This window comes from Pagrus pagrus (genome assembly GCF_965226575.1).
Source record: "Pagrus pagrus genome assembly, chromosome: 12".
NCBI lineage: Eukaryota > Metazoa > Chordata > Actinopteri > Spariformes > Sparidae > Pagrus > Pagrus pagrus.
Genome location: NC_140196.1, coordinates 29,997,446 through 30,141,624, shown reverse-complemented (window position 1 = coordinate 30,141,624; position 144,179 = coordinate 29,997,446). Strand labels below are relative to the sequence as shown.

The 144,179-nt window shown below is 41.4% G+C and overlaps 4 protein-coding genes across 13 annotated transcripts; 2 read left to right on the top strand and 2 right to left on the bottom strand.

Annotated features, from left to right (window-relative positions):
* Positions 1–30,920: 30,920 nt before the first annotated feature.
* Positions 30,921–57,009, top strand: LOC311266482 (casein kinase I-like). 5 transcript variants are annotated; one of them, XM_084368857.1, is made up of 13 exons: positions 30,921–31,098; positions 31,547–31,724; positions 40,976–42,107; positions 42,843–42,912; positions 45,748–45,896; positions 45,988–46,222; positions 48,669–48,754; positions 48,896–48,980; positions 49,137–49,285; positions 50,190–50,270; positions 54,072–54,173; positions 55,385–55,491; positions 55,884–57,009. In XM_084368857.1, the coding sequence occupies exons 3-13, from the start codon at positions 41,835–41,837 to the stop codon at positions 55,936–55,938; spliced, it is 1,392 nt and encodes a 463-aa protein (XP_084224983.1). In that variant the 5' UTR covers positions 30,921–31,098; positions 31,547–31,724; positions 40,976–41,834; the 3' UTR covers positions 55,939–57,009. The 5 variants fall into 5 exon arrangements, with proteins under 5 accessions (XP_084224983.1, XP_084224984.1, XP_084224982.1 ...); XM_084368858.1 differs by lacking the exon at positions 31,547–31,724 and having other exon boundaries at positions 30,921–31,094; XM_084368856.1 differs by lacking the exon at positions 31,547–31,724.
* A 2,353-nt stretch (positions 57,010–59,362) lies between these two features.
* LOC311266341 (major facilitator superfamily domain-containing protein 12-like) lies at positions 59,363–86,102 on the top strand. The gene is made up of 11 exons (XM_084368668.1): positions 59,363–60,067; positions 61,068–61,187; positions 68,179–68,389; positions 68,489–68,618; positions 80,651–80,842; positions 80,939–81,031; positions 81,123–81,215; positions 82,427–82,597; positions 82,699–82,793; positions 83,768–83,898; positions 83,995–86,102. The coding sequence occupies exons 1-11, from the start codon at positions 59,920–59,922 to the stop codon at positions 84,036–84,038; spliced, it is 1,428 nt and encodes a 475-aa protein (XP_084224794.1). The 5' UTR covers positions 59,363–59,919; the 3' UTR covers positions 84,039–86,102.
* A 3,367-nt stretch (positions 86,103–89,469) lies between these two features.
* On the bottom strand, positions 89,470–124,256 carry depdc5 (DEP domain containing 5, GATOR1 subcomplex subunit). 2 transcript variants are annotated; one of them, XM_084368072.1, is made up of 43 exons: positions 123,743–124,256; positions 123,187–123,266; positions 123,011–123,098; positions 122,843–122,889; positions 122,508–122,593; positions 122,322–122,405; positions 122,175–122,224; positions 121,370–121,439; positions 119,556–119,634; positions 119,358–119,419; positions 119,209–119,278; positions 119,055–119,127; positions 118,043–118,146; positions 117,873–117,947; positions 116,454–116,588; positions 116,282–116,343; positions 116,128–116,201; positions 115,965–116,034; positions 115,838–115,874; positions 114,964–115,084; positions 114,651–114,874; positions 114,348–114,548; positions 112,693–112,828; positions 112,496–112,587; positions 110,984–111,043; positions 109,805–109,988; positions 108,288–108,448; positions 107,766–107,886; positions 106,069–106,236; positions 105,737–105,959; positions 104,685–104,821; positions 104,493–104,598; positions 104,189–104,251; positions 101,491–101,606; positions 99,054–99,134; positions 97,872–98,004; positions 97,477–97,576; positions 97,063–97,302; positions 94,802–94,971; positions 92,849–93,020; positions 92,696–92,756; positions 90,150–90,232; positions 89,470–90,060 (listed from the first exon to the last, which is right to left on the bottom strand). In XM_084368072.1, the coding sequence occupies exons 2-43, from the start codon at positions 123,242–123,244 to the stop codon at positions 89,762–89,764; spliced, it is 4,776 nt and encodes a 1,591-aa protein (XP_084224198.1). In that variant the 5' UTR covers positions 123,245–123,266; positions 123,743–124,256; the 3' UTR covers positions 89,470–89,761. The 2 variants fall into 2 exon arrangements, with proteins under 2 accessions (XP_084224198.1, XP_084224199.1); XM_084368073.1 differs by having other exon boundaries at positions 104,685–104,818.
* A 79-nt stretch (positions 124,257–124,335) lies between these two features.
* Positions 124,336–135,881, bottom strand: rab36 (RAB36, member RAS oncogene family). 5 transcript variants are annotated; one of them, XM_084368075.1, is made up of 11 exons: positions 135,806–135,881; positions 135,001–135,084; positions 134,264–134,355; positions 134,088–134,162; positions 132,589–132,690; positions 132,432–132,496; positions 132,261–132,312; positions 131,434–131,515; positions 126,028–126,118; positions 125,802–125,915; positions 124,336–125,709 (listed from the first exon to the last, which is right to left on the bottom strand). In XM_084368075.1, exons 2-11 carry the CDS (start codon positions 135,076–135,078, stop codon positions 125,648–125,650), a joined length of 813 nt encoding a protein of 270 aa, XP_084224201.1. In that variant the 5' UTR covers positions 135,079–135,084; positions 135,806–135,881; the 3' UTR covers positions 124,336–125,647. The 5 variants fall into 5 exon arrangements, with proteins under 5 accessions (XP_084224201.1, XP_084224203.1, XP_084224202.1 ...); XM_084368077.1 differs by having other exon boundaries at positions 135,775–135,829; XM_084368076.1 differs by lacking the exon at positions 135,806–135,881 and adding an exon at positions 135,681–135,766.
* Between the last annotated feature and the right edge of the window lie 8,298 nt (positions 135,882–144,179).

Here is a 144,179-nt window from a genome sequence, read left to right as displayed (position 1 = left end):
ATCTATATTTCAATATCGCTGACTATTCTTATCGAATTAATACTACATTATTCACTTCACACGATGTGAATAACCCAAATTGTTGGAAGTAAAGCGTGTGGCAATTTGGCAGCTGGTCAGCCTCAGTCATTAAGAGCTTGTTAAGCCACGCACTCATGGTGTGTGAGTATACATTATTCACTTCACACGATGTGAATAACCCAAATTGTTGGAAGTAAAGCGTGTGGCAATTTGGCAGCTGGTCAGCCTCAGTCATTAAGAGCTTGTTAAGCCACGCACTCATGGTGTGTGAGTATAATTAACGTTACTGGTTATTTTATTGGTGTTACGTTAAACCCAGAGAGAGGGATAACAGAAGGAATTTAAATGATCTAAAAACATGGTTCTCTGTGGTATACCCCAGTCAGCAAATTTCAAACAGTGAAGTAAACTACCCTGAAATGTTGTTGAGCATAATTGTATATTTTAGTAGTTAGGCTAATAATGTATTGATTCATTAGACACAAAATGGACCTTGCTGTCTAAGTTTAAGTTGTATTTAAAACAGCTTTGTGCCATATCAATTATGTGAAAGTTGAATTCATTTCATTTAGCACTAACGAACTAACAATATTCCCACTGGGTAATACTCCCATGCTGGACAATGAGATATGATGCTCAAACCATACACTGTTGGTGAGTTAACTTTATTCTTATATCTAACTGTTAATAAATCAGAATGCTTAGTAACATATTTACAGAAACAAATAACATTAACATGAACAGTACTCTTGTTTTCTCCATGTGTTCTTGAACACAGTACTGGTTGATAAAAGGTGTTAGCCTCTCATGCTGGCTTTGGAACCACTAGTCATCTTCAAATGACCTATTGCCACAGTTTGTGCATTGGCACAGGTCTGTACATGGCAGCTCATGTATTTTGCAGGTGCATCTCCCCTTAACACAGTTTGTTTTTTTACAAGAGCAGTGCACCAGTTCAAGATTGCCTCTGGAGCTGGGGGAAGTGTCATCCAGTCCACTTCTAAGAAATCTCCTGCCATCTTCCAGCCATGACATTCAGGGGCAGGAATATCAGGCCTACACTCAAGGCTCCTTCTGTGGACTGCAGCCTGATAGTTAGCACGCTGGATGTGCTTGTGCAAGCAGTCTTTGTTTGGAGGCAAGTCTCTCTCAGAGCACTTTCCTGACTTGAACAGCTTAACTCTTGCCTTGTTAACATCCATACCCTCCTGATCATACAGGTCACATGTGAAAGCCTCCACTGCCTTGCAGAACTCCGGGGATGGAGAGAAACTTGTTCCTAGTTCTCTAAACAGGGTGATGTATTGTCTCTGGGAAATGAGCTTTTTATAAGCTTTGGTTTTCCCCACCCCATGTATAGCACTCACAGTGTCACATCCAGAGAATGCATGCAGACCCACAAGGGCATCACATTTGTCTTCCCCCAGATGGGCATGAAGCCTATTGATGTCAATAATATGTGGATTTCTGCCTTTGACTGTGTGAAAGTATAGGTGACCATCAATTTTGCTGCAAAGCCCAAGAGCCAGCACAAAGACATCGGTGTCTGGGCTCTTGATTATCAGGTCACTGCTGTATTTTGCTGCATAAGCTGCATGCAACAGAAGTCTGGTGTCTGCTTCCTCCTGGGTTGTCTCCAGGTCTTGAACCCGCAGTATTTCAAGGTAGTTGTTGCTTCCATTCATCTTTATAGCATGACATTTGTCCCCATGCCCAATAATGACTGTCGTGTTTCCAATTATGTTTTTTGCAGATGTGCTCCAGTGATGGAAGAAATATTCCAACAAGTTTTCTTTATTTTGCCCACATGCCAGGAATTTTCTCCACTGTTTTGGTGTTTTTTGATCATCACCATATATTTTAATTTTTTGACAGCCTTGTTCTGCTCGCCTGTTTCGCTCAGCATGTTTGATGCTATGGTGTTTGTATGTGTCACACACAAAATGGAGCTCTGTTGACTTGGTTTCCTTGGCTGAGTTGACCAATGTTCTCAGTACATGGTCAGCATATAGGCCAAATGTTGGCTGTGGCTTTAGCTGCTGCACCAGAGCCATAGCATCCCATATCCAAACGGAGCCATCTGGAATGTCCCTCACTGTTGGTGGTGGGCTGATGTCCTCCTCCAGTGTGTGCATCAGCTTTGCTTTGTTCGTCTTTACCAGAGAGCCGTCAAAGTTGGCAAGGGATTGTGGCAAAGGACCCAGACTGTAGGAGAGCATTTCAATTATGTTTATTTGTCTGACATTTCCCACAACAATTAATTTGGCAAACAGGTTTCGGTGGGATTTCAGTGGGATTTCTTTTCCTTTGATTTTAGTGCTTGTACTGTGGCCAGTATCTTTAAACGTTTTCATTTTCATTTTCTTTATAGGGTCATGGAATGATGTCTTTGCCGTGGCAATCCTTGTCTCACAGAACTCAGTGAGAGCTTTCATACCTCTTTCTTTCACCCCCAGTAAATCTCTGGCAACACTGTCTGGTGCTTGTTGGCCAGAGGAGATTTGATGAAGAGACTCTCCATCCAGCGAAGGGTCGAAAGGATTGACCATATTTTGGACAGTGGCTGTAATGTTCATCACATCAGCATGATCCCTCTGCGTTCTGGCGCTGTCCAGCTCAGAATGTAGATGTGATACTGGGCACTGTCCAGCCATTGCTTTACATTCATGTGTGATGGCTGCCCGCTCATGTTGTGTCAGGGTCCATCTGTGAACTGCACCTTTGTTTAAAGAGAACCCACTGATGCCTCCTTTTGTCTTTGAATCGCGATTGGCTGTTTGTTCAATGACTTGATCAAATGCTGTGCCAGCAAAACCATGCTGTTGATGTCTTTGTGCCACAAAGTCACATGAAAGAAGCTGCTGATGTGCTGTGAGATGTGTATCTTCCAGACTGGACATCTCGACCCAGTATGCTGTTAAGTACCTGGCGTAATTCACCTTGTCACACGCAAAAAACCAGGGCAGCATAGATTGCACTGTTGACAAATGAAGAGTCCAGTTCCCCTCTCTGGTTGCCCTGATGATTAGAAGCAGATCTTCCACCATTTCAATGTAAATGCTCCAAAATGTGAATGTCTGGTTGGTTGAGCTTTTTTTGACAAATCCTTCATATGCTTTCAGTAACTGCAGAAATGCATCAGATATAAGCATGGCATTGAAATCCTCGCTTGGAAACTTTTGTTGCAAATCTGTTGCAATTTTCAGAGCTGCAGCATGATCCTCTTGTGTGAGGGTGTCAAGGTATGCCTGCCAGCGCAGTCTCTGGAGTGCTTCCATCAGGAGTTTGTGCGCTCTTATGCTCCTGTTGTACTGATGGCCTGTGATGACTCCATCAATGGACCCAGCAGCTACAACTTCAGATTCAATCATTATATCCTGAAAGCCGGCATCAGCGAACATCTTCCCAATGCAGGAGAGGAATGCCATGGTTGTGTGAAACTCTCCCATCCTTATGACAAGTCTCTCCATGTAAGATCTGGTATGCCAGTGGATCTCATATAGGCTTTGGCATATATGGCTTGATCCACGACTATCACTATTTCTTTTTGTTTCAGGCTGTCAGCGACGGCAATGGAGTGAGTCAGGATGGTGTGGACAGTGCTGAGATCTGTTGGGCTGGCATCAAGGACCGGTAAGTAACCTACATTTGTAGAGGGTAGGATTGTGTCTTTCTTTAACATAATGTTAAAACCTGTCCACCCAGGAGGGATTTTCCCCTGGGGCTCAGGTATTTTCATAAAATAGAATGCAGCATCAACTGTTCTTGCAGTTGTTTGAGCATCTCTGTATTTGTTCTGCTGTGCTGTAGATCTACTTTAAATGCAGAATTCTGTGGACCAGACCTCTGTCCTCTTGTGTATGTCACAAGATTAAGTGGAGGAGGATTAACAGATCGCTCTCTTGTTCTCTGTCTTGATGTCCCAGGTAAAGACAGGTCGAGACTAGCTTCCTTCTGTCTTCCAACGTTACCTCAACACGCTCATTGTCTGACGGTTCCATTGAAATTCCACATGTCCATGCGACAAAGTTAAAAAGTTGATCTGGTACCATATTTAGGGCACTCTCAAGTGTAAGGTCTTTTGCTGTTGGAGGCCAAGGGATCTTAGGTGAACTTTTTGCTGTGTTCCGAATGATATCTTTGAGTGTGAGAGCTGCATGATATAATAGCCGAGAACTATCTTTTGTGATGATGCCCGTATTATGTTGTGTGACCCTGGTGTGTCTGCATCATTGCCCTCAGCTTCACTGTCGGATGAGGGTGATGAGGAGGAAGAGGAGGAGGCAGCAACTTCCTGAAGGATCTCCTCAGCTTTCAGATCATCAACATATACGAAGTATGTTGTTGATGCTTTCTGAAATTTTAGGAAAGGATGCGACTTCTGAAGTCTGGCCTTCAGAGAATGTGCCTTGTAAGATGATATGGTAAGTCCCTCCCTTTGTCTTACAATGTCTTTAAAAAGCATATTCAACCTACAAAGTCGTAGCACCTCTCGTCTTCTTAAAAGCCTCTCCTCAATCACAGTCTAGCAGAAATACTTGTACCCATTTTCATACAAGTTGCTCTCTGTCTCATTTATCTTTTTCGAAAGATACCGAGTATAGCCTCTGAAGCAGGTGAAGTGGTATCTTGCTTCACTGGCCACCAAGTCCCTGTCCCGAATGTGCAGAAGCAGACTCTCATCTTTCCTTCCTTCAGTTGCAAGAAGCAATTTTCCGGCTGTGAGTGTTTCACACTGAATCAGTTTTTCTTTAATTCTTTTCCGGGTGTACGATTCATGTTTGTATTTTTCATGTTTGCAAATGATGCAATGTACTGGCAGAAGGTGTGGTGCCCGCTTGGATGTGCAGAGGTCAGAGGTGTGTGATCTCAGAGCCCGTGTCTTTGCTGCAGTTCCCTCACCATCCTCTGCTTCTCTTTCTACCCCTGGCACTAAAAAGCAAGAAGCAGACAACACATGTAGGCTTCTCTTCCATTACATTATAACAGATTAAAGATGTCAGGTTAGTGGCACCACAATTATTATTTTAACCCTCAGGTACACTTCCAAAAAACTATTTAATTTACAGTTGGGGATGAAACATCAGCTACTCTGAAAATGGGCCATATGTATATGTGTGTATACTGGTATATCAACTTTTTCTTTGCACAAATCTTTCAATCAACCTCAGTCCTTATCAAAAATACTAAATACAATTTTTTTTATTGTTTACCATTTTTATTGGCAATTTAATTATGGGGTGCAACTGATTTTGGCAACAAAAAACAAAAAAAGACACAAAATGACCGATTTTCAATATAGTAAATGATCTGAGGTGGGAAATCTTTTGTATGTGTTATCACATTCTTGGATATGTCAAAGATTGGCTTATTTTGATGCATTAGTTATTTTGTAGTGTCAGATTTTCACTTTATCTCCTTAATTTATAGTTGGTGGACATTTTTGGCCCATCGACTTCCCGTGTGTGTGTGTGGCACCAGGCATTGTAACTTAAACTGAATGAATCTCATTCATATTGTCATGGGGCTAGTGCATTTATGTGCTTCAGGGGGAAACACCAGGAACATCCAGCGAGAAAGTTTTTATATCTGATTTTTTTTCCCCCCACATAATTCTAAGAATCAGTGTAATAAACTTATGTCATATTCAAGATTCACATTGACAAGAGTATTCTTTTCTTATTTGACACCTACCCTCTTTTTCAGCCTCTTTCTGAAATAAAGGTGCCTTTTCAAATCTTCTCTGGGCTTGTTTAATGTTTGTGACATTGGTGAAGTGGCTGTAGCAGTCTCTGTGGTAGCCACTAGGGTTGTCATGATACTAAAATTTTCAACTCGATGCCGATACTCAGGAAAATATTCGATACTCGATACCATTACAAAGAAATACTTTTATTAACGAGAAAAATGCAAAAATATCGATACTTTTGAAAATGAGTATCGTATCCGGATACAACATTTTAGTATCGATACTTTTTTGAATTTCGATACTTTTGACAACCCTAGTAGCCACAGTTAGCTGGAATAGCAGCAGGTTCCTGAAGTTGGAGGTTCACAGTTAACTTATTTTAAAGGACAATTAATGAACACACACACACACATAGTCAAAGCTAATTTCCATTTTCAGTCTCTTGGCAAGCTAAAGCCATTCACATAACACAACCACTATATAGTATGACAACAAACCTGGGTCGAAAGGTTAAATCTCAGCACTGCCTCTTCTGCCACAGTACTCTCTCTGGTACTAAGGTCTTTCCACAGAAACACAGCAGTGATAAATTTCTTCCATCCTGTGTCTGTAAATGGGGTTACAGGACCATCTTTTCCAAAAACATGCATACAGCACTGTTGTGGTGTTTGCTAGCAAACCTAGTTTCAACAAGAGAGGTGTAGTGTATGTGGCTAATTTTTGTGACGTAAGGCTCATCATTTTTGTCAGAGGATTGACAGGTGGAAAGAAAACAACTCACTGGACCTCAGATGTGGAAATTGGTAATATTTATTATGTGCAAAATTCACAATGACATTTTGAGGACATCATTAATGTTACAGAAGACTGAAGTTTTCAAAAGAAGGGATGACAGGACATTATACATTTTCCTCCTTTCATCAAGCTTAATAACGAACTTTATAGACCGTTAATTTAATTAATTTTACCTCCTCTTAAAGTGATTGATATGCAAAATTCGTGTTATATTAGCAATGTGTGTGTGAAGTGTTGATGTACTGTACTCCGATGCCGGTAGTTTAACCACAGCGGCAGAGTTAAACAATAGATCCATGGTAACCGGCAAACAAAGAAAAAAAAAAGTTAAACCCCAGGAAATTTCGAGGCGTGTCATTGGACAATAACTACAATGACGTCATACATGTCGGACCCCGAGCATAGCTGCCCGCTCGGTTTGCCGGAACCGGTAACTCAGACAAAGTTACCGATAAATAAAAAATGTGCAAGAGGTAAGAGTGCCAACAATTTTTGTTTAATTTGTTGAAAAATTAAGATGTTGTCCACAAAAAATTAGGTCCTCCCTCGGTGGGGATCGTCTAAATACACGTAATCTCCCCTTGGTCCACCGCCTAAAGTGGACCTTCTCTCAGCTGACCTACTGTTGAAGATTTTAAGCAGGGTCGAGACATCGCTTTCATCCATAAGGTCACTGTAAGCGTTCATAACGGTCAAATGTGTTAGTCTCTCCTGCGTCATGGTGTTTTCAAGGTTTTCAGCCTGTGCAAGGCTGAGAAGGAGCGCTTCGATGCCGCGACAGATATTGGCAGGGCCAGACACAGCTTAATGAGCTTCTCCACTTCCGACAGCATGGAGCGGGTTTGGGGCTGCAAGGTATGAAGGATGGACTAAACATCCTGGATGGTGCTAACTTCCGTCCCCTACACACATCCCTCAGTATGTCCAGCTCAAGGCTTAGCCGCTCTGGTGGAAAGGGGGTCAGTTCCGGGGAACCCACATCCACTCGTTTCCCCTGAGCCGCCTCAAGAACTGCCTGCTCTCGCCCTGCAGCTATGCGGAGTCCTTCCTGATCAAAATACCGCTCCACCTCGGAGCGCACTAGGTCCATATGCAGCCTGACTCCTATGCCAGATGCCTAGGCTACTGTATGTAGTCAGGCAGGCTGCATATCACATCAAAAGCATAGATCTATGCATTAATTATATGAAAGAGATAAATGTAAGTCAGACAAATTAAATTCAGATTCTTTATCTTTTTAAAGTGTAATGCAGTGGGTAGGGAGGCTGAGGGGGTGCGGGGGGGCGGATGGGAGGGGGTGCGGGGGGTGCACCCCCCTCCCATCTGTATTCTTTGATACAGGTGTGCACATGTGTTTCGCACCATTTTTGCTGCAACAATTGGAGCAAAATGTGTGAGAGCAGGAATTTCTTAATTTGTGATTTGTAACAGAGGATTTGTGCAGTTGTAATGAAGAATTTGAGAAGGTGTAACTGTTGAGTTGTATTTGTGGGACACAAAAAAATTCTACAGGTGTGCAACTCCTTCTCTGTGACTTCAACTTTACTGATACACATGTGACTCTTTTTATACAGATACAAATTCACTGTTACAACTGCTCAGGACTTTTGTACCAAAAATACCTTCATAGTATACATACACAGTACACAGTATAAATACACAGTATACAGTATAAATACACAGTACAAAGTATAAATACAGACTGCAGCTTGTTCTTCATGTGCTGCTGTTTGTTAAACAGCTAACAGACAGAAAATCACAGACACAGTTTGAACTTTGTCGGTTCACAAAATAAATCCAGAATAAGTTTGATGTCTTTACAGAAGCTTTGTTTGTATGAATATTAATAATCATGGTATCAGCAGGAGCGTCACATCCTGACATGTCCAATGAGATAAAACTGAGAGAATGAAACAGGAAGTGAACTTGACAGCAGAGCAGATGCAGATCCAGCTGTAAGGGTTTCTCTAGAGATCAGCCTTTGAAAAAATGAAGTGATCATCCAGTAAACTGTTTGTCGTCTCTTCAAAGATATTTAAACAGGTATAAAGGACAGGATGTTTATAATGTAGGACACAGACAGCAGCTGAGATAATGCAGAGTACTAACTGCCAATACATGTCATTAATGAGGAAAACATCACATTACCTAAACTAGACACAGACACACTAGACACAATATAAGTCTGTCTCTCCATTAATAGAGCTGTGCACAAATATGCAAGCGGCGCATTGATTATTTAAATCTCTCCAGTTATTAATTCTGTGTTATTATTAAAACAATAAATAGATAATGGCATTTTTAGCACAAATTCATCTGACATCTCTGCAGCTGTAAAAGCTGACTGACAGCTGATCCAGCTGTGATCAGCTGCAGCCGTCATCAGAACGGACAGCACTTCACATGACGCTGCAGAGGAAAGGACGTCCTATTTGTCCTGGGCGGGATTAAGACGCAAGAAAGGAGGCAAGTAACCTAAGCCCCAGATGAGAAGTCATGGTTGGACTGTTGAGCTCTAGCATCAAATCCCAGTCTTTCACACATTGCTAACCTATGCTGCAAGATAATAATAATAATAATAATTAGAGCACATTTATATATATTCACCTTATATTATCTCAGTCCACAAAAAACCTTTTGTCCCCTTCAACCTGTGGAAATGGTGGAGTTTAGTTGCACACAGAGTGTGACTCACTTTGGGTCTTTATATTTAGAGAACAAACATGAGAAATACAAATATAATTGTTGGGATCCACAGATGAAGTCGTTCATTGTGGATCTCAAAATGGACTCAGTTCCCCAGAATTCCCCAGTCTTCACAACTAAGTGCAAAGACTGCCAAGAGACCCAGCTTTGAGCTACTACTGGTCGGGGGACACGACCCCCATTGACCAGATAGTCAAAACTCTAGCTCCTTCCTTTGTTCCCTCTCTTCTCCACCTCTCTGCCCACGGGGCTGCCTGCCCTCAAGTTCTCTTCTCCTGGATTCTCCTGGGATCAACAGCTGTTGAGAGTTGCCAGCTGCAGTTCCAGCAGGTCCAAAGAACTTCTCCTCACAGCAGTGATGTGAGGTCCTGCTAGTATTCCAGCTCAGTTAGCACCAGCAGCTGCGACACAAAGCTTACCAGCCAACTTCACAATCCAAGGAACATGAAGTAAGTTAGCACCGAGCTGGAGCGACCAGCTTCCTCCGTCCACCCTCTTTCATCGGACTTCGTACAGCAAGAACAACACTGTTCATCATTGCGATTACAACCTTCTCCTGCTTGGCTCATGAGCCAAGGAACCACCAGCACCTTTTCTTCAAAGACTGGTATCGTTGAACTGGGCCTAGATAGCACACAGCATAGCATAGCGTAGTACAGCTAAGCACAGGGCTGTTTGACTCTGGTTGATGTAATGCACGTGCTCCATCCATGTGTTTGTTCACTGTTTGGGTGTTATTGTGATCTCAGGTCAGGTTATTGGTAGTTTGCTTTGCTACACAGCTAATTTTGATGTTAGTTGGATTATGCTTCACACAGACATTATGCTTCACACAGACTCAGAGTCTTTACATGCAACTAACTATCTTCTCTAACCTGGCATCATGTCACACACACACACACCTGTATATAGTACATGTTAGTTAGTTGTGTTTTCATTTTGTGTTAAATAAAAAACTGTTTAACCTTCATGCTGTCTATTTAATATTGTACAAGAGTGAATGTTGCCAACCTCTACTCTGTTAAGGATTCAAAAATCCTTCGACCATTACAGCTGTTATGGTAATTTGGTTGTAGTTATTAAGTTAATCATTAATCAGAGTTACAAACTAACAGTTTAATACATTTTCAATGGACTGATTTGGTGAATTGGTTATCTTTTCCCTTCTTCAAGGGTGGTGATCTAATGTAAATTGGATCTTATTATTTATCATAATTAAAAAGTATCCCTGATAATCATTAATTATTATTGATAGCCTAATTTAACCCCAAATTCCCTATTAATGTTGCATGAAGCACTACATTATGCAACTTCAAAGAAAAAAAAACATGGATGCTTCTTCCTATTTCAAGTTGTGGTCTAATATACTCGTATTCCTATGTATTGGGAGACAGCCAACCAAAGTGGATATGCAGTGTTTATTACAGGCCTATTCTTTCAGTATTTGATAACCCTACGGGCCATGCTCACACTCCATCCGTTGTATATATCCTGGATGGAAGGAAGCTCACATCCACCAGTGCTCTGGGCTGTTTGCATGACATTAGACAACCAGAGTGGACACAGTATAAGATGCCACAGCAGAAACCAGCAAAGTAGGCATCACTGGAAAAAGAGCCCTGTGCTGACGTCTGGAATAGGCTGTAGAGTTCAGGGCTCATGGGCCGATGGCCTCCCAGAAAGTAGGATGAGACAAAAGATGGTGACTGCTAACATCATGATAGTAGTGATGCAAGCTAGGTTTACTTCATGCAGGCTAACTGACTCTCAGTGGCAGCTCTCTGTCTCTCTCTATTATGAATGCCCTCTGTGCACTGGTGTTCTCATAAAAGGTAGTGGACCTACAGGTTGACGTGAACTGTGACTGCATGAGTCTTCTGTCAACTCATTCATTAGACGAAAACATGATGATCATATAGTGGGATGGGGTAAAATCATTAATATTCACTGATAAGATATCACAGACTTGGACATATGCAACCATGTTGGACTTAAAATGGAACTACAGACATCCAAGGCAGGCATGTGCAGAGGGGGGCGGAGGGGGCTGGAGCACCTGCCCCTTTGCCCCTTGATGCCCAAAGTGCCCTTTTGTCAAAGTGATTTTTTATTTTTTTTTGTAAGTGTGTGTGTGTGTGTGTGTGTGTTTGTGTTTTTGTGTGTGTGTGTGTGAAAGTCCGTCTGTGTGGCCCAAAATAATAATAAATAAAACAAAATAGTAATAATTTAGATCTACCTTGGTCGGTCACATGATCCACAACGTGCCCTCACTCTGCTGTCACTGCCCTGACGTGCCCAGACATGCCCTGCTGCTTATCGCTAAGCTGCTGGAGACAGCCACTGCTAGTCTCGCGAAACCGAAGAAGACCCAAGGGAGTAAACAACTGGTCCGGTGAGAAGGTTTTGCAGCGGTATTCGTTTGTGCACGGTGTATTCATGCAAGATGACTGACAAAGTGAAGTGAGCAATGAGCATCCTCTGTGTCATCCAACTCTGCACACACACCTCTCACAAATTATAGCTGCTACTTAACCACACACAGCGTGCTGTGGGGGAAATGTATGTCAGGCTTTTTTTTTGGTTTCTGTATGTTTCTCTTGTCATGGGCAAAGTGCATTAGAGAGATATCATGTGTTATTTTACTGTCAAGCTGTTTTGTCCTATGTTTCTAGAGGCAATGAGGCATAGACTATGTTATTTCACTAGAACTATGCAATATGCATATTCACATAATTTTGGACTATTGCACAGACACAGACAGACACAGACACACACACACACACACACCTCCTCTATTCTCTTTCTCCCATTATTAATGTTCCACTTTCAGTTACAGTTACAGTTAGTTATACAATATGAATACATGTCCGTTAATAAATACAGGATGAAACATTTCATGTTGAAGTCATGTTTGACTTTCATACAATTGGTTGCATTTGGTACATCATCTACTTCATATGTCCTAAATTAATGCACAGCTTGAATTATGGCTTTGTGGATATAGGTTGTATCTTCACCCCTCCTTTAATGTTCCCCTTTCAGTTTACGAATGGAAGCATACCCGTCTGCAGCCTGCAGAAAGGGACGGAACTAAAGGTCGATTTGTGATTGGCTGGAATTCAACTGTGGGCGTGTCTAAACGTCGCCAGTGATTGGCTGAAATTCGAATGTGGGCATGGCTAAATGTCGCTTGTGATTGGTCACGCCAGCCATCAATCAAACTCAAAAGAAGAAGAAGGAGGAGGTTATGGCCGGCCAGCCCTCCCCTCTGGAGCGAGAGGGACCCATTATGACCCGTATGCAGGGACAAGAGCGCCGCCATAGCTCATCCATACCGGAACTCCCAGCCAGAAGTTGTTCTTCTTCGTGTATATTATTCGCCGTTCCATACCGGTAGGCTTATATCCGAGACTCAACAAAATACCGGAGTTTTATTCTGTGCAAAGTGCCAGTCAAGTATGTTAAATGGTCCCATGAAAAACAATGAAACCCTTCCCGGACATTTTCATGAATTTATAAAACCCGCCCGGACGCCCTGGACAGGATGTAAAAAGTGGACACGTCCGGGGGGCAAAAGAGGATGTTGGTCACCTAGATGGTAGCACATTAGCATCAACCAGCTTGTTTACATTTAGGGACTGACCACGTTAAAGAGAAAGAAGAAGAAGAAATAGAAGAGATTTGCTGCTGTTGAAGTGTACTGTGAAACATAAGTGTCACATTATGTTTTGTTCATATATTTTATCTTAGTTAAATTACGGACGTGCAGGCTATATCACGGTCAGTCCCTAAATGTAAACAAGCTGGCGGATGCTAATGTGCTAACATCTAGGTGACCAGCGTCATAGATATATATATAAAGGCTAGATGTCTTACGGCGTAGTCTAGAACGTCCTCACAGGTCGGCCATCTTGGTACAGGTTAGCTTTCTGGCTGGATCTGTGGAACCTGAGGTAAAGTCAGTGATCTGCACAAACGCTAATACTCTTATCTCGCTGAAACCTTGACGGATTTACAAACAGTTTCTTACAAACGTCATTAACGTGATTATAATTCTGGATACGTGAACATGTTGAAATCGCATCTTTTCTCTTCGAAGAAATCATCACAGTTTTAGTTTTAAGGATTTTTAGCTCATCTTCTGGTTTTATAATGGGTGTGTATCGTGTGAGCTAGAGTGCGTGCCATCATTGCTAGAGTGGAGAGCAGCTGCAAAAACTTTAGAAAAAATTCTCAGTCCTGCTATCCTGCTGCATTTGTGTGTTCCTGTTGTTAAGGTAGTTCGGTCGCACTTTATTTTACAGTACGTTAATAAGACGTAACAGGCCGTACTTTGTATCAAATTAGACAAAAACAATATGCTAATAAGACGTAACAAGCCGTACTTTGTATCAAATTAGACAAAAACAATATGCTAATAAGACGTAACAAGCCGTACTTTGTATCAAATTAGACAAAAACAATAGCTAATAAGACGTAACAAGCCGTACTTTGGCCATAACCATTACACTTTTGTCTAGACCTGCAGATGTTTGGGAGGTGTTTTCTCATTCATCCTTATGGGGAATTTTTCAAATTTCATTTTACTACTGCTTCAGCATACGTTCAGCTATAGAAACTGTTCAACTATCAAAATGTTCAGCTTTTTAAGCTCTTTCAACCTTGTACTGTTCAGCTTTTTAGCTTTTCAAGTTTTTCAAATATTACGCTTTTTCAAAAATAATAGTAATATGGAAGCAAAAGTGAAAATCCTCAAATCCTCTTCAAAACTCATCCGCTTTCAACCTCTTCTTGTGTTAAAATATTTTGGAAATATGGACTTGTATGGTTATTCGTCTCAAGGCCTCAATTATTCATAAGTATGCAGTGTCATAAATACATCTCTGTACAGGGTGGGGATTTCAACATGCAGCATTTCTTGATGTATAGCCTATTTGTAAAGGGAAATATTGTAGTCTACCTGTTTTAGAACATTATTCTATTTTTTAAGAACATAACATAATTATTCATGAGTATGCAGTGTCATAACTACATCTTTGACGTTTATAACAAACCAAACCTTTTGAAAATCGGTTGAAAATTTAGCAAGTTATGGTTATTTAAAAAGTACATGTTTCATTACCAACACAATGTTATGGGTGAGCGAGCTACCTGTACCAAGATGGCCGACCTGTGCGGACGTTCAACTCCGTTGGCCAGCAACGCGGACGAGACATCTAGCCTTTATATATATATCTATGACCAACGTCCTCTTTTGCCCCCCGGACATGTCCACTTTTTACATCCTGTCCCGGGCATCCGAATTTATAAAACGTTTCACATATCGTCTTAGTACACTTCAACAGCAGCAAATCTCTTCTATTTCTTCTTCTTCTTTCTCTTTTACGGCGGGCGGGAAACCTCCTTCTTCTTCTTCTTTTTAATTTGATTGACGGCTGGCGTGAATAATCACAAGCGTCATTTAGCCACGCCCACAATTGAATTCCAGGCAATCACAAATCGACCTTTAGTTCCGTCCCTTTCTGCAGGCTGCAGACAGGTACACTTGTACGAATGAGCAACTTGTTCTGTTTAGTTCAAGCAGTCAGCCTTGGCTGCAGCCTCTCTCAGCAAGTAGTCTCCTTCAAACTATCAGCAGTATGGCAGGTCAGTCACAGTGAGCCATTTTCAATGTTAGTTATCTTTGCATCTTGTCATGATCGCATAACACTTGTTTAATCAGCTACTATCTCTCCCATGCTCTTTTTAGTGTCTACACTCTCAGATCAATACAGCCCACCTCCAGCAATATCAGCAGCAGCAGCCTCCTCACCAACCCCCTCAACAGAAGCTGTTCAATGTACCCCATCAGGTAAAACAGAGACTAGTTTTGCTTTGCACTGGCCTCTAACAAATATATGAGGTGTAGACAATGATATGGTATGTTGTGATTCCATGTTGCATTCTTTATGAATATGGGTTGCTACCATTCAACCGGTTATATTGCAAGGTATGCTTCTGTATGGTGTTTCAAATTCGTGCTCCATGTGCCCCCTTCTGACTTTGAGCACCTGCCCCTCCAAAGGTCTCTGCACGGCCCTGATCCAAGGCATAGTTTAGGTTGACTTATGTATTCTCATAACTGAAGCTATGACTTTGTTTCCTCAAATCTTTAGGTGAAAAAGGACTGAACTATGAATAGTTTATTTTTACAAAGACAGATATACAGTGACATATTGAGAGCCACTGGCTTCTGAGTTGTATCACAATAGCAACATTTTAAATTTTTCTAATTTTTCAAGATTTTCAATCCTCAGAGCTACTTGGCAGGTTTGGGTTCAATAAAATGATTTCAGGAAGATTTTCATTCATTAAAAAAAAAAACTTTGAGAAGAAAACACGGTCGCACTTTATTTTACGGTACGTTAATAAGACGTAACAGTACGTTAATAAGACGTAACAGGCCGTACTTTGTATCAAATTAGACAAAAACAATACGTTAATAAGACGTAACAAGCCGCACTTTGTATCATATTAGTCAAAAACAACAGCTAATAAGACGTAACAAGCCGCACTTTGTATCAAATTAGACAAAAACAATACCTAATAAGACGTAAGAAGCCGTAGGCTTACTTGTTGGCCTTTATAATAGGCTATTCAGACAAAACACACACAGTTCAGAGGAAAATACATTTATTTGAGCTTTAGTTAACATAGTTTCACTTTCTTACAGAGTCATTTATAGATCTTTAGAGGAAAACGGTACCTTAACTAAAGTCAAACCACATTGGTTAACACATTGGTCGCTACTACACACGTCCCTGGTAACCTGGATGTTCCCTGGAGTCTTGTGGAGTTTGTAGGTGGCTTCCTCAATGCTCTACTCCCATAGTTAAGACATCAGACCATTTAAAGCCATGTCACTATCCAACCCCAGTAATATTAGACCAGCTATTGAAGCTGCCTGGACATTGCATATTTATTTCTCACTGTTAGTCACTTATTAGTCTTATTAGACCTAATAAAGGATAATTTCTGGCACGTTACAGCAAAAGAGCACTGCAAACTGAAGTGCTCCGTCTCACTGTTATAGTCTTATTAGACCTAATAAAGGATAATGTGTGGCACATTACAACAAAAGAGCACTGCAATCTGAAGTGCTCCGTCTCACTGTTATAGTCTTATTAGACCTAATAAAGGATAATTTCTGGCACGTTACAGCAAAAGAGCACTGCAAACTGAAGTGCTCCGTCTCACTGTTATAGTCTTATTAGACCTAATAAAGGATAATGTGTGGCACATTACAACAAAAGAGCACTGCAATCTGAAGTGCTCCGTCTCACTGTTATAGTCTTATTTGACCTAATAAAGGATAATTTCTGGCATGTTACAGCAAAAGAGCACTACAAACTGAAGTGCGCCGTCTCACTGTTATAGTCTTATTAGACCTAATAAAGGATAATTTCTGACACATTACAACAAAACAGCAGTGTAACATGAAGGGTTCCTTCTCAATGTTAAACATTTATTAGACTTTCGTAGAGGGTCACTTTTCTGACCCTTGTGGACGGCCTCCAGTGCTCCAGAGCTCTGTCCGCACAGGGCTAAAGGGCGCTGTGCGGCTCACAACGCGTCACAGTGGCCCTCTCTTCACACAGGGGCCTCCACAGCTGTTTGTAGCCGAGCTCCAGCTCAAACACACGCTGCTCGTGAGGAGCTGATGGTCGCTCTCTGGAAGTCCTTCTCTGGAGGTTTGCTGAGCTGTCGAAGCTCTCAGAAAAAAAAAATTATCTCCTAAATTAAGGAACAGATGTCAGTCAAATAACTGAGCTGCTCAGTGACGTTCACTGAACAGCTAACTTGTGCTGGCCGATGCTACAACGGCGACTCAGGCGGCATTCGTGGTGGTGACAGACGAAAACAACCTGTAGGCCTACTGCTTGCATGCCTGAGTTCCGGAGTATCCGCTGTTTTGTTGATAAAGCACAGGAGGACGAACTTATTTACTTTTAGCAACTGCTAGCTGATTGCGTAGCTACCTGGTTTCTCCTGCACTCGCTCGGCTCTAACGTTACCCGTCTACCTGTTACTCTTCTTCTCTGTACATCATTCTGCAGTCTTTTCTACTCTACACAGTACGGAGACATCTACTGGTGGGGGAGCGTAGCGACACTGACAGTGCGCAGTATTAACATCCATAAAGAGTCTGTAGACACAACAGCTGCCTTAATCACTAATTTTAATGAAATAAACCAAATAAATGTATTTTTCTCTGAACTGTGTGTTTTGTCCAAATAGCCTATTATAAAGGCCAACAAGTAGGCCTACGGCTTCTTACGTCTTATTAGGTATTGTTTTTGTCTAATTTGATACAAAGTGCGGCTTGTTACGTCTTATTAGGTATTGTTTTTGACTAATATGACACAAAGTGCGGCTTGTTACGTCTTATTAGGTATTGTTTTTGACTGATATGACACAAAGTGCGGCTTGTAACGTCTTATTAGCTATTGTTTTTGACTGATATGACACAAAGTGCGGCTTGTTGCGTCTTATTAGGTATTGTTTTTGACTGATATGACACAAAGTGCGGCTTGTTACGTCTTATTAGGTATTGTTTTTGACTGATATGACACAAAGTGCGGCTTGTTACGTCTTATTAGGTATTGTTTTTGACTGATATGATACAAAGTGCGGCTTGTTACATCTTATTAACGTATTGTTTTTGTCTAATATGATACAAAGTGCGGCTTGTTACGTCTTATTAGGTGTTGTTTTGTCTAATTTGATACAAAGTACGGCCTGTTATGTCTTATTAACGTACTGTTACGTCTTATTAACGTACCATAAAATAAAGTGCGACCGAAAACACATTATCCATTAATCTATTGACAAGTAGGGTAAATTAAAATGCATGTTTCATCTGTGATGGTGATTAATGTTGTGATCATCAGCTGGAGTTCATAGTTTACCCAACTTTCATTTTACCACTGCATCACTGACACACTGTGTAAACTGGGCTGAAGGGATAGAGTGACATTAAAAAATGTTTTGTTCCTTTATTTTCCTAATGATGTAAAGTAGTCTGGGACAATATCTCATTCATCATACTCTGGTAGGTGGCTGTATGCACTCTGTTATCCCCTCTTCAAATAACGGCTAAGCTAAATACAAGTCCTACTCTACAGCTGGGAGTTGGCAGTCTTGCATTCAGAGAAACTGGCCAAGATGATATTTGAGAGCAATTAAAAACTAACACACACATATACACACATAGTATGTGTAGAGTGTAGACACTGGTGGTTGGTGATGAAGAGGATGCTGAAGATCTGGATGGATGTGGACCCACTGAGCAAGCAACATCTGTAGACGTACAAAACAGGTTGATATCACATCCATTGGGCCAGGCCCAAATTTGGATGTCCAGGTGACGGCCGGAATTTGTTAATAAATGTGTTGGGAAAAGATGTCCGGCCAGTCCAAATTCTAGATGACTAACGACAGACAGAACTTGTTAAAAGTAGACATTCCTACAGGCCACAATCTTGACATCCAGTGACGGCCAGAATCAGTTGGTAAATCCCACTGAGAAAAGACATTCAGCCTGGCCACAATATGAACTTCTACTGACCATTGTTAGTACGCTAGTTGATAAATGACATTGAGAATGAGGCCAACTGTCGACCAGAACTAGTTAATAAATTACATTGAATAAAGACCAAAAAATAGATGCCAGGTGGGGCATATGCCCTACCAGAGGTAAAGAAAAGCCAGTCACTTTGTCTTAGACTAGCATTTGATGTATAGGGAAGTGAATAGTTCAAACCCTTTATCCAGGTTGTAGGATTGAAGGTCATGTGATGAACATTGGAAATGCTCCCAAAGACACAGTGAAGAAAACACTCAGGTATTAGCCCTATAACCCCCTTAACCCAAACTGAGATAACTATTGACTTGTGTGTTTCGAGTATATCGAGTATCTGCTTATGTCATTATGTCAAATCTAACACCAAGTCAATAAAAAACATCCTGACTGGAAGCATCATAAACTGGCATGGTTGGTGCATGGCCCAGGACAGGAAGGCTCTGCCCAAAGGATACTAAAACTACCAACCCAGCCACAGCCTGTTCATCCTTCTGCCGTCTGGCAAAGCATAAGTATTCATTGCCGTACCACCAGACTACATATCAACTCCTTTCTCAGGCTGAGACTCGATCTGAATTGTCTCTCTAATGTAGCATAAAGGAACCTAAACTCAGTTTTGTTTTATTATCTGGCTAACCTTTAACCTTTAATGAATTTAATCAAGCAAATTCAGAAAACTTCTTTAAAAGTGTGAATAGAATTTAAAATCAGTTGTCTGGTGGCAAATTTGACCACATTCAGTCCAAGTCAAACACATGATAGTCAAGGCTTTCAGGTCAAGTGTGACTCAAGTCCCCATTCACAGGTTGTTAGTCACGATCAATGTGAATTATTACTTTTGAGCTATCATGTGTCAACTGAACTGAACTGTCAACTGGACATTGAGAGATAAAAAGTATTACACTCGTAACCTTTTTCATTTAGTTATTATTTTACAGATTTAACAGATTCCTTAAAAACGTGTGAATTTAGAAATGAGTATGAGGGTTACCCCTATAATTCTGAGCAGCCATACAACTCTCTAAAACCCATCTTTTTAATCTGGTTTTTAATTTGCAGTATAGCCGTACTTTAATAATAGTTTAATAGTTTTTCCCCCATTATTTTTGTCCCTGGTGTTCATTTTGCTTTATTTTATCTATTGAATTTAATTTTATTAATTGCTTTTTAACATTGTTGTAATGTTTTGTCTGTGTTGTTTTAATTTTGTTATGTAAAGCACTTTAGGATGCATGTTTGTATGAAAAGCGCGGTTTAAATAAAGTATAAATAAATAAATAAAGTTTGTATGTATCATGTTCTTGTTACCAGGTACCCATCCGCCGTGAAGAAAAGTTCTACTTTTACGGAGGTTGTAATAAAACACTAGGGACTAGGGATGTGAAATCGGCCCTGTCTTCAGATCATTCGATTGTGGCCACTGTCGATCGCCGATAGGCGATCCAATCGCCTGAGAGGGCGTGCACAGTTACGTCAGCTAAAAAAAAACAAAAAAAACCTCGCCTGACGCTAACATGGCCGACAGCAACTTGGTGCCAAAAAGGAACGCAAAATCAGCTATTTGGGCATATTTCAGGTTTTTCCTGGATGCGAACGGTGAGCCTAAAGACCTGACCCAACCTATTTGCACAATATGCAAAAAATGTGTGCCTGTGAAGGACAAGCAGACAACAAATTTATTTGGGCATATTCGAGTACATCACCCCTCCGAGGCCGCAAAACTGCCCCCAACCAGCGCTGCGAGATCAGGTGCTGCGGCTGGATCAAATACATCTGGGCAGCCCACAATATCTGCAGCTTTTGCAAAATCAACGAAATACAAGCAAGGCAGCGAAAGATGCAAGATGCAAGATATCTGGCGAAGGAGTCAGTCCCGTTTCAGACAGTTGAGAGAGAAAGTTTCAAAAAAATGCTGGCTACACTGGATGCGCAATATGAGCCGCCTGGCAGGAAATATTTCTCGGAGACCGCTATACCAAAACTATATGATCAGCTGAGAGGGGAAATCACCAGCGAATTAGAAGAGGCCAACTTCATTGCTCTTACTACCGACATGTGGTCGAGCCTTAACATGTCTCCCTATATGTATACATTGTGATCTCGTTGATCTGCTCTGTACATGCGACATCTATTGCACGTCTGTCCGTCCTGGGAGAGGGATCCCTCCTCTGTGGCTCTTCCTGAGGTTTCTTCCGCATTTTTTTTTTCCCTGTTAAAAGGGCTTTTTTTTGGGGGGCAAGTTTTTCCTCACTCGAATCGAGGGTCGAAGGACAGAGGGTGTCGTCTCTGTACAGATTGTAAAGCCCTCTGAGGCAAACTGTGATTTGTGAATTTGGGCTATACAAATAAAATTTGATTTGATTTGATTTGATATGTCTATAACCGTCCACTATGTTTCAAAAGACTAGACATTAAAATCAAAATGTCTTGAGACAGCTTTTGCACCGGAGAGTCATACCGCAGCGGTGCTCGCTGAAGCACTCCAGGATGGGTTGCAAGCATGGTGAGTAGGAGAGGAGAAAGTGGTCTGCATCACCACCAACAACGGAGCCAACATCGTTGCAGCTGTTTGTGATCTGAAGTGGCCATGGATCAGCTGTTTCGGGCATAATTTGAATTTGGCGGTCAACAATGCCTTGAATAAAGAAAAAGCCAAAACAGACCGGGCTTTCGGTGTGTGTCGCCAAATAAACGGAGCCTTTTCACACAGTTGGCAAAGGCGGCAGCAACTCAGGAAAGAACAAGAGCAACAAGGGATAAAAAAAACGCTTTCTCTGATAACTGTAAGTAAAATATAGCCTAAGAAATACAAAAAATATTTTTACACAGGGAATAGGGCAATTACAAAGTATTAATACCGCTATTGCGCTTATAACCATTTCCCCCCGTTATGTTTTCCCTTGTAAAATAGGATTGCGCAACGCGCTGGGGCAGCAAGTATGCCATGACAGACAGGATCCTGACCCTGCTGCCTCACATCAGAAGGGTTTTTGCTGACGACAGGAGCCGGCGCACACTACCAACCATAAGCTGGAAAGATGAAAGCGTGCTGGAGGCTATCAAAGAGGGACTGAAGTCTGTCTCTGAATTTACAGACATTATGTCAAGTGAGCGTGAAGTCACCATCTCATCGTTGCTGCCTCTGCTGCACCTGATGACAGATACCCTCAAGGAGAAAGACACTGATGTCAAACTGACGGCAGACATTAAAAGAACAATCCTGGAGCAGCTCGACAACAGATACGACAACGACAAGACCATCCAGTTAATGCGCACAGCTACCCTCCTTGACCCGCGGTATAGGGCCAGTCACATGAGTGCAGCTGACCTGGACTATATCAGATGCCAGCTGGAGGATGAGATGGTGCTGTTCTGGAAGAAAGACACCCCCAGACCACCTGTGAGAGTCCAAGCGGACTCAGCAGATGAGGAGGATGCAGGACCCACCCAGCCGACCAAAAAACACTGGGCAGTCTTCTTGGCACAGCCAGGCCTCCTGTTGTTGCAACGCCGGAGCAGCGAGCACACACGGAAATGGCAAATTACCTACAAGAAGAGATAGCTGATGGAGAAACAAATGCCCTTGAATGGTGGAGGGGGAACGAAAGCCGCTTCCCCTTGATGGCAAAAATGGCACAGAAATATTTGTGCATTCCCGCGACCAGCACGCCTTCAGAGCGTATTTTCAGTAAAGCGGGGAATGTTGTAACCCGGTACCGCAGTCTGCTAAAGCCAGAGAAACTCAACATGCTTGTCTTCTTGTCAAATAATTTGTAAGCAAAAGTAGGCTACGCTATTTTTTTCACTTGTTTTTTGTACAGTAGGCTGCAGTGTTTTATTGCTTTAACGAATCGAAATAATATCTAATGATAGACAAACCTCTATTATTTTGAAGTGATTTTATGTTGGTAGCATTTATATTTTTGTAAGACAATCTACCCTCGTACTGAGCTTTTTTGTTCGCACATTATTTCGTTTATTACAGCCTATTACTATTTAGAGATATAGGTTTTGCGCCACATCTGTCTGAGCCTCTTCTTGGCGAATAATTTCCGCTGTGGCTCCTTATTTGTTTGAAGTGACAACTATTGGTAGCTGTAAGCAGTCACTTATTTATTTACTTATTTAATTAGTCTGTGTAAGACAGAACTGTCTGTGGCTCTAAATTTTATTTTGGTTTGGTTATATGTGAGGAGCATTTCATTTACGCACGCTGATCTCTCAATTTAATAAAGTTATTGTTGTTTAAATATATGCTGAATTATTTCTTTTGTGACTAAAAAGAAAGATAATATTGCGCACCACTTGTGGCGCAGAGAAAAGTGTTTGGTAAACAAGCAAGAAGATGAAGAACAGAGGAGACAAAGAGAGCCTGCGTCCACGGTGCGCACCTCCGAAAAAAAGTGAGAAGGAAAAAAAGATGCAACAGGGTGTAATTAAGAGTTTAATATTCACTCCTCAGTTGCACAGATCAAAGGGCTCTGTATGTAGACATGTTGCTCCATGAGAAACATTTTTAAGTACACAGTAGAGCGCAGGTTCTAGAGATTTTTTCTTTAACATCTTATGGCAGTAAATTAATTAAAGATCGCCATTTGAAAAAAAGATCACGATCCTCCCTTCGATCGCCGATAGACGATCCGGTCGAAAATCACTTCATCCCTACTAGGGACTAATAGTAAGTAAACATTGCTTTTGTTGATCCAACATGCCAGGTATGTAAAGTTTTTCTCCAGGTGTTTGGCGGATGGATATGTTGTATGCATTTGACCGTTTGCATGCAAGGAAGGTCGTACTCGTGTGCCTGAACGTCGAGCCGCCAAGACTTTCTCAGGTAAGAAATGAATTAGGTCAATAAGTGATTCCCTGAAACTTCATTTGTTAGTCTTTGTAAAACACCGGTGATGATTCTCAACAATTAATCAAGTCCCGTTTACTCCAAACCACCAGGAAAAACTGTATAATGGTTGTTTGTTTTTGGCGCCAGGCAGCCTCAAACTGGATCTCGACCAGCGACAGGCAATGCGATGCCAAATTTGTTTTCACCTGAAGTTAGCAAAGATTGAACTAAATGCCTAGTTTTTACATTTGGTTGGCCGTTGGTGAGTGAAAATGAAGCTAACCTTAGCTATCTATTTTGTCAGTAGCCTAGCATGACTGCATGTTGTGCTGTGACAAATTGCCTCAGCAGTGTATGAGATGGTAGTAACTTAACAAACTTAACATAATATGCACTCAAATAGTTTTTTGAGTCAGTTTAATGCAGCATTCATTACTCTCTTCTCTTACTTATGGAAAAATAATTACTTTTTCTTTATTGCATTAGGATTTATTATTTTATGCATTCATGCACATTACTTTAAGAGACAGGTGGTCAGCTGGTCCTGGTTCTGTTGCCATTCTACCACAGCCATGCCTTCACGCATAAGTTAAAATAGAAAATAAATGTATTTTGAAACTTAATTTCTAAGAGTGGTCTGAATGGTTGCAAAGCTATGTTTTCATACTGATGTTGATCAATTGTAATCAATGCATTTCAGACATTGTTAATGGAGGGTAATATTTTTACATAGAAACTGTTTTCCTCAGCTACCCAATTTGATCTGACTAGACTTCCAGTTAACTTCTGCTTACTGAATTTAAAAGGTAACATAAATGGTTGATCCAAATGTACAGGTCCATGACATGACAACGGATCCAGGTGACGACGGAGCACCTCGCTAGAGTGATTTCCCCCTCAGTGCTGTTAGTCTTCTGTTTTTAATAACTTACAAATGTTTGATGATTTTGAGATGTCATTGTGTAGAGTAAGGAAACTGACATCCATCAGAAGTCCAGAAAAGAAATCGATCTCATGAATGCATCTTTATCACTTCTTCTTATTGACATCTATACAATGTCCAGGGAAGACGCATAAAAAAAACTCTCTAAAAGAGAGATGAAGACATGTGAATGAACGTAGTATAGAGACCAGACTGCAGACCAAAATGGCATTTTGAAGATGATGTGGTGCATTCAGGCCTCCAATACTGTGGGCAGACTGTAGATGGCTGTGTACACCAATTATACAAAAAATATGCCTCAGAAGAAGAGTCTTGAGAATACATTGGATAGTTGCTTGTACTTACTGTCAAATCACATTTATTTAAAATAAACTCCATAAATTAATGGAAAAAGTCTGTAGATATGTTACATAGTTGCTTGTAATTACTGTCAAATAATGTTGATATAACAGACCTTGTACATTAATGGTAAAAGTATGTAAATATATTGAGTTATTGTTTGTAATTACTGTCAATGTTGATGTAACATAAACCTCAGACATTAATGGGAAAAGTTTGAAGATTTAATGGACAATTGCTTGGAATTATTTTCAAATGTTTATATAAAGTAAACCTCATACATTAATGGGAAAGCCTGTGAATTTATTGGAGAGTTGCTCTTAATTACTGTCAAGGGGAAAGTCTGTTGATATATTGGGTACTTGCTTATGATTACTAGCAAATAATGTTTACATTAAGTAAACCCCCTACATTAATGGGAAAAACCTGTAAATACATTGGAGAGTTGCTACTATGAGATAATGTTTATATAAATGATAGCTCATACATTAATGGGAAAAGTATGTAGATATATTGGGTAATTGCTTTTAATTACTGTCAAATAATGTTTATGTAAAGAAAAGTGTAATTTCTCTAAGCTATAATCACATCTTATTTTTTTATACAGTATAAAACCAATATTTAACAGAAATGTACTGTAAATAGATTGGATAATCTTACAAAATAAAAGCTTAAAGCTATCAAAATACTATTAATGTACCTTTAAAGAGGGTAATTTGAATATAATTTTACATATTTTTTTGTGTTTTATATCCAGATATCTGTAGTTTGATGGGGAGTCTTTGTGGATATATTGGATAATCCTGTGAATTTACCAAATAATGCTGTGTGAAAACAAGTCTTTATTTAAATTAATAATTAGGTATATTTTTTTGGTAGATGTATACATTTGTTTAACATTCTGGAGATATAATGAGATTTTTCTTTTATTCTACAATAGTTGGACTGTAAAAAAATGCAGAGAATGTCTATTTATATCTTTTTTAAAAGAATATTCTCTGTAGAATAAATAATGGTCATTTACTGTCATTTGACAATGTGTGTTTGGCAACTTTAACTGCCAGACTTTTTTTTACCGTTTTTTTACAGTTGTTTTCTTGTTTTTTTGTTTTACATTTCTTTGCATTCAATTTAAAGTTCTACTGTAAAAAATACAGAAAGTTGCCTTAATTTTACATCCAGCAAAATGATGTGTATTTATTGTATTTGTACATACTGTAGTGGCAAATGAGAAACTGGGTCATGATGTGAATAGATTTTGGAATATCCCTTGCAGTCGCAACTGTGCTCTAATTAAGCTTGAGGCTAATAAAAGACATGTTTGTTTGATGCACCATTTTATAATGACAATGTTGAAATAAATGAGCAACAGGTGTTGCCACAGCTCACCCAAGGCCACAGAAGGGGCCTGAATAAGACATTTGCAGGTTCTTAAGAGCACATCCAAGAATGAGAATAATAAGTGACAAACCCATGACGATCATAAAGGTAAAAGGATGGTCCAGAGGGGCGTGGGGACCCTGGACCACGGGTATAAAATGGGGAGAATCGGCGAGAGATCTCAGTTGCCCCGGGGTATTTTCTGTTTTTGGGAATAAACACCTTTTGGACTGAAGACCTGCTGCTTCGCCTTTGATTTTTGGACTTCAACCTTGTGCGGATTTTCAGAGTCAGATAGTGCATTAATTGGAAAGATAAGAAAAATAGTCTCCCACTACAGTACAATTAAATGTAATACAACATTCAAGACCATTAAGCAATTGAATAAGCCTGTTAAAAAAAATAATTTCCCGTTATATCAGTTTAGAGATTACAGCCTTTACTTTATGGTTAATATTTTTAATAAAAGTCATTTACTGTACTTTATGGCATTTACACTTAATGTAGAAAAAATATAAAACTAAAATGATACAGTGAATTTCTGTGAAATAATAATAATTTTATTTTTTTTTACAGTGTACATCTACAAAAAATTATCTTGGTGCCACTTTTTCAACCCAACAGGGAGTCAGCCATTGTTAATTCTACTTCTTATTTCTGGTGATTTGCAAGTGTTGTATTTTGACGAACTCCTCCAGCTCCTCCAGCTTTAACTCGATAAACTTCAAATTTTCACCGGCCAATCTTAACACTTTTGTGATGAAAAGTTATTAAAAGCTCATTCATATACAGTACATATATATATTTATATATATATATATATATATAATGTTCAGACTGCAAATCGACTTATTACATTGCTTCAACTTCACCCAACACGTCAACTTTCCCACCCACAGCCGTGGTCACATCCTGGATCTGGTCTGCTCCACTGGTCTCACGATACATCAACTCTCTAGTCTCAACCTCAACATCTCTGACCACCTGGCAATTACCATGGACATCGTCATCCCTCTCCCCACCCCAAAAAACAAATGCAAAATATCCTACAGAAACCTCAATTTCATCTCCCCCTCAGCCCTCTCAGCCTCTCTTGACAGTCAAATATCTGCCTCTCCCCCCCGCTGTCTGACAACCCCTCCGACCTCGTCAACTACTACATTGAAATGCTCTCCTCCTGCCTTGACCAGCTGGCTCCCATCAAAACCAAAAAAGTCTCATTTACTCACTCTGCTCCCTGGTATACTCCTGAACTCCGTCAGATGAAATCCCACAAACGTCAGCTTGAAAGACTTGCCAAGAAAACTGGTTTAACTGTCCATCTCCTGGCACATACAGACTATCTGCAGCAATACAAGGATGCTCTCACCAAAACCCGCTCCACCTACTACTCCCACCTCATTCACTCTGACTCCACCAACCCCAAAGCTCTCTTCTCCACCATAAACAAACTTCTCAAACCCATTGACAACATCTCCAACTCCTTCACAACCGATAAATGCAACTCCTTCCTTTCATTTTTCCAGACAAAATTGACAACATCTACAGCAACCTGTCCACCTCCCCTACCCCTACCCCTACCCCGTCCACTCCATCACCCACCCCTCCCCCCCTCACCTCTCAACCCCTGTGTCAGTTCTCCCCTGTGTCTCCAAGGGACCTGTCCACCATCATGGCAGAAATGAAAAGCCCCACCTGTGCCCTGGACCCCATCCCATCCTCACTGGTCAAGAACTGTCTTCCAGCCATCTCCTCCCTCATCACAAAAATAATCAAGTCCTCCCTCAGCTCTGGTTCAGTCCCTCATTCACTCAAACTGGCAGCTGTCACCCCCATTCTCAAAAAACTTGGACTCAACCCTGACATTATGACTAACTTCCGGCCCATCTCCAACCTCCCTTTTTTATCAAAAATACTGGAACGCACTGTCGCCATTCAACTCAAAATCCACCTCATCTCCACCGACCTCTTTGAACCTTTTCAATCCGGCTTCCACTCTCAACACAGTACCGAGACAGCCCTCTTTAAAGTCACTAACGACCTCCTCCTCTCTGCAGACTGCGGCCACCTCAGCATCCTCATCCTCCTGGACCTCACTGCAGCTTTCGACACCATCAACCACTCCATTCTTCTATCCCGCCTCGAATCCTCCCTCAACATCGCCGGCACTGCCCTCTCCTGGTTAAAATCATATTTCACAAACAGACAACAGTTCGTCCACATCAACAACTGCACCTCATCCACTGCTCCTCTGTCCCAAGGTGTCCCCCAGAGTTCGGTGCTTGGTCCACTCCTCTTCATCCTATATATATATATGTATATACATATACATATATATGTGTATATATATATACATATATATGTGTGTATATATATACATATATGTGTATATATACACACATACAAGCTTAAAATATTACCTATTGTTAAAGGTGGTTAAAGGTTTATATTGTTTATATTGTATATATTATAGTCACTGTTTGTTTGTTTATTGTCTTCAATGCATGCACCTTATTCACCAAGAAAAATTCCTCGTCGGTGTAAAATCCCTCTTGGCAATAAATCTGTTTCTGATTCTGATTCTGATTCTGAAATAAAGGTGCTATTTGTAAGACATTCCCAACTTACCATATAATGATGCTTTAGGATCATCCCAAAGCGTCATTATTTGACTATTTGGGAATGAGACTCAAAAATCAGCTTTTCTTACAAAGAGTACCTTTAAAGTTTAGAAAGTCCATTTATTCATTGATTCACTGATGAATCACTTCAATTCATTTGCATTGAAATATTTTTTCTAAATGCTTACGACAATGCTTGGCATATGCAATTAATTTCGATGAATTAATTAGATTATTTTTTTAATTGATTATTTTTTTAATTGCTGACAGTTAGATTATATATATATGTATATATATATATATATATATATATATATATATATATATATATATATACAGTACATGTGTGTGTGTGTCAGAAACACTGCCTGGAGTCATGGCCATAACCAGCTATGAGGTCACTGAGGTAATGAGGTAATTATTTAAATGTTAAAATTTTAAAATCGGTGCTATATAGCTGTATAATCAAGAGTTGAAATGTCTGGTCAGTGTCTGTATGGCAGCTGTACATTTATTTATCTATTATTTTAAAAATTCATGTACAGTACGTTAAGAGTTGGTCAGCTGGTCCCAGGTCTGCTGGAGCTCTGTTATTCTACCATGGCCACTCCTCCACTTGACTGTTCAAAGCAGCATAACAGCAGAAGCTGCAGCAGGAGGATGGTTTTCAAAACCTGCTGACAGCTAATATTTACAGATGAGTTACCAGTGCACAGTGCAGCAGGCTGCAGCTGTGGAGTCATCACAGCACTGGGCTGACACAGAGCAGTACGTGTGTCTATTGTGTTAAAACGTATAAGTTTTAACATATACACAACATACATACTTTAAAACTACTCTTGCTCCTGCTTTCTGCCGTAATGTACTCAAATATTCAAGCTAACATGCATTTAATTAGTCAGCTCAGTGGTGTAGTGATGAAAAGAAAAGCAGAGACCAAACACACGAAACAAAGACAAACTACTGATGTCACGTTTTAACCACAGAGGTTCTTCAGGTAAAAGTGAAGTCAGATGAGTCATCTGAGACATTTTCAGAGAGATAACAGTCTGATGTGGACACATCTCTAATCTTGTGTCTTCATGTGATTGGATAGACCAGACACTGGGACATCTGGACTAGATTCATCAAAATTTAAGGACACTGTAACATTTTGACTTTCTTTATATTTATTTTTTGGCATAACAGACACGATCTATTATGCACATACATACATTTTCCTATTTATTTTCCAATCATAATATAATATAGGAGATAACCAGCAAACTATTATTGTAACTTAATAGAGTTTAAAAATTATGTAATAATTTGCTCGCCCTCGAGAGATACAAACTGAATATTGTCCTGATGTATTTGTGGCATTGTGTCTAATCAGGAGATGATAATTTGTCATTTCTTCACAAATAAATATAGATGTCTGTTTACCCCTTTACCTTTACCCAAAGAAGACCATCTGTGGTTGAAATAATCAGATCATTCAGATTCACATCAAATAAAAGACAGTATTTTTGAAATCACTCACAACTCAAGTAATTTTTAGTACTTTCATACTTTACTTGAAGTAGCTATTTTGATCACTACCTTTTTTTTTCTTCACTAAAGTATAAGACAACAGAGTTTTAACAGGTATTGACAGATAACAGATCCAAAAAAACAAAAAACAGCGCCATAAAAAAAATCATTAAAAAAAATAGAAAAATAATAATAATAAGAATGTGGACCTCAATACTTAGTAAACGCAGCCTACAGACCTGACTGGAGCCTTCTCAATATAAAACTGAATGCAGTCCCTCCGTCCTGACTGGATGCACATATGTGTGTGTGACGCACGCGCTCTCATGGTTGTTAAAGTAACATGTTCTCTACAAATCAAAGTGTGCGTGACCCTCTCTCGCGCACACTCACACACACACACGCGCACAGATTTCCTCGGGTATTTTTCAAAGCAGGTTACGCTCGGCTCGTGCGTCCAGCGCGCCGCGCTCAGCTTCAGCTACGTAAAGTGCGTTCTGGTCTGTGGCGAGGCTTCAGCTGGTTAGCAAACATCCACAGAAAAAAGAGATGAGCAGGAAAACGAGACGAAGAAAATGAGAACAATTTATGACATGCTACACAAATAGCGACGAAAGAAAACCTGTGTGGGTACGTCAACTTTTTCTGACAATTGCACAAATGTGTTTGTTAAACACGCTAACTATGTTCATGAATGACTGTATGTATGTATGTATGTATGGGCAGAAATTCAGCGTTAGCTGGCTAGTTAGCATGTTAGCCAGCGTTAGCTGCTATCAGGCTACGTCTTGGCTAGTAAACGCTAGCTGGGTAGCTAGTTGTTGATGTGGTTCAGTATCTACCTGATTCACTGCTGTACGTTAACATTGCTGGTGTAATCTCAAACATTACTTCACGTCCTTTGCTCATGCATTCTCTCTACTTGGCCTTTTCACTTTTGTTTCAATGAAACTAACGTTGTCAAGCTTCACTGAGGCCAAACACACACAAACTACTCTGGCCTAAACTTAACTTCCTGCGTTACCCAGCTCGACTGATAGTTTGACTTGTAAAAACACCACATTGTTTTCTTTTCCAGAACAGGCGACCAGCTAACGTCGGACAGCGACTGAAGGCGCGTAGTGATCAGATTGAACAGTGAGATGAGGGAATCTGCTGCAGTCGTATCAGCTAACGTTAGCCCCAGTAACAAACTCGAGCTCCTCTGGTCTGAAAGCTGGTCACCTGAACACCTTCCTGGTCCAAAATGTGAAAAGGTGACAGTTCATGGCGATCTTGAACACGCCTGTTTTGTTACAGGTTGCCTCTGAAGTATTCACCAGGACTCAAAATCATATTTAGGGATGAGTAAGAGGTGGTGCAGCTAAGTTAATCAGTGGAGTGTGGGTGGTGAGACAAGGCCATGTTAGTCCAGCCATACACTCTATTTCCCCTAAAGATCTCATCAAGAGCTGCTGAGAGGAGCTTATAATGAATAGAATGATTGTTTGGACAAAGACTTTTTTCAGCACTGCACACACTCATTAGCAGATACACTGTAAGGTCCCATTGATGCACGAATGGAAAAACCTCAATAGGGATGTACATTTAAAATGTTGTATACCATACCTAACACCACCACTTAGTGTTGGACACGCTGAACCAGCAATGTAGTGACCGCACTAAAGGTAGCAATTTGGTATTTAGATGGAGTATAACATCACCTTAACTACAGTCAGAGGAAAGATAGAGTGAAAGGTCATAAATTAATATTAATTGAAAAGCTGTCAAACAGTTGACCTCATCGTCAAGGTAAACTTTATTACCCCCAGGGGCAATTCATTTTACAGCTGGTGCAACAGATATGGAGCCTCCGGTTTTGAGTTAATCTCTTATAAATTGTACAGAGGGAGTTTTCTGTTAGTACACTGATTCACTGAGTTTCAACATTTTGATTTCATGAACTTTTCATAGATAAAAAAGTGAGTGTTCATTGTTTGGTGCATTGTAAAGTCAGTAGATTACTTTTGTATGAAACTCACTTTGTTAGCCATAAAAACAACACAGACACCATTTTCATGGTGCGAGAGTTTGTTTATAATTTTGAATAAGTGACATCTCAACTGGCATCTAAGATGCAAACTGGGTCCGATTATTTGTCTTGTGGAGAAATGGTTGAATCTGTCGTCCCAGGTGTGTAGTAATGGAGGTCAGGTGTGTAGCCGGTGCCATGCTGTGTGGTGTATAATGTTGGATGTGAGGCTGCATGGAGCTCTGTGGATGTGGTCAGCTTCTAATCTTTGACTGCTCAGGTCCATGTATTCAGAAAAGAGGGGGCCATGACATCAAGCTTTGCAGATTATGATAAGTATTAATTACAAAGATTGGTGTCTTGATTTCAGTGCCTAACAAATACTGTTTTCAACACATACATTGTTTCCATGTTGTATACACAGATACCCTGAAAAGTCTTAAAGGCCCTAAGTTTGATCCATGAGGAAAAGTTGACATTAGAGCCCAATTGATATATATTGGTTGGCTGATTTTCAGCCCAATCACAGATATATTCATATCAGATATGAAAAGGTTTTTTTAGTGACTGTAATGGAGAGAAAGACGCTCGGGGGTAGTTTATAATTAGTAAATTCCCTGTGGAATTTACTGTTTCATGGTTCTGATGTCATAGACAGTGAAGTTAATGGTTAAACTGTAAAATATCATGCCTCCCTTAAGTACATATCTTTATTACAAATGCCTGATAACCACATTTGAGGGCTCATTACAAAAACTGTGTATCAATGTGTGCCGATATATATCTGAGATTGTTTAAGCTCCACCAAGTATTTCAGAGCTGTTTTCACTGCATGATTGTAAAGGAGGTTATAGTAGAGAGAGTCAAACTTGTAATAATTTGTCAACCTCGAGTCTGTTCAAAGACATAAATAACAGGTATAGGTGAAAGTATATTAAAATTGCTTAATGAAAGTTTTGGTGGGTAAGTATCTTTTTTACTGAAGACAGCTTGCTCAAATATATGTTTGAGCGAAGGCCTCAGTCTTTCATATTCATGCAATAGTTGCAGACTCTTGTTTTAGCTGAAAGATAGTGTGTAGGAGTGATGTTGCCTCTCGCTTTGCACAGGCCCAACCATTTTTCACATATGGCCTATACAGCAGCATTGATTTTTGCTGTGAGTTGCTCAATATGACAGAGGCCTCTGTGGGAGGGAAAACAAAGTGTTTGACTTGCTACAGTGGATGTAATTAAAAGCATAGATGTAACTTCAGTCAGGGCCAAATGCTGTTTAATTTTATTATGGAATCTGATTTTAGAAAGTCTTTTGCAACCCTGTTTGTTAAGTTTGGCACAACCTAATTCCTTCATTTGATAAACTCAGCTGAGCGCAGTGCTCACACAAACAACAAGTCAAGTTCTCAGGCAAAGAGTTGACGCAGCTGCACTGTAGTTAAACTTGTTGCTGCTCATAGCTCCGAAGTCCTTTTGAATCCTACTGTGTTCATAGATTGGTATCAGCATCAGCCTTTTGTTTTTTTACATGCATTCAGCAACTGTTATTGGCTCTGCATGTCCTGTGTGGGGTGTCTCTAGTGACAGTGGATGAAATCAGAACGTCAGTATCTGACTAGATTGTATATCGACCCGTGTGTTGACTATAGCCTCTTTCACACTGCCTTTTCAAGGTGGGAGTATTGCGCATATATTGTGCCTTGCTGTCTGTATGAAAGTCACAGAGGCAGAATGGGGGGACAGTTTTGTTCTGCCTCCGATCTGCCAGCAGAGGTACAAACAGAGCCGCAGCAGAGGTTAATCAACATGCTAGCAGCGCAGGACAGGGGTGTGACGGTCCGATGGCTTTCAGTCTGACAACTAAACAGATCGTTCACTGGATATAACTCAAAATAAAAGAAATGTCCCACACTTCAACCCACAAGGCAAAGTTACAAGACCAAACAACAGTAATGTGGTAACGGCAAAAATCTGTAACTCAAACGTCTTTGTCACCCCCCGCTATTGTGTTGTTGTAGTTGCTGTCTCTGGCAACTTGTATAGAAAATAAAATCACCAAATTTAATAAGGAAAAGTCACTGCAACGGTCAGCCCTCCTGCTGAGTCTTCAGGGAACCTCTCCCTGGAAAACAGCATCCCTCTCTGGGAGTGAGAGTCAGACAGGGTCCACTATTTTACTGACTGTGATGTCATTTAAAGCAAAAAGTTTCTCTTTATCACTTTCCATGATGCATGGTGGGTCAGGATCTCAATTACAACACATTATAACAGCATCCATATGATTATAAAAAGTTTGCTGAGACATTTTTTAGTTTTACAGAAACAGATTGCAAACAAGCAAAGATCTCAACGTTATGAAGTGTACCTTCATACCTCTTTTGGTTCTGCAACGCAGATTAGAAGCAAGCATATAACTGAAATTATATAGCTGACTCAGAATTTGACGAGTTTACACAAATGAGCTATGTTTGTAGAAACCAATGGGAGGTTACCTCGAGGTCGACAACAAAGTTTGATGACTTTTTAGGAGGGGGCAGTTGTGTTTAACTGATGCATGGTGCATCTTCCTCTGCAGAGTTAGATCCTCATCAAAAGCTCATGCATTGCCATTTACAAGCTTGGAATGGCATGAAAGGTGGGAGGAAAGGGAGGTGAAGATAGATTGGATGTTAAGGAGAGAGAGAAGGAACTTGAGTAGCTAGGATGAGTGTTATTATTAGAAAAGGAAATCAGAAACGCTAGAGAACATGTCCTGTCGTCCTGGAGGAAGCTCTGGCCTGGTTTTCTATTTGATAGGTCAAATGCTGTCAGTTACTACTGTTATCAATTACTGGATGCAAAACATATTTTGTTAGATTTTCTAAAATGGGACCTGGTTTCCAACAACCTGTTGGCCTGCTCTCTGATGAAGGTGTTTTTTTCTTTCAGTCACATTTCTGCAGTTTTATTTTCAGATTTTTGTGATTGCTACAGATCATCTGATCTGTACATAACCTCAGAGAAGCAGTTAGAGAAAAAGTCAGATAAATCAACTGTGAGGCTAGTATCTGAGGCTTGTAGAAACACTAGCATCTTTTAAATTAGTTCTTAAAATTTAAAAGGTGCTGTATAAATCACTATTTATAATATTATTATAATGCATACTAAACGTGCCAAACTGACATCAAAGCACTGGTGGCAACGAAGGTGGATTATTGTGTTGCCTCACGTCGTCTCATAACGCCTGTCCGCCGTATGTTCAGCACCCGCAAGAGAGGAAATAACACTCCATGCTACCAGGTAGCAGTAGTCTGAATTCATCATTCATAAAGGGACACCGGACTCATAACTGTGGATATACAAACCGTTGTGATAAAGCAGCAGTTTTTGACACCACTATTGCTAAAACAGCTACTTCTAATCAAGTAAATTATTAAAAAGTTGCAAATGGCACTGGTCAAGAGACTGGTCGGAGGTGAAGAATAACAGAAACCATGCTAAATGGGTGAAATCGTGGTAACTACAGCAACAGGCTCAAAGGGCTTTCCCTGTCTTTTTTCCGTTTCTCTTCTCGTGCACTGATTTGCTTAGCTGAACAGCCCTCAGAGTGGTTTTTCTCACCCATGGGCTCGCCATAGATTGGCAGACAGCGCTGCCAGACATCACAACTAGGGATGGGCATTTGATTAAATTGTCTTAATCGATTGTCGGGAGAATTAACGATTGATTTTCGATTAATCATTCATATTATTATCTTAAAATTCATTATTTATAGGCTATATTCAAAATGCAATGAAAATACAAAAACACAGCGCGTTTTCCTCATTGAGATCTTTAATGAACTCTTGCGGATCCGTTCAATGGTTACACTTGAAGATATGCGCTGCTGTGCTCTAAAGCAGCTGAGCCTGCAGCTAGAAGCCGGTGCTCATAAACACAACTGACCCTCGTTCTTTTCCAAAATAATAATAATAATAATAATATTTAAAAAATCATGTTAACAGTAACTTAACCAAAAATATATAATACTTAGGTGGGACAGGTTTTGCCAAATGTAACTCAAAACTATCAAAAAAGGCACCGAGAAAGAGGGTGAGAGAGAGATTAGCCTACCTTACAATGAATTAAGCTTATTAACAAAGCTTCATAAAAAATAACCAGTAACTCACATACAACTTCAGCACCAGTCTACTGATTTTTGTTGAGAAAGATGAGCATCTTAACATGCTCTGGGGTCAGACGTGACCGCAGCCTGGTGACCGTCAGTCCAGCTGCCGAAAACACCCGCTCTGAGGGGACCGACGTTGCCGTGATGCACAGGTACCTCCGTGCTAACTTGGCAAGCCTGGGGAACCTTATTCCATTCACTTTCCACCAGTCTGTAGGGGTGCAATCCAGGGGTAGGGGAGCCTCCCTCAGAAAGTTCTAAAGTTCTGCTTGGATGCCAGACTCGCATTGAGTGGTATAGTGCTACCCAAGGAGTTGTGTCATAGCAGAGACCTGGGTCCGAGAGGCTGCGACTCCAGTGTTTGCGCTCCCCTCGTCCGTGTCAGACAACGCAGGCTCCTCGTCTCCCCCAGCCTGTGGGATAGCCGCCCTGCCGGTCTCCACTGCCTCTCCCAGTTCAACCAGTTTCGCATTAGCAGCCATTTTCTGTGTTGAGGTTAGAAAGCCCAGGTGCTTGTGATGAGGGTCCAGCATTGATGAGATCATGGGGGCGGATGACACAAATTCATCAGACTGAACCTGTAAATATATGATGGAGGAATCAATAAGAAAAAAAATGCTATATCTAAATAGGCAACACAACGCAGATAAGAGGCAAGTATGCATGTTATTAGGCCTACTCCAATTGGCTATTTATTATGGAAATCATTTAAACTAAGATAAAAAAAGTTTAGCTTACATTCATTAGCTTGATGAGGGAGGACCGCACTTTTGCTTTGAATTCGATGAGTCTGGGCCCGTCTTCATGTTTTTTTGTGTCAGGGGCCTGACCCTGACCATTGACTGATGGCAGGGCCCTATAGGTAACAGATTCATTAATGGAGTAGTAGAACTTAGAAGGAGTGATTCCATAAGGCTTAAGATCAATGTTAAAAGTTGACTGGAAATTTGAAAATATTATCATTATCATGTGTTATTATAAGACATTTATGTAACACCAAGTCTTACAGATTGCACTCTTGAAATGCTGTTCAACCAACCTCAAAAATAAATAAATAATAAAAATATAATTTAGATAAATAATATCAACTGTCTGCACTAAAAACTAAAAAACAACTGCCTGGTCTCCAGAGATTTTTATTTTTTTCCTCAGAGATTTTTGCAATCTGGAGTCACGTGAACATGACCACGCGTCTGTTTCCGGTCAGTCGTCATGGAAACGTGACAATCACGGATCTACCAAAGATACTCTGTAATCTTCTGTTTGGACCAGAGAAAACAAACGCGTGTAAACGCGAACCGTACAAGCTGCAAAAAGGAAACGCTGGGTCATTTTCACATCTGGTGAAAGCAGCTAGGCTCACAGAAGTCCAGAGCTCTGACGCTGCAGGGGACGACGTGCTAACAGCTAACAGCTACTAGCCGCTGCAGCAGCTGGCTGAGCCTCTAGAGCCGCGGCTCGGCTCACGTTAACGGCTACGAGGTTGGTCAGCTGGTGAAGCAGCGGTCTGATGAGCATGATGTCCGTGACATGTCCTGTTATGCGCGACGAAGTTGTGACGTTGTCAGGTGATGAAAAGACACCTGATCACGTGTTGATGGAGCGCAAAACTGATTTCAAGAAAATAAATAAACGATGCTTAGCCTGGCGGGGGGGGGGCAAGTAAGACCTGGCGGCCCGCCAGGCTTATAATACACTGGGGGAAACCCTGCAGTACCCATCCTTCAACTCCAGGATCCTGGCATCTTGAAGCTTAGTCACGGTTCGGTCCGACAGCACAGCAGCAACAGCCCACCGCTGCTCCACCAGCCAATCAGACATCTCGCACACGGAGTTCCACAGTGTTTTACACGACTGGATAAGCCGGTGAGTTGTGAGGCCCATTTGCTCCTGTTTTTTTTGCAGTGCATTGGTTGCTGCGGTGCTGTGATTGAAGTGGATAACAAGTTAACAAGTTTACTAGCCGCTGATATTACCTGATATAGATACAGTGCAAATCCGTCATTTATGGCCAACTGGAGTGTGTGTGCAAAGCAGGCAACGGAAATCCAGTTCACTCTGGTGGGACTGTTGGCAGCAACAATATTGGCCGCGTTGTCATGAACGCATGCAATAACTCGGTCTTCAAGTCCCCATTGCTCTACAGCTTCATTCATTTTCTCAGTGAGGTGATCAGCCGTATGCCGGCCTGGCAGGCTTTCTGTGAGCAGGACTGCTGAGTTCATTTGCCAATCATCACTAATGTAGTGGCAGGTGATGGTGATGTAGCTCTCAGCTGTTAAAGTGGTCCAGCAGTCTGTGGTTAGAGCATCTCTTTCAGCTGTGCTCGATTCTTTTAACAGCTTTTGCTTCTGTTCTTCGTAGTGAGTTTCTATCAGTCTGGTGATGGTACGTCGTGACAGAATGTGATATGCTGGTTCCAATAAGTTTATCAGTTTTCGAAAACCTTCGCCCTCAACAATACTTAAGGGCAGCATATCCATCTCAATGAACTTGCAGATCCCTTGGGTAATTTTCTCTGCTCATTGTGCATCACAGCTCCTCCGTGTCTGTGCTAACACCGAGTTGATGCTAGGTTGGGACTGAGAGCAGGATGCACCGCCACTAACCAGGGTCGGATGCGTGTTGTTCAAGTGGTACATCATTGGAGTCGTGGACGAGTTGTACTTATACACAGCTTCGCAGTGTTGGCAGTGAACTAAGTCATTTTTTAAATCAAAATGGTCCCACGCCACTCTTCACCGTGACCTCTTCATGATTACTTTTGAAATACATGGAAACTCGCAGGTAACTGAGTAGGCCTGTGGCGTTTTTTTCAAATATTGCCCCTGTGTGGTAAAATGTTTAATTGCTGCCACATAGCGAAATTCATTGCATTCCTCAAGACTCGCACTACGCAACAGAACCTGCATTAGTTTTAGCGATAAAAATTAACGTCATCGACGAAATTCTTAATGATCAATTAATCGATCGTCAATTAATCATGCCCATCTCTAATCACAACATTGCGAGGATTCTGCTGCCTATCGGATGCTAATGGCTAACTGGCTCTCCACCTGCCTAAAATATGGCGTGTTCAGTGTTATTATGGAATCCAGTGCCTGTCTTGCCAAGACCCGCCCCACTCTGCCTCTTATTGGAGGGCCTTCATTTGTTGGGTTGGCTGGGTTTAGGCGTGAGGAGTGAGGTTGATTAGGGTTAAGGGCAAGAGCATCAGGGTAAGCCACCCAGATTGTGAATCACAGGAAGAGTAGGGCAGTTCTTGGCAAGAAAAGCAGTGTGATCCCTTTTTCTAGCGATTATTTTTTCGATAAATCGATTTTTTTGACTAATCTAACTATTATTTTTTTATTACTTGATTAATATAACAATTAATTTACCCCAAACAACAATTTAAAACTTATATTTCAGTATTTTATTCATCAACAAACAAATATGACAAAGTATGCACTGCAGGGCGTTACACCCAAATAAAAAATAGCCCAGTCTTCACTGGTAATTTGTTTAATCCTATATATTACATTTGGGTGGGGACAAAAAGTAACTAGTAGTAGTAGTAACTAGTAACCAGCATGCTTAACCCACTGTGGCAGAGGCATGACTGCTGATCATAAACAGAGTAGAACGTGTCAGTTGCAGGACTTGTTATTTAGCATGGATAAATACTACAGAGGGAACACAACAGACATTTCTCTGTGTAACATTAAGTTTCACTTTCACTTCGGTTCAGTGTTGTCCTCCAGTTTAAAACACAGCAATGATCTGCCTTATCCTCGTTGTATACTGTTGGTTTTAATCTGTCCATGAGGACAAACAATCACTAGTAGGACCAGCATGCTAGTAGAGTAACAACATAGCAGCTTTGTCTTTCAGCAAACTGATTAGCTGTTAGGTTCCCAACACGTCACACACACAGACCATAGAGTGACACTCCCACACCGCCGCACCAACCTGCGGCGTTTGACCGCACCGTGGCATCCATTGTAAATCCAGCCGCCCTGAGATGCTTCCGCTTCGAGCGCTCTAGCATGGCGGTAGTACTGCTAGCATCCTCCGCGCCGACGCACGTTAACATACATCGAGGTATTTACGTAATTGATTGTAATCATTGTTGATCATTGTAAATGATCGTGAGTTTACTGCATATTTACCATAGGTCTTAAGCTTAGTATCCAGCCAGCGATAGCAGCTAGCACTGACACAGTGCTGTGGAGATAGGTCTAGCTATGAGAGTCTTCATCTGTAGTAACTACATGAAAAGACACGTTCAGCTGAAGTCAGTTCAGTTGTTTTCTATTATCATTATGGTCTGTTAGTCAGGAGTCTCATGTTATGTTTTTCTGTGTCATTCAGGTGGTGCATTGAAACCTTTGCACACGGCATTTCTCACAGCCAGGGGGCGAAGATTCATCTGGTGTTCTGTAGAACTGAGACGCTGTGTGACAGTGGGCAAGTACAGAGGTCCAGCATTTGAGGAGCACCTCTAAAAACTAGCCAACCAACTGACACATGGCAATGAATCAGATGCCTTAAGTAAACTGTCAGACCCAAATGTCAGTTGTAAAGAAGAGGAACCACTGATCTCCTTCACTTTTTGAGAAACTCAACTCATTCTTACTGTCAAAGTCTGCACTGGGGTCGTATGGGTGTTGTGCTGACAGCAGGCTCTTGTCATGGTGGACTGGTATGTCTGAGCCTGAAGCTAGCGTAGCTTCTCAGTGTCATATAGCATGTTAGCATATGGCTAGCCACGTATGGTGACAGATCAGGCCATTATCCACCCCTCCATCACCATTTCTGGCCCCTACAAGGGGGTATATACTAGTTGGTAGTGATTCCCCCTTACCCTGTCATCTTCTCATTCCGCTGTCATTTAGTCATCTATCCATCAGTCACAGTCATCAGTTTAAGCTCCATCTTTCCCTCTCATCAGCCCTAATCACATTCTTAGTTAATCTTACTAAGCCCTCTTAAGGTCAGCATAACTAAATTCTGGTGTGGTCAGACCTTTCCTTTGAATTCTTTTCACACTTGTCCCAGCTCAGTCCTGCCCTGTTTAGAAGTCAAATCCCAGCCCCAGTTTAGCGCTTATTTTGGCGCAGCGTAGACCACCCTAACATCTGACAGTCAAGCCGCTAGGCAGTTGTTTTGGTAGTTTCTTTGGTTGCATGGAATAGGCGTAACCGTGGAGAGGCCAGGCTACCACAAACTGATGGACTTTGACAAGCGAGGAGTAGGGGGGGGAGGAGGCGGCGGTGGTGGTGGTGGTGGTGGTGGAGGAAAGGGAGAGACAGAGGAGGGGAAGAGGATGTCTGGGAAGACAGGGAGTCGATCAGGACACAGTGGCCGGGGTGCTGGCTCCAACTCTGGGGTTCTAATGGTCGGCCCAAACTTCCGGGTCGGAAAGAAGATCGGCTGTGGGAACTTTGGAGAGCTGCGACTTGGCAAGAACCTGTACACCAATGAATATGTGGCTATCAAACTGGTAAAAATAATATTTTTTTCCTATAGTTTATAGTATTGTAGGGCAGCACACATAGTTTGAGAGTGAGAAGAACAATTATTAATCCATAATTTCAGACTCAGAATGCACTTGAAAGGGACAGAAAACAGTTTCACATTGGACTTATGGCGATATGGCCTTAAAATAATATTATGATATATTCAGGCCATATTGCAATACACTATATATATATATATATACACACACACACATACATATATATGTACATATATGTATATGTATATGTATATATATATATGTATATGTATATATATATATGTATATGTATATATATATGTATATGTATATATATGTATATGTTAGATACTTTACTGGGTGTCAAAATCTAATAATATAACATTTTTAAACAAATACCTTGATATCAGTATTTTGACAACATTGTAGGGGTCACTATAACTTGCACTAAATATAAACACATCACTTTACTGTAATGAGCCTTTAAAACCAGGAAACAACAACATGTCATATCACCATGTAACCATATCCAAAAGCTCAGACCATATGTAGTCTCATATCATGATAGCAAAATAATATTAATTGCCTGCCCATTTCTTCTTATAACATGCTTAGATTTTGACTCTCCTGAATATGGCAGTATTGTCAGAAAATGTGCAGTATAACTTTTATTTTATGATTCTTTTTCTACCTCTGCTGTATCACAAAGAATGATTCTAATTCAAACATAATCCTCTGTAGGAGCCTATCAAGTCACGGGCGCCACAGCTCCACCTGGAATATCGCTTCTACAAACAACTGGGAAGTTCAGGTGAGAACCACTGTCTGTTTTTTCTAGGGGTGTCACGATTCTCCAAATCCTCGATTCTATTCAGTTTTCGATTCTAAGGTCACGGTTCGATTCGATTCTCGATTTTTACATTTATTTTTTTAAAGCACAGGTTGCTATGCTATTTTTAGACTAGGCTTTTATGCAATATAATATCTGACTTTTTGTTCGCAATGTACCACACTACAAATGTAAAACATTTATTAACAACATAATGTAACAATAACTTATATCTTCAGTCAATTGGAAACTTAAACAAAATAACCTGCCATCTAGTTTCTCTTTTGTAACTGCAGTCTTCTTCACAGAAGATGACATTCAAGTTCATAACAAAACAAACCAAAAATAAAACAGCCATGTCCATAGTCTTCTCTGAACATTTAAGTGTCTTAACAAACTATTTCCGAACAGTTGGACACAAGGTGCGTAAGGTGTGAGTGGGCGAGCGAGAGTGAGGGAGCATGCGTACGTGCGGACAGTGAATGAATGGGAGAGGAAGGAGAAGCGAAAGGAGCAGCAGTAGTAGCGACAGCAATAAAGTGTACAATATAGGCTGCAGTTTGGCTGTGAATAAAGGCGACGGCTCCTCAAGATACAGCAAAGCTCCCTGGTATTATTTCCCGACCAGCTTAACACATGAAAGGGGGTTCACCCTGAAGATAAACATATACTTCGGCTCTGGAGGAAATCATCTCCCCTGTGCTTCCCGACCACGGTCCGGGAGCCGAACAGGAATGGTGTAACACCATGCTATCGTTTGACTGGCTGTAGCTAATAGCTGCTGGCTTAGCTAGTAGCTAAGTTAGAGGAGGTTGACTTGCAGCACTTCAACACGTGTGTTTTTTCCCCCTTGGCAAGCCGACCAGACGTGACATGGGGGCGTGGCAGCATCGGCGATTCCATTTTTTAATACGAAGTTCGAGATTGTGAATTAATGACACCCTTAGTTTTTTCAGGTGTTCTACTCTGAGAATCAAGTCACATTTTAATAACCAACATGCATAAAGAAGAATATACACTAGGGCTGCTCGATTATGGAAAAAATCATAATCACGATTATTTTGGTCAATATTGAAATCACAATTATTTAAACGATTATTTTTGTGTTTGGAAACATGATGCATTTATTCAGCATTTCTCTCAAAAAAATGCATGAAATGTTCAAATAGAAAATGTTCAAATCGAAGATAATGTACAAATATTCTATTACATTTCTATAAAACATTTAATGAATAAGATAAATATGCTTAGAAAATCAAATAAGACAGACGATAGGGTGCATATCTTTAGCTAAAAAGTATCCAATGGCAGCTGTTATTTTCTTGTGCCTGTCCGAATTTGACAGATAAGGAGTTGCATTATACATATAGTACATACAGTGTGTCTGAGATCGATGTCTGACGCGCAGTATTGGCGAACCGAACCAGTGTGAACGGATAAGCCGGCGGCGCAGAGGGGGAGTGTGTCGGTCTGATGGTGTTCACCGTCTGATAACTAAACAGGTCCATCACTCAACAAAATAGAGAAATGTCCCACAAAGCAACGTTACAGGACCAAACAACAGTAATGTAGTAACTGGTCGTGAATTTGGCAACTTATACGAGGAAAAAAATACCGCGAAGTGTATGTCCGACCGACTCTTCGTCACATTTCTGCCCGAAAAACAGCGTCTGTCCCCGGCAAAAAACTTAAACTCACCAAGTGTTTGTCGCGGTGATTCAGTCCTCCCGACCGAGACATCACAAATGCAATAGCTTACTGTACTGCAAAAGACATGCTACCAGTAAGCACGGTCGAATAGGAGGGATTCAAGCAGCTGATTAAAGTAATCGACCCTCGTTAGCAACTCCCTGGGCGAAAACACTTCTTTCAGACAGCACTTCCAAAGCTTTATACGGAGTGCAGAGAGACGGTTGAGAAGGAGCCTGCAAAGTGTGTCATACTTCGCTACCACATCAGACATGTTGTCAAGTCGCACGTCTGAACCTTACCTGAGCCTCACTGCCCACTTCATCGACCAAGATTGAAATTTGAAAAGCAAATGTCTTCTTGCTTTTTGAGTCAATATGTCTATTTTGTTTATGTTGTCTTTGAAAGCTGCTTGAATTTGCACCGAGGATTTAAACAATTGTTGTTTTTTTTGTCTTTTTATTGTTCTATTTTATTGTTTATTCTATTTTTTATAACTATTAACAAATTTAATGGTCTGTTCTGTTTGTGTTCCCTTTTAAAACTTGAAAGCTTTTGCCTTTGTGTGTAGTTTAAAATATATGTACCTGTTTTTACAACTGTTTCAGATAAATAAATGTTCTTCAGTACATCTGTCATGTTCAACTTCTGACAGAAAATAAATAATATCTAATCAAAAATAACCTTCTGATGTCTTCACAACTCACTTATGCGTAACGGAACATTTAAGCTTGACAAAAATAGTAATTTGATTTATATCATGATGTATATCGATATCGACTGATACGAAAAAATATATCGTATCGGGATTTTTTCCCATATTGCCAAGCCCTATTTGAAAGTAATAAATGCAAATTTTAAACAGCATTATCTCTGTAAATTTGCTACATAAATGTTCATCATTTAAGAAATGTATAAAGCAAATTAAATTGGTTGTAGCCAGCATAATGACTTCTTTTGGACTCAAAACACAAAATGTAGAACTTGTCGGTCTGGCCTTGGGACTTGGCTGTATTGTATTCTGTCACCCCAGGATAAAAGGCAGCGTGGTGGCCTGTAGCTGCTGATGTTTGATCAATGGATGGTGTTTTCTCTATTAATGTGCATTTTCCTCATGTGTTCATCTAGAGGGTGTACCCCAGGTGTTTTACTTTGGACCATGTGGTAAATACAATGCTATGGTTCTGGAGCTGCTGGGCCCCAGCTTAGAAGATCTGTTTGACCTCTGTGACCGGACCTTCTCTCTAAAGACTGTACTCATGATAGCCATACAACTGGTAAGACAAAAGCATAGAAAACATTTATTTGCACTTTAAACGCGAGCAGTTTATTGCTGTATTTTTTAGCTTTGCCTTTTTTGCTCCTTAGATAACCCGTATGGAGTTCGTCCACACCAGAAGCCTGATATATCGAGACGTGAAGCCAGAGAACTTCCTGGTGGGCCGACCCGGCTCCAAAAGGCAACACACCATCCACATCATAGACTTTGGCCTGGCGAAAGAATACATAGACCCAGAGACCAAGAAACACATCCCATACAGAGAACACAAGAGTCTGACTGGAACTGCTAGATATATGAGCATTAACACACACCTGGGGAAAGGTGAGCTGCTACATATGCATGCATGTACCCCTCTAACCGTATCAACCATACAGCCTCGTAACATCTTTGTGTATGTGAGCACACACAGATGACAGGTTTATTGGTTTAATTTTTTGCTTTGCTCTTTGAATATACATAAGTGAATGTTCTTTATGATAATCTTCCCTTTAGACAAGTCCCCTTTAAGTCAGACAGTTCTGAGGAGAGTAAAAAGATTCTGATGAGTTTGGTTAAAATGATTGTAGTAATAATGGACTAATGGATGAATGTTTAACAACAGAACATGTGTGGAGAGAGTTTCATGTAAAGAGAAACGATAATGTGAAGACGGAGAGGAAAATAGAAGTATCACCTATAAGATAAGTACTGTTGGAGGGTTGTAACCCAGACCTATGAATTGCTATCCAATATTTTTAAGGATCTAGATAGTTCTGGTGCCGTCCTCACTAAGGCTGTTTCCCTGGGGATTATAAATTACTGAAAAACTTTAGATGCTCTCCTAAAGCCGACAGGCACAATGCTGTTTTGAGGCAGCTTCGCATGGTTTCTACTTCATTCAATTTACGCTTGTCGCATATGTCTGTGTCACCAGTGTTATGCTGTGTTTGAGTGTACACAAATTTCATTACTTGCCTACGCCCTGCTGTTGTTTTGCTTTTTTATGTTATCAATACTAAGTCGGTGGATGAATGCTACAGTTACAAACTGCAGCTGTCTGCCCTGTGTAGCAGCAGCAGAGTGGCAGCAGTAGCAGGAGTAACATTTCACTTATTGTGTGTTGAGACTTAGGAGAGTTGATCAGAAGACAGTGTCGAGGATTTGTTGTCAAAGCGAAGCACAAAAGCACCTATTTCAAATTTAAACCCAATGCTAACAGGGAACCTGGTAATGTTGATGAGTAGAAAAGTAGTTGGTTACCTCGCTGTGAGGTTGGAAATGTGCAGCCTGTTGCCTTCAGCTCATGCTGTGCTCCCACAGACTATATAAAAATTTTCCTGACATGACAAATGCCCAAAATGACTGTTTTGTTCTGTGGATGCATTTTTGACAGTAAGTGCTATAAACACTGAACACGTTGCATTTCCTGTGACTACCCTACTTTAATAATAAAAATTCAGTGTAATCTTAAATTAGTAAAATGCTTTTAATGTGAAGCTGCAGCAGTAGGAAATGTTCAGTTTGCATTAGCAGGAAATTAAGAAGGTACTCTGCAGATAGTAAGCATTTTTTCTTGTAAAAAGCCTGGTGTCCTGGGTAACACCAGTCTTATGAGACTTAGACAGATTTTATTGTCATTCTGTGAGGAACAAATGAACACAGAACGAAATTTCGTTTCAGAGGCTCAGCATAGAATTAAAATGAAAGTATATCAAAAAATACCAAAATAAGAAAATAAATATCAAAAACAGAAACATACTAAAAAGTGCAAATTATTGAAAGTGACATAGTTGAATTAAGAATGGCGGACAATTTTCACTTAGAGTTCAGCAGTCTGATGACATGGGAGAAAAAGCTGTTATAGAGCCTTGTGGTCCTGCACCGAATGCCGCAGAACCAAGAAAAATAACCAGTTTATTAGCCAATGGGAACATTTTGTCACAGCGGCAACTAATTTTAATACTGACACTCAAGACAGCTAGTCCTGTTTGAATTGGCAGTTTGAAATGTCTGTTTCCTTAAGCTCCTGTAATGATAGCTTGTCCATTGAGCTAACGTTGATTGTGATTGACTTCTCAAGCCCGCCAGAGTGACCACAACAACTCTCTCATTAAAAAAAAAAACCCATTTCATCGTGTTCGCTCACAGGAATGACACAAACAAAAAAGACAGAAATAATGAGGGCTGCAGCTATTTTACGGTTATTGCTGAGTAACAGTAATATTTCAATAATATTTCAATAATTTTTTGTTTAATGTTGAGCCTAAAAGATCTGATAGTCATGAGAAATGGCCTGCATTATTTACAATAATTTGTGTTTTGGGCAGGCATTCAGTACTGTCAGTCTGTCAGTGAGAAAATTGTCTACATGTTTGCTGAATAAGTAACTGAAAAGATTAATGAAACATCAAAATTGTTGGTTATTTATTTATTTTTTTTAATCCCCAAATTATGTCAGGGAGTGTCTGTACTGTCACCTTCTTCATGCCAGCTTTCATTGCTGCAAACGCATGCTTGTGACAGCTTGCATCTGTCGTGACTGACGCACATAAAATCTGTTCTGAACACATTGAGGGAGTTTAAAACCTGGGAACAGTAGTAACCTTGAGGTTGTCTGCACTATAATTTTTAAAAAGTTTTAAATATAATAACACTATTGGAAAATCACAAGTTGAAAATAGTTTGTGTTGTTAGAACCTGACTGGATGTTGAAGCATTAGAGGTGTTTTAACACCAGTGACGTGGTCCAACAGTGTAAGCCTACAGTTTTTGTTCTGTGTTATTTCAGAGCAAAGCAGGCGGGATGACCTGGAAGCTCTCGGCCACATGTTCATGTACTTCCTGCGAGGCAGCCTACCCTGGCAGGGACTCAAGGTGAGGAGAAAGCCGACCAACCAGCCAGTGTGTTTATCGCTCCAGTCATGTTTGTTTATTTGTTTTCCTTCCTTTTAAGCATGGACCTCTGTCTTCAGCTGGCTGTTATGAATCAATTCCTGCTGTCTCTGTCTCCATTAGGCTGACACTCTGAAAGAACGTTATCAGAAGATAGGAGACACAAAGAGAGACACACCAATCGAGGTCCTCTGTGAAAGCTTCCCAGGTTTGTATTCACACACACATCTCTACAGAGAAGTGGTGCTGCTGTGCAGCTGTTGTGTGTGTGTGTGTGTGTGCTGAGGCTAGCATATGTTGATCAAACTGTGTGTGTCTCTGTGTATGTGTGTGCATGAATTGGGTGCCTGTGATTATGCAACAGAAGAGATGGCAACCTACCTGCGGTACGTGCGTCGGCTTGACTTCTTCGAGAAGCCAGACTACGACTATCTGAGGAAACTCTTCACGGACCTCTTTGACCGAAACGGATACATCTTTGATTACCAGTATGACTGGACTGGAAAGCCACTGGTTAGTGTGGAGTGGGTGTTTTGTTTGGCACACACACATTAAACTGTCTGAGCTGAACTCGCTGCAGGGTCAAAGACAGGGTCACTGCTGAGAGGTCAGCTCAACAGTGACACATAATCACATGACTCATCCGCTGTGTAAACAGGAAGTGATGAAGTTGTCTCCACAGCTGTGGTCTTGAAATAAAATCCTAAATCTTCTTCGTCTGAGACCAAGACAAGGCTGAATAAAAATAAGTCTCTAGACAGAGATCGATCTAGAGTACTACAAGTTATTTTAATTGGAAATCTTAAGATGGCCACCAAACACATGTATGATGAAAAAAGAACAACATTGCTGCCGACTTCTGTAGCTAGACATTTTGCTTTGACTTCTTTAACTAAATATATTTAAATAAAAATATTTTGTCATTTTACCTTTATCACTGTCAATTGTATTTAATTAATTTATCTCTGAGTGATGTCTAGTTCAAAAGTTGTCGCTTTCCAATTTGTGTTAAAAATCCAAGATGTCTGTAAGATGGTCACAAAACAGACCCTTTGTACAATAATATGAATTGGGAACATAAAAAGTTGTTTACTAGACACCTCTAAGATTACAAAAATCTAAGTTGGAAAGATTCATTGGTGGTGAGCTCTGGGACTCTGTCTACCTGCCTGACTTATGACTCCAGAATATCACAGACAATTTAAAGATCCCCTCCAGACATGTTTTAAGAAGTATAGATACTTTTTATTACTTTGACTAATAATGTGTTTCTGATGTTGTTTCTCCATTAACAGTTCTATTGTTAAATTCTTAAAACTCTATCTACTCCTTCTACCTTACACAAAGCCTACATGTCATGTAATCACTGTATGTTTTATTACTCTAGTCCCATATTGACCTCACTTCCTGTTTTCAGCCCACTCCTATTGGTCCAGTGGCCAGTGAGACTCCGCTACAGACGAGCAACCGAGAGAAAGCACCACAGACCAAAAATCAGGTACACGCACTCATTCTGACAACTACACAACATGGCTTAGTGTTGCCGTTCATGTAATTTTTGGTGGCGTCTCAGTATTTGAAACAGTTTCAATACTGAGCTGGTCAAGTGACCACTGTGCTGCTCCCTCTCGTCACTCTCCCGTTTGCTTCCATGTTGCAGGGTCAACTCGCTTGATTTCTTTTTCAGTCAGCACTTCAGACAGCAGTGGATATGAAGGCAGTGCTGCAGTGTTCCAACTAAGGATGTTAACAGACTACAGTAGATTCTCATTGTTAGGTGTAACATTTGTTGATGACCTCAATACAACAATACCATTGCTCTCACCCCCTGTTGGCCCAACAGTGTTGGCTGTGAAACGTTCTCGTTTGCTTCTTCAGGGAGGATGGCAGCTGTAGTACACACCTCTGGGCACAGAGATTTACTGTACACCGACCAAAAAATAGCCACAGATCTGTTAAAATTCTCTCCATTCTGGCTGCACCCAGAGCCCCCCACTTTTCTGCCTGCAAAAGTCAGACAGATGGCGTGAAACGTGACGTCTACAGATTGTTGTTCTGCATTTTGTAAGCGTGCATCCAAGGACACAAAGTGTTGATTGGATCGAGAGAGAAAGCCTCCACTCTCTTTCTCTCTCTCTCTTTTGTATTGATTAAGGGGCATCTCACCGAACTCTGATTTAACTGTCTAAACCAGATCCAGGATTCTGTTACCTACTCTGCCTGTTTCTCTCCTAAAATGTTTTCAGAAACATCTTTTAGTGGACTGTTCAGTTGTAATACCATATTGTTTGTTACCAACTGGCTGCTTTATTAAGCAGCCAGTTGGTAACTGTTTCATAACAGACTCCAAACAGAACAGAAGCCAAAAACCAAGCGCTGCCCAACTCTACCTTTTGAGCAAAAGAGAATACCACTGCCCTTTTTCTCTGTTTTCATGTTGCACCAAAGTCAAAAATATTTGTCTTTCATCTGCATAGACACATTTAATGCAAGGGCCATCTATCCAGTGGCAAAACACTGCAATCTTTCATGTAATCTGTGGAGATGCACTAATCATAAGATTATCATGATTATGTTCATGAGTTGTAGAAATCTAAGTGTTAAGAGTTTTCAGTAATACTGTGCACATACTGTATCACCAAGTATGATTTATAAATGAAGAACATCTGGAAATAAAGCCAATGACAGCTGTTACACAATCCTTGAGTCCTAATCATAACACAGTGAGTTTTTCACCATAAAAACTCAAAAAAATCAATAAATAGTGTTCATGTATCAATGTGAACAGGACAGGACAGGTCATAAGAACTATGATTCTGATTAATAGGGGTTGGGGTGTGGGTTCAGTGAAATAATTCATCTTTGATGAGGAACATATTAATAACATAACCTGCAGTGGACTCCAGCAGCAGAATCATTAAGTGCATCTCCCCTTTTAAGAGAGACGATGACGACGAGTTTAACTTCATTGATTATTGAAATCTCCCGACTCCTCAGCTCCATCCCTGCTTTTTCCTCTGCAGAGTATCCTCTTTACTGTCCTGTTTGTTACTACAGATTTTATCAAATGAGCCATGATGTTTGCTACAGTCACATGACTACGTGCAAGGAAACTTTTTAAATGACTGAAAGCAGCCTCTGTAATCATTAAAGCACAGTGTACATGCGTTGTGAACCTGCCTGTGAAGGTGCATCCTACTATATGAATACTGAGCCCTCTATATAGCAGGTAAAACACTGCGCCATTGACTTTAAATCAAGGGCCCATCTTATTACTGCAATCACTTTCTCCTGCTCTGAGATGCTCCAGCAAAGCTCCTGATCACATCATTTTAAGACCGTCAGTCTAAAACTAGCAATGACACTTGCGCTGCGCTGTGCGCCACTTCAGCCGGCAAAAAGATGGGCCCTGATGCTGGAGGATCTCTGAAGGTCACGTTTTAATATGTTCCTCATCAAAGATGAATTATTTCACCCACCCACACCCCATCCCCTATTAATCAGAATGATAGTTCTTAAGGCCTGTCCAGTCCGATCAGAGGACTGAGATCTACGCACCACATCACACACAGAGACGTGCCGCAGCTCCTTCTCCTCCTCCAGTTAAATAGAGCATTTTGCTCATACAGTCAAATGGAGTTGTCATCTTTATTGATTATTGATCACTATCAAAGGCAAACTCCATGTAGAAAGATAGGACTGTCAGTAGCTGTGCTGGGTTGCTTGTATCCATGGTGCCTCCAGCTTATCAATAAGAACAGGGCAAAATCCATGCGCAGGGATTGTGAATCCGTTCGCACAGTTTACAAAACCGTTCCCACGGATTTCCACATCCAGTGTTTTTTTTTCTACTATGTGACCCTAGAAGGGCTTCATATAAACTTCCCCCACAAACCGATTTCTTTGTCATACAAATTAATTTTCCTTGTCTTCCTCTCGGTTGATCGAGGCCATCATTCACTGTCGAGAATAATTTATCAGTAGGCTCTTTTCTATGCATTAACACTGATGAGAAGCTTTGCATTGACCATTTATGGTTGAATATGGGCGTGTGGAGGGTGGAATATGGGGTGTATCCATGTGCGCACATTTCCAAGTTGATTTGGGATTTTTCAAAGGATATATTACATTGGCAGGCATGTGCAAGGTTTTATAAATCAGAATATTTTTTTCCTTGCGTTCAATTCCTCTTATATTCATACACAAGCATGTACTTTGATTTCTCCTCAGAGATTCATAAATGAGGTCCCACGCTGCTATAGAAATGAATGGACAGAACGCCAAAACCTGACTTTCAAAGGTCACAGGGACATAAATACTGTATGAATAGAATCATAATTCAAATCTTCCCAAAATAAAAAGTGTGGGGACTTTAAAATGCTTTTTTCACAGGTTAAACTTCTCCTGCACGTGTCCATGTAGCTCGACACCAGCTTCTTTAATGCTTAATCCAGTGGGCCGTGGAACGCTGTGATGCTGTCAGCTCATCGCAGCACAGCCTTTGAACAAATGCGAGTCGAATATCTTAATGTTTGAATGACCTCACATTTTTTGGTCATCCTGGGAGTCAGCGTGATATCCTCCTTCCATCTGCACCCACACCAGTGCAATGACATGATTGGCTGATATGTTTCCTGGTTCGGATGTGGTAAAGCAGATGATTGGCTTTTGGGGGGAAGGGGCGAGATATGTGTCATATGTTCGCCATTTTGGCATTACAGACTTTTCTATTCAAAATGCTTCAAGTGGTTTGTCTCCTCTCTGTAATGTCTTTGGTTACCGCTAACCCCTTCTTTTACTTTCACAAGCACAAGTGAACCTCAGTCCAGGTTTACAGGCACCAGTAGTTAGGTTGCACTGCAGCCGTATTAACAGCAGGTGTAAGGCAGGTGAAGTTGAGGTAACACAGAAAATAGACGACCTCCTCCTCTTGCATGAGGCTTCCACATAGGTGCATCCTCACAGTACTGCACATAGTGCTCACCCTCCTGTTGCTCCTCCACTAAATACTGAGTCTGTACTCACTATTTCTTTTCTCTTTTCTTTTTCACTCTTTCCTCGTTCCGTCCTCACCGTACTGCTCCTCTTCTCCATCTGCTCATCTTCCCACCCCTCCCTCGCCTCACTACTTTTCCTTCTTCTTTCACTCTTTTCCACCTCACTCCTTCCCTTCTCCATGGCAACCCTCCACTTCCACTCCATCTCACCTGTTCTCTTCTTTTGTTCCCCCTTCTCCACCACCACCAACACCTCTTCTCCCTCCTCCTCCCTCCTGCGATCGGCTTCCTGTCTCCTCTAGTCTCCAGAGGGGAAAGGCAGTGAGTCCCAGCCCACTCCAGTGACCAATCGAGAGCTGCTGGGCTCCCATCTCACTGCTGATAGGCTGGGCGGGTCTGTCCAGGTACTGAGAGGAAGGGTTGGCTCTGCTGTCTGTCTGCCTACCTGTCTATCTGTCTGCCTGCATGACCTACTCTGTCTCTGCAGCAGGGCTGACCTTAAGTCTGTTTCCTCACAACCTCAATAATTCCCTCACAAGTGACATTTGTAATAGAAATTCATAACCAAAATCTTTACTTATCCAGGTTTGCACCTTTCTCTAAGAATAGAGTCTACCTGCAAGGGGACAGACTTGCTTCTCTGTTGACTATAGAAACCACATGATGTAGGCTGATTTTTGTGAGCTGACTTGTGACAAGGTAGAAGAAGATGGGTCTCACCTGTGTTTACAGCAACAGCTAGAAAACAATAGAAAATTGGTAGAGGTTCAGTTGGTAGTTTTGGCTGAGATCATATGAGTTGGTGTGTTTTTTTTTCTTGTTTTTAAATTACTGTGTGTGAAGTTGGGTTCAGTTAAGAAAAGTTCAACTTGCATTCGGCCATTCATTCTCATAATACAAGACCCAGACACAGGTCTGTAAATGTGAATCTAGTTGTTTGCAAACAATGGCCCCAAAAGTTGAGTGTTGTTTGGACTCTTAATGCAACAAAGCTGCATCTTCTTAGTGAGACACTAAGTTTATATGTGTGTTGAAGGCGTTTCTAATGGAGAGCACAGTGGCCATTTATTGTACTGCATCTTGGGCCTCTTCAGTATCAGCATGAAGTGTGTGAACCTGAGAGATTTTGGCAAAGTTTATTTAAAAGAATAAATCAATGAAAACTGCAGGAGAGATTCTGAAGGTTAAATCAACAAACACTGTCAGCCTTAAAGCAGAGGTGCAGCTCCTTTGCATGGCAGCACAATGACTGTTGATGGTGTCTGTATCTCTGGAGGTGTGAAGCTTCCCTGGAAGTCGCAGCTCGAGCACGTCCACATTAAGCTGGCTACATTTGAAAGCTGTCTTTTACTTTGTGTAGATGGAGAGCAGGACACAGGTGGACAGCTGTCATCTGAAAGGAAAAAGAAAATGATTTGTGTGTCTTTTCTTTGATTAGGTGTGTCTTCTATGTAGAAAAATAACTTTAAAACTTACCTGAAAGCACCAGTGTTTTCAGATTTATCTGCCTTAATGTGGACATAATACAAGTCTTTATCATTTTATCCCAAAAGGATAGGATGTCAGTGTCAGCACATCTGTACTCATCCCTCTGTCTTCCATTTTTTACCTCCAGGTGATGAGTTCAACCAACGGGGAGCTGAATACAGACGACCCCACCGCAGGACACTCCAACGCACCAATCACCGCTAATGCAGAGGTGGAAGTGGCTGATGATACCAAGTAAGGACCACACACACACACACACGTTAGAGTAGTGTTATGTGTGTAATGTTTCTTTTGAGAGTTTATATTTTTTATAGAGACAAATGTTGTGCTGATTATTCATCAGTGTTATTGCTTTAGTCCAGGTATCCTGGTTGAGTAAAGTGCTCAGACTAAAAACAGTTTCTCCAGCTGCTCTCAGGTCTTTGAACAGCTTCCTGCTTTGAAGCCATGCTGGTCATATTTGGTCACTTATTTTATGGAGACAAGGTACCATTAGGTGTGAACAGTACTACCGAGGAGGGCTCACATGTTGAAGTTCATTGTCACTTAAAATACGTTTGCATTAAGGACTATTTGAAGAGGTAAGCTGTGTTTTCTGTGTCTTAATAAAGGTTTGTGTGTTGCAGGTGCTGCTGTTTCTTCAAGAGGAGGAAGAGGAAAGCTCTCCAGAGACACAAATGAAAACGAGAGATGAGAGAGAAACCCCCGGTCCCTTTTTCAACTTCTCTTTGTCATTTTCTCTCTCTCACCCTCTGCATATAATTCTCCCCCCTCAGTCCCCCTCTGACCCTCCTCCTCTGCTGTTGGAGGTCCTGTAGTCTGTCTCGGGTCGGCTGGACTGGCCGGACCACCATGCAGCAGAATATGTTTGCTAAGTTGATCTACTGGTTTCGACCTCTCTGGACTGAGCACACAGACAGACAGAGTAACATGTTTGCTGTTCCACCTCGATGCTTTAAATGTGGACCAGCTGTACCAGTGGGGGAGTCTTCATGTATTTACAAACTGAACTGAAACTGGATCAACACAAACTGCTGTGAGGAGACAAGTGACCAGTGAGACTGTCAAAGGCATCTGATTGGCTGACAGACTGGATTCAGACTGGCTACTTCTTTCTTTTTGTTCTCTTTTTTCTTCCTTACTGACGGGTTCAGAGGAGAGAGACAGCTATTTCTGAGGAGATACACAAGAGAGGATAACGAAAGGATGAGAGGCAATGAGACTGTCAGCGCACACACACACACACACACGCGCGCATACAAACACACTGCACACTTTCTCGAGCTCATCATGAAGAGACTTCATGGACACAAAGATGCAGCTCTTGCACATAGTCTATAAAGTTTTTATTCCCTATGGTTGATGGAAGTATACTGTGAGCGGCTTAGTCTATTTCCTGCAATGGCTCAGACTCTGTATACTTCTCAGAATCATTCACCCTCAGAGAAAAACCTCACAACCACCAGAATCAAAAGTTAAAAAGATGTTTATGTGAAAACTATGCTTTTTCCTGTTTTAATTTGTACCTAAACAGACTGTTGACAATTTGGAACCCGTGTTTTTTTTTTCTGTCTTGAATTGTTCAAAAGATTTTGTGTTTTGTAGCTTTGAGTGTGTTCCTCAAAATGTTTTTTTTTTTTTTTTTAATAACTTGTATTTTAAAATTTGTTGTTTTGTTTTTTTTCTCTTTCTCTCTGGGTTGGAGGATGGAAAGGCGGATAACTCCATTAAAAACAACCAAACAAAATAAAATCTGATCTTTATTTAATGGAATCTGCAACAATATGACATAAGTGTTTGATCATGCAGGTACATAGTTTTGGAGAATGTGAACAGAAGTGTCATTATTTCGCTTGATCAGAACATGCTTGTCAGTCATTTCATGTTTTGATGCTGGTTCAGTCACAAAGTAGATCAGTTACATATAAATGAAAATTGCCATACTAGAAAAAACAACCTCGTTCAGGATAACATCAGGTACAGATCCAGCAGACTTAAGTGTCTGTCGAGCTTAAATAATATGAAGCTTCATAGTTAACCAGCTGTTGGTGAGGGCTTTACTCAAATGGAGCAGACATAAATGTTTTGAGCTGACAGACCAGGGCTCGTCAAACAAAACTGAATACGATGCATCTGCAGCCCAATAACAGTACCTCTGTGAGGCTGCAGTGGTTATTGCAAGAATGGTATAAAAGTTTAGATAGAAATTTTGTTTTTAATCCTCGGCAGTCAGGATCCAGACCTCTGATTTATCAGCAACAATTTAATGAATTAAGTGAAATTAAGGGGTCATTTAGGCCCAATCCCAATTCTCCTCCCTTAACCTTACCCCTTGGTTTCAAGTGCACTCGCTAGATAGATTCCCCTCAATGATGAAGGGACAGGTGTTGAGGGGTAGGGAATGTCACCTTCGAATTGGTACACCACTTCATGCAAATTAGCGTAACGGACGTCTTCAAATACGTCACGCGTATCGTCGACGTAGGCTTCAAGCGTTCATTCGAAAAAGACGGCTCCAGTAGTGGTGTTGCCAATTTCTTTGGCTGTTTTCATTTACCTCCGTCCTACAAATCAACGGAGAAGAAACACGGGAAACAGGAGACGCCCTCGCCACCTTCTTCTCCTGTTCGATTATTTTCAGGTATGTCGATCAAAAACAAAAACATTATCACGCAGTGTCATCAGCTGTTGTTGTTGTTGTAGTAATAATAATAATAATAATAATAATAATAATAATAATAGTTTTAATTATTTTTATATTTTGATATGACAGGCAGGTTATTTGAATGTGGGGCTTGTGGGAAAAGTATAGTAAACTATTCCTGCGGTTCTCTTGGCATAGATTGACCGCGCGGGAGCTGGGAATCAAAACAATAATAAAACGTGTGGATGAAAACCCACACATTTTTATTCGTATCATGATATCGATTTTAAAATTCCTTATGGAAACGGTGAAATTTGATTAAATGTCATGAATATACAATGTTTATGCAACAAAACATGATGGAAACAGTTGTGAGTTGCGATTATGAGTTATGTCAGTCTTCCCCTCAATTTGAAGTGTGCATCGCACGGCCCTTCAAATTACGTGGGGATTTTAAGGGCTAAACAGCACTTCCCTTACTCGTCTTGAAGTTTGGGACACCCTACCCCTCCGCGGGAACGCGCAAAACCAAGGGCTAGGGCTGATTTTGAGGGGAAGTGCGAGTATTGGGACGCAGCCTCAGTCTGAATGTTAGGGTTCAGTAGTTGATCTGAAGTGCAGGACATGATGTGTAGCCTACAAAGTTCACCATGTTTGTGGTTAGTGCTAACTTGCACATTAGCAGGTTTAAACACTCAGTCCAGCTGAGGTTGATGGGAACACTAATGGTTTTACTGGTTTTTGATCATACACCAAAGTAGTTGTAGTGAAATTTTGACCTGATGATGGCGCCAGAGGATAATCAAAGTTATTATAGTCCGAGAGAGTCCTGAGAGGAAAATGAATCTCTGAATCAAATCCATCCAGTGGTTGTCAAGACCACCGCTAGTCTGGCTGAACAGTGCGGCAGGATAATGAGCCCGAACACACATCAAGGACACAACTACTGAAGACCAAGGAGTCCTGACTGTCCTCCACAGTCACCTGTCTCAAGACTGAGGCTGAGAAAGACACAGATAGCCCAGCACTCTGTGACATCTCAGATCATGCTGGGATAACATGAGTCAGCAGGTTTTACATCACCTGTGGAGTCAAATGTAGAGTTGAAGTATCATCACTAGTGCTCTCAGTTCAGTTTTGTTGTGCTTGAAAACAGTATCTTGACAGTTTCTGAGTAACTGTTAACATGTAGATGTTATTAAACTTAAATTAAAGCTTTTCTACCTTTAAAGTGACTCTATTGATCGGATTTTAAACTTTTAATATGTGTTATATAGTTTATTACGCAACAGCGGAAGTGAGTTGGGGATATCTATCTGTTACATACGCGATCTTTGGCCTTCAGTCTGACGTCACGTGAGAAAGTGTAGCCCGCGAGGCGCCCACTATTGGCTGAGAGGAGCAATACGCGATGCTATTGGGCTGTTTCTGCCGACATCGTCATCGCCGGTCTGTGCTGTTTACGTCTGTTCGTGTCTCCGTGGCCAGATGTTCGTCTGTAGCTCGTTAGCTAACTGTTAAAGATGGAGCCGGTCGGTACGGACGAGGATACCGTTCAAGAGAGGCCTGTGTGAACATGAGGTCACGTCTGAATGGGAATTTTTTAACAGACAGACAGCTGAGATGAAACATGCCCATCTCCTTCAGTCAGAGTTAGTGTGATGTCAGCCTGCCTGGTTCTGTTTCGGTTTCTCCTCTGATGCTCCTCCTGGTGGTGACACGGCTCTACACTGTCACCTGACTGCCACAGGAAACTGACTCCGAGATGGAAGGAAAGATTTGGGAACAACCAGCCTGCTGAACGGACTGACACGATAATATGAAGTATATGTAAAGACAGTACCATGTGGAAAACGGAACCGAAAACAGGTCTCTCGTCATTCAACCGGCTCGACTTCTGCAAAAGTCGAAAATAACATAACTTCAGCGAAATCAGTCCGAATAAGTTGTCCCTGTTAATGTAGCTGATGAAGTGTTGAGATCTTTATTTAAACGGGTTTTGTCTGCCTCGAGCCATAATGTCGGACGCACAGAGCTCTCTGCCCGCCCTCAGGAGGCTCAGCTATGCGGTGGGACACTTTCTCAACGACCTGTGTGCCTCCATGTGGTTCACTTACCTGCTGGTCTTCTACCATTCAGTCCTGGGCTTCCAGAACACTTATGCAGGTTAGTCATCCGTCTGTTTGTATGTCTGTCTGTCTGTCTGTTTGTCTGTTAGTGATGTGACCATACCAGAAACCCACAGTACGATAACGTCACGACATAAAAAACAACAACAACAAGAGGTGACCTGAACAATGTCCTTTCATAATAAATGTGATGTGTACAGCATTTATTATTACTTTTTACTTGAGGCCCTTCTGCTTTCCTTATATCATAAAATAAAAGTGGCGGCCATGCATGTGTAAACAGTAGCCATTGGATACTACAATTATAAAACAATACAGCAGCCAGCAGCAGTCCCTCCCTCCTTCTGGTTGTCTAGCGGATGACAAGAGCAACGAAAATCTCAGTCAGCATCACTGACACGTTATTATTTCCTAACTGTATGTTCGGTGGTTATCTGGTGTTAATGGGTGGATGTTGTGTTTTTCTCCCGGTTGTTTAAAACGAGCTGACGCAGCAGATCTTGAGCTGACCACGACTGGCTGCCACAGCTGCAGTGTCTCTGGGCTCGTAAGGTGAAGCAGACAGGACAGGTGGCGGAGCAGCCCACCCTGTGGACAGCCGGCCTGCTTGCTCCAACTAATGAGCGCAGAGACACTAAAAGTAGCTCCAGAGAATAAGTGTTACTACAGCTCAAACATCGCCGAAAACAGAGGATAATGTTGTGTGAGTGATAACAGTCTGAGTCAAGTATTGAGAACAAAACCAACCAAGCCAACCAAGAGGTGGAGTAGGGTGGTTCTTATGAGAACGAGCCTGTCTTCTTGAGCAGTATGACCTCGCCCTCTGCTGTTCAAGCAGAACAAAACAGTGACAAGGAGAGAGAGTAGAATACATTCATACTGATGTCTCTTGTTAGATCCATGAATGTTAGCAGCAAAATAACCACATGATAGGTTGGCAGATATCGTCACAGTCCCACTACGGTAATCTATCTGTATGCATATTTCTTCTCCATCTGTCGTCGCTGTATGTAACTGAATGTCTTCCTGTGGTGCAGGTGTGTTGCTGCTGGTTGGGCAGGTAGCTGATGCTATCTGTACGCCTCTCATTGGATACGAGTCTGACCGAACTCCTGGCTGTGGCAACTACGGCAAGAGGAAAACATGGCATTTAGTAGGTAAGTAAAACAGAGCGACAGGTAGACAGACAGGTAGATAGTGTCAGATTTTCCTGTCACATGGTACATGTCAAACCAACAGCTAGGCAGGCAGACAGCATGTTTCTGTGGTATCCATGTATTCTCTGCTTTTGTTTTTATTTAATAATACAACAAAGAGTCTAACCTATGTATACGAAGATACATATAAATGCTGACACATGCTCATATTCGTATAACTCTGAAAAGTATTAGTGGTCTGTGAATGAAGTGAGTGGTGAGAGGCTCAGGATCTTGGGTCTGTCAGCTGTCATGTCCCTGTTCCCATAAAGGGGATTCATGTAACTGCTCATGAAGGTGCTGTTTGGACATTGCTCCCATACTGAACACTAAGCTCCCATACTGAACACGTGGCTCCCATACTGAACACTCAGCTCCCATACTGAACACTTGGCTCCCATACTGAACACTAAGATCCCATACTGAACACTTGGCTCCATACTGAACACTTGGCTCTCATACTGAACACTTGGCTCCCATACTGAACACTTGGCTCCCATACTGAACACTTGGCTCCCATACTGAACACTATGCTCCCATACTGAACACTATGCTCCCATACTGATGACTAGGCTCCCATACTGAACACTAAGCTCCCATACTGAACACTATGCTCCCATACTGAATACTTGGCACCCATACTGAACACTTGGCTCCCATACTGAACATGTAGCTCCCATACTGAACACTAAGCTCCCATACTGAACACTAAGCTTACATACTGAACACTTGGCTCCCATACTGAACACTTTGCTCCCATACTGAACACTAAGCTCCCATACTGAACACTTGGCTCCCATACTGAACACTAAGCTCCCATACTGAACACTTGGCTCCATACTGAACACTTGGCTCTCATACTGAACACTTGGCTCCCATACTGAACACTTGGCTCCCATACTGAACACTATGCTCCCATACTGAACACTATGCTCCCATACTGATGACTAGGCTCCCATACTGAACACTATGCTCCCATACTGAACACTTGGCACCCATACTGAACACTTGGCTCCCATACTGAACACTTTGCTCCCATACTGAACACTTGGCACCCATACTGAACACGTAGCTCCCATACTGAACACTAAGCTTACATACTGAACACTTGGCTCCCATACTGAACACTTTGCTCCCATACTGAACACTAAGCTCCCATACTGAACACTAAGATCCCATACTGAACACTATGCTCCCATACTGAACACTGTGCTCCCATACTGAACACTGTGCTCCCATACTGAACACTTTGCTCCCATACTGAACACTTGGCTCCCATATTGAACACTTTGCTCCCATACTGAACACTAAGCTCCCATACTGAACACTATGCTCCCATACTGAACATGTAGCTCCCATACTGAACACTTGGCTCCCATACTGAACACTTTGCTCCCATACTGAACACTATGCTCCCATACTGAACACTTGGCACCCATACTGAACACTTGGCTCCCATACTGATGACTAGGCTCCCATACTGAACACTTGGCTCTCATACTGAACACTTGGCTCCCATACTGAACACTTGGCTCCCATACTGAACACTATGCTCCCATACTGAACACTATGCTCCCATACTGATGACTAGGCTCCCATACTGAACACTATGCTCCCATACTGAACACTTGGCACCCATACTGAACACTTGGCTCCCATACTGAACACTTTGCTCCCATACTGAACACTTGGCACCCATACTGAACACGTAGCTCCCATACTGAACACTTGTCTCCCATACTGAACACTTTGCTCCCATACTGAACACTAAGCTCCCATACTGAACACTAAGATCCCATACTGAACACTATGCTCCCATACTGAACACTGTGCTCCCATACTGAACACTGTGCTCCCATACTGAACACTTTACTCCCATACTGAACACTTGGCTCTCATATTGAACACTTTGCTCCCATACTGAACACTAAGCTCCCATACTGAACACTATGCTCCCATACTGAACATGTAGCTCCCATACTGAACACTTGGCTCCCATACTGAACACTTTGCTCCCATACTGAACACTATGCTCCCATACTGAACACTTGGCACCCATACTGAACACTTGGCTCCCATACTGAACACGTAGCTCCCATACTGAACACTAAGCTCCCATACTGACCACTAAACTCCCATACTGAACACTAAGCTCCCATACTGAACACCTTGCTCCCATACTGAACACTAAGCTCCCATACTGAACACTTGGCACCCATACTGAACACGTAGCTCCCATACTGAACACTAAGCTCCCATACTGAACACTTGGCTCCCATACTGAACACTTTGCTCCCATACTGAACACTAAGCTCCCATACTGAACACTATGCTCCCATACTGAACACTTGGCACCCATACTGAACATGTAGCTCCCCTACTGAACACTGGGCTCCCCTACTGAACACTTTGCTCCCATACTGAACACTAAGCTCCCATACTGAACACTTGGCACCCATACTGAACACGTAGCTCCCATACTGAACACTAAGCTCCCATACTGAACACTAAACTCCCATACTGAACACTAAGCTCCCATACTGAACACTTGGCTCCCATACTGAACACTTTGCTCCCACACTGAACACTAAGCTCCCATACTGATCACTAAGCTTACATACTGAACACTTGGCTCCCATACTGAACACTTTGCTCCCATACTGAACACTAAGCTCCCATACTGACCACTCAGCTCCCATACTGAACACTTTGCTCCCATACTGAACACTTTGCTCCCATACTGAACACTAAGCTCCCATACTGAACACTTGGCACCCATACTGAACACGTAGCTCCCATACTGAACACTAAGCTCCCATACTGAACACTAAACTCCCATACTGAACACTAAGCTCCCATACTGAACACTTGGCTCCCATACTGAACACTTTGCTCCCATACTGAACACTTTGCTCCCATACTGAACACTATGCTCCCATACTGATGACTAGGCTCCCATACTGAACACTTTGCTCCCATACTGAACATGTAGCTCCCATACTGAACACTAAGCTCCCATACTGAACACTTTGCTCCCATACTGATGACTATGCTCCCATACTGAACACTAAGCTCCCATACTGAACACTAAGCTTACATACTGAACACTTGGCTCCCATACTGAACACTTTGCTCCCATTACTGAACACTAAGCTCCCATACTGAACACTAAGCTCCCATACTGAACACTAAGATCCCATACTGAACACTATGCTCCCATACTGAACACTTTGCTCCCATACTGAACACTAAGCTCCCATACTGAACACTATGCTCCCATACTGAACACTTGGCACCCATACTGAACACTAAGCTCCCATACTGAACACTATGCTCCCATACTGAACACTTGGCACCCATACTGAACATGTAGCTCCCATACTGAACACTTGGCTCCCATACTGAACACTTGGCTCCCATACTGAACACTTTGCTCCCATACTGAACACTAAGCTCCCATACTGAACACTTTGCTCCCATACTGAACACTAAGCTCCCATCCTGAACACTATGCTCCCATACTGAACACTTGGCTCCCATACTGAACACTAAGCTCCCATACTGAACACTTGGCTCCCATACTAAACATGTGGCTCCCATACTAAACACTCAGCTCCCATACTGAACACTAAGCTCCCATACTGACCACTCAGCTCCCATACTGAACACTTTGCTCCCATACTGAACACTTTGCTCCCATACTGAACACTAAGCTCCCATACTGAACACTTGGCACCCATACTGAACACTAAGCTCCCATACTGAACACTAAGCTCCCATACTGAACACTAAACTCCCATACTGAACACTTGGCTCCCATACTGATGACTATGCTCCCATACTGAACACTCAGCTCCCATACTGAACACTAAGCTCCCATACTGAACACTCAGCTCCCATACTGAACACTTGGCTCCCATACTGAACACTAAGCTCCCATACTGAACACTTGGCACCCATACTGAACACTAAGCTCCCATACTGAACACTAAGCTCCCATACTGAACACTTGGCTCCCATATTAAACACTCAGCTCCCATACTGAACACTAAGCTCCCATACTGACCACTCAGCTCCCATACTGAACACTTTGCTCCCATACTGAACACTTTGCTCCCATACTGAACACTAAGCTCCCATACTGAACACTTGGCACCCATACTGAACACTAAGCTCCCATACTGAACACTAAGCTCCCATACTGAACACTTGGCTCCCATACTAAACATGTGGCTCCCATACTAAACATGTGGCTCCCATACTGAACACTAAGCTCCCATACTGACCACTCAGCTCCCATACTGAACACTTTGCTCCCATACTGAACACTTTGCTCCCATACTGAACACTAAGCTCTCATACTGAACGCTTGGCTTCCATACTGAACATGATGCTCACATACTGAACACTAAGCTCTCATGCTGAACACTTGGCTCCCATACTGAACACTAAGCTCTCATACTGAACGCTTGGCTCCCATACTGAACACTATGCTCACATACTGAACACTAAGCTCTCATAGTGGACACTTGGCTCCCATACTGAAAACTTTGCTCCCATACTGAACACTAAGCTCCCATACTGAACACTTTGCTTCCATACTGAACACTAGGCTCCCATACTGAACACTTGGCTCCCATACTGAACACTAAGCTCCCATACTGAACACTTTGCTCCCATACTGAACACTAAGCTCCCATACTGAACACTTTGCTTCCATACTGAACACTAGGCTCCCATGCTGAACACTAAGCCCCCCTTTTGAACACTAAGCTCCCATACTGAACACTTTGCCCACATACTGAACACTTTGCTCCCATACTGAACTAGGGCTGGGGCGACGCGTCGACGTCAACGATTACGTCGACGCAAAAAATACGTAGACGCAAAAACTGTACGTCGACGCGTCAACCGACCAAAACAAAAAATGGTGGCAGCGAGTAGCAGCAACGCCAGTAGCCCTTTTCACACAGACGCCGTATTATCGCCGCAGCGGCGGTTCGCCAATTCTCCGCCGTTGGTTGTTTACACAGAGCCGAGCAGCTCCGACGTAAAAGACGAACCAGAGTGTAATTCACACAGAAAGCCGGCGCCGCGGCTCCAAAAGAGGCGTGACGGTACACGTCATGGTGAGGACGTGTGTTTTTTTTCAACGTGTTTCCCCGGTGTCCTCCTGTTAATCTAAACATGTACCTGCTGACTGTTTATCATCATATGGATGCTGTTATAATGTGCTGTGATGAGATCCTGACCCACCAAACATCCTGGAAAGTGACAAAGTTACGTTTTTCTCTAAATTACATAATTAAATAATCACCATCAGTAAACAGGACGCTGTCTGACTCTTTCACTCCCGGGGAGGGAGGCTGTTTTCTGGGGGAAAGTTCACTGAAGTCTCGGTGGAGGGCTGACCGTCCCGGTGATTTTTTTCACTGTGACAAACACTTGGTGAGTTAAAAGTTTTTTGCCGGGACAGATGCTGTTTTTCGGCCAGAAATGTGACGAAGAGTCGGTCGGACCGACAGGCTGACAGACACTTATCCATGAATAACTGCGGTATTATTGGACCTGTTTAGTTATCACACAGTGAACACCATCAGACCGACACGCCCTCACTCCGTGCCGCCGGCTTATCTGTTCACACTGGTTCGGTTCGCCATTAATGCGCCTCTGATACCTCCGGAGGAGCATCAGAGGCGGCGGAGGGAAATTTCACCCCTCGCCGCATCTGAAACTTTCACACAGAGGCGGATGCCGAGAATTGGCGCAGGATCCCCGCATGCAAATGGCAGTGTGAATGGGGCTACTGAGTCAGCTGACGCTGAACTCAGCAAAAAAAGAACACGTATTTCGAAGGTATGGGACTATTTTACAGTAAAAGGGAGCAACTCTGTTGTTTGTCAGCTTTGTAAAATGGAAATGGCCTATCATAAAAGCACGATGGCTATGCACCAGCACCTCAAAGTGCTGAAAGACATGAGGCCGCTTGCTATTCATTACTTGAATTTTATTTTGGAGTTTGGTAATTAAGAGCAATAAAAATGTATTGGAATGAAGAAATTTGTGTTTTTTCATTGAGATACATGTATTAGCATATATAAATTGCTATATAGGTCAAATTATGGGGAAATAATCGCTAATCGAATCGAATCGGAATAGAATCGAATTGAAAAATTAATCGTTAGATTAATCGATGCATCGAAAAAAAAATTTGCTAGATTAATCGATTACAAAAATAATCGTTTTGCCTAGCCCTATACTGAACACTTGGCTCCCATACTGAACGCTTGGCTCCCATACTGAACACTATGCTCACATACTGAATACTAAGCTCTCATACTGAATACTAAGCTCTCATACTGAACACTTGGCTCCCATACTGAACACTTTGCTCCCATACTAAACACTAAGCTCTCATACTGAACGCTTGGCTTACATACTGAACATTATGCTCACATACTGAACACTAAGCTCTCATAGTGGACACTTGGCTCCCATACTGAAAACTTTGCTCCCATACTGAACACTAAGCTCCCATACTGAACACTTTGCTTCCATACTGAACACTAGGCTCCCATACTGAACACTTGGCTCCCATACTGAAAACTTTGCTCCCATACTGAACACTATGCTCCCATACTGAACACTTTGCTCCCATACTGAACACTAAGCTCCCATACTGAACACTTTGCTTCCATACTGAACACTTTGCTCCCATACTGAACACTCGGCTCCCATACTGAACACTTGGCTCCCATACTGAACACTAGGCTCCCATACTGAACACTAAGCTCCCATACTGAACACAATGCTCCGATACTCCTGCATAAACAGCAGAACACACCTCAGAGCTTTGACACTACAACTGAACACCAGAGAAGGTCCTGTCTTCCCCCAAATGAACAAAACTGAATACCCTGAAAGTCATTATGCGTGTGTGTGTGTTCTCCAGGTACAGTGAGCGTGCTGCTGTCCTTTGCCTTCATCTTCAACCAGTGTCTGGGCTGCAGTACTGACACTCCTCAGTGGGCCAGTTTGACCTACTTTGTCCCGTTCATCATCGTCTTTCAGTTCGGCTGGGCAGCCACTCAGATCTCACACCTGTCTCTCATCCCGGAGCTGGTCACCTGTGAGCATGCTAAAGTTGAACTCACTGCGTACCGGTATGTTTTACACACACACACACACACACACACACACCATACATCAAGGTTTTCATCAGATCATGATTACGCAGTTTGTGTGTGTGTGTGTGCATGTAGGTATGCGTTCACAGTGATAGCCAACATCACAGTGTATGCAGTGGCTTACCTGCTGTTCCATGTCCAGGCCGGGGGGGATGACGACCCGCTCAGTGATGCACTCGGACCAGCAGATGTCCAAATCTTCAGGGTGAGGAGGCGTTCTAATCACATGACACTATGTAACATACCAGAACAGGCCCTAATTTCCTACCAGTGCAAAACCTCTTTGTTCTGTTTGTGTCTATAGAGTGGTGTAGTGATGACTTATTTTTGTAACTAACCCTGAAGTTAGCATCGCTCTGGTTCCCTCTGTGGCATTATTGAATTGGATTTTGGATTATCACAGAAAATAATCTGTGTATCAAACACAAGTTTATGATAATCTATGAATTAAGATAATCTTCACAGATGAACTCCACTTTGTGACGTTTGAAGCGTAAATTAAATGTGTAGCAGTAAAAACTCAATGTTAGGCTACAAACAGACGACATCACGGTCACATGACTTAAACGTCACCACCACTAAGCGTCTTACTACACAATTACTATACAGGTTTTCTATAAACTGATCAATGTAAGTTGTAAAGTCAGAGTTAGAATAGTTTGTAACTAAAGTGGGCCTGTAAAGACGGACTAGTGAGTAGATGAGTCTCCGTGTTCGCTGTGATGACGTTTAATGTCCCCGACAACCTCTGTAGTCTCATGTAGACACTTGTTAGCAACCGCTGACCGTTTTTAACACACGGAAGAGCTTTATAATTAAACTGGGACATTTAATGATGGATTTTATGTTGGAGAACAAAACATGTAAATATGTTCAGCCTGTGGTAACCACACACCTTATTTCACACATTTAACTGAAAACACATTCAACAGACTCACAGACTTTGAGACGAGGGAACCAGATGTGCTAACATGCTAACTGATTTCAGGCTTTAGGACTACAGATTACACCACTCTGTTATTTAGTGGTGTTGTCACAATACTGGAATTTCTTACTTCGATACAATACTTATACAATACTGATATTCAATACCACAGGGCATACAATGTTAGATTTTTATTAAAAGATAAATGTAACAAGGCTTGTGTACTGTAGGTTAAGCACAACAGCATCTACGTGAATTTACTTAAGTTAATTTAGGAGGCGAGCCTGTGTGGACACGGAGAGAAGACAGAGTGAGAAATCACAGCTGGTTCTGGTGCATCAATACTGTGGAAAATAAGTATTGAAGCAGTTTCAAATATTCAGAATTATATATATAAAAAAAATCTCTAATTTTGACGACACTGTTTTGTATTTCGATGGCTCTAAAACAAGCTGCTTGTCCTGAGGTGGGAGGAGAGGTGCAGCTGTGTGACTTTAGTTCTCATAATAGAATGAAGTTGAGCTCTCATTTCTGACTCCTGAGTCTACTTCTTGTTGCAAAAACTGAGTATTTCTGTAACTAAAATAAAGAGTAATTAAATTCTGTGCTGAAGACACAAGGAGTCTCCTAGACATCATCACTTTACTTGGACTGTGACTCCACGAGTCCTACAGGAATACCCTGTCAGTGGAGTCCAGACACCGTGGTGCTGGTGAAGGGCTGAAGAGCGATAGCTGAACATGTGGATGAATATGACGTGGAGCAGGAGTGAACTGAGACGACTCACGGACACTGGTTCAGATAAAAGTGAAGGTGAATGAGTCGCATTGATCTCACACTGAACCGCAGCAGAGACGGGAACTGTTGGACAGTTTGACAGCAACAATATTCAAGATTCAAGATGAATTGATTGAAGATTGTATAATGTCAGTTCTGTTACATACATACAAACAAAAACTGTACAGACGAATGAATAAATAACAGGAGAGAAGCTGTTCTGTAGTCTGGTCGTATGGCAGACTTCTTGCTCACAGAGGTCCTGGTGAAATCTGATTGGTTCTGATTGAAGTTATGGAGTGAACGCCCTCAGTAAGCTGAATGAAAAGGAAGAAGGAAAAAGAAAAGTTAGAGGGGAAAACCTGTGAATAAATAGAGAAAGAATGCAGACAGTCTTCCTGATTGAACACTGGCCAAGCTTCACAGTCACACCCATGTGCACTTGTTTCACTTTTGTCTCTGTGATTTAGTTGAACAACATGGATGCTTGAAATGGCCATGAATGCACCGCTCATTGGATTTGGACTGAAGAGGCATTACCTTCACACTCAGAACTAAGTTGTACCTTATTGGTCGACTTGGAAATTTGTTTTACAATCAAGACTAAATGTGTCTATTTTGGTCATTTTCTGTTGTGTGAGATGGTTCCTATCACCAGGGACAAAGAGCTCACAGACTTCCTCACAACCACAGACCACACCCTCCTGTTGTGTGTTGATTCCTGGCCTTTACAATTGTGTCTACATTTATTTAGCTAGTACACATTTAATGAAAGAGAGAATGTACCTGTACATGTGATTAGAGCAGAGTTGGTGTTGGAATAGATTCATGTTTCAACCACTCTCAGCATATGACAAAGAACTGTGAACTTCTTATGAAACTGAATTTAATACTGAGGCCTCTATATGACCTACATAAGCAAACAAGACCACCAGTGAGAAGACTGGTTATCTCTACATAGTTATTATAGTTATTCTTAATGTCTGGCATTGGGTTGGATTCTGACTCATCCAACCTTATTCATTCAGGAGCCTCCCAGTCTGAAGGAAGAGGGTTCAACCAAAACATAAAAATTCAGTCATGTTTCACTCAAGACGCTATGAACACAATTTTTTAAGCTGAAGTCTTCACTGTAGCTGCTGAGTGTTAGGATGCAGCCCAACCTGGACTGTGTAAATAACATCTCTTCAGATCAGACTGTGATCACATCAGACGAGCTGTATGGAGACACCTGATGTTTTAAATCAAGTCTCCAGCTGCTTCAGTTGTTTAGCAGAATGCTGCAACTCTGTTTTACTGTGAAGCTCCAGAAATGTTTTGTGGACTACGAGACTTCGCCTGACTTTATATCATCATGGAGGGAGGAGATGATGACTGGATTTTACTTTTTGGTGAACTTTTGTACTCTTCTGCTTGTCCCACTTTTGTCCACAGGGGTCGCCAGAATCCTCTGAGTCTGCAAGTTCCTTGTGGCTGCTTTAAAGCAAAACTCCAGACTCCTCCTCCTCTGGATAGTCAGTCAAGTAATATTTAGGATTGTTCAGGATTATGATGCAGCTGTTTCTCACAATATTTGCAATGGAGGCATTATTGTGCATGTAATGTACCCAAATATGACTAACAATAACCTGAACCCTTTTAATCATGTTACTGAAGCATGACAAGACAGATAACAGATATTCAAAACCAGACCGTTATCTAGCCAACTGTAATTTAAACCCACCTCACATTCACACAGTTCGGGGGAAGTGGAGGAACAGAAAAACAGGCTGCCATCTTGCAGTTTTTTTTTTTTTTCGTAATTAAAATTTTTATTGCAAGTTTCAAGACAAAATACAAAACACAAAACACAAAACAAAACAAAACAAAAAGAGATCGATGGTACATGGCATCCACAAACCCCCCAAACCCCCTCCCCCTCCAATCATGGCACGGACATCACGAGACATGGCATATGAAAATCAAATGACAAAACACCCAAATAAAAATAAAAATACAGACATGTTGTCCACATGTAAGCCAGAATCTAGTTCACAGTGTCATGGCATGAAAAATAAATAAATCCCTCAGTCACTAAGGGATCTTAGTCCTTGCTGAGTTCAAACCTGGGTCTTCCTCAGTTTTTATGTGTGTCCAAAAGCAGTTCCAGGAGGTGGTCCCATCCTCCAGTTTACCTGTTAATCTGTTGATCATGGACTCATAAGATGCAGTCTCGACCATTGCGTCCACCCACTCTTTCATATTTAGACGTTTAACTGTTTTCCAATGTCTCAAAATGATTCCGACCATAATAACAGAAAAGGTACCTTTTGAAATGTTAGGTATTCGGGATTTGTCCCCTAATAAACATAATTCAGGGGTCAGAGGTATCGCTGAACTGAGCCAGCTGAACATATCTTTATACAAGTCTCCTGTAGTGTGTATGCCACATGAATGCCACTGATTCCAACAGACCGGTGTTTTTCCAATACAGATGGCAGGATTGTTCCACAAGAATGCATACTTTTGTACATAATGTGATAACTTATTTACTTTATGTACTTTGGACCATACTTCCCCAGAGTGAACAAGAATTAGATTTGTTGTGTTTACTCGCTGAGACAGTCTCTCAGTCGGATTAAATGGTGAACACAATTTTTTCTCAGTATCCATCCAGTCTACTGTGTCCCCCGTCTCTTCCCAATATTTGGCTAATTTGGACATTTCAAATGCTAAATAGTACAATCTTGGATCTGGTAACCCCATTCCCCCTTTCTCCTTAGGGGCACATAATCTACTCAATTTAATTCTTGCTTTCGTCCCTTCCCAAAGAAAATGTTTAATTATATTGTCATACCTCTTAAAAATGTCAGGCGGAATAGCACTTGGCAGCATCATAACCAAATAATTAAATTGAGGGGCAACACTCATTGATTTTTTCCCATTTCTCTACATTAGCTTTAATTTTTCACTGGGTTAAAATTCAGTAGGGGCAGTTCATCCAGATCTTGGCTGAGTCCAATTCCTAAATACTTCATACCTTTAAGGACCCATTTAAATATACATTTTTCCACCATGTGTGAATAGCATGATTTGTAGCCTCAGACTTATTCCAATGAATTGTGTAGCCTGAAAATTTTGAATACAATTGAATTGTGTCCATCAAATGTGGTAATGAGGTAAGTGGGTCACTCACCACAGCCAAAATATCTTCTGAGGGCAAAAAATGGTGATATTATCCCATTAGTTATCACTGCAGCTTTTGGCTCCTTTTATAATATCTTAACCCACCTGGAGAAGCATGGACCAAACCCAAGATGCGTCAGGGTGGGGGAGAGGAATCCCCACTCCACCCTGTCAAAGGCCTTTTCGGCATCTAAGAAAATTGCAGCTATCGGTGCATCTTTTGACTGGCTCAAACACATTAAATGTAACAGTTTTCTTATACTATTTGTAGAGGATCTATTTTTGATAAAACCCGCCTGGTAAGGATGTAAAATGTTGGGCAGGACTTGTTGTAAGCATAGGGCCAGCACCTTTGTTAATATTTTACAATCCAGATTGAGCAAGCTGATAGGTCTAAAATTAGATGGATCTGTTATATCCCTATCCTTCTTAGGATTTAAAGATATTAAGGCTTCGTTAAAAGTAGGTGGCACCTGTCCCTTCTCAAAAGCCTCCTGATACACCTTCTGCAGAACTGGAGCAAGAATATCTATATACTCTTTATAATATTCCGCAGGGAATCCATTATAACCCGGTGATTTCCCGGTTTTCATTAATGAGAATGCCTTCCTTATTTCACCCTCAGTTATCGGAGACTCTAGTTTCTCTGCATTGTCAAAGAGTAATTTAGACATGTCAATGTTTCTCATAGAATTGTTGAAATACCTTATTTATGTCTTTGACTGAGGTAACTAGGGTACTCCCCTGTTTAATGGCTGGGATGGTATTCGAAAAGTCCCTCTGTTTTACTTGTCTAGCTAATATTTTCCCAGTTTTCTCCCCACTCTCATAAAAGTTAGTTTTTAATCTAAACAGAGCATATGCTACTTTTTTTATTATAAATTTGGTGCAGCTGGAATTTCAGTTACAAAGTTCCTGATAGTGCGACTCTGAATAATGCTCAGATAATTGATTTTCCTTTAATTGAATTTCCTTCTCCAAATCTTTGATTTTGTTAAGGCTGTCTCTTTTCTTTTGAGAAGCATATGCTATCAACTTTCCCTTTATATAGGCTTTAGACGCTTCCCAAACTGTTTTAATTTCTTTTGTGCCTTCCAATATTTAATTCGAAAAAAGATTTTAAATCCTCACCCAACGATGTCTTGAAAGGTTTGTCCTGTAGTAATGAGGTGTTCATTCTCCATCTAGGCCTCCCACCTGTTTCCAACTCCACCTTTAATCATAACTCCACTGCTGCATGATCAGTTATGGCAATAGTTCTTATGTCACAACTAACTACACTTTTTATCAGAGAATTTGCAATTAAGAACAGGTCAATTCTGGAATGAGATTTGTGACAGTGAGAAAAAAAGGTATATTCCCATGGGGGTTAGTAAGCCTCCATATATCTGTTAGTCCCATATCTTCATTTAGCATATGAATTGCCTCTATCGTTGGTCCTCAATGAACTCTTAGACCTGCTTTTATCCACAATGTGGTCCATCACTTCATTAAAATCTCCTGCTAATATTATATGCCCATCCATGTCTCCCAAGACCTTATTTATACCATGGAAAAAATGTGGATCCCCTTTGTTGGGCACATAGAGGGAGTGAAGGTTATATTATGTAACATCTATTAATGCTTGTACACATACCATTCGCCCTTCTGCATCTTTAATAATAAAGTGTTTTTATTGGTTTTTCATATTTAAACAGCAAACATCCCATTCAAAACAAGACAGTAGGACTCAAAACATACATCACAAATACAGGTCTAAACTACAGACAAAACAATAACAAGACAGATCATACTAATACCAGACATCAGACATACCCACCACCTATGTGGTCCAGACACTCTTGGGTTACAAAAAAAAACAAAAAACAGATACATAAAAATGACAATAACATAATGACAACATAATAATTGGTCAGAAGCTGCCAATTATGTTGGAGCAGATGAAAACTCATGTTCAAAATAAGAAATAAAAGGCTGCCAGACCTTGAAGTATCTCTTAGTGTTGCCCTGCAAAGTAAATCTAAGATGCTCTAATTTAAGGTGTGCCATCACCACCTCTACCCACCGTTCATGAGATGGCGGTGTTGCCTTTATCCAATTAAATAAGATCAATCTCCTGGCCAACAATGAAGAGAATGCTATTGCTTTCCTTTGAGCAATCGTTAGTTGTGCTTCCCCTGGTGCCGGACCAAATATGGCTGTCAGAGGACCGGGCTCTATATCTATGTTATAAATGGATGAGAAAGTTCTAAAAAGTTTGGCCCCGAACTCTTTCAGCCTGGGACAGGACCACAACATGTGACATATGTTGGCTGGCACCTGTTTACATCTAGGGCAAGTCGGATCAGCCCCCTGATAAATTCTTGCCAGTTTGTCCCTTGATAAATGAAGTCTGTGTAACACCTTAAACTGTATCAATCCGTGTCTAACACATACAGAAGAAGAGTGTATTAGCTCCACTGCCCATCTCCAATCAACATCTAATATGTCCAACTCTAACTCTTCCTCCCATTTACGTTTAATGTAATCAAGGGATGGGGAAGCCACCTTCTCGATACTCACATAGAGCATGGAAACCATCCCTTTATTAGTTGGATTCATGTCCAGAAGCCCATCTATCCATCCACTTTGTGGTAACTTGGTAACTCGAGGGATGAGGAGAATGTCTTTTTCACAAAATCTCGAACCTGTATCTGAAGTAATTCGTTTTTGAGGGGATTCCATACTCCTTCTCCAGCTGAGCAGCAGACATGAATACACCATCTTTAAAAAGATTTTTGACACATTCCACCCCAGCTCTATACCCTCCCTGAACGCTGTTCCCCCAAGGGCCGGGGAAAACAAATGATTGCCATAGACAGGAGCAGATAGGAGGGCGTTTATATTTTTAAAATGTGTTCTGAATTGGGCCCAGATATTGATAGTCATGTACAACAGGGTTGTTTGTGTAAAGGTGTTTGCTTAAGAGCAGAGGAGCGCAGACCAGGGAGCGTAGGGACACCGGGCTAGATGCATATGTTTCCATACGTACCCACACTGGAGTTTCATCATCATCTAACTTTGAGAGCCAAAACAACAGCTTATGTATATTAGCAGCCCAATAATAGTGCATATAATTTGGTAGGGCCAGGCCTCCCTCCTCTCTCTGTCTCTCAAGGAACTCTCTTCTTATCCGAGGAACTGTTTTTCTTCAAATAAAGGTGGACGTACATTTATTCAATTCTTTAAAAAATGATTTAGGAATGAAAATTGGAATTGTCTGGAACAAATAGAGGAACCGTGGCATTCATTTAAACAGAATTTATCTTCCCTGCTAATGATAGGGGGAGAGATGACCATCTTTCCATATCTAATTTTGCCTTATCCAATGTTCTTCTCTAAATCTTTAAAGTTATGATTAAATAAATCTTTATACTTACTTGTTACATTAACACCTAAATATGTGAATTTGTCCTTATTTGTTGTGAAAGGATAGGCTTGGAATGATACCTCCTTGCCTGCTTATTAATTGGGAAAAGAACACTTTTCTCATTTTATAACCTGACACCCTCCCAAAGTCCTCGATAATACCAAGAGCCACTGGGATGCTCGTGACAGGATTCGACAGAAAGAGGAGGAAGTCATCAGCATACAGCGAGAGCTTATGATTTTGCGTCCACCTGTGTATTCCCCCCAGTCCAGCAGCATTCCTCAGCATTATTAGGATTAATGGTCAATATCTTATAATCACAGCCAAGTAAACTCACTGGACGGTATGATTCACATTTAAGCGGATCCTTATTTTTCTTAAGGAGTACAGAGATTATAGCTTGTGACATCGTTTGGGGCAACGCTGTTTTATCAAGGACCTCCCCATATACTCTACAGAGCAGGGGTATCAGTTTAGGACCAAATGTTTTATAAAACTCACTTGGGAACCCATCAGGGCCCGGCGCTTTAACTGTCTTAATATTCTGAATCGCATTCTCTACCTCCCTTGCAGTCAGAGGTCCCTCTAATCTATCTGCCGCCTCTAGGGATGGCATTTCCAGATTTTCAAAAAAAATTCTTCACTTGTTCCCTGTCATTTATTTCTGAAGTATAGAGATCCCTAAAAAAAGACTTAAATTGGTTGTTAATACCCTTCTGATCTATAATTTTGTTTCCCAGATTGTCCCCTATCTCTACTATCATACCAGCAGCTGCTGATTGCTTCAGCTGGTGGCTCAGGAGCTTACCAGCGTGCTCACCATGCTCATAGAGATCCTGTCTCGACCTAAGATATAGATCCTCCTCACGTTGACTTATCAAGACATCATATTCACTTTGGAGCAAAATCTGCTTTCTATGTAGCTCCTCAGAGGGAGCCATAGAATTTGCCACGTCAACTTCTTTTATTGGCTTCATTAATTCTGTGGTATGTTTCATCTTTCTCTTCCTTTCACCAGCATTGAATTAAATTATTTGTCCTCGTATATAAGCTTTTAAGGATTCCCACAAAGTGCCACTACTCATATCAGGGGTATCATTAACCTCTAAGAAAAAGTCTATTTGCGAGTTTATAAATTTTGTAAAATCTTCATCTGCCAATAGCCTGCGATTAAGGCATCACACACACAGCCAACACAAAACACATAACATATATAAACATTAACCCAAACACAGTGCTCTGTAACGAGCTCTCTCGTGGCCAACCGGTCCACCATCTCCTGCACACCAAGCCTACCGTGTGCGGCTCCGTGTATATCACCCCCTTAGTCCTAAAAGTATAACATCACCCCTTTGACTTAATCACCTGATGGGAAAAACAAACAGGGGGGGCTCTCAACAACAAGATCCTGAGTAAGGTAAAATGATAAAATAAAAATAAAAAGCAATACCATAGAAGGTAGGCAACAGTAGCCAAGGGGGAACAATCAACCCTTAAACCTTGAACATGAATTGAATTGAATATGAGGGAGGACAACAATAGCTCCTGGAAAGAGATGTGGGTTATATAAAGAAAATATACATTCCCACCTAAATATACACTGAAGTCAAATATTACTTTGTCAATAATGTCAGGCCTAATCAACAATATCTTGCCTACATTAGTCATCCCATTTCAACAGTGTAGGCATGTGTGAATTTCTACTTAGCCAAGTTCAAACCAGTCCGTAGGCTTCACCTGGGGCTCAGTTTCTTCTTGATGTAATCCACGGCGTCCTTTTGGCTCTCAAAGATTTTCGTTTGTCCTCCTTCTGGCGTAATCACCAAGGCTGCCGGGTATCGCAGCCCATATCTGACCCCCGTGCAGGTCCGCAGGAGGCTTCTTGCTTCTCTGAAGGCTGCTCGCTTACTGTTTACCTCCTGGGTGTAGTCCAGGAAGATGTGAATCTGTCCGCTCTTTCTCTGTATAGAAGTGACATCTCACGACGAAGGCTCTCGGTGGAACACCGTTCCTGTCTCGTCTCTCGCCAAGTGTCCGGTGTGCTCGGTCCAGCGTCGGTGTTACTGTTAGTCCCAATTTTTCTTTCAGTAAGCTAGCCACAAAGTCTGATGGCTTTTTGCCTGCCTCGGCCCCTTCTCTTATCCCAACGACACGTATATTGTTGCGTCGTGATCGCGCCTATCCTTAGCCCACTGAGGCATGTTGTTGGCATTTGTTGGGCTAACATCGCCCTTGCTAGCTGAGGAGGCTAGGTTGCTAACCACCTGCGGCTTCTCTCCACCCGCCCGAGTTAATCGAGAAGTAATTTTCGGTCTTAAACTGCACTGAAAGTGCACTCGTTCGCTCCCAAAACAGAACCTTATTCGTCCAGCCCCCCAAAATGATAGAAATATGACGATATTAATCATTTTTGACTTCTTTTACACGGAGCCTCGGCACGCATGTCCTCACACGGCAAAGCACATCCGGAAGTCCCCTTCGGCGTCTTTAACCTCTTTCAATAACACAAACTGTATATTCCTTTTAACCAGAATCATTACACCATTACGTAAACTCGACAGTGAACTGTGAAAAATCTGTCCTGTCCATCCTGTTTTAAATCTGACCTCCTCTCCCCCATTTAGGTGAGTTTCCTGTATGAAAATTATATCTGCCTGAATTGTTTTCAAATATGCCAATATCTTATGCCGTTTAACTGAGTTTCCACTCCCATTAATATTCCAGGACACATATTATATATTGTATCCATGTCTGTTATACTATTAACAATAAAATATATCTGCCTATGATGTCTGCCCCTTCCTGAGTTATGATTTGCTAATGCCATGCGCCCCATCAAAACATAAACACAAATACAAAGTGTGGAAAAAGAACATTTCCAACATACTGAACACCTAAGGAAAAAACAAATTATACCAAACCAAAAACCAGCCCGCAAGCTGCCTGACAGTCCCTCTTCTGCTGCCATATCAAACCTAAACTTAAAGTAAAACTTTATCTGGTCCGTGGGTTACCGCTGCTCTCCTCCCTCGACGGTAGCTCGTTCAGGCCCATCTCCCCCGACAGTCCGCACAACATTCCCGTGGCTCATTCAGTTCCAGATAAGTGTCCGTTTATCTTTTATCTCACATTCAATTCGCACCATCCTCATGATCGTTGTCGCTGATGAGTTTGTCTGCATCCTTCGCTTTGGCAAAACTCTCATTTTTCCCTTTCCACTTCAACCTCAGTGTGGCCTGATAGGCCAATGTATACTTCACGTTGAACTCCTAGAGCTTGCGCTTCACCGTGGTGAAAAGCCTCCCTCCTCTCTGCCAGCTCCTTGGTCAAAATCTTCTGAACACAGTTTAACAGTGTCCCATTGGTGCCAAAAGTCTCTTTCAGGCCAATGAGTCTCACGTTGTTTTGTTTGCTATGGTTTTCAAGGGTTTGAATGCGTTCCCACATTACTTCCATCTGTTTACTTCTCATGCCTTCAGCTGCGTCTAGCCGCTCCGAGGTCTCGTCCAGACGGACGATACGTGTTTCGGCCTCCCAGAGTCTCTCATGCATGGCCGCCACCATTGTTTTCAGCTCAGTCGTTGTCTCCTTGATAGTAGAAACATCTGTTGCTACAGACTGTAGTGAGGCGTTCATTTTAATAATTTCTGTGAACAGACTTTCAAACGGGGTGGTGGGTCGCCATTGTCATTACCGTCATGTGGAGGAGTGCTCCGGGTGCTCTTGAAATACTTCGACGCTGACATCTGTAATTCAGTCATTTACTCCCCCAAAAGGACTTAGGCTCTTTACTCAATCAAACGGCTTCAAAACTTAAAGGACTGTGAGCCCCTAACTAATAATAATTTACAAATTTACATGTCGGAAGGTGGAGAGCCTCTAACCAGCTGCCATCTTGTTGGCCGCACCCACGTGACTCCCATCTTGCTTATTAACCCTGACCTGTTGTGTTTGATCACAGAATCTGGCGTTGATTGTGCTCGGCATCGGTGCTATCTTCTGCGTCTTCTTCCACCTGGGAACCACAGAGTCCAGGCCTGAAGGAGGAGAGGAGGAGCAGGAGGGGGAGCGGAGGCCCCTGCTGCCTCGCCCAAGGACGGTCTCATCTCTGTTGCAGTGGAAATGTTGGCTGCAGCAGCCGTCTTTTTACCAGGTAGGAGGACGGCAACACATCAAACACCAGATCTGACTCTGACCTCACCTGAAGCTACTGGCTGACAGGTGTGTGTGTTACTGTTGATCTCTGCAGGTGGCCTTACTCTACATGTCCACCAGGTTGATAGTCAATCTGTCTCAAACCTACATCTCAATGTATCTCATCAACACTCTGGGTCTGCCCAAGGTAACTGTTCTGTTTCATATTTATATCATCAGTTCTCAGTCATATTCTGTCAGCAGTGTTTCTTCATTCAGTCTCGTTCTCCCTCCAACAGAAGTTCATCGCAACAATCCCATTAGTGATGTACCTGAGTGGCTTCCTGTCCTCCTTCATCATGAAGCCTCTCACTAAACTTATTGGAAAATGTGTAAGTAAAACCTCACAGCTAATAGGGACTGACATAATACCTTCACTGCAAAAAATAAATTAAAGTTATAAAGATAAATATTTTAGGTCATCAGTATGACAAAAATAACAGGGACACTCAGTCAAACATGATTCTACCTCTTTTCACTCTGTTGGCAATGAAGGTAAGGTAGGTATATGTTAAGAAAGAAAATACATTTTAAAAATGAACGTGTTTATTGGCTTTAAATAGGAATAAAGATGAGGTCCAGGCCTGTGAGTGTTTTGGAGAACAGCCTGTCTGATAATGTGGGTTTATTAGTAAATGTGATGTGATTCCTTCTCTGAGGGGCTTTTCTATCAAGAACATTTACATACTGACATACAGACACACAGACTGAGGATTACAGAGCAGAAGGAGGTTTGATGTCGCGTTAACAACACAGCCAGCCCAGCTTGTGCTGTAATATGAAGTTCCAGAAAGAGAAACGTGAATATGTTTCCACATCTAACCTGCTACCGCTTGAATCTATCCACTTCAAACGAGGCTTAATGTTCACACAATTTCTCTTGACTGTCCCTTCATACTAAATACTCCAACACTGTTCCAGCATGTTACAATAGACAGCAGCCACGTTAGCCGCGGAATGTGCTAACACCAACAGTTCAACAGGTTAACCTGCAGATTTAACTGTAAAGAATCATAAAAATGACAAAACTTAAAGGTTCCAGGTTTGAACTTTGTAACGATCCATCTTTAAGCTTGAGTTTACAGCTTGTCCTGCTTTTTATGTTCTGTGTTACAGAGATGTCTACTGAAGTTAGCATGCTAAGCAGCTAGCCCCAGCCTGTCCTGTCCCCTATTACCACTTTGTAGCTTAAGAGGTGATGGTCTGACAGCTCCTGTAGTTTCAGCTGGCAGATATATGGCATAAGCGCTTAGTTTTTAGTGTAATACATTAATAAAATAAACTCACAAAACGCCAAGACAGGAAATATTCTTGCATCTATTTTCCGTACTAAACAGAAAAATGCAGCCGTACACCGTGTGAATTCAAGTGTCTCTCTTTTACCTAACCAAGACAACTGTAATCGTCTCGTTAACTCATCATAACAGACCTCATGGAAACTGAGCATAAACAGAGATAACTTCAGATTTTACAATCTGTCTTTGTTTGGTCTGAACCAGCAGCTCACCTGTCATACACTGTATCTCTCCTCTGATTGGTCCAGCTCACCTACTTTGTGGGCCTGTTGCTGATCATGGCCTTCTCCTATTGGGTGCTGCTGGATGAAACGATGGGTCAGCGGGTGTACGGGGCCGCTGTGCTGCTGGGGGCGGGGTCCGCCACAATCCTGGTCATATCACTCTCCATGACCGCCGAGCTCATCGCTGACCAGACAGTAAGACGGCCACTGTGTGTGTGTGTGTGTGTGTGTGTGTGTGTGTGTGTGATGGTGTTCTTCTATATCACATTTCTTCTTCTTTATCTGTGTCTCTGCAGCAAAGTGGAGCGTTTGTGTACGGAGCCATGAGCTTCACTGATAAGCTGGCTAACGGAGTGGCTGTGATGATCATTCAGGCTCTGCATCCCTGCCAGTGAGTACAAACACACACACACACACACTTACTACTCACTCTATTGATATACACACAGTGTGTATGCATGTTTACCTAACTTAAAAGGGACATTCCACTGATTTTACATGTCCAGAACATTCGACTGGTCCAGAGGGGTGTACTTATGAAGTGAGATTAGTGGGTCAGCAAGGTTTGTTGAGTCTAAAATCAGAGCTTTCCGGGTCAAGAATGTGGATCTGTTAACCTGGCTACATCACCATGGTAACTTATGCTGCAGACCTATCCCACCAGGGGCAATCAGCCACCTTGTACACATACTAAAACATACAGTAACATGTAGACACAAATGAAGATTAGTAATAAATAAAATTAAATATCTCAAGGAGTTCAGTGGAATAAAAGAATCTATGATAAAATTACTGAAACATGTAATCAATTATCTAAATGCTTAATACTTTCAAATCAACTAATTGATTAATCGACTAATCGTTGCGGCTCTAGCTTTATCCAAGTGCTATAGAGGCGAGTGGACTTTGTTGGAGATGTTTCACCTCCCGTCCATGAGGCCTCTGACTGACTCAGGTCTCTTGGATGAGATTATAGTTTAACTAACGGCGCTGGAGGACAAGTCATAGGATCACTAAAGTTACCAGATTCCTTCCTCACATGAACCAAATATCAATATCATCATTCAGTAGTTGTTGAGATATTTCAGTGTGGACCAGCTGATGCCACTCAAACAACAAAAACACATTCAATACATACACTCTTCTGTGTGGCTGATGATGTGTCTAACGAAAAATGTAGGATCCAGCATTTTGAGAACTTGACATAAAGCATGGACTAAACGTCAGAGCTGGATTTGTTGTTGTATCAAACTGTGTTGAACAAGGTCTGCAGTGAGAGGATCAGAAATCTGAGTGGAGCACAGCAGCACTCAGCAGCTCAGTACTGTGCTCCAACATGTTGTGTTGTCTCTGTCTCTCTCTCAGCACGGTGCTGTGCTGTCCGGCCTGTGTGTGGTTCTATCATTACATCATGGTCATAGTAACAGGAGGTGTGGCAGTCGTCGCAACATTGGCACTCTGCTCCATCCTCATCTGGCCAATCAGGATCAGACCACGTAAGTCAGACAACTATACTAATGAAGCTTATTGTCTCACTCATTATAGCTGCTCCTTTATGTCATTACTGTGTGTGTGCGTGTGTGTGTGCGCAGGTGGTCTGCCAGTCAACCCTGAGGATGAAGCCAGGATCAACTAACAGCCCCTCCCCCACCTTCCCTACAGCCAGCACAATGAGAGGAGAGGAGGGAGTTGAGCATCTCAGCCGGACAGGAAGAGCTTTCACTTTTGCTTCTCTTTAAGAATCATTTTTAGTCTTTCAGGAAAAAGCACCGGGGATCTCCTGACTCACTGTTTAGCAGTTCTGATAAAGTTCAGCAAATTCCAGGGAAACCAAAGGAACCAAAAGGGGAAATTTTTAACTGACAGTTCAGACATTTATCGACCTGGATCCTGTTTTCACATCATTTTCCAAACAAATGATAAAATTAGGTTAATGTCTGTTAATGTCATAGTGAAGTGATGAGTGATTCAACATGTTCAGACAGTATAACGGGAGCAGAGAGTATAATGTCTCCTATTTACAGCTGCTTTCACTCACTCAACCATTAGTCCGGCCACCTCAAAACCTTTTCATTTTGAACACTTTTTATTCTAAGTGCTGTATCGTAGACTACTGGACTTGTTTCAGTTTGGTGAAGACGTTTCACCTCTCATCCAAGAGGTTTCTTCAGTTTTCTTCACTTTATTTTTAGATTTAACAAAACAATATTAATATCACAAACAACCACAACAAGAAAAAGAACAGTTAGATCATTTCATCCTTCACATAACAAGAGAAACATAAAATCCAAGCCTGAGTACTGATGATTTGCTGTCCCCTATCTAATTGGAGTATGAATTCAACAGGTGGCCATTTCCTACATACTGCACAAGTGTAGTGAAGCAGCTAAAGGAACATCAATTTGGAAAATGATAAGACGACAGGTCCAGGTCACAATAGTTAAACTCTCTGCGTGAGAGGAAATACTGGGAACAGACTGACATGTAGAGACACGTCATCGCTCTAAAAGGGAAATGTGGATGTGTGGACATCAGAGCCAGACATAAAAAGGATGCTGGAGGGCAGCAGATACAGAATGAGGTGTGTTCAGAGAATGAAGCTCAGAAACAGCAAAGAAGAATCACTGACCATTTTGAATGTGGTGACAGGTCGTGTTGTGTTTGTACTCCGCGACATCGGCTCGTACGTTCCGCTGATGTGACGGCTAAATTCCAGAAATCTCTCCTGAGTATCGAAGCAGAACGCTTCATGAAAAGATAACTCCACAACACTCTCCTCCACAGAACCCGTCACTGACACGGCACTACGTTTAAAAACTGACTCAAGTCCAGACTGGACAGGAAGTAAAGGGAAGTGAACAAATGGAGGCCTTGCTTCGACGCTCTTAAACAAGTCATGAGAACTTAACTTGAATGTTCAGGGCATTCAGCTGAGCTCTTCACAGCACTCACTGTTGATCGCTGTGTCATTTGACATCATGCCCTTCAGAGGACATCACGTTATTTACAACCTGTGGACATAAGGGATAACTTTTGTTAGTGCCTCATTGTTGTTGGTCATTTAGATAAAGCACTCTTATTTGAGTTTTGTAAGTCATGGAACAATAATTATTTAGATTTTTCTATTTGAATCATTTTTCACTTCTTTGTAATCACAGACCAAACGGAACAAATATTTTTATAATCAATATGAACTTGAATAGCAACATTGTATTTGATATAAAGTAACTTAAAAGGGATCAATGCTATAATGTGTGAATACTGATAGAAGGGAATCATACTGGTTATCAGAGCAGGTGCTGACGTTTCACTGGGAGCTGTGGGACAGTACAGCTCTCTCTGCTCACTTTATGTTTTTACTTCATTTTATGTTCTTGTTGCCATGGTGACTCCTATGATTCTGTGTGTGTTGGTGATGTTTTATAAAGAGACACTCATTAAACTCAGTTTCATGAGGTGCAACTAGAAATGTATCCGTGTTTGACTTCAGAGCTGTTAGTCATTTACTGAGCTGTCTGGAACAGTGACACACATGATCATAATCATATGGTCACATCTTCACAGAGCCCACAGGATAAAAGACAACACCACCCAGCCACTGTCTGTTCACCCTGCTGCCATCTGACAACAGATACAGTAGTACCTGCTGCTGTACCACCAGACTACAGAGCAGTGAGACTCATGAACTCATCCTCAACACTCCGACGTTAATTAGCTTTTTTTGTGTAGCGTGAAGGGACTACAGCTTGCTTTTTGTTGCACAACCCTGTGGAATGACATTTAAATGAACCATGAAAAAAAAAAAGTTTTGAAAAATGATTTCATGCAAACATGAGTGAGAAGTCTTCAAAGGGTTCAGAAAAACAATACAAAGTTAGATTTCCATAAGAGCAGCGCCAACTAGTGTTGACAAAGATGTGATTATGATTGAAAGCTCCAGAACAGCTGCTAAATGGACCTTGTGGTGAGATTGTGTATGTCCAGTGCAGTTTTCAAGGTCAGGATTTCACTTTCAAAATGAAGAAAAATTTTGTTTGTCTTTCTTTGTTCCTTCTCATAAAAATACAGGAGAGGTACCACATCAAAACTTAAGAGATAATATGTCACATCTGTTTCCAACAATGTTCAAACCAGAAAAATCCACAAGTTTACTCACAGTGAGATGTGTTTCACTTGTCACCTGTTGGTATAACATCCAGGAGACAGTCAGAGGTGAGGGAGGAAGCTAAAATGAACATGAATAGAACTTTAACACATTATCTTGTCATGAGTCATGAGCTCAACAATAACTTGCCATGATCCGACACCAGAGATGGGGACTCCTGTCTGCAACATGGACTCGAGTCACACTTCAGTCGCCACACAGAGACTTGGGACCCGACTCCGACTCGTGATCTGGGAGTCATGAACAATCCTTTTTGCCTTAATTTAACCAGGTCGGTCCCGTTGAGACACAATGGTCTCTTTTTCAAGGGAAGCCTGGCCAAGACAGCAGCATAGAAAAGTTGCAACAATTACAAGACACACAGAAATCACACAGCAACAGAGATAAAATACATTACAAAATAGAAGCAACAGGACTAAAGCTCCGGATTCACATTAAAACAAGAACAAGTGCGGTATGAAGCTGCTCCAATTTCTCTCACGAGTTTTCAAAGATCCAAGGTTGATGAGCTCCTTTAACTTTAGAGTTTTCTGCAGTGCATTCCAAGCAGCAGGTGCAGCGTACTTAAAGCAGTGCTTACCAAATTCAGAATTAACTTTGGGCATGTTTAATACATAAAACTCATTAGAACGCAAGCGGTAATTGCTTTGGGATTTAGAGAAATAATTACATAAATATTGGGGGAGCAGACCCAAGATGGCTTTATAAATAAAAATATGCCAATGTATAAGGCGGCGTGCTGCCAGAGATGGCCACTCAACTCGAGCATATAAAGTGCAGTGGTGAGTGAGGGCTTTACATCCAGTGACAAACCTTAAGGCACCATGATACACAGTGTCCAGAGAACGCAGACAATTTGCAGGGGCATGCATATATAAGAGGTCGCCATAATCAAGTACAGGGAGGAAAGTGGCAGCAACCAATTTTTTCCTGGTAGAAAAAGAAAAACAGGATCTGTGATGGAAAAAAAATCCCAGTTTCAGTCTTAATTTTTTTACCAGGTTTTCTACATGTGGTTTAAAAGAAAGTCGATCATCGATTAAAATGCAGAGATACTTGTAACAGGATAGAAGTTCAATCTCACACCCTTGTAATGACAAAATGCTGGGAGGAGACACAGTTACTTCCCTGCCATTGGAAAATATCATCAGTTCAGTTTTGGCAGCATTTAAGACGAGTCTTAATTCAATGAGCTGACTTTCCACAAGGTTAAAAGCAATCTGTAAGTTGCCAAGGGCCTCGGCAAGAGTGGAGCCACAACAGTATAAAACCGTGTCATCAGCATAAAAATGAAATTTGGCATTTGGGATGTTTCTACCCAATGTATTTACATAAATAACAAACAAAATCGGGCCCAGAACTGAGCCCTGAGGCACAACGGTAGAAACATTTAGCAGTGTGGATGAGCTGCCTTCAAAATAAACACATTGTTTTCTATTAGACAAATAATTATCAAACCAACCAACGGCCTGCTCAGATAAACCTATGTCAAGCAGTCGTCGCTTCAGAATAGAATGAGTTGAATAGAATAGAATCTTAGTTGGTCATTCCCTCTGTGTCTCCCGCCTGTCTCACGTGTGCGGCCACAGATGATGTTTGCTGCAGCAGCTCAGAACAGCATGGCGAGCACGCTGGCAGCTTCTGTGCTGTTGGTCATCAGCTTCGGTTAATGAAGACGTCACACAACAGACTCACAAAATGCAACGTCTGCGGAATTAAAAAAAAGCACGACGAATCGACAAAACTTTATCAGGCACCTGAAAACACACCTGGATAGGTCAGTTAGTAGGTCCAACCATAGATGCTAATTTAACATTAATCTCTGTCCCACACTACTTATGTGTTTTGCTTTGTGTTCATTGAGGGCCTTCTAGTGGCAGTTGACCTGCATATAGACGCTGCATGCAACCTTTGATGAGGGGTCACATGGAGGTAAGTACAGACCAGTTCTGGTGATGTTTCCTGAGGATTTACAATCATTTTTGAGGACCACAAACTTAATGTTTGAAGTGCCAAACTAACTATTTATGACTCAAAGAAAGTCATGTAAAAAGATGATCATTCAAACGCAGATTTTCAGATGTTTACTGGATGTTTTTTGCAAACGTCCCTGCTAACTGTGAGACTTCAACCTGCAAAAGTGACAAGTTAACCAAACACAGACAGGATGATCCTGTGGCCTTTAACTCAACCCACATCAGTTCTCCAACTGCTGTTTTCCACTGTCCACTATTATTCTCTTTGGTCATTTCTGGATGAACTCTGACTCTCGTCTGGAATAGTTCACCACTGTGGAACAGTCAGGCAATGATGCAATCCATCTTGAAATTATGGTAATATGGATGTACAAATATAATCAGTTTCTCATCCTCATTGGCCTTTTTTAACCAATGTAACATGTATTATCTCCACCAAGGAGGTGATGTTTTCACCCATGTCTGTCTGTTCTGGCCCAGAAGAGACCCCACTGACATCTGGTGTGGATAAAGAGGTGGATTTAGGACCTTTTACTCACTTTCTTCATTTAATGTCCCCATGAAACAGGAGGTCGAGTGTTATCTGCTTCCATGTATTTACGTGTTTCCTTTAAAAGCGGTCGGGTCAGGAGGGACTTGTCGAGAATATTTATCAGTGTTTATTGCAGCAGTAGTGTTTGTGCTGAATGTGAATTAGGACCCTGCCATGCAGCCACATGTCAGTGTGTCCATTCGTCTGTCTAACACTGATGAATGGACACATCCTGCCGTGTTAACACAGACATGTCTCATCATGACGCTGCATGTGACTCAGAAAATGACAGGAAGTGATGTCAGGTGGCTGTGACATAAAAACCAGTGGAAATCTAAAACTGGTGTTTCGTATTTGACTGGTTTTACATTAAAAAAGAAACTTCCAGATGAACAAGTGTCTTATTATTTATATTGTGTAAATAATTAAGAATTAGTACAACACAATACTGGAGGAGAATTTCTGCTCTTAAGGCATGAATTTGATAAAATAAAATGTCATCTTCCACCATCCAAACTGGAGAATGAAGCTTGTAGAGCTGTAAACATCCACAGAAATCAAGGTTCATCCATCGAGGGGTCAGTCAGAGCTGCAGGCCAGTCAAAGTCACCTGTTTTGAGTCATTAGGTAAATAAAAATTTTAAATAGTTTTCACATTTCTTCTGTGACGTTTTGTTTTCCTCCTGTCAGGGAGCGCTGGCGTTCATTTTCTCCTGGCAGCTGTCCCAGAAGTTGAGCAGTCTGTTGGCCTTGTTGGAGCAGAAGTCGGTGAAGTTTCTGAGCAGGCGGTCGGCCAGCCTCTCGTCACCCAGCACGCTTGTCCTCCACGCCTTGGTCAGCATGGTGTTGTAGGCCCAGTAGTAACCGACCCGCTCCTCACCGCCGAATGGCCCCTGGCTGTTGGAGGTGGTGGAGTTTCTGCGTCGGCGCTGCTGCCCACTCGAGTACTTCCTCTTTGAGTACGGCAGCTGCAGGAACACAGTGCCTGACAGAAGAAAAGCATACTGAAGCTCATCAGCCTCCGGTTAAAACAGAAAGGCAGTTTGTGTGTCGGAACGGTGTGTTGTGACAAACCTGTGACGTGAATGTACTGCGGCTTGTTCTCCGATGGGAAATTAAAGGCCGAGGCAGAGAACTTGTCGTGGACGAATCCAAACCTGGGAAGAAGAGCACAGTTAAACATTCATTCCTAATGTCTCTCAGATATTCAAAGAAAATGTTTGGATGGGAACTGTAATCCTTAATCTAAGGATTACTATGACGCTATATTCCTAAACGTGATGGGACATTTTGAGCACAGAAAAAGATTTTTGAAGGACATAAATGACATTTTATAGAGAAACTACTATCACTCAATTTAATGGATCATTTTTAGAAAATCTAAAAAAGCATGACACATGCAAATTGAAATAAATCCAAGATATTATTTAAAAGCATTTTATATTGTGGTCAACAGCAATTATTATGCTGGCTAGCTATAATGTTATGAATACTATATATGTATATTATATTTTTTACTGGTAGGTGCTACTGGCTACAACCTACAGTTATAAAGATTTGGATTTGGCCAGCATGTGCCTCTGTTTTAGAAGTGAGTGGAAACACTATTATTTTTTTTTTTCCCGGCTGTTTGCAGAATGCTTGCGGATCAGGCGACAGCACCCTCCTCCCTCGTTTTATCAGTGGATCACTTGATTAAGTTTAAGTAGACCTGCGTATAAAAAGGAAAGACAATATTGGCTTTGCCTACCTGAATCATCGTGTTCACCGTCTTGTCAACTAAAGCTGTTCACGTGAGTAGATTGTTGCGCAGGGTTTACTTTTTCTTTCTGTTTTGCTTACCTTGTGTCTTAGTGTCACTGTTACTGCATGAAAATATCTAATAATCTCATCCAAACCATTAGCCAACCCCAAATTTTAAATACAATTATTTTCTCCATTGTCTTGTCAGGTCAGGCTATTCTCATCATACTATGACCTTTTGTCGTTGTGCAGCTGGCTCTAGAGGCAGTATTTTCTAACCATGTCGGGGGAGTTATTCTTATGCGTTTTAGAATAATGTCACTTGCCAGGTCATGTAAGTGGTAGACTACAGAATTTACCTGTCAAAACGAAAATAGGAACTCCACTATGTCTCCCTTTACATTTATTTTGTCCCGTTGTCGGCTTCAGCTAAGAAAGAGGTTGGACTCCCCTGATTTGCATGAAATAGTCAGATTTAAACTTAATGCAAATGAGAAGTGGGCAATAAGACGCCCTGTCTCTTGTAACACGTAATGCACTGCTTTCTACATAGACAACGAATGGGAAGCGTAAAAACGACAGATCCTGTGGACACCTACCATCACACAGTAGCTCTTCTGATGTCAGTTTTATTGTGGTTCTGATACAGTGGTTTATGAGCTGTAGTTTTCTGAGTACAGATGTGTACTAACTCCAAGAGCCCCCTGCTAACCTTATTTGCCAACCTCTTTGTTAACTTCACACTACTTTTCCAGACCTACACTAACAACAACAACTTCCTGTTTCCTGCTAGCAGAAGTGATCCCCTGTGACCCTGTAGCTAGGCAAAGATGACAACACATGCCACACCGAGTAAACACAACAACCTCTTCGGCCTCTCTCCCGGTCTTCTGCTGCTCCTCTCGGGGTCACTCATCTTCTGGAGCTAAAGGGCAGCCCGGTGGCAGCCTATTCGGCGGACACCTGGCCTGTCCGCTCTAGCTAACTAGCCCAGAGACACTGCAGTTGCGACAGTGTGTTTATCAGGAAAACTACAGCTCGCAATCTGCTTTTTCGGCTCCGCCACTGGTTGTTTGTTTTACAAACAAGAAAACAAAGACACATCAACCCCAGACAACCACTGAACATAAAGTCAGGAAATTGCATGCTTGCTGGCTAATCCTCCTTTGTTGCCCACTGACCTCCCTCCCTCTAGTTGTCCAGCAGCCTACCAGGGCACCCAAGGGTGTGTGGACACAGGAGGATAACCTAAAACAGGCACTTGGGCCCTGGACAACCAGGGCATAGAATCTCTTTATTTAGCGTTTCAACAGGAAGAAGTCTTCAGTTGACTGTCAACACTTTTCTCTCCTTGTCCCGTCAAAAAGTTGTTGGATGTATAAAGTATGGAGTACCAGGACCACGAAGCCATTGAGGCTTTCATCATACAAAAACCAAGCCAATCAGAGGTAGAGTAGGGCAGGTCCTACAAAAGGTCTGGTGGATCCAAAATAACACAGTCTGGCTTTGTTAACTAACAAGGCTTACTTCAGCTCCAACCACGCTCCAGCTCTTTGCCCATTTTTGTTTAGCCGGGGATCATAAAACACCAAACCTGTTTAAACCTGTTTAAAATACAGTGTGGTTGTGTGCTTCCCTAATTGTGTATCATCCTACTGGCAATGAAACTGGAGACAAAACATCCAAGCAAAAAATTATATCTTGTTCCTGTTTTCTGAAGAGCAAACACACAAATCAACTTATGGAGAGGAAAATAGAGTTTTGTTTGCTCAAATAAAATAATTCTGTGTTCAGAAAGTCCCATCGTACCCCAAAGATCGCTGTACAAATATGACCCAAGAGGTTACTGCAATTTAACAAAACCACATAACACTAACCTGTACAGTATGGCCTCCTGAAACAGCTGCATCCTGTCCCAGTACGTCTCTGGTTCAAACCCTGTTTGGTGAATTAACCAGACAGATGTTGAGACTGAGCTACTGTGCACATCACACGTATGTACACAGCATTCAGTCAGACGGCTTCTGTACCTTCAAACAAGTTGTCACTGCTGTTCTTCAGCAGACAGTGAATGTTCAAAGGAATGAACAGCTGGGCTCTCAGTGGATCTCCGTACAGGTATGACGTCAGTGCAAAAGGAACCTCCAGTACCGGCACTAACAGGAAGCCGCAGGAGGCTGCCTTCCTGTGCCACCCTTGAACCTGGCAGACATTAACTGGTTTTAAACAATTATTTTTACACCTGTCCTCTCTTCTGATCTGTTCCTTCACTTGTGATCTCAAAACGTCTCAAGAGAATTTCTTCAAATTTGGCACAGACATCCATGTGGACTCGAGGATGAACTGGTTTGATTTTGGTGGTCAAAAGTCACTGTGACTTTACAAAACACATTTTTGGCCACAATTAAACATTTCAAAAAAGAACTATGACAAAATGTCTCAGAGGATGAAATGATGAAGTAATGACATTAAATATCCAAAAGGTCAACTTCCCTGTGACATTATAATATTCTGAAAAAAAACTTCTGTCCATTATTCAATGTCATAGCTCAGGAACAACAACTGGACCTGTGTGTGGAGGGATACAACCGGAGCCAGAATATTTTCACATTTTAATCTGCTGTGAACTGAGGATTTATTTCAACCAAACCAAGACTGATATTTTGTTTATCAGTGGACGTCCTGTTGTATTTAAAGAACAGGGATCTATCGAAGTCTGATCTTCACAACACATGTTTGCGAAAGTGTATCATGGCACGAACAAAGGAGATTTCTGAGGACCTCAGAAAAAGAGTTGTTGATGCTCATCAGGCCGGAAAAGGTTACAAAAGAGTTTGGACTCCACCAATCCACAGTCAGACAGATTGTGTACAAATAGAGGGAATTCAAGACCATTGTTAACCTCCCCAGGAGTGGTCGACCAACAAAGATCACTCCAGGAGCAAGACGTATAATCGTCGGCGAGGTCACAAAGGACCTCAGGGTAACTTCTAAGCAACTAAAGGTCTCTCTCACATCGGCTAATATTAATTTTCATGAGTCCACCATCAGAACACTGAACAACAATGGTGTGCATGGCAGGGTTGCAAGGAGAAAGCCACTGCCCTCAAAAAGAACATTGCTGCCCGTCTGCAGTTTGCTAAAGATCACGTGGACAAGCCAGAAGGCTATTGGAAAAATGTTTTGTGGACTGATGAGACCAAAATAGAACTTTTTGGTTTAAATGAGAAGCGTTATGTTTGGAGAAAGGAAAACACTGCATTACAGCATAAGAACCTTGTCCCATCTGTGAAACATGGTGGTGGTAGTGTCATGGTTTGGGCCTGTTTTACTGCATCTGGGCCAGGACGGCTTGCCATCATTGATGGAACAATGAATTCTGAATTATACCAGCAAATTCTAAAGGAAAATGTCAGGACATCTTTCCGTGCACGGAATCTCAAGAGAATGTGGGTCCTGCAGGAAACCCACCAACATCCCAGAGTTGAAGCTTGTCTGCATGGAGGAATGGGCTAAAATTCCTCCAAGCTGATGTGCAGGAATAATCAACAGTTACCAGAAACGTTTAGTTGCAGTTATTGCTACACAAGGGGGTCACACCAGATACTGAAACCAATATTAGATCATTTTCCTCAATAAATAAATGACCAAGTATAATATTTTGTGTCATTTGTTTAATTGGGTTCTCTTTATCTACTTTTAGAACTTGCGTGAAAATCTGTTTTAAGTCATATTTATGCAGAAATATAGAAAACTCTAAAGGGTTCACAAACTTTCAAGCACCACTGTATCTGACAGCTGAAACTATAGTGGCTATCTCCTCTTGAGGTACAACGTGGTATTTAGCGACAGGATGGGTTGAGGCTAGCTGGTTAGCATGCTAACTTTAGTAGATATCTCTGGAACACAAAACAGATGGATGGACGGACAACCTGAAAACATAATGGCCCTGGCATACAAAAAAGGCATTAATGTCTAGTTACCATCTCAAAGAGCACTGCAGCAGTGGCAGCCATCCAGTGCAGCTTAATCTCAAAGGCAGCGTTGAGGGAGAAGTTTCCGTGATAATAACAGCTGCACCATTCGGTTCGGTCACTGCGGTTGTTAACGTCCACATCCAGAGTGACTGTCTTCTGCTCCGGGACTGTAGCAGCTGGAGGACAGACGGATGGAGGGTGGGAGGTGGACAGACAGGAAGACAGGAGGCAAAGGAAGCAAAAGAGAGGGAGATGGATGGCATGATGGACAGGCAGCCGGAGGCGTGACAGCATGGATTGACATTTAATGTCATTAGATGAGCAGCTTTGTTATTCAGTGTGTCAATTACAGATGTTAAAGACATTGACACACATTGAGTCATCTGATAGTATTAATGCTTACAGGTGTAAACAGCATTAATGTCTCAGTCATCTCAGTTTCCTGGTCTCATAAGTAACACTTAGAACAACTCATAAGCTATGAATGCAGCCAGTGTCTGATCAATGATTTCAGCATCACATTAGGTCTACTCCAGGAAACCAGTCCAAACTGAGAAAGCATTTATTTGCATATGTGTTGCTGATGAATGAAGCTTTGAGCGGTCGCATGAAGCAAGAATGGAGCCAAGGCAGAAACAGTGTCACAACGTGTTGTTGTGATAGTGCTTCATGTTGAAGAGCTAGGAGGAGAGCGACAGGTGAGGATACTGCACACCACAGCACTACTAAACCACAGCCACCAATACCACAGCATGCACTGAAACAGCACACCTACTGTCTACTGCTCCTGGATCAGCTGCACCACAAAGCATGCACTGATTGGATGGTGGAGGTGGAAAAATCTGATCATGACCACATCACACAGAGGCAGAGCCAGTGTGGACGGAGGGATACGGCTGCAGCTAGAGGAGACACTCGTCATACACTACACACTAGAGAACACACCACCAGCTGTTCCATGCAGATCTACAGTCCACTGTCAGGAAGCTGAGTCCAGCATTTCTCTGTCACACAACAAGATGAGGTCATGAGATGTAACACTGTGGTGATGGTGACAATCCTACTGTGTGAGATGGAATATGATTTAATGTGAATGAAGTTGTAATGGTGAGTGGTATGTCTGTTGTCATGTACGTTTAGGGCTCATTATTTTTGGTTTATTATTATATAATTATAAAAGGGTAACTCCACCACTTTAACACATTACAGTGTGTTTACAGGTGTTGGGGAGTTCTGCTGCATATGTGAATGAAGTAGTATGAAGTCTTTTGCGGCTCCAGAGGAAGCTGCAAATAATAAAAATCAATAGAGCAGAACCAGAGATATCACATGTTTTATTCCACACATTCTTCTTCCTCTTCCTCTTTAAAACCACTCAGCCACTGAGTGACATCAGTGGAGGCTTTTTATCACGAAACCTTATATCACTTTATCACAAATGCAGCAGTACTCCCCAAGACCTGTAAACACACTTTAATGTGTAAACTTGGTGGCATTACCCTTGAACTTGACTTCTTTTGGATATTCAAAATAGAAAGTTGGGTTTTGAAAAACACCATCTCTCAGGGGACTCATAGTGTTTATTTCTGACTTTCAAGGACCTAAACTGCGTATTTTGTCCATTTTTCTCGACATGTTAAATGAGTTAGAGCACTGTATGAGCTGTGTCAAGTTACAGTGTCTCAGGAAATGACTGCTGAGGAGTCATCACACCATAATGTCTTAGTTCAGCACGATAGCCACAAGTCTCATCGGATAACAAGGGAGGACTGATTCACTCCCCTGCAGTAGACAAGGTTGCATCAGTCCTCCTGATTGACCCTCAGAGAGTGTGGTCTGCTCTAAACACTTCCACGTATTTAATGGTGAAAACTGGTATAGTCCAAGAATAATGAGCTTCAGACAGATGTGGATGTAGATGAAAGCTGTATAGAACCATAAGGGCTCACTGGAGGGTGCTCAGTACTCTCCTTGGTCATGTGAAGGGCAGGGCAAACTGTACAGCCACAAAGTCTGCATAAATATCACAGTACTTAGCAGCAGGAGGAGAACCATGTAGGATTTCTGTTTGTACTTTTGGCTTCTATCAAACTACCTGACAAAGAGCCCTTAAACACATGTACCCTCTCTGCCCTGTGGGGCATGTAAATACTGGACCCAGGCAATTCTCTGAACTGGACTGTATGATCAACATCAGACTGGATGAGTGAGGAGATTGCAGCTCCTGTGTGGTGTGGGCTGGATCGGGAGGATCAGGCTGGGTGTACCTAGCAGTGCAGCGGCCTGGCTGCGTCCTCCAAAGCTGCGGCTGAAAGAGCTGTGCCTACTTGCGTAGGAAGCTGGCCGGCTGGGTAGCCAGGGCAGGAGGAAGGCTGGAAGGTCGCAGGGTCGGCGCTCCTCCAACACAAAGGCCACTTCAAACCACTTCCTCTGGAACAGGGCAAAGTCCTCTAGGGCTGCAGCAGACCAGCCTCCAGCTGCTGAGGGTGGAGGCTGGGATGTCAGGCCTGCATAGGGTGGGACAGCGAGAATGTCATGACAACACCCTCTGGAAACCTTTACATGAGTTACCTGACAGTAATTATGGACATATAGATATAGTGTATGGGTATACTGTACGAGCATGCTCAAAACTGCATGAAAGCAGTGACCAGCATGGAGTGTATCTTAAATCCATTCACCATCCTTCTCTCCCACGATCCTGTAGAAGTAAAATCCGTAGACAAATGTGCGCATGGCATCTCCAGAAGCGTGGGCCACCAAACCTTCATCCAGCATTTTCTACACAAACCACACAGACAGAGACAGTAGCAAGCCATCTACCAGGATCTCTAATGCTTAAGCCTGACAACTTAAGCCTGTAAAGTTGTGGTCTTATCAAGGTTATGAGCCTGACTATTCTTTGGCAAGAGGAGTGACTTCCTGAAGAATGCAGGACAATCGGGTTCATCATTTCACCATTTGCTCTCTTTTTAAAATGCACTCAGCTAAAATGGACGATTGTTTAAAAACTCATTCACTGCTTTCCTTGATCACATGACATTTTTCATCAAGTTAAAGGACATTCAACTCTTACCTGCATGATATCCACAGCCATCCCCTGTGTAGCCACGCCCTCCACATTGTTGACCAACCAGTGAATGACCTCTGCGCTAATAAAGCAGTTAAGTGGTAGGCCCTTCTGCTCTGCCAGCAGCTGCACACCTGTCCTGTAACACAAGACAGCACAGACACCATGCTATCTGAAAAATATCTTCTTCAATTAGGAACCAAATAAAAAAGATTCAATCTGGACGAGAGCCTCTTGTCCAGTTTCATTCAAATAACGGGATTCCTACACATTTCTCATTTCAAAATGACAGAATTCTCTAGATTTGTGTCATGTTGAATAAATAATATTATGCTATTGTTCCTGTTTCTTTTATAGTTGAAAAAGTTTAATAGTTATTTCACTGTGTCTATTGGAAAGAATCATGTACGCAGCCATGACGGTATGGTTTCCTTACAATAAGATCTCTGCATTAAACCAAGTCCGAAGTGGTTGGAAGTGAGAAGCGAGATAGTGGCTCCTAAAGTTTGGTAGGTTATACCCTCCCTTTGAATAAGGAACCTGAACCTGCTCCAAACTCCATGAAGAACACTCTGCTTGTGTGATTATTATTTATGTTTAGAAATTCAGACTTTTAGATTTTGTAAACAGATTAGGGGCTCGTCTAGAAACACAAATATTTTTCCATACTTATCCAGACCTGATAATTACTCATGCTAAATTTCACACTTTTCCATACTATGTAGGAACTAGGGGTGTCATGATTCTCTAAATTAACAAATCGATTTGATTCGATTTTAACATTTCTTTTCAGAACTGACTGTTCTGTCATTGTTAGACCATTGCATCTGGATTAGTTAAGATTAACAGATCATTGGTTTTATGTCCTGGCAGCTCTCATTTCCATTTTCAAACCCTTCTTTAAAAAGATAGGGGTATTCCACAACAACAGCTTGACTTTGTCCTACAAAAAAAACACCAGCCTTCAGTGATTCAACAGTAATCGCCAATCCTGTTTTTAATTTCAAAATCACCTTTTAATTTCGATCCATTTTTGGTTTAGAATGGAAATCATGATACCACAAGTGGGAATCCTGAGATAAGTTAACAGACAAAACTAGAAGTATATAAGATAATAATACATTCAAATCTTATTCAAAACATTGTTGCTGGAAGTGACTGCCAAATACACACAACAACAAATCTTACGTCGGATGTTTGATGGCTTCCAGGATCTCCACGAGTGTTGAGGAAGAGGACAGAGAGAGGGCTCCGGCTGCATACTGCCCACTGTGAAGAGATCCCTGATCAGTGCTGGACCACATGTTACCGTTTAGTTCCATTATCAGGGATTTATTATCAGCTTATCAGTTGGTCTCACTGGGGTCCATCAATAAAACTTACAAATACAACTTAAACATACTAGGACAAAATACAAAATAATTTTAACTGAGCAAAACATTTCATGTCATAAAATAACAACATCTAAGACACAATTACTAAAGCATGTTTAAAGCTGGGCTTGGTAAGACTGTAGAAACCAACAATAGGCAAGACAAATTTTGAAAGTATCCAACCGAGAAAATCCCTCTTCCTCCCTTTAGAGCCGCTCTCCAAAAAACATGAAGGTGTACTGCCTGACTTCAGACTGCCTCTTAGCCCTCGCTGCTGGCTAGTTCTGAGCCTTTAAGACCAATAAATACATCAACAAACAACTCTGAAATACCACAGTCAAATAAACACAAGCAATATAGCCGCCCTTACGTACCTCAGAGCGAAAAAGCCTACCCAGCACTACAGTTACTCCGGGTGTGTGCTTTATGCTAACATTAGTCACAGAAGGAGGCCGTTGCTTCCACCGCAACTCTGTTCGGCTCAGGAGATGTATGCTTTATGTTAACGTTAGCTGCAACAGGAGTGTGTTGTTGCTGCTGCAGCAGCTTTTATTGGGCTCAGTCGCTGTGTGCTTTGTAGTACTCTGTTATCTGCTGAACAGCAGTCTGTCACTGCTGCTGCTCACTCGTTCTTTGGCTCAGTGGTTGTGTGCTTTGTGCTACTGAGTAATCAAGCTGCTATAGAGCAGGCTCAGAGGCTCTGTACTGTGAGGGAAACATGTCGTTATCATCTCTATAACCATATCCAGCTACCTCATGTGTCACTCATATGTAAGTAAACACACCTCACATTATCATGATGAACATTAACAACGACCATGGCTATTGGTAGTGTTAGTTGTTATGATTGCAGAGTGTGTGCAGGCAGGCAAATACGTACAGTCACAGTCAAAAGTTTCACCCACTCATAAAGAGCATGTTCATCATGTCAGTCTTCAGTTCCTGTGATTTCTACAGCTCTCATGTTTCTGTGATGAATGAGTGGAACACAAACTACTTTGTCACAAAAACAGTCATGAAGTTTGGTTTAGTAATGAATTTATTAAAGGTCTTCTGAACATGTGACCAAATCTGCTGGATCATTAATATACATACAGTAACTTGAACAATCAAAATGTGTGATTAGTGTCCAAAGCCAGGTGTGTTTTACATCAACATGAGCTGAGAGGCTGGTGTGTTAGAAAGAAGCTCTTGCTTCTTGTTGGTTCTTGTTATTTGGCCACAATGAGCATCAATATGTTGGAGGATAGAAGGTGAGGCCTTTAACCCCAACAACACCAGACCTACTATCCAGCATGGTGCTGGTAGTATGCAAGTAAGTAAGTAAGTAAATGGAATAATGAAGAAGGAGGATTATCTCCAAAGTCTTCAGGAAAACCTAAAATCATCAGCAGCAGATTGGCTCTTGGGTGCAGTTGGGTGTTCCAGCAGGACAATGATCCAAACATACATCAGAGGTGGTAAATGAACGGATCAATCAGACCAGAATTGAGGTTTTTGAATGACCTTCCCAAAGTCCTGACTTGAACCCCATCAGAACATGTGGACTGTGCTGAAGAAACAAGTCTGTGCCAGGAAGACAACACATTTAGTTGAACTTCACAGATTCTGTCAAGAGGAGCGGTTAAAGATTCAGCCAGAGGACGACCAGAAGCTTGTGGATGGAGATCAAAAGAACCTAACTGAGGTGAAAATGGCCGAGAGACATTTAACCAAATATTAGAATTACTGTATGTATATTAATGATCCAGCAGATTTGGTCACATCTTCAGAAGACCTTTAATAAATTCATTACTAAACCAAACTTCATGAATGTTTTTGTGACAAAGTAGTTTGTGTTCCACTCATTCATCACAGAAACATGAGAGCTGTAGAAATCACAGGAACTGAAGACTGCCATGATGAACATGCTCTTTATGAGTGGATGGAAACATTTGACCACAGCTGTAGGTAGACAGACAGGTAGCCTGTCCAATCTTTTCATAATGGCCAAATGAGATGATTGGATGAGCTTATCAGAGGCCTATAAAAGCTACAGTTACTGGATTTCTTTCTTTTATTTGTCAAAGCATTTGATTTATTGGCTGCTGTCAGGATGTTAAGAGATTTTCCTCAAATATCACAAAAATGCTTGACCAACCCTTGCTTTAAAGTATTTAACTATAACACTGCTTTAACAATTATGTTTACGTGCTGGATGTGTTTTGTTGGAGCTGTAAGGAGCATCCCTGCAGTACGATGTACGAGGTTACCTGGTGTCTGCAGTGCTGCTGCTGGCTGCCATCTCTCCTGCAGGCTGTGCTGCTGCTCCAGCTGTCATTGCTGGCTGGACTCCTTTATCTGCAGCCTCGCTGGCTTCAGCAGGCAACTACACTCCAAAAAGTGAGTTGCTTCAGTCAGTATGCTCCAAACAAAAACACTTCCTCACTTACATCTCATGGTATCCAGTCATGCAGATGTCCTTTTTTATAGACCAATACTGGCCTATCACAGGTAAATCGGTATCAACCATACCGTATGTTGCTCGACATGCACTGATATGAAAACTGTTTGTTTTTTTTAAAGAGATTTTAATAGAGATTATACAATGATGTCTGGGGCAACTTATAATAATAGTTTACTGTTTCAGTTCAGTTTACCATTTCAGTGCACTGATGTCATTTTAGACAATAAAGTTTATTGTTGAACTGTTTAATATCACACCTCCTTTTACCTGTTTGATAACCACATTTAAGGGCTCGTTGTAAAAAAATGTGTGTATATCGGCCGATATACTGATATTGGAATATTTTACATGCTAATGTAGATATCAGCATCAGCTGCAAAAATTCATCAGTCAGGCTCTACTTGTTTTAACTAGGGTTGAGATATCTGACTTTGTGATCACTGCCACCACTCCAATACAGTGAAGCTGAATATAACTTTGTTTGTGTTGCTCACAGCACAGATCATGACACTTAAAAACATGTGTCTCTTTCAAGAAACGGCCGTCTCAGTTAAACCACAGAGAAAAGAAAGTGTGCTGTTAAAAACTTTACTTTTATGTATAGTGTCAAATGTCATTCTAAGTACTGAAAATACTGCAAACACAACTCTACTGACCTCATTGTATAGTGGAGGTATATAGTGTGTGGATAGATAGCACTGGAGGGTTAAAGGTCCCATATTATACTGTTTTTCATCAATTTCACACAGCTGTCAGAGGTCCAACAACACTGTATTTGAAATGTATTGCCCCAAACCCATCCTCGTCCTGAATTTCAGCTGTCTAAAAGTTGCTCAAGTGAGCTCTGCTGAGAGCAGCTGTTTCAGTGCCTGCACCTTTAATGCTAATGAGCTCCGTCCTGCTACACGCCCCTCTCAGGGAGAGGATGCCGTTCACGCTAGCGGTAGCATGTGCTAATGTTTAGGTGGATGTATCACTATGGCTCGCCGAGATGCTGTCGTTCAACCACACCAGTTTGACCCAGAATCGGACCCAGAAGGAGAGGCTCAGAAAAATACAGACTCTGCGGCTGCAGCAGGACTCCCCAACACAACCACCCGGCTCCCACTGACCTGCAACAGGTAACATCTAAAAACAGCTAGCGAAAGCTGTGTTTTGTCTCTAACACAGTCTCCAAACTCTTGGACACTGTTCGAATAGTCTCTGTCTCCAGTCTGCACGTTTCCAGACTTTTTACTGTGACAACCAAGCTCCCTCGTAATATTATTAACATTAAACTCGCTTCAAACACCGTTGCATAGCGGACCGAAGTGGAGCTAACTAGTTAGCCAGTTTCAAGCTGACTTCACCATACTCGTAGGCAACTGTAAATACTATCAAACCGTGGCGACACTCACCTGTGGCTCGGGTGCAGTTGCTGGGTCCCGTATGGTTGAGACTGATCCTTTTACGAGGGTCAGTGTCGAGGCAAAGCCAGCTTTGTACTGACCCTCGTTACTGAAGCAGTCCGATGTGAAGTGGTTAGCACACACAAACAGACTCACAAGAACCGTAGCCGGCACGTTGTCGTTAAAAATGAAACGCAACCACTGCCTCTTCTGTTCTTCTGTAGCTGGGACAGAATATAGGCACTTATGTTGATTTTTACAACCAACAACAGAACACCTCTCGTTGCGCTTCGACATGGTGCTTTCGATAGCATAATGGCGGATATCTGAGACAGTAGCGCTGTACCTGGTGGGTGGACACTGTGGGTGGGATTATTCAAATGACCGGTCGTCGACGTCGATAACCGAAGCCAAATTTGACTCGCTCATCTGGAAACTGCAGGCAAGACACCGTCAGAAATCTGTATCTCACTCAAAAAAGCACGGATGGTCTTTTTTCAAAGTTTGTATGCGTGTGGCAGCACCATAGACCCAAAATAACACCCCAAATCCCAGAAAAAGTGAGTTTTTCATAATATGGGACCTTTAACACCCAGTCCTGATGTCATAGAAACAGGAGGCTCAACAGCTAAAATGGAGCTCATTAATCTATATGAAATGTTTTCTTTGGTTATTGGATCTATACATATTCAATGTTCAATTCTTTCTTACACTTTTTGTCAGATCACTGTAACTTTTCATGATGTCAACATGATTGTCAGTGCATTACATTTGTCACCACTAACCTCACTGAATACGATTTATATCTAAAAGTTTCAGCTGTGGGGAACTGCCAACAACTTGAACCATCACAGAGGTACTGTGGATTAAATATGATCCCAGAGTTTGACATTGTCACTATCTACCAGCACGCACTACAGTACTGAGCACAAATAACAAACTCAATGAAAGTGAGAACTGGAATCTGACAAACATCATGTGACTCCCACATACAGTGTTTCCGCACACCATGCTCATGCAGCAATGCAGAGTGTGTTAGAGGAGCTACAGCACAGACACACAAACACACACAACAAAAACACAGCTTCAGTGATGCCCAGGGACCTGGTTACTGACCTGAGAGTGAAAGATGTAGGAGGAGCGAGGGCTACGTATAAAATCCAAAATAAAGGCAGCGTCCTGTCAGCATACAGGAGGAACATAACCAAGAATCAAACACCCAAAGCTCAGCAACAGGAACAGAACAGAGGCATGGAGAACAAAGCAGATGGAAGGAGAGAAACAAAAACCCTGCTCTGAAGCACCAACAAATACCAACCAAGAATTTACTGCTGATAAAAATTCATTCAGATGTGTCTGCAGGAGCTAAATGCCTGAAGCAAAACAACTTCTAATAACCACACAGAGAACAGACACTCACCTTGCGGGGACTGTCTACATATGTGGGAGCAGTGGCAACATTTGACGGGTCGCTGACAGCTGTTGAGGGCTTCACCTGCTGCTGCTGCTGCTGCTCATCCAGCGTCCTGACAGGAAGCAGAGGGAATGTAGTTAAAACTGAGATTCAGAGCTCCAACACACATGTCAGTCTGCAGTCCCATGAGAGACTCACTTCTGGTTCTGCTCCATCTCCAGTAAGGCTGACAAAGCCGAGGTGCCTTTCTTGCCTTGTGGGGGGGCCACAGGTTCAGTGGGATACGAGGGGAGAGGACTGGTAACCTGCAGTCCTTTCATTGGTGTGCCCTTCTGCTGTGGGACAGAAACAGAGGGACGTGAAAGATGATCACTATATGTATGATCAGAAACTGTATTCGTGACAAGTCATCTGTTGGATTGTTTGACTCTTTGTTGTCTGCAAACGTCAAGCAGAATTCTGTAAGTCTCAGAAGTGGATCTTCATATCAGAGTCACATGAAATGAAACCAAGAAATATTTTATTAATCTTACAATTCTTTTCTCAATCAACTACAAGTTTTCTCATCAAATGTCTGAGCTACTTAGTTACTTTCCATTACTGTAAGAAACAAGACATTAGGACTGCATGATATATCATCTCAGCACCGACACTGTGATGTGCACATACGGGTAATAGTCACATTGTGGGACGTGACATGTCAACTCAAACTCGTCCTGCTGCAGCTTTTTTGCTGCTCAATATAAAACTAAATCTCGCTTGGCTCTCATTTTCCATAATCTCATCTACAAGAGAAGTCTGTGTGATATAACATAATGTGGAAAAACAAAATGGAGGATTTACCTAATGGGTTGAACTCTGGGATGAGTCACACACACACACACACACACACACACACACACACACACACACACACACACACACACACACACACACACACACACACACACACACACACACACACACACACACACACACACACTCTGAGTTGAGTCGTGGTCTATTTGTTGTGCAGGTGTTTGGAGACATATTTCATTGCTTCTTGCTGTTTTGCTTTATTGTTTTGAATTGTTTGACCACGCTATTTTATTTCTAACGTATAACATCTTATATGGCCCTCTACAGTGATCTTATGTGCCACTTCTGAACTCAATTCATAACAATGCAGTTGTCTGTTTTTAAGATGACAGCTGTGAGGACTCTGAAGCTGTTGTCATGTATAAACATGATATGAACTGAGACAGCCTCACCCTGATGATCCTGTCGGAGCGATGGCGACGCCGAATGCGGTTAAGGCCCTCCAGGAAGCGAATGAAGCCATCCAGCAGAACCCCGTCCCCACTGCCACCCATACCAGCACCTGCTCCCTCCCCATACACATCCCAGTGCCCCTCCCCGTCTGCCACCCGGCGAGCTCCTCCGGCTGGCAGCAGGAGGAAGCGAGTCCTCCAGAACTTCAGCGAGTCGATCAAACTGTGGAGTACATACATACATATCCAAGTGTATAAAAAGCGAAGCGCTCACAACTCAGTGGTAATATAAAGAACACATGATGTGCATGTGTTTGACTATGTGTTTGTACCTGAAGTCCTCAGAGCCAGCAGAACAGATGTACTGGTCCAGGTAGTTCCACTTGTATTCCTCCAGTCTCTCGTGGCCAAACTCCACCCAGCAGGACACAAACTGAGCGTCAGAATGTGGAGGACACAGGCTGTAGCTGTACTGGATCTGAGCTGATTCGTATGGATATCTTAAACACACACAGGCACAGGGCAGTCAGCTTTGAGCCTGTTGATGTAGTTAATACTAGTTTTTTTTATCAAATAGTGACAGCATAGAGCTGACGGGAAATACGGGACGCCAAGCCAGGTGGAAAACACAGCCCTGAGACATATGACTCAGAACTCAGGACCTAACGGACACTGGTCCTCCTTTTCATGTGCACTGGGGTCCAAAAGTCAGGGATTACTAGTCAAAATACTTTTATACTGCATTTGTTTTGAATGTAATACAATTTTAGTCATTACAGATAATGAATATCTCAGTATTTTCTTTGTCCCCTTTTGCTTTAATGACAGCATGCACTGAGCTGCATGGACTCCACAAGTTAGTGTAAAACCTGACTCATGTTATCCCAGCATGATCTGACAGTGCTCACGAAGCCTCTTGTGATGTCACAGAGTGCTGGGCTTTCTCAGTCTTCAAGTGGTCCCCATGAGTGTTGAATGGAGTTGAGGTCAGGTGACTGTGGAGGACAGTCAGGACTCCTTGGTCTTCTGTGGTCTTCAGTAGTTGTGTCAAAGCTTTGAGGTGTTTGGGCTCATTATCCTGCTGCAGTATGAATCCTTCTCCACAAAGATCAAACCAGAGGGTGGAGCATGTCTCTGAAGAATGGAGTGGTGCTTCTCCTCCGTCAGGGTGGAGTCAGTTCTGTGCAGGAGTCTGAAAACATCTTCCAGCACCATGTTTCAGTGTGGCTTTGAAACACTGTGGTATCATTCTCTCTCCTGTTGGTCTCCTTACATAGACCCCTCTGTTACTGACACTAATCTATCACTGGGATTCATCAGTAAACAGACTTTTTTCGTCATCCACTGTGAAATTCTGGTATTTCTTAGCCCACCTCAAGCGTTTGTCCTTGTTTCCTCCTGAGAAGTGGTTTAGAAACTGCTGCTCGTCCTCTGAGACACTTAAGACAGCTTCTTCTGACAGGACGACTGTGGATTGGACTCTTGTGTTGTTTATTTAGTAAAGTATTTGAGTTCCATGCACTGCTCCTCTTTAGAAAGCTTTAGTCCAGCGATGATTTGATGCTGAGAAAGCCCCTCTTTGTTTGGAATAACAATTTAACTTCTGACGCGTTCACTTACTTCCTGAATCGTCAAACTTTCTGATTATTTCCTGGATAACTTGACAATATTAGAGATTTCCTAAGTGGTCTCAGACTTTTGGAGCCCCTCCCTTACACATACAGCAGAGCATTAGACCCTGAGGTTAACCCTAACCTTCCAGTTGGGTTACAGCAGCAGCAGCTTTTTTGTTTGACTCCAAACAGCATCCTTTAAAATCCTCTCACCAGCTTTTTATTAAAAGATTTAATAGTTCTTACTTTAAAGCTATTTGACAGTTGACGTCGGGATATTTTTTATGGAATACTAAGTGTTTTAATACTAGTTGTAACACTTAAACCTCTAACCTCTCAAGATACTTGACCCATTTGGGAGCATCAACATGGCATAATTAGTCCTATCTGTGTTCGAGGTTGCCAGTCGTACTCACTTGGGCAGGTAGCGAGTAACAGTGATAATCTTGTCTTTGAGGCAAACTTTATGGAAGGTCCGGCCCATGCTGAGCCAGTAAACAGTCTCCTCCTCCTCTGCTCGACGCAGAGACACCAGACCTGAGAACACAAGAAGAAAGAAGACACATGGAGTCACCATGGCCCTGTTGATATGTTCTACTAAAATGTCTTTTCAGAGACAAACTGTCTTAAATACCGAAACCAGTGTTTGCAGACTGTTGCTCCACTTCAGCTCATCACAAGTATCTATTAAGTTGTAGTATAATTGAGACTATTACTAAAGGTGGACCAGATATATTACAGTGAATATCCAATATCAAGAGATAACTTTACTACACATACATGAGGCTGTTTGAGAATAAGCCATACTTAATGATCACAAACTAACTCATCAAATAATACATCATTACATTTTGATACACTACGGTGGTCAACCTAAACATATAAAGGATTTAAATAATACATCAGACAAAAACAAAATATGTCAAACATTAATATACCTCTGGAGTAAAGAGGGCTACTGCCGAGCGGCGTGGCCACAGAGGGCTGTGGTTTCCTGTTACTGGTCTGGACTATGATCTGGTAGCCCTGCATCAACCTCTGACAGATAAACTCCTCAAACACCTGAGATGCACTCATCACTGGGCCTTCATCTTCCCTCCTGAGAAAGAGACAGAAGCATAGGAAGAGATGAGCCTTGCTTTGCTTAATGATGGTCAGGGGAGTTCTTATGCAGAGGAGTTTGTTATGTGCAACAGGATGTACATACATGTAAATCTGCTTATTTAGGAAGCAGGAAACATCTCAGTTTGGTTTGCTGTAATGCCGATGTTATCTTCACCTCCAATTTTAAAGGTGCCATTTTAGAAAGTAAGATTTCCATTTCTAGGTGCCGTATGAATGTATCAAAACACTCAATCCACAGAGAAATGCACACAGCCTGTGTTCAGAAACTGTGGCTCTATCTTAGGCTGGGCGCAAAGCGGCACACAATGCCACGTGGGTGTCAATGCTAGTTTCAGACTGAAGCAGTTGTCATTTTCACTAAAAGCTGTAGTTATAGACTCTCCAAAGGAAACGAGTCAGGAGTTTTAAACAATCAATGAAGTTTATCAGCCCTTCCTCGTGCGTAAATGTGCATGTTAATGTAGAGATAAACATTTGGTTTCTGCTGCTGGAGGATCGCTGCAGGTGATGTCATTAATATTTTTCTGACTGAGATCAGCACACACAGAGGGATGAGCAACAGAGTTGTTGATGAGACAGATGATTGTGAAATGGTGGGACAGAGGGTCCAGCAGCAGAGGATCACATCCCTGTCCCTCACTGAAGATGAGTGCTACTGGTTAATATGTGTCAGGCCCTGGTGCTCCTGGCTCTTAAAGGGAGACAACACTCGGATTGGTTTCATTTATGTTCCACCCAAAACACATCCATGACTAATTCACAGTCTAAATACCACCTCTGTGTGCCGTGGCCGCACTCTGTGCCCAGATTATTCACCATTTAACTAGCAAAATGGACTTGGACACAACACTAGCTGCCGGGCCCTAACACGGCGCCTGAGGACTTTGCTACATATAAACATATAAATGAGCCGCTTACCCTAACCCTAACCCTTCTCAGCTCAATTCTAGCATTTTTTCAGGAGAATATGACTGAATTGTGTATTCATTTTTTTTACCTGATGTAAGGCAGGGAATGTAATGGTGCTTATTTCAGCCTGAAATAATGTTTGCAGTCTTCTATAGAGGCTGCAACAAACATAGAGCAGACTGTATGTAGCCTAAGAGGCAAAACCCAGGGCATAATATTTCCTTAAAGCACTTACTGCACCACTCAGTGCTGCTCCTTCAGTTTATTGCTGTGTGATCACATAATAATCAAGGGCAACTGATAATTGTATCAACATTTTGATCAGTTTCCTTCCCCAGTAGAATTTACTCCCTTGGGCCTGTGAATTAATGTTGAAGGCACAAAGTTATTGGTTTCACTCTAAAGACAGACATCTTTCTACCTCTCCAGGTCACTGTGGGGCAGCAGGTCATAGCAGCCTTCAGTGTAGTCGTTCTGCAAGGTCTGACGGTCAGGGAAGTAGTCGGTGGTGAGGGGCAGACAAGCCGGTGTGGTCAGAGACTTCCAGTCCACCCCCACTGTGCAGCAAAAGCTGGGCACTGTCGGGGGCGCAGACAGCAGCAGGGCTTCAGGAGCACCCACACCATACACACAAATACAAACAAAAAATCCCCACAACAAAGACAAATGCATGTACCCAGAGTGAAGTGGTACATGTGTGTGGGGGGTGGGGGTGAATATAGAAGGGTAGGGGAAGCACAGTGGGGTGGGTGAGGGGAGAGAGGGAGAGTATGAAGATGTGAAGATGAAGAAACAAACACAAAATAAAAAAAGAAAGTAGAAGAGAGGGGAAGAAAAAAAAACAAGGAAAGTGTTACTTTTACTGGCCTTGTCGCCCCTGCTGGTGATTCCTGAGGGGCCTGTGGTTGTGAAGCAGTGATCAAACATGCAGATTGTAGCCCTGTGACAATCAGTCTGTGATCGGCATCACTCAGAAGCTCGTGAAAAATGTGTCAACTGTACAGTGACTGAGTGAATTTAAGCAGAGAAATCATATCATGCGAACATATAGATTGTGAGCAAACTTTCAATTCAAAATATTGTGCACAGGACAGATTTGTTTGACAGAAAAACCAAGTTACAGTCAATCAAGATAAATATACCACGCACACCGCCATGCAGGAATGAGATGTTCACACAAGGCTTGTTGAAAGCGAACAGGTCATAGTGTTGAGAATTATGGGAGTGCTAATTAATTAGAGGATATTAAGACATGTTAATATTCTATCATGAGAATTAAGATCAACAGGAGGCCCAGAGAGAGAGAAGAAAGAGTCAGACAGCAAAAGTGAGGGTAGAGAGGGAGGAGGAGAGGGTCACCCCAAACCACATGACCTGTATGAGTTGTTTATAGCTGCAGCCCCTGGAGACAGACTCCCAATGGAGATACCTGTCTGCCAAAGCTCAATAAACCCTCACAGGTTAAAGATACCTCTGACAGTTTATTGCCACAATCAGTTGGGTGATTAACAATATGAACCCGAACCTTGACGAAAGGCTTCACGACAATGTTTGTGACAGCTGACATGTTTATGCGTGCGTGAGGGCAAGATGGACTCACTTGGGTCGGCACCACTGAGGGAAAAGTCTTCAAATGAGGAGCCGCGGTTGGTTAGAGTTCCTGTACAGACATCACATAAAAAAAAAAAAAAAATCAATGTTCACAATCAATCAATTAGTCTATGCAATGTCAAGAAAAAAAAGTCTGTCTCAGTTTCCAAGAAAAGGACATTTCCTATCCAACCAACAGTACTGTCACACATGACAAAGAGAAAAGCCAGAACCTGTACATTTCAGCATTTTTGTGTCAAATATTACTGAAGCGAATAATCAACTGTCCGAAAAAACATAAAATATTTATTTACATTAACTAATTGATCCATAGAATCCATTAATCATTGCAGCTCTAAAGTTTTACAAAGTTTTCCTTGTTTAACTGCAGTGAAGACAAAAAGAAAACATCTATATATCCCAGCTGACCAGCAGCTACCTTACTATCAAACAAGGTAAAACATCACTTGTAACATCTTAGCTGGCAGAAGTAATTATGATTTGTAATCTTTTATACAATTATAAAGAGTGTAATGCAGCGACATCAGTAGCAGCATTTGATCTTAACAGCCTGTTTGCATTGTCAGTTACCCAGTGAGTCTCAACAAGTGAATTGTAATTTTGTCCAGTAGTTCAGATGATTGGTTATTTAGTCTGATAAGCAAAAGATATGTCAGTGGTTCCCCAACAGGCAAAGAGAGAGACAGTCATGTTAAAACTAAGAAGAAATAAGCACGAAGCAATATTAAATCCCCCGATTAAAAACCTTGTGAAAGGTATCATTTGTAAGAAACGGCCAAAATTAGAAGGCAGCACTGAAACTTGGGGGGACAGCATAACCACTTACTGCTGCACACTGTACTCAATGACAGCTGTAGATATCTTTAGCTTTAGTGATTAGCTGTTGTTAGCAAGCTGACTGGAGTCTGCTTGCAATGGAGCCACTGATGATGAGGAAGCCACAGTGATCAACTGGGCTCAGCTCAACCGGGCTCAGCTGCCTCCCAGTGAACGTGTCTGGACACCAGACTGGGACTGAACACAGTCTCTGAGACAGGTTTTTCTGAAACTAGCCATTTCAACTGACAGGTATTCCTATCATGATACTCTCACCTGTTATCAACGAACCTGTGGAATGTTCCCACCAGGTGTTTTAGGAGCTTTTGTTTTGGAGCTTTTTTACAAACATTAAATATATTGTCTCTGTACTGTTTTCTATTGAGTTTATGTCAGAAAGGATTAGAAAATGATCACATTCAGTTGTTTCTGTTTTGTTAGGGTTGTAAAATAAATTCAAAATGGAAAGCGGCTCGATCATCATTTTATTTCCTTAACATTATTCTATATTTTAAGACCTAAATCAACAGTGCATCAGTCCGTCTCTCAATATTTTCTGTGCTTCTCTGGTGTCCACTGTGCTTTCCTTATCACTGCAAATAAAGTAGAGCTACAGAAAAGCACAGCAGGGTTAAAATATTGAGTGTGTTTCAGGAGGACACTGTTTTTTAAACAGACATATCACCACTGTTGTTGCTCCCTGGACTTCCCGTCAACTCCTCCATCCCTCCACCAATGTAAAGGCTGTTCTCTCCTGCTTGCCTCGAGGTTGTTCGCCTTAACAAAAAGACAGATAAAAAGCATTTGAATCACTGTGTGTGCGCTTCAGGGAAAAATCCTTTACCAAGACAATTTACGTTCCTTATGGTAGGCCTTTCTAACCTTCCAGTGGCCTCGTGATAGGCCAACTCCAGCAGCTCAGCTGAGGTGTGGGCAGGATCTCTCTGCTGGCTGCCCTGGAGTTCAGCCATGTTCTGTCTGGTCTGATGATGGATCTGGATTGCCTCTCCAGAAGGACCTGAAGAATAACAGTGGCAAATACAGTCTGGTGCTTGGAAAAATGGCAGCATAACAGCTATAGTCTCTGGCTCTTACTTCTTTACAAAGCAGTTCTCTATCATGACTAAATGTGGGTGCAGACTTGATGTTTAATGTGGCTCTAAGTAACCACAGACAGAAGGGGAATTCATTAAGAAAAATTTCTTCCATTTGACTGATTAGACTGTTGGTGATTGGAATATATTTTTGCACAGAAAGAACCTTTTATCTTTTCCACTGGGAGTATGTTAGGAACAGATCACTTAATGGCCATTATGAACGTGAAGAACGATTACAGACAGGGGTTAACTTGGGATTTATCATGTGGGGGGGCACAATCCGAGGGGACTGAAAAAATCAAGAATACTTTTGACCGGCCAGAATGCATACTGGTTATGACTGAAGTAATTAATTATTAAAAAATGCTTCAGTAAAACAACTAGAAAATGATCATAGGAAGGCTACTTGGGGACCTTTTGTCCAAGAATATGTAAATGTATTTGATAAGATTTTTGGTTTCTAGATAAATTTAAAAACTGAATATGTAGAAATGAACTAGATATTGTTATGATTTCCAAAAGTGCTGTGGTGAAAGAGCAAGAAAGTTACAACAGATGTAGGCCTATGTATTTCAATAAAGGAAAATAAGAAACTTATAGAAACGTTCCCGTTTCAAACAACACTCAAAGCCATTCAAGTTTATGAGGTGCACTTGAAAGCACCACGAAGTCTCTGTTCCTGTGTGTGAGTGTGCCAAACTCCAACACACTCAGACAGCAGAGGGTTAGGGTTAGGAAAGAAGGCGGAGCCCTTTAAATGACACTCTGACACTCTATTTTTTCATTCTGGACAGTGCTGATGTATAAGAAGGCTGAGAACACATCTTGCATGCTGTCGCTTTTATCTTTTATCATAACCTCTGTATACTTTTATACAATATACACTGAGTTGCCAATTTATGTGCCTAGTGCCACAGGAATGAGTCCTAAAACCCTTGTCTCAAAGTCTGTGTGGTCAAGTGGTGTTCATCTGTGAAGATTATCTTGCTGAACAAACGTTTAAGTATCATAAACTTGTGTTTGACTCAGAGATTATTTTCTGTGATAATCCAAAATCCAATTCAATAATCCCATAGTCTATATGTCAGTGCTAACATCTGGGTTAGCCCACACAAATCTAGTTATCCCTGCAGCACTCTGTTAGGTACCCCCAGCTGAAAACAATCAGTCTTATACAGCAGCCCTGCAACAAAACTGCTTTTAAAAGTGTTTGGCAGAGGTGCTGATCCGGCTGTATGGTGATTGTGGAGTTCTGCAGTTTAAAGTGCTGTTAAACTGTACTGTGCTGATTATGTTGACAGGTGTTTCTATTATTCTCTCCAACCCATTTATATCAATTATGAGAGGCTAAAAAACAGAAACACCTCTCCCTATAACGCAGTACACTTCAACTAGGTCCACTAAATTGCTGACTGCATGAAGGAGTGTGTGTCCTCTCACCGACAGGGAAGGTGTGCATCCAGCGGCGCCTGTTGGAGGTGAGCTTCATAGGCATCCTGGATGGGGTGAAGGGGTTAATGAGCGCTCTCTGAGGGGTGTAACCTCCTGGCCGAATGTGTAGGGTGGACTCAGCACTTCCCACTGTGAACCTCCCCGGGGCACTGGAGTCCCGCTGAGAGTCCATCATCTTCTCCAACAACTCTGGACAGCAGAGTAACAAAATACAACGAGAACACAGGATGGGATGGAGGCAGGAGACAGATGGAACACACTGCATCACTTATATATGTCTGGAGGAGTTACCTCTGGTGCTGGTGTATCCCAGGGAACTGCTGACTTCATACTGGGGGGGAGGCATACGAGGTATAAGCAGCATGTTGGACACAGGACCCAGACTATCATCAGAGGCCAGGCTGCGCTGTTCCTCAGGACCTCCTGAGCGAACCGGAGGGGACGCGCCAATACCTGCGCTGACGTCCACCGAACCCCAGCTCTTCCTCCCACTCGCCTCTTTGTCTCGACCCATCCTGAAACACAATCGTTACTGTTCAATGGCCCAGAACATCCACAATGTTCACTTGAAAGAAGAACTAGTGTTGTGTAAGCAGTCAGAGACCTGAAGTTTGTGCTCCTCTGAATTCGTGAAGGTCCAGGTAGTCTGAACACCTGAGCATCGTAGGCGTCGTAGTCCACCTGTATAGGCAGGCTGTTCTCAGAGTCCTTTGGAGCACAGAGAGCTGGACGAGGTTGTGGAGGAGAAGGTTGGAGTACCAGAACAATTTATTACTCACTTTATTCTTCAAAAAATGAACAAGACTAAGAATAGACAGCTGTGCTGGCAGCTGTGTGAGGCTGTATACTGGTGCTTTGAACTTAATGCTAACTTCAGCATGCTCACCACATCCATGGAGCCTGCATGATCTCAATGATAGTGCTAACTAGCACTGCAACCACAATTCTATTAATTGATAGTCGATCTAAAGAAAATGATTATGATAATTATTTAACTCATTCTTCTAGCAGAAATGTAAACCATTTGCTGGTTCCAGGTTCTTAAATGTGAGGATTTGCTGCTTTTCTTGTGATGAGCATTTTTCAGAATCTTTTGACATTATATATACTAAATGATTAATTAATTTATCATGAAAATGACCTGCAAATTTTTCAAAATAATCATGAATTGCAGCCCAAACAGCTGAGGTTGATGTGAGTATCATTAGTTTTCAAGTCATTGGTTTAATTTGGTCATAAACCAAAAAATCCTAAACAAATCTAGGATCACCACAGTTCATCCTAAGGGGGGTATTAATGTCTGAACCAAACTTCATGGCAATCCATCGAGTAGTTGCTGAGATATTCATTGTGGACCAAATGGATGAAATATCCAACTGACAGACCAACAGTGCCATCAAACAGCTGAAAATGAAGTCATTATCTAAGTCATGCTTCCAAACATTAAAGAGCTCAGAGAGATAAGGGACACAACTTACTGTGGTCCTTGCTGCTTTTGAATTTCTCAGCATGAAGCTAAAAAAAAGGGTAATTTGAATGAGACATTACAACATACAGAAAGATGTATCAAACATTTTCTAAGTGCCGCATAAAACGTCAGTGTACCTTGTGGCCAGCCAGTTTGATTCGAGGAGTGAAGGAGCTGCACGAGTTCTGACTTTTGGAGGTGTAGAAGCTATGGACATGAAAGAAAAAGATACAGATTAATCAATCCACCTTTGCATATAATGTGAATTAATCTTTGTTTCATTCAGTCATGCTGTCTTGCCTGTGGTTGATCCAGTGAGGAAGGTTGTAGTCGTCTCCAACACGAGTGTCTCCAGGTGTCGTCCTGTTGTGCAGCTACAGAGACAATGACCATCAGTAACCCACAGGTATACAGCCTGCTGCACCCGCACAGACCGACATTATGTATGTGTTACCTTGAATAATGGTACTGCGTGCAGTGGCTGCTCCCCCATACACACCAAGTCTACGCCAATACCTAGAGAGGGAGCATATTTGTCACCACGACTTCATACAATCAACTTTTAATTCTTTGTTAATCAGCACATTTGTTAAGTTCAACCAGTGGGTTTGTACTGTTACACTTACCGTTGTCAATCATGCGCTGTTTGGTGAGAATCATAAGCAGGCGGTCGACTTCAAACACTCCCACGCCCGGTGTGATGACCACTGACATCTGGCCGGTGCGGTCAAAGTTACGGTTGATGTAGTGCTTGTCAAACACTGTGGGAGACACGGTGATAGTCAGCTTTTACTCTCCTCTTTTCCAGTTTGTACTCTTCTCTGCTTACCACTGAAAGACACTCACTGAACTTTTACAGACCTCTTCCATTAAAGGACAGGTTCACAATTTAAAAAACAGATAATTTATGGTCTTGTCATTGCAAAATTCCCACTTTTAGTGACTATCCCGCTACTGCGAATCAACACAGAGAAGCTGAAACAAAAAGGGTGCATTCTGTTCTGAAATGTTAAGCTGGACGATGTCCACTTGACTGATCTACTGCAGAAGCTTTAAAACAACATCAAGATTGACTTTGGAAAACATCTTTGCATGAACAAGAACTATGTATTTTGTCCCCCCATCATTTAAATTGAAATCACTTTAGAAATGTACATTTTATTTGTTGAGGAATGATTACAGAAAGCAACAGCTGTTTCAATGTACTTAGGGGCCCCTGACTATTGTTTTGAGACCGATTTGAATGAATTTAATTCAAACCGTGTATTGAGTATTTTATTTCATTCAAATATACCTCAGTTGTTATCCTGATTCAGGGCTAACTACAATTTCTAATCGTGTTGGAAAGTCATGAGTTTTCTTTCTATGATGTGTCAGGAATAAAACAACAGATCTAAATCTTAGTTTCCAAAACTGTCTGTCTGAATTCAGTCATTTTATTCTGAATTGACTCCAACAAATGAATACAGGCATACAAGGGTATCTTTCTTTCCTTTCTATTTGAACATACTGTCCATAGTCCTGAGGACTCATAAGCTGGACACAAAGGAAAACATAGATGGGGGAAGTACAGTAGGAAGAGGTAAGAGTAAGAAACTTTTTCAGTTATGTATGTACGCTACGGGGTGTCACGGTACATATGTTTGTCCCAAACCGTAGCAGTCCGGACATCACAGTCCAGTGCATGCAGTCATACTCATTTATTCGTTCTCAGGATGGATTTTATTTGTTTTTGCAAATTCTCCCCTCACATATAATAAGTTAGAGGCAATTTTTTGATTTATTTTACACAAAGCTATCAATTTTAAGCCATTTCTACTGTTTTATACTTCTGCAATCAGAGTTGCAGTTTCTCATTTCTCCAATACATATGTGAACACATGGATCAGAGTTTCCGTGGAGGAACACACTTCTCCCATCAAGTTTATTTTTTATAAACCCCCAAATCTGCTTCTTTTGTGCGTACGCAGTGGTTGTGAGGCCCCCGGTACCCGAATGAAGATGCTCTCTGTAAAAGTTTCTCTGAGCGCAGTTCTACAACTTACCATTAAAGGAAAGGTTGATGGCCTCCAGGTAGTTTCCTTGAGCAGCAGTTGAGTTCACACCAACAGGAAAACCATCTGGCATGGAAGTAAATAAACACAAGATTGTGGTTAAAACAGGAACCTCATCCCAAAGATCAACTGGAGGGACAACCCTCGAGTCGAAAAACTACCTGCTTCCTTCAGCCGCACCAGGACAGGATACTGAATGAAAAGCTTCTTGATAGTGACGAGTAATGATGTCCACTCATCCCGTCTCTCATTCTGAGCCACGACCCTGATTGCAAAACAGTTAAGAGTTTTGAAAAAAAAAACTCTCTACTATCCAGTCTGTAAATCAGATAAGAAGTTAAAGGAATAGTTCACTCTAAAACAAAATTCAGTCATTATCAACTCACCCTCATGCTGATGAGAAGTCCGGTGTAGTTTTTTATTCCTCAAAGTGCAGCTGGCTACCACGGGGGTACCCTCCTGCAGCAAAAATCCATATAACGAGCATATCTAGCTATATCTGCCTGGAGGCACGCTCCGCGTTCACGTGAGTCTCCCTCACAGCGTTTGTACTACGGAAGCCGCACCAGACAAGATGAACGAGACTCGCGATAGATACACACCGGTATTTACATCCTGCTTTGAGCGGCCGAGCGACACACATACACAAGAGGGATCTGCCTGCACTAGTGATTTGAAACTTTGAAACTCACAGCAGGATGTAAATACCGGTGTGTATCTATCACGAGTCTCGTTCATCTTGTCCGGCGCGGCTTCCATAGTGCAATCGCTGTGAGGGAGACTTGCGTGAACGCGGAGCGTGCCTCCAGGCAGATGTAGCATAGTGACTGTTTAGGCTAGAAAAATGTACTAAATGACGTCATTTCGAGTAAACTCTGGATGTCACCACTTCAGGACACTTGGATTGCAGCGGACGAGCAGTATGGAGGAATATTACAAAGTTTTTCTGTAGTTTTATGGACCTTTTCATCTCGGGCACAATTGACGCTCGTTATATGGATTTTTGCTGCAGGAGGGTACCCCGCGGGTCTCCAGCTGCACTTTGAGGAATAAGAAACTACACCGGACTTCTCATCAGCACGAGGGTGAGTCAATAATGACTGAATTTTGTTTTAAAGTGAACTATTCCTTTAAGTAGATAATAAAGTATTTATGAACAATTACTACAATTACCTGTAGAAGTCTTCATAGAAACGTCCCTCATGATCCTGTCTGATGGACCCTCTCAGAATCTCTGGAAATTCATCTGAGGGAAATGATAACTGTATTAGTGACAAAGGTATTCATATGCATCATAGCTCACTGTGATAATGAAGGAAAGACTCACCAATAGTTTTGGCATTGTAGAATGTACGTGAGAAAAGTACAACTGTCACCTCATGACTGCAGTTCTTCTCCTGTTTCAACAGCCAACATTTAAACACTGTGTTTGTTCACAACAGTTACAACACAAGCAGAACAAGAGAACACACAAACCTTCCACTTGGTGAAAAGGTCGGACAAGAAACCATTCACAGCCTTCTCAAAGTAGAGATCCCCTGAGAGCAAAACAAATGAGACAAATGAGACATTCTTCTCCAGAGACATGTTGAGGTGAGACGCTTCATGTTGTTAGAAAACAAAACAAAACTGCCTTATAAAGTTTAAGTTACAAATCAGAGAAGTTCGACAAACCATAGATGTCAAAGTCCCACATCTCACAGCTCATCTGGATAAAGATGTACACCATTGCAGAAGTGGATCTGAACACCACCTGTGTCACAAGATCGCAGACATTTAGGCGAAAGGAATAACTCGAACTAAGTAACAATATGCAAAAAAACATGTGCTGCAATTATTCTGACAAATATGGAGTGCTGCAAGGATGGCATATTTTTGTAGTTTACCCTGAAGTTAGCATCGCTCTGGTTCCCTCTGTGGGATTATTGAATTGAATTTTGGATTATTACAGATCCTTCCAGGTTCTGTTCATCCAGATAATCTTCACAGATGAACTCCACTTTGTGACGTTTGAAGCGTAAATTAAATGTGTAGCAGTAAAAAGTCAATGTTAGGCTACAAACAGACGACATCACGGTCACGACTTAAACGTCACCACCACTAAGCGTCTTACTACACAATAACTATACAGGTTTCTATAAACTGATCAATGTGCAAGTTGTAAAGTCAGAGTTAGAATAGTTTGTAACTAAAGTGGGCCTGTAAGGACGGACTAGTGAGTAGATGAGTCTCCGTGTTCGCTGTGCTGACGTTTAATGTCCCAACCTCTTAAAAAGACCTAATAGAACTCTATCAGTGTCAGGATGCAGGGTTACTTGTAGTTCCTAGAGTCTCCAAAAGTAGAATGTGAGGCAGAGCCTTCTGCCATCAAACTCCTCTCTTGTGGAACCATCTTCCAGTGTTGATTCAGGAGGCAGACATCTTCTCTATGTTTAAGAGTAGACCTAAAACTTTCCTTTTTGATAAAGCTTATAGTTAGGGCCTGTACAGGCTCTTAGCTATGCTGACGTAGGCTTAGACTGCTGCGGGATTTCCCATGTTGCACTGAGGTCATCTCTCTTCCTCTCTCAATAATACATGTTCCCCGGAGTCTCCATGCTATCTCATCTTGCAGATTCCCGTGGATGGTGGTTGGCTCTGCTGCTGTGGCCCTGCTCAACATCTACAGATACTATTATTATTATCATAAGTAGTATCATCATTAATACATATTATTTTTACTGTCATCATGTGATAACAGCAGACCTTATTTCAGGCACCACACCTAAAACCCATTCAAAAATCACATAGACTTCAAGTTGGGGGAACCAGAAGTGCAAAAATGAGAAGTTATTTCCGGGTTTTCTGGAACTCTGTTGTGATTGTGATAAGAGTCACAACGTTTTTGTGGGAATGGTAATTTTTGCATTTTATTTTGACTAAATAAAAAGATGTGATTTTTGGGGTCTGTACCAAACAAGCATGTTCCCTTACACCTGGACATAATGATCTGTGGACCAGGGCAATGCTTCTTTTACATTTTATCCTCATCAGTAAATTGCAGCCCCTGTCTTTTGGATATTGCACCTGGCCATATTGCAATTTTAATAATATTCTGAATAATTGCACAGCTCTAACTCTAACATAAATAAATGCTGTAATGAGCGTGTATCCATGTTTTCAGTGCATAGTAGTGCTACACAATATGGTTAATTAAAAATCATATTGCCATTATTTTGAAATATATTGCGATGTAATTCATGATGACAATCAAAATTTTCATTTCCTCTTAGAAAATCTTTGAAACCCTGATGATCAACACTACTTCTAATGAAGTACGACAAACAGCATTATAATTAACGCTGTTTTTCACACATTTGACCTTCATCAAATACTGACAGCCTCTTGTGATTTGGATATTGCACTTATTGTCATGTCTGATTTCGACTAGTTTGACTAATTGTGCAGCTCTAGCACATTCCAGCATCTGCTTTCAAAACTGCTCTTACCCTGGTGTCTTCACTAATGTACCCACAGGTCACTTTCTCTCCCTTCACCCAGAGTTCACTGGCCTGGGCTCTGATGAATGAAACAAACATGGTAAGCATGCATGTAGTGACAGAAAAACTCTCAGTCGTTGAAGTCATCATACCACTGCACACAAAGAAAACAAGGTCAGGAACAGCTGAGAAAAAAATCTGCCACATCTATAATAAAAATGTCCACTTTGTTTTTTAACATGAGGAAAGTTCCAACATCAAAACTGACTTCTTGTCTTTTTCTTGACACAAAGGGAAATATACTGAATATATATATAAGACTTTATATGGTCTTAGATGTTGGATATGGTTATATAGTGATATGTCATAAGTGTTGTCTTTACCCAGTTTTAAAGGCTCATTACAGTAAATTGATGTCATTTACCAGACTGTTCTACTTGAACTTTTACTTCATCAGAAATCTCACTGTGGTAATATTTTGTGAAAGTACCAATTTTCATCCCTACTTTAAAGGAGTAACATACTGTGTGTACATGTATCACAAGAAAGACTAAAAATACAACACTTTTATTTGGGACACATAACCCAGCCCTAAAGTGTATACTGGCTGCTTCCGGTGCTTAATCACAGAAAAAGTTTGCAGTATGGTCCAATATGATAGTATGGTACGGAACCGCTCCAATTCAAAAGTGTCATAACTTTTGCTGTGAATTGGTACTATATAAATAAAACTGACTTGACTTATTCCACATTCCAGAAGTCAAATTAAATGCATTCATGCAAATAAGTGTAGAGTGAAATGTTTGCTTAGTACCTGATTCCAGCAAACTCCACTTTCTGCGTCACATAAGCACATGTGCTCACCTGGAATAAAGATGGGAACAGTAAAGTTTCCTTAAATCCTTGTGTAAATGTTCTGTTAAACATTACACCCACACACATAAACGTCCCAATGCCCCACCAGACTCTTCTTTAATCTCCACATGTCTCCTCTGCCGATGTACTGGTCTTTGAATGTCAGCTCCACCAGGTCCAATGTTACATCCTGCGAGGCAAAAAAAACAACAACCATGAGAGATTCTATTCATCTGGCAAATGAGTCAGAGTCAGAACGGCCCAGAGTCAGAAGCAGAGTCAGTGAACATACCTTTGGGTCAACAATGTTAACGATGACGTCCTGGTAGGCACGTAGTTTGAAGGCTTGTGCTACAGTCTGGTCCACACTGATCGTCTCTAGACAAGAATAAGTTATCCATTATGAGTGGTGGTCAGGGAAGACATTTACACTGAATGCATATTTGTTTATTGATGCTGTATTCTGTAAGAGGTGGGCAAAATAACAGAAAGACCCTTGAATTTAACGCAAAGGAAGGAAAGATGTGTTGCAGGGCTGCTGTATAGGACTGCATTAAAGGAACAGTTCCCCAAACACTAAAATCCAGTCCTCATCTCCTCCCCCATGCTGATAGAAAGTCCATTTACCTTTCTGAAGGTCCTCTTTTAGGCTTTTCACTTGCAACAGCAGAGGACTGAGAATTTCAAGAGACAACGCCCGATTATAGACTCAGTAGAGGAATAATGTGCAAATAGAAAGCAGTGAAACTGTGTAAAAATACACAACGCTATGATCTTCACATTATGCAAGCTCACCTGTATTCATCTGTGGGGTGTGCAATCTCAATTATATCCCTTATACTGACTTGAGGAAAAACTTTTGGGTTGACAACCACCTCATCATCTGTTCAAAGGAAAAGTTAATTCTAAAAACAGTCTGACAGAAATTGCATATTCGATAAGAGAAACATAAATTCCATTTTCTTGCTTACCACTTCCCCCAAAACCTTTCTTGTGCAGCACGAGCTTGTATGACTTATTAGTCTTCATGATGAGCAGCTGGGAAGAAAAGCTAAGGAATAAAATCAACAGTTAAGTTTGTAGCTTCTCAAAGTTAGAAGCAAACTAACACACAGGCCTCGGTACGAGTTTGTTCTCTTGCACTGCCATTCTTAAAATGAATCCCACATAGAGCATTATAACTGTCATATACTGGATTCATTTACATTGATTTTCTTTTAGTCTTCTACACAGCGGTGTGGAGGTGACGTTAGAGCTGGCAAACTAATCTGAAAGTTGAGTTTTGACTGAAATAAAGTTGTTGACACTGACGCACTGAAATTCCCTGTTAGCCCATGATGACCTGCCAGACAGGCATTTCCTCTACAGTAACGGTCCCGTTAGTAATGAACGTTTCTTTATCTCACAGACCTACATCAACTCCAAGACGTGTATATGTATAATGATTGTTGATGTACTCAATAAAACAGTATGGTAGATCGTTTAAATCAAGTGAACACCACTAGAAAAAAGAAATAAGAGCTGTACCTGAGCAGTGGCCACAGTTCAACGTCCTGGCAGCATGAAACTGCCCTGATGACATATGCTAACCTAGCATGTGGCTAATGTTAAACAACTTTACAGCGAGTGCACTAACGCTACGTCAACTACGACTAACCCAAACATTACAAAAACTACTTGCATTGAAAGTGTATTTATAGAGTTTAAATGAGATAGAATCAGCTTTCACAGGGTGGATACAGACGCTAGTCTGCTCGCTAACTAGCTCACACTGGTCGTACTTCCTCCAAAACATGGCAATGTGTGATGTGATTGGTTCGCAGCCGTTCAGAGACCATCAGTGAAGCAAGAGGACTCACTCTGCTAATCACTCACTCGATCTTCGTTTCTGTCCTGGCAGCTGAAAACACGTTATTTTCTGTGGACTATAAGCCAGTATGCCTGCTGATGTCACGCAAATTTATATTTCATTCATCTTTGTTTAGATATCTGAATCAAGTAAAAGCAAAGCGTTTCAGTAAATTAGAAACTGTTCAGCATTAAGGAACATTTTAGATATTTTTTTCGTCTTGAGTAGCCAAACCTCATAATCTTGAACATTACCATGACAGAAAAGCCCAGACAGCTGATAAACCTCTTTATTAAATAATAACGGTCTCTGACAACAATACTGGTCTCATAAAAGCACAGCTGTTATTATCAGCTAGCTCCACTGATAATGCAAGATACTTTAACAAAGTACATTAAAATGTTGTGATCATTGTATATTTGTTAAAAGCAATTTACACTATTATTTATTGAAAGTAAACATTAATGTTTAGTTTCTTTGCTCTCACATTGCAGTATATAAACTTTCATTAAACTTTTATATGTATACAACCTACAATAATGGGTAAGACATATTCCAACAATACTGTTTGAAGTAGTGATGTCATGGTAATGAAATTTCAAACTTCTATACCTGGCAAAAAATATAGATATTTGATGCCATGTTTGATACCAGGGGGAAAATCTGAAACAACTTTAAGGGCATAAAATGTTTTATTCTTATTAAAAGATTAATATAGCAAGGCTTGTGTACTGTGTGATAAGCACAACAGCATTTAAGGAAATTAAGTGTGTGTGTATGTGTGTGTGTGTGTGTGTGTGTGTGTGTGTGTGTGTGTGTGTGTGTGTGTGTGTGTGTTTGTGTGTGTGTGTGTTGACTTGCTGTCGTTCAGAAGGGAGATCGAGACATCACTGCAGGTATCAGTATCAATACTGTGGAAAATGAGTGTTGAAACAGTTTCAATGGTTCAGTATCGAATGTTCAGTATTTTGACAACACTAGTATGAAGAAATAAACACTAAGACAGGAGTGAAGAAAATCTAAAGCCTCCTCACTAGGGTCCCACCAGGGGCAATCTCTGTCTCAAGTGAGTCTGGTCCACATGTTCACCTCTGAAATGATGGTAATAAAAAAGTTTGTATTTTGCAGATATTTCAGAACTGATTAACACTCCATGAGAAGTAGACTGAACTGATTGTAATGAGACTCACTAATCAGATTTCTTATTGTCATATTATTGTATGTTATCTTGGGTTTCCCATGGTCTTAATGGTTTCCTCCAGAAATAAATATCTTCTGGGCAAAACATTGTCAACATTACATTTTTTTGACTTTTTAGCCCATAAAAATTGTGTCAGCAAAAACAATTATTGGTGGCTTCAATAACAATTAGCTTTCAGGAACGCATACCGGTCGAACCTTTTGCAAACGTCAGATTACATGGCAGTTTTGAAGACTTGAGAGACCTAATGGAGCATGTCCTAAGGCACATTTCAGTCCAGTGGAACATGGTCAGTCGCATTAATTTCTGCAGGTTAAGCTCGGCATAGAGCCTGTCTGGTTCCACCCTCCTTAGCAGTTCACTTTGAGAGTTCCTCTTTGCATCAGCAGCAGCCTCTCTTCATGTCCTGGGGTGTGGCCTCTTCCAGGATGACACGATCTGGTTCTATTAAGACAAATATTTTTTTATATATTTGTATACCCTCATGGCTCCCATTATCAACATCTCTGCTTGTTAGGAGTTAAGTCAGTCCTTACTGATAATATCTCTATGTCCGATGCCAACAGGGACCACATTCTCCATGTCCTTCAGGATGCATTTCTCGAAGGCCAAAGCTGCCACCCTGAAGAAAAACCCCTGCACGTTCTCCCCTGAAAATAAGAGCCGTTTCTTACAGTAGCTTTCTGTATTGGCCAGAATCATTGTATTCATGTCGTCTTAATGTAACATACAGCATTAGAAAGTGTGATCTCTTGACTTTACCTGTTTTAGCTGAAACAGCCCAAAACTCTGCGTGTATTTCTGTTGCTATCCTGATGGCATCTTTTTCAGTCCTCTGTCTTTCTTCTAAGGGCTTAAGAACAACATAGTTGGGTACTAGAAGAAAACTGTCAAATCCACAAAATGTTCATATACAGTAGGGCCCAAAAGTGTGAGACCACATAGAAAATCTCTAATATTGTCACATAAACCTGGAAATAATCAGAAAGTTTTAGGATTCAGAAAGTAAATGAATGTCAGAGGTCAAATTGTTATTCTAACCAAAGAGGGTCTGTCACAGCTAGACTAAAGATTAGTAAGGGGGCTGTGCGTGTAAATCTAATATGCTGTACAGAAACTGGATCAGATGTATCCAAAGCACAATCAGGCAGAGCCAAAGTGAGCACACCATGAGAAGATCAATACATCAAGCTTAGCTCACTTAGAGATAGAAAAGAAACTTCATCACAGATACAGAATTGACTAAATAAACACCTGAACAGTCCAATCAGCAGTCGTCCTGTCAGAAGAAGCTGTCTTAAGTGTCTCAGAGGACGAGCAGCAGTTTCTAAACCACTTCTCAGGAGGAAACGAGGACAAACACTTGAGGTGGGCTAAGAAATACCAGAATTTCACAGTGGATGACGAAAAAAGTCTGTTTACTGATGAATCCCAGTGATAGATTAGTGTCAGTAACAGAGGGGTCTATGTAAGGAGACCAACAGGAGAGAGAATGATACCACAGTGTTTCAAAGCCACACTGAAACATGGTGCTGGAAGATGTTTTCAGACTCCTGCACAGAACTGACTCCACCCTGACGGAGGAGAAGCACCACTCCATTCTTCAGAGACATGCTCCACCCTCTGGTTTGATCTTTGTGGAGAAGGATTCATACTGCGGCAGGATAATGAGCCCAAACACCTCAAAGCTTTGACACAACTACTGAAGACCACAGAAGACCAAGGAGTCCTGACTGTCCTCCACAGTCACCTGACCTCAACTCCATTCAACACTCATGGGGACCACTTGAAGACTGAGAAAGCCCAGCACTCTGTGACATCACAAGAGGCTTCGTGAGCACTGTCAGATCATGCTGGGATAACATGAGTCAGCAGGTTTTACACTAACTTGTGGAGTCCATGCAGCTCAGTGCATGCTGTCATTAAAGCAAAAAGGGACAAAGAAAATACTGACACTACAGTCTTGATCAACTGGCACCCATTAAATCCAAAATTGTGTCATTCAAACACTCAGCTCCCTGGTACACTCCTGAACTCCACAAAATTAAATCCTGTAAGCGCCAGCTTGAAAGACTCAAAACACAGTTTAACAGTACATCTCCAGGCCCACACAGGCAACTCACTAAGTTGTCAACACAGCCACCTCGTCCAGTTGTCACTGGAGGTTGGCTCCTCCAACCCCAAGGCTCTATTATCCACAATAAACAAGCTCCTCAAACCCAGTGACAACACCTCCAAATTAGGGCCGGGACTCGATTAAAAAAATTAATCTAATAAATTTGAGGCTTTGTAATTAATTAATCGAAATTAATCGCATTTTTAATCGCATATAAATATTTGACCTGAGAACAGTGAGAAGCAATTTTTTTCATATGGGTTTTAGTATACCATTGAATAATGACTGAATACATGAGCTTAAGCAACAAAACATTGTTTATTTTTTTTTCAAGGTGTCACTTAACCAAGACCAACAGACTAGGGATGCAAATTATCAATTAGTTCATTAATCGATCGATTAACGATTACCTGATAAGATGCGATTTTCCTGAGAACCTAAATTTAAGGGGAAAATTTAAGCTGAACATTCCTTATACAGGACTCTACACTAGTTTGTTAGTTTATTTTTAGAGCACAGCACAATGAAAAATGTTTAAGTAACACGTTATTTGGTAAATGGTCTTTCCTGCCACTACACTATGATGATTACTGTATTTAACTACTTAAATCACAGTAGCATAAACTGATTTGTTGAACTCAGCCTGATGTAAGTAAGGGATAATGTAATGTAACTATACATTATCCCGCTTATTACACAGCCTTACGAGTGAAATAAATAATAAATAATCACCCACAATGATTCAGCAGCGACAAGGATTGCTCGGTAAAGTTTTAACTTTCACTTTCACTTTCAAGGCCGGCCTGAGAGAGGAGCTGGACAGCGTGCTGTGGTTGGTGTAACACGTTTAAAGTCCAGCTGTCTTGCTTATGTTGCTATATGTTGCCAGGGCGGATCCGAGCGCCGTCCCTAGCTGCTCTCATGTGTCTTGAATACTTTCTTCTCACGTTTTGAAAGGTCTGACTTTATTCATGACGTCACCAGGTCGAGGAACTCCCTGACACCCCAAAATAATATTGAAATATCCCAAGAGCAGGTTATGGCTTTATTCAAGAAAACAAAAAAGAGGAAAGCTCCGGGTCCTGAGAGTCTCTGTGGTCACACACTGCACCACTGTGCTGAGCAACTCAGTGGTGTTTTTACTCATCTTTTTCAAATGTGTGTTGACAGCTGTAAGCTCCCTACTATTTGGAAATCTTCCATTATTATTCCCATTCCTAAGGCTAAAAACCCTAGGGAGCTACAAGATTTTAGACCCGTGGCACTAACTTCTCTAGTCGTGAAAAACCTTGAGAAAATCTTGAAGGAAGAGGTTCTCACTCTGGTCGAGGGCAAACTTGATCCACTCCAGTTTGCCTATCAAAGCCACAAAGGAGTGGATGATGCCAAACTTTTTATTCTTGATAATATTTACAAACACCTGGAGAAACCCAAATCCCACATCAGAGTCTTATTTGCTGATTTTTCCTCAGCTTTTAATAAAATGCAACCTCACATTTTAACTGAGAGGTTAGCCTCTTATTTTAATTTGCCTGATCAGCTTCTTATGTTGTTTTTAAACTTCTTAACGGACAGGACACAGCAGGTTTTAGTCAATGGTGTCTTGTCTAAAACCCTGGTCTCGAACACAGGTTCTCCTCAAGGGTGTGTTCTTTCTCCATTGCTTTTTATTTTATACACTGACAGCTGTAGGTCTCTTAAAGAGGACAGTTACTTTGTTAAATTTTCAGACGACACAGCTTTGCTCTCACTCCTTCAGGGCACAGAGTCAGACCATGGACGGGCACTCCCAGACTTTGTGAAGTGGTGTGACAATAGCTTTCTGGACTTAAACGTCTCTAAAACGAAGGAACTTGTCATAGATTTTAGGAAAAACAAGGCAAACACCACAGTAGGTAGGATTCATGATGAGGATGTTGAGATTGTGAACTCTTATAAATACCTCGGCACCGTGTTTGACTCCCAGCTGAAGTTTAACTTCAATACTGAGTCAGTAGTCAGACGGTCCCAACAGAGAATCCACTTGTTGCGGAGGATCAGCTCCTTTGGCGTCTCAAAACCCATTCTGTGTTCTGTGTATCTGTCCTACATTGAGAGCCTCCTTACATTTTCCTTCATCTGCTGGTTTAATAGCCTGGCAGTGAAAGACAGGAACTGTCTAAATAAAATTGTAAATGTCTGCTCTAAAATCATAGGTACACAAATGACAAATCTAAACTCTCTTTGGGAGAGACGTGCCCGTAAAAAGGCAAAAGGCATTATTAATCAGGAACACGCCCTTCACAAAGAATTTGTGCTGATGCCATCAGGACGGCGATATAAGCAGCCTCTTGGGAAGACCTGTCGGTATTCCAGGTCATTTGTGCCTTCATCCATTCGGCTGCTAAATGCAGAGAACTGAGCCAGAAATGTGTGCAATGAAATAGTGTTCTGTTTTATTTATTATAATATGTCCATGTATGTATGATTTATGTTGTATGAATGTTTTTCATGACGGTGACATCCACTGTAGAAACTGAATTGCCCTTTGGGGATAAATAAAGTATTCTTCTTCTTCTTCTTCTTCTTCCAGTCACAGACATGATCTGACGACTTTCAAGGCCGGCCTGAGAGAGGAGCTGGACAGCGGTGCTGTCTTGCTTATGTTGCTATTGCCAGGGCGCCAGTGTCGGCGGCTTTTTAACTCGTTAAATAATTGTGCTCCAGTATAATCGGTACGCCTGAAACTCATCCAGTGAGAAAGTTTCCGCAGTGCAAAAACAAGTGCGATTAAAATGCGTTAATTTTTTTAACGCGTTAATTTTTGTGTAATTAATTAATCTTAATTAACGCGTTAAAGTCCGGGCCCTACTCCAAATACTTCACAGTCAACACCCCCCACATGTCCTTTCCCCCTTCTCCACTCAGCCCCTGTCTCAGTTCTCCCTGTGTGCTCTGGACCCCATCCCATCCACTCTTGTCAGGGACCATCTCCCAGCCAATTCCTCACTCATCACAAAAATCATCAACTTCTCCTTCAGCTCCGGCTCAGTCCCCCAAACACTCAAACTGGCTGCTGCCACCCCCATCCTGAAAAAAACCCAGACTCAATGCAGACATCATGAGCAATTTCAGACCCATTTCCAATCTCCCCTTTGTGTCGTCGCCTCCCAACTCAAAGCCCACCTCACCTCAAATGACCTGTATAAACCATTTCAATCTGGCTCTCGCTCACAGCAAAGCACAGACACAGCCCTCCTCAAAGTCACCAACAACCTCCTCCTCTCTTCAGACTCTGGTCACCTCAGCATCTTCATCCTCCTCGACCTCATTGCAGCTTTCGACACCATCAAGCACACCATTCTTCTCTCCCGCCTTGAATCCTCTCTCAATATCACTGGTACTGCCCTCTCGTGGCTCAGGTCATATCTCACAAACAGACAACAGTTCATCAACATCAACAACTGCACCTCCTCCACCACTCTTCTCTGTCCCAAGGCGTCCCCAGGGTTAAGTGCTTGGCTCTCTCCTCTTCATCCTCTACATGCTCCCCCTCGGTAACATCATATGCCATCATGCTCTCCTTCTCTACTGCCGAAACTTTGATCCATGCCTTCATCACATCCAGAATCGACTACTAAACCACCTTTCTCTATGCCCCCCCTCAGGAACTCTCCCTCAAATCCATACGAGACTGCACCAATCTGCTCACCTTTTCAGAACTGCTTTTAATGTTTGCTGAATGTTGTATGATGTATGTTTTCAGATTTGCTTGTTTTGTGTTGCTTTTATGATAATTGTCTCTAGTGTATTGTTTTTATGTTCACATGTTGTCAAGTGTCTTTGAGTCTCATGAAAAGCACTATACAAATAAAATGTATAATTATTATTATTATATTCTGACATTCATTGAAATTTTTCAAAGATTCAACTTCCTCAGACCGTTAAACTGATATTATCATCTGTAATGAAAGAAACAGTATTACATCTGAAACAAATGCAGAAAAGGGTATCTTGACATGGTCTTAGACTTTTGGACCCTACTGTGCACACATAATATATAATATACTCACCAGCAGGTCACTCTTTGTGCCAACCAAGAAGATGAAACAGGAGTCAGGCTCATTTTCTCTCATGGCCTCCTCCAACCATTGGCTATGAAAAGGAAAGAAACTTCTTACATAATCCATCTATCTATTAGACAGTGCAACACACTCTTGTAGTTTATTTTGGATTTTTACTGTATACATGTTTTCTTTTGACATATAATTTTAGGTGAGTTGCTTATTCAATTCAAGTCACAAATACTGCAATGACAATAGTTGTAGACAGAGTTAGAACTATTGTGTCACACAGATGTCATAAGATTGCGATATTTACTGTTAATTATTTGATGTTCAAATATACAATGGTTCTCAAAGTATGTAAGTCCAATATTCACTACTCTACACTCCCAAGAAATATTTCTGGCTCTTTAGCTGCTAAATGCTCCACTATGTTCACCAGCAAATCACAAATTTTGTCTTTCTGCTGTTTAGTGAGGAGTAGATAGTTTACAGTGGGTTAATCTGAGCTTTTTTGCTGAAAACAGCTGCCTGCTGAGGCTGGTGAGAGCAGTGAGAGTTAACCAGAACAGTAAAGTTGCACATCAGAAAACCACAACAATGTGTGAAAGTTAGAAATGCTATAAATCTCTGTCAAGCTGACAGGAACTTCTGATTCTGGTGATAATTATCTGCTGATTCATCAATATGAGCATCCACTTTCACTTACTGTACAAGTCATCCTGTGATCCAATCGTTGATATTAAAATATTGATAATGACTGTGGTACAATGTTGTAAGACACTAATGCTGTCCATCTGTTGTGGATTGTATCTATCTATTGTTGTTAGACCTACCGTGTATGATCAAGGGACTTAATGTCTGCCATGTCAAAGACAGTGACAATGACTGGAAAAGATGAACAACAAGTTTCAGCATTATTAGTTTACACAAGATAAAATGTAAAATGGTCTCACCTAGCATCAGACATACAACCGACCATCAAGTTATTTGTTATAACGTCTTACCTTGAGCACCTCTATAGTATGCAGAAGCAATGCACTTGAATTTTTCCTGCCCAGCAGTATCCCAGCTATAAAGAACAGTAAACATGGTGAGCAAAAACACAAGGTACTCTAAAGTTACATGGATGCATTAAAATTCATTCAAAATTAAACTACTCACATCTGGAGGGAGAAAGGTACTCCGGATATTTCAAACCTCTCAATCTCAAAGTCCACACCTATGGTGGCCTTGTAGTCTCTTTCAAATACATCTTTACAAAACCTGAAAACAGCAGAAAACAAATCAAGCTTTTTTTCTTTTTGTTCATGTCCAAACTCAGACTCACAACAGCAGTCCCACATCTATTTATAATTCTGTTTCTTTTGTTACCATCTGCAAATGCACTGTGATTTCAGCTACTGAGTTTGTGCGTAGTAGTAGTAAACGGGTGTTGCAGCTAGCGTGATCCCATTGCAAGATGTTATCTACTCTTTATTAAATCCCATAGCTTCACATAGGTCATTCCATAAGAGAACAGTGACATACGACATTTTGTACAATTTCTACATCCTTTTTTACGTACAGTTTGATTATGATTTTATGTTGTGTTATAGTAAAATACAGTATGTGTGCCATGCCCTTTATCAGGTTTTCAACCTTGGGTCAAGACCCTCAAAATAAAATCACAAGATAAATTTGATTGTTTGTGAGATAATTGGAATTAGTCAGATTTTTCTATTCTTCACGCTTTGCTGGTAAATAACAGCATAGTATCTCACATCTTTAAGTGCTTAAAAATAATTAAAATAAAACAGTCTGAGAGGAAAAATGTTTTCTTCAATTGAACTGGCCACAAGCCATAGACATATGTAACCTTTGATGAAGAGTCACTGGTGACATGGGTTTACTGTAAGACATCATAAGCCAAATGGGTTGGAAAGTAATAACCTATAAGAACTTGTCCACTTTCTTGCATGTGCAACCATATATACAAACAATACAACTGATCTGGTTTTAATATATTGATCTGAGTTATATAGGTATAGGGTAGGATGCCAGAGAGGGGGAAGAATGAGCATCCCAATTGGACAGACCTATTGGCAATGACCCTAGCAAATGGTAAATCAACTACAAGCGCAGTCTGTATCTGCGGCTAGGTGTGTAAAAACCTGAGAGGTCTGAAGATTCACCTGACAAAAGTGGCCTGATTGAGGAGTGGACAAGAGAAGAGCGCACAGAAGAAGTGGCTCGTACTACAAGTTTTGTAGTGCCGATCATGGAACCTGGTCTTGAAAAAACATAAAGTTTATAAGTCTAAAATTTACTCAACTAAATTACTCAACAACCTTACTGTTCTTAAGTAAGTAAGGTACTTGATTATTTCCTTTTCCTGCTAGTTTATTCTTCCTTTCCACTACATTTATCTGATAAATTTAGTTACTAGTTACTTTGCAGCTTCAGACTATTCAATTGTGTAGTTCTTTCCTCCATGAGGAGAGAACTACAAAATAAAACAGAAAATAATTCAACCAAAAACTCAAACTATGACAAAAATTGACTGCGTGTTTATGTAAAAATAACTGAATACATATGTTGGATGTTTGCGTAGCATGAAGGAGTTTACAACCCTGTGTTGTATAATTACAAGTACATCGCCTTGTACCTTCTTGATTAAGTACCTATTAATAAGGCAGGTCTTCCCCACATTTAGGTCTCCAACAACCACCACTTTTGACATTTTCTGTCTGTCCCACCTTTAAAGAAAAGAAATCAGGTTTTTTACATCATAAATGTTTTGATGTGATGTTCAAGCAAAGCTAAGGATGATGCATCTAACCAACAGAGGGAGACTCACGGCTGCTGCCTGGCAGCTCTGTCTTTACAGGCTGCTTTGGCCTCAATGTCCCAGTCTTTCTTCAGCTGCAGAGAGGTCCCAGGTGTGTAGCACTAAAAACAACGAAAGATTTATTCTGAACAAAGCAAGTGAATACCGATTGTAACAAGAACAAGTCAACAGCCATGCTAGAGGCTCTGTGAGGCTCAGCTTTGAGCTGAATTCTATTCAGCACACAAAGTCATTGAATGAAAATCAAGTAGCTAAAACAGAATTTACGATTATACATTTCACTTTTCACTTTAATTTTTTATTCAAAACTGTCTGAGACATTGAAACTTCACAACACTATTTAACATATGCCAGGACTGCACTGATACTGGCATGTACATGGGGCAGAATCACAAGCAGGATTCACATACAAACAAGTACTGACAACTACTACTGAGGACCTGTGAGACGACCCCATTAGAAGCCATATCATACATTACTGTCCAAATGAAGTGCCTTAGTATAATATCTGGAGAGGATTCTGAGGCAGAGGGACATGCTGATTGCAACAGCCCATAACTGCTCAGAGTGCTGTGATCCGACACTGATGTAACTCACTGAGAACATTTGGTAGAAGTCACACGTGTCTAATAAGTTTAACATCCTCGAGACTGGCGCTCCTGCCATTTTTTACCAGGGCAATCTCAAAATAAAGGGGTGTTTGCTGAACCTGGGATAAACTGGAGCAAAACAGAACCAGGGTGTACCTTTGGAAACTCCCAGATGACCCTGTCTCTGCTGACGGGTGGCGATAACGGCATCATCTCACTCCTGTGACCCTGCATGACAACCTGTGAGGGAATGTGTACTAGAGTTAGCTTTTTCTAATCCAGTGTGATACCAAGCACTCCTTTCACGTTTATGTGCCTTTGTACAAAAGGCTTAATGTTCTCTGAACCAAACATAGCACTCAACGTAGAGATTCTCATTTAGCGTCACCATCTACCGGTACATGCAGTGTATCCTAGTAAACAAAGATGGCTGCTAGTGTTCCGTAGTGACAACATCATGTAACCCTATATTGTGCGAGTGTTGAAGTCTGGTCGGGACATTTAAAACACGTCTCTCAGGCTATCATGGGTTTAATTCAGACGAAGCTAGCGCTGCACCTTGAAGTTAGCCAGTGAATGGCAGGAAGTATGACGACCTCGCCTCCAAAATAAACGTAGACTGACAAACGTCAAATCAAAATTGTGAGAACAGATTTACACCCTTTCAGTCGGCCAGTATTCTACTTTATGTATTATTGATTTTCTGTTTCTATTTCCTCCCCAAAAAGCTACATTATGCTATCTTAAATTGAAAGCAAGAATGGTTTAGTCTGAAAATCTTGACCGGATGTGTTGTCACGTTTGTTCAACGGACAGGTAGTTACCAAAGACACTACCTATTATCTCACACGTGCCAGCTTTTTCCTGCTCCAGATGTGACACAGTGGCACCGCGGGTCGAACCGGAACGCTGTGAATAGCTCGCACTCACCACAGATGAAATGACGACAATACCTCCTCACCTGCTCTGTCTGTGTCGCGCGCTGCTCTTACCCGGACGCTGTGTGATGAAGAGCTCGTTTCCATGACAACCACACCCTTGGCTGTGTCACGTGACAAGTTGGCTCATGTAGCACGTGGAGAACCCGTTAAAGGGTCCCATAAACTCCCTGTCAAACAGAGAATATGGCCTACATTTATTTCCACAGTTGATGGTTTGATGTTATTTTGCTTGCAAAAGCAACCTCTTCACTACTATGCAATAATTACATGATAACACAAATGTTCAAAGGTTCATTTAATTGTCATTTTACAGTGCAGGGTCGTACAATGTAAACTGTGGTCCTTTTATGCTACACAAGAAGAATAAGCATTTTTTTTGTTTATGGTGGTACAGCAGTACTTCTGTATCTGTTGTCAGATGGCAGCAGGGTGAACAGACTGTGTCTGGGTGGCTGTTGTCTTATAGTAGGCTATCTTTGGGCTCTGTGCAGACGTCTCACTTCACTGATGCCACTGATGCTCTGTAGATGGTACCAGTGATTTTAATCACCTGCTGTAGAGCCTTCCTGTCCTGGGCCGTGATGAACCATGCCAGTTTGTGATCTTTCCAGTCAGGATGCTTTCTATTGCTCCCAAAACATGATTATTAGACTTAGCCAGCAGCTGTTAACATTCAAAACATGCATAATTAGAAATTTACAACACATTTCATTGTATTTGGTTACAAATATAAATAGCCTGTCAACTCTCCTCCAATCCCTAAGATCGAAAGAGTTCAAGGGCCCATGAATTTTTTAGGTTAATATTATTACTTATTTAACTTTGGAGTATGAGATTGTTGCTTCTCCATTTTTGCTTACTAAATTTCAGTTTTGTATTGCTGAGTAGTGTCAGAAGTATTCAGATTCTTTACTTAAAGTATGAGTAGCAATACAATACTTTAAAAGTACAGACATATTATTGGTAAATATATATGGTAAAATATACTAAAAGTATCAAAAGTAAAAGTTCTGACTACGGTATACACAATGGATCCCTCAAGAGTTGTATCTATTATAGAACTATTTTTACAGATCAAGTATGTGCATGTGGCATTTTACTGTTGGAACTGACAATGTGGAGATGATTCAACACATTTTTAAACAGTGGGATATTTTGATTGGCAACAACCTAAACCACTCTTGTAAAGCCTTATAAAGCCATTTCTATGGAGCACAAGTGCGGGAAAAAATCTGCCTATTTTAACATGTTTTTATTTAAATCTGCTTGTTTAAAGTATGTTCTAGAAACAATGGTCAGTATCTTAAAACACAAAAATTAGACAGATCACTTCAATGAATGAAATGAAACATGATTCAAACATAAAGACTTGAAACAAGTTGATATGTACTGAAAACAGGTTGAATATTACTGCATAGGTAGATGACAAATAGGATTTACTGACTAAAATGACTTGATAAAAGGGAGACATTTTTAACATAAAAATACATCAATGAGAACAAACCTGCAAAGTAGCCAGTTACCATCAGAAATACATATAATGGAGTAAAAAATAGGCCTAAAATATTTCCAACTAAAATGAAGTGGAGTAGAAGAATCAAATAGCACAACATGGAAATACTCTGGTGAAATAGACATAAATTCACATACATACACATTTACTCCTCTTATCCCCTCTCCAGGTTTATGTTTAACTCTAGTCCAATCATTTTGTACGGGAGAAAAAACAGTTCAAAGAAAGTTGAAAACACAGTCGTCATACTTGAGACTACAAGCGGACTAATTGCGCCACCCTGTGGTGTCACGCATTATCGCATTATCAGCTGTATAAAATAGCCTGCAACAAAAATCCTGTTTTAATGATCCATGATGATTTTAATTATCCTTCCTGAACCGATCCCAGCGGACAGTGGGCGAGCGGCGGCCTACACCTTCGACAATTCGCCAGTTCGTCACAGGGCTTCCAGGTCAAAGTCCTCAGTTAAATTACAAATTCCTCCTCAAACTCCCAGATCTTAGAATTGCATGAAGTGTAAAACTATCATTCACAGATAACAGGTCGACTTTTATCTGACATTTTTGTGAACAAAAAATGTGATTAATACTTGCTTGTAATTACATCCATTTCAACTGCAGTAACGTAATCCGGAGGCACCGCCAGTACATGAACGCACCTCAAGTCACGTGTCGGTGAGGCAGAAGCTGGGAGTTGGCGAGATGCTAGCAGGAACTCTGTCGAGAGAATCAGCCCGAGCGTCCCGTGGAAAGGTGAATAAACTTCGTTTAAACTGCCTCTGGCATTGAAATTTAGTATAAATTAACAGTAAACTGTGTTAAGAACCCCTTCTCGTGTTTTTGGAGTTCTTCCGAATTCAGGATCAAGAGAACACAGGTAACGTTAGCCTACTTTACTTGAAGCTAGTTAGCTAATGATCACAATACACGATGCGGAGCCAAGCAAACCTCAGCTCAGAAGACTAATGATGACTAATAACTTACTCATTAAGTGTATTTATCCTAATTTAGCCAACTAATGATGACTAATAATTTACTCATTAAGTGGATTTATCTTAATTTAGCCAACATAATATAGAAGAAAGAAAACGGCTGGCAAGGGTTACCAGAGAGGGCTGAGGATGATTTATATTTCACTGACATATTACTGTAGTTTATGTTGTGAGTTTCTCTCCAACTTACTTACTTACCAGAAAAACAAAATGTTAAATTTTGATGAAGGTTCTCAGTCATCCAGGTCATGGAGATTCTATACAGCACTTAGAAACTTTAATTTTACCTCTCTGGAAAAAACCTGGAAAAGTCATGGAATTTTAAAATGTAATTTCCAGGCCCTGGAAAAGTTATGGAAAATAATATTTTTTAAGAAGTTTTGGAAAAGTCATGGAAATATATCTAAAGTTTCACCAATTAGTCCCAACAAAATCGATGTGTCGTAATAAAATAAAATTGCCACGGACCGTCATGATATTTTGGTGGTGTGAAAAGTTTATTCAGTCTGGCTCAGTCTGTGTTAGTGGGCATGCGGCGTGCAAGCACGCAGGAACTGCAGGCACACCCACTAGCCTGGAGTTGCTTCTGCTAGCAAACGGATGATGCCGACAAAATGCCAGGGAAGTGCACTTCAATAATACATGGCTTTTTAAGGATAAATACCAATTATGGCTGGCAAAAGACACTGACCCAAGACGTACTGATTACTGGGTAATGAGTAGTTAGCACTGGCATTCCTACCCCAATGCACTATTTCTCTCTGTTTATCTCTGACAGAAAATGTGATGGCATTTTTATCTTTTGAGACATTGACAAAAATGTTAAACCGAAAATGTATCTAAGTGTGTCTGTCTGGTGTTTTTTTGTTTTAGAGAGGCACCATACATTTCAGATGTAAACCGAATTTTACTTAGTGTTACGATAATTAGTTTTTGGTGGTCCCATTGAGATAAAGTAATTTCTTTTGGTCATGGAAATTCAGTAAAAGGTTTTGGAGAAGTCATGGGAAATCATTGGTGAAAAAGTGTAAGAACCAAGGTGTAAAATCCAAGAGTATTCCATCCAAAAGCAAGCGTCTAAAAGTTGAGTTGTTTTATGTTAATTTCTTAGACCTTTTACAGTGGTTGTTGGCGTGAAGAATGTGTCTTGTGGGGTTTGTCTTTTCACTTGTCCTGTGCAGTAAAAGGCACAAACATGTTTGTTCCACCAGAAATTTTTTCTAAAACATGTAAGATTGCGTTGGCCGGGAATCGAACCCGGGTCAACTGCTTGGAAGGCAGCTATGCTAACCACTATACCACCAACGCATGCCCAATTATCTGTGTATCAACCATTATGAACTGCAGTGTGTGGTTTGTTGGTGTGACAGTGGTCACTCATAAGCATAACCATAACCATGCTTTTTTTTTTTGGCCTTTATATGGCTTTATTGATAGAACAGGCTCAAGCCGGGGCCGCTAGCAAGCATTGCCAGTACACGTTTTGATCTAATTATGTGGAGTCGACCTCGTTTACATATCAATACTCCTGAGCTAATTGAGTAAAGTGTCTTATCATAAATCAAATGAAATGGCAGTGTTTTGGGCATTATTATGATTATTATGAAGGCTTGTTATTCTGTGAGAGTAATAGCTTATTCGTACACATGCTGCTGTTGTAAGCATGTCTCTAATGATCACAATCCATTAGAGCATTGTCAGGTACGATTGTGATCTCATATGGAGTGTACATCTGTGTACCTCTGTGTAAACTCTGGGTAATTCCGGATTTACAGTGCATATTTGATAGGGTCTCATGATTCCCTGGAAAGAACCATTGATCAACATATTGTGGTTTTGATGGTTGCATGGCCCGGCTAGCTCAGTCGGTAGAGCATGAGACTCTTAATCTCAGGGTCGTGGGTTCGAGCCCCACGTTGGGCGTTGCATTTTTATAAAATAACAAACGTGTGAGCACTAATGTCAGCATTATTTGCCCTGGACACAGCCAGCTCTCTAGTCAAAGATCTGGGTGAGCCACATGTGTGAATAGAGCAGACAATTGTCTGGAGTGAATTCACAGTGAGTGAGTTGGTGTGTGGGTGTACTAGCTGTACCTTGTTCATTTAACACAGACACACGTGCAGTTATGTTTTTGGGATGGTGCACATCAGGCTATGGCGTAGGGCAGTGGTTCTCAAACTTTTTACACCCTGTACCACCTCAGAAAATATCCGGCTCTCCAAGTACCACCATTATGACCCATGTAAAAATATAGTAGTATAATTAGGCAACCCTTTTCCGCTAAATGTAGTTCAAACAGGAGTCAAAGTTATTCCCAATTTTAGGAATTTTATTTATTGTTGACTTGTCAGCCACAATCACACTGTGCAAAGGAGTAGCACTAGAACTGGCACTTAAACTATGGCTATTTTTGAGCACAGAGCACATAAATTATATTTTGAAAATAAATTATTATTATTAACTATCACGCCATAGTAAACTCTTTCACACAACTATAATGCAGGGGCAACCCAGGGCTCGAAATTAACTTTTTTCCTCAGTGTCCCACAACTGTCCCGAATTCTACTTTGTATTGTCCCGGATATAACCAACAGTGTCCCAAATTTAAATTATTGTCGTTGCCCCCCCAATTATGCAGAATACATATAATTTGATCCTTTTTTGTCACTTAACCATCACACCACCATTTATATGGTCCACCATATAAGTTTAAAATACTTATTTTATTAAACATATGAATATCAGTCGGATCTGTTGCCTCTCCTAGACTAGAAGGGAAAGGAGTTGTTTTAAGACATGTTTTCTATTGTTTCTCAATATCCAGACTAATTTATCATTATGTCAACATTAAAGAATTATGATTTTATTTTTCAATTCAATATGTTATGGCTGTATGGTCTCTGTGTTCCATAATACAGTTTAATAAATGTATCTTTTTTCAGTTGTAATTACAAGTTATTATTACAAGTCAGTAGTACTATAGGAATATCATTTTATCTTCTGTTATCATTTATGAATGTCAATCATCTTGCTCTCACTCATTCACCCACCCCACCAGATCTCCCCCTTCACATTTACTCTGCTTACTCCTGCCCTCCTAAACAACACTCCTCTCTGTCTTGATGTGTCACTCTCTCACATACACCTCAAGACCCAAAAACACAAAACATTGTTCAGATGCTCCCTGTAACCTATGAGTTACTAGCCCTTTTCACACAGAGACGCTGCATTATCGGTTTCTCCGCCACTGGCTGTTCACACAGAGCCGAGCAGCTCCGGCGCAAAAGACGAACCAGAGTATAATTCACACAGAAAGCCGGCGATGATGACGGTACACGTCATCATCATGACGTGTATGATGACGTGTGTGTTTTTTTCAAGGTGTTTCCCGGTGTCCTCCTATATCTAAACATGTACCGCTGACTGTTTATAATCATATGGATGCTGTTATAACGTGTTGTGATTGAGATCCTGACCCACCAAACATCCTGGAAAGTGACAAAGTTACGTTTTTCGTACAAAGTTACATAATCGCCATCAGTAAACAGGACGCTGTCTGACTATTTCACTCGCGGGGAGGGATGCTGTTTTCTGGGGGGAAAGTTCACTGAAGTCTCGGTCAGGATGGCTGACCGCCGCGGAGATGTTTTTTCTTGTCTCACACGGAGTCGTTGAACATGGGTCGGCATGTTCTCTGACCACTTTGCCACCACTTCTCAACTGCCTGCTCTGCATTATAGTCCTCAACCTCAGGGAAATGCAAAGATATACGGAGGAGGGAATTGAGCATTTTGTTTGAGTGAGCGTAAGCTATCGCTGAGCACTAGCTAACATTGACAGTTAAGACAACTAACTTACCACAGGGGAAGACGATGAATCATGACCAGGACTTGGGATGTCCTCGTTTCGGGAGTCGGCAGTATTGGGGCTTGCATCAGAGGGCTGTTTATTCAACCACCTGTCGTTAACGATGGTCTATCGCTCTGGCTCTATGAATGCTGCATTGGCGCGAGTCAAGCAGCAGCCAGCAGCAGAGTGGATGACGTAGAATGCATTTGCACGAACAGGCTAACTGCCCATCGTGAGGTGCCGCGAGAACGTAAGCCTTCTATAGTTTCACCGCTCACACTTTTTTATGAAATTAAAATGAAAACGACAAAGTAACGTCTAGATACTCATATTTAATGACTTTGCAAACAACACCCATTTCGAAGTTTAGTTGACTTTTTTTTTTCACTGTCCCGTCATTGTCCCGGACCAAATATATTTGTGTCCCAGTAGGAATTTTTATGGTCCCCGGGACATCGGGACATTGTTAATTTCGAGCCCTGGGGCAACCCCTCACACACATACAGTACGCACACATAGCAAGTGAGAACATTAACAATAAGAACTGTATGTCCCTGTAAAGTCACACTAACAATAAACATTAACAATAACAGCTTTTCAGTGATCATTCAAACACTGTCAGATCTGCCCAAGATCACAAAGTATACAATTTGGGAAATACAATATACCTGTGTGCAATGATCACAGCAAGAAACAGCGAGATGAAACACTTATTCTCTCTCTCTCTCTCTCTCTCTCTCTCTCTCTCTCTCTCTCTCTCTCACACACACACACACACACACACACAAAGAGTGGCAGCAAGTGAGAACATTAACAATAAGAACTGTATGTCCCTGTAAAGTCACATTAACAATAAACATTAACAATAACAACTTTTCAGTGATCATTCAAACACTGTCAGATCTGCCCGAGATCACAAAGTAAACAATTTGGGAAATACAATATACCTGTGTGCAATGATCACAGCAAGAAACAGCGAGATTAAACACTTATTCTCTCCCTCTCTCTCTCTCTCTCAATTTTTTTTTTTTTCAATTTCAATAGCTTTATTGGCATGACAAGGCAGTGCTTATATTGCCAAAGCATATAACAATAAAATAATATTAATAAAAATAATAATAAAAATAAACAGATGATTCCTGACAGTCAATCGCAGAATATAAACATAACAATAAAATATAAACAACTTAACAATTGAGACATTCATTAATCCACACACAGAAAAGAAAAAAAAAAAAAGAAGAAGAAAATCATTGTGATCACAACATATTTACAATATTTACAGGAGAGTTTGGAGCGGTGGTTTGCTCCTATGTGGTGTTTCTGTGGTCGTCCCTCAGTCTGTGGCAGGAGGACACATACTCAGCTGCTAGTCTGCAGCACTTTGGTTTCTCACCTAAAACATATTTTAATTTGTCTACGTCTGGAAGTGTCTCAAATTCTTCACAGTGGTTTTTAAATTTGGGGGTAGAAATTTTGTCTAATTTGTTTATATTTGTCACAGCGGAGTAGAAAATGTTGCTCAGTCTCTACTTCTCCCTGTGAGCAGAGCGAGCAGAGTCTGTCCTCCCTGGGAGTCCAGGTCCATCTGTGTCGGCCGGTTTCCAGAGCCAGACTGTGTCCGCTCAGTCTGTATCTGCTCAGAGTCTGTCTGAGTCTGTGGTCAGGTACGGTGCTCAGGTATTCTGCCACTGTGTACGGCCTGTTTAAGGCTGAATAACAGTCCATTTTGCTTTGGTTCTTTGTGGTGTCTTTCCAGTAGGTGATGTATTACTCTTTCTGTCTGCTTATGATTTGGTGGGGCCAGATGGTTTGGGGTCTGTCCTGAGGGTCTGTTGTTGAGGTCGGGGAGCTGAGAGTCAGGGCGAGCTGACTGAGGGGGCTTTTCTCCAAGTTTGTCTCTTGGGATTTTAGTGCTTTGTAGTGGAAACTCTGGGGGTCACTTGATTTTAGGTGGTTGTAGAATTTGATGGCTCTTTTTTTGATTGTGATTTGTAGGGGGTACTGACCCAGTTCTGCTCGGCAGGCGTTATTT

Bases quoted from the DNA above. Each gene is read 5' to 3' on its own strand.
- LOC311266482 (XM_084368858.1), top strand. From the start codon at position 41,835: ATGGACTTTGACAAGCGAGGAGTAGGGGGGGGAGGAGGCGGCGGTGGT. The intron at 48,981-49,136 runs GTTTGTATTCAC...ATTATGCAACAG, and splicing joins CCTCTGTGAAAGCTTCCCAG to AAGAGATGGCAACCTACCTG. The intron at 55,492-55,883 runs GTAAGGACCACA...TGTGTGTTGCAG, and splicing joins GAAGTGGCTGATGATACCAA to GTGCTGCTGTTTCTTCAAGA.
- LOC311266341 (XM_084368668.1), top strand. From the start codon at position 59,920: ATGTCGGACGCACAGAGCTCTCTGCCCGCCCTCAGGAGGCTCAGCTAT. The intron at 68,390-68,488 runs GTATGTTTTACA...GTGTGCATGTAG, and splicing joins GTTGAACTCACTGCGTACCG to GTATGCGTTCACAGTGATAG. The intron at 80,843-80,938 runs GTAGGAGGACGG...TGATCTCTGCAG, and splicing joins AGCAGCCGTCTTTTTACCAG to GTGGCCTTACTCTACATGTC.
- depdc5 (XM_084368072.1), bottom strand. From the start codon at position 123,244: ATGAAGACTAATAAGTCATACAAGCTCGTGCTGCACAAGAAAGGTTTT. The intron at 99,135-101,490 runs GTAACCTCGTAC...ATCTCTTCACAG, and splicing joins AGCAGCACTGCAGACACCAG to TGGGCAGTATGCAGCCGGAG. The intron at 92,757-92,848 runs GTACAGAAGCCG...TTCACCAAACAG, and splicing joins CAGTGACAACTTGTTTGAAG to GGTTTGAACCAGAGACGTAC.
- rab36 (XM_084368074.1), bottom strand. From the start codon at position 135,235: ATGGTGACGCTAAATGAGAATCTCTAC. The intron at 132,313-132,431 runs GTAAGACGTTAT...CATCTTTTCCAG, and splicing joins ATACTATAGAGGTGCTCAAG to TCATTGTCACTGTCTTTGAC. The intron at 131,516-132,260 runs GTAGGTCTAACA...TCCTTTTCATAG, and splicing joins AAGTCCCTTGATCATACACG to CCAATGGTTGGAGGAGGCCA.